We start from the raw sequence: 144,179 nt of genomic DNA on the forward strand, positions 1-144,179 counted from the left end.
CTTGGCCAAATATGGACTCTGCAAACGTGGGTTTACATATAGACGTCCTTCTTTCGGTCAGAAGAATCCCAGGCTCTCATGTTGGAATTTTGGTTCATATTTATATTCTTGGGTTGGAAGTTTTAAGAGCAGTCATCACTTGTCAGCTCTGATCAAGGTCAGACAAAGTTTAACTGCAGAAGCCAGTGAGGTTGTTTAGCTCAAACATAATGAAAAGTCTGATTTTAACATTTCTTTTCATGAAACTGCCACCTTGAAATTGCGCATAGGTTCCTAAACACGTGATTTGCTGGAGGATGAATTTATCTTAGCTAAGAAAATATAGCTGGATAGGAGAGAGATACCCTCGAGAAAAGAAAACGAAATTGGGATCTATTTTTTTGCTAACTAGTCATCATCAAAAGAATCAACACTGTGGTGTGCAGGTGGTTTGGCTAAACATATGGATGCATTTCAAACTCTTCCATATGTTTCAAAACGCCGAGTGTTTCATAAAGAGAAGTACCGCATACTTAAAAAAAAAGACAAACAGGTCTTTCATATTGGAAATGAGACTGAAGTTTGGGATTTATTGTGCTGGTGTTCAATTTCAAACATGAAATTGAAACTTTTTGAGTTCAGAAAGTAAATTCATGTAGTAAAAGCAACACAGTCTCCCTTCCTAATTTATATCCTGATATTCAAAAGGGTCAAGGAAAGGTCAAAATAAAATAGATCAGAAAGCGTGATATTATCTCCTCTTTGTCCTGAAAATATCATTAGTAACAGAAGGGAAATTGGGAAAGATTTGAACTCAAAATATAAGATTGATGGAAGTGATATTACCCTGGGGATTATGTTAGCAGTTGTCCCTGCATTGCCGTTCAATCTGTCTACCTCTGTATAACAGGCTGCGGTCACCGGTGTTTCAGTCAAGTAACACCAACAGTTTTGGAAACAGCCCACTCCTGTGGCTGATGCAAAAACCTGCTGAAGTCAAAGGCAGTATTTCCAATAGTTTCAGGAGGCTGTGGAGCAATCCTCGGTGCAAGGAAGTGAAATACAAATCATGACAGAAAGAGCAGAAGCGGGAGCCTGTATCCGAAAGGACTCAAGTCTTGAAACCTATCAAGTAACTAATCCCCTCATAAGCTTTTGCACGACTCGAACCATTTGATGTTCATATACTATAGTGATGATCAGGGCATGAAAGTATGGATAGAGCCTCACAAACGGCTGTTCAGCAAGCACTAGACACACTACCCTTAACAAGAGTACAATCTAAATGACTTTGCTAAAACATTGGACATTTTAATGCTCGGTGGTAACTGATATCGGGAAATGCTGGAGCACAGAAACAGAAAACGAGGAGTTCCTCCTTGGTGGTGTGCAGTGATTCTGTTTGAATGATGCATGAGACTCACACTTTGCAATGCATGTGCTGAGAAAGCAGAACCATTTGCTGATTCATACTGTAAATTTTCATCCTCATGGAGCAAGAACTAAACTCTGGGTCATGAGTTAGTAGAATCTATCATTTGATTACAAACAGCTTTTAAAAAATATATATATACACACATATATAAAATAAATGAATCATTTGTTTACACTCGGCAATAAAACATGAGGTTGTTCATCCATTATTTATCCCTGCAGTGGAAATCAAGAATAGGGATGCAAAATTTCACTGAAACTTTTCTTGCTTGTGCTGCACAACACCATGTTCTGAAATAAAATCCCTGGTGTCCCTCCTCCCTTTAAATTTTGATCCAGAGCAACCAGCAAAACTGCTGCACAGATGGGAAAACACATTGTACTCCTTGTCCAGGCTTTCAGGCAGAGAAGAAATGGTACCTTGCTCCTTCATTTTTGCTATCTTTTTTTTTCCCTAGTTTTTCTGTTGAGTATAGTCTAATTCCACTTGTCACAAGAGAAAATCTAAGACAATTATGAAAGTAAGAGGCAGATGTGAGCGCTGAATCTCTGCTTGGGTTCCCCCCCCCCCAAATAAATCCACTGTAAATCTGTTAACTTTAATTTTACCAGTACTGGAGAGATACCACATAGATACTACAGTGTGGGAGATTTCATGGGCAACTATCACCAGCACTGCCTAATTATTTCTTCTACCTCTGTGTGTCTTTATCCATCTGTCCTCCCCAGAGTTGTATCTGCCTTGGTGCAATCTTTGGGTTTTTTTTTTCTTTCAAGAGAGCCTAGACAGTGGAGCCCTACAAGCTCTGCTGTGCAACTAATGGTTCAACACAAAACAGTTTCTAGTCCTTGGAAAATGCTGTTTTATCAACACTTGTTTTGCTTACAAGTTGGGATGAAGAGTTGGATTTTACTACTATTATTGTTATTTACTATTTAGCAATTATTATTATTTTTATTCTTAAATCCTGATAGAGATCAATTTATAAATATTTCATTTTGATGTGTTTGAAATGAGATGGAGCATTTTGTCTGCCTCACAATATTTTGTTTCAGTTTGTTGAACTTACTCAAATTCTTTCAGTTTTTGTCCTTGGGACATCAAACTATAATTCGCTGTCACGGCACACTGCCTCCTCTTAGGTGTTATAGTTTCAGCATCCTGACTGGCTCGGAGCTGGGCTACCTCTCCCGCAATGCCAACTCAAGTCCCCCGTGATCCAGTGCTCCTGTGACCCCTTTCTTAAGGGGGATTTATAGATACACCGCCTTGGCACTGCATGAGATGTGCCATTTGGCTGCAGAGCCTGACCAATACATGGTGGAGAAATAGACTTTTGTACAATGACTCTTACAAGGTACTGAATATCACCAGCAAGTGGGGTTCAACGCTGAGCTGATGTTGAGGAGACAGGTTACTGTGTGTGATTTGGGAAATCTTACCAGCTCTGCTCATGGTTAAAAGCCTCGATGGGAGCAGAAACTCCACTGCTGCCTTGAGAACTTGACAACAGCTCAACCAAGGATTCTCCCCACCTGTGGCCACTGTGTTTAGTATTTGATCTTTGTTCAAACTTCGCACAGAGAAAACTTCATAGGTTATGTTGCTGAATGCAATGCGATGTAAGACATCATACCTGTACTCACCTCACTATAGTAAATTAAATCTCAGCTCTCAGGACCTCTTTACACAAAGAATTGGCCTTGACTGTGTGTAAATACACATGCAGATCTTTACACACCGCTCTCAGGGCAAGAAATGTTTGCATTGCCAGCACATAAATAATTGTATCCTTCTATGCAGAGAAAAGTTTTCAACAGCTACCAAAGCAAAGCTACTTGGTCCAGGAGAACCTTGTTTCAGAGCTAGGCAGAATGTTTACACTCTACTTACAGCCATGCAAAAGTGTTCACGCAAATATAACACTATGGGCAACGTGCAAAAGCAGAGAGATGTGCTCACTGAGGAGCACATGAATGTCTTCCAAAGAAGCATAATCTTCACAGGACAAAATAATTTGGTATACTCAGCACAACTCCTTACAACTCCTTCGAGAAGCTGCTCATGCCGATTAACAGTCTAACAATGTCTTCTGATTCTGTTGTTATCTACCCTCCTAACTCTGTTGCTATCTACTGTATCTTCCTTCACCTCCTTAATACACTCTTCACTGCGTTATCTGGCATTTCACACTTTATCTCTGCTCTGGCTACATCAAGGCATTATGTTTCTAGCACTGTCAGCCCACCAGTTTTCACAGCTGCTAAGATCACATAAAAAGAAAGAAATTTCTGATGCGCTCTTATCCAAAACCTCAGATCTGGCTCTTCACACACCTTAGAAATTTTGAATTCTTTTGTTCCTATTGATCTTAGAGAAATTAATGGTATCTGAACATCATAAACCAAAAGCAATACATTAAGTTGTAAGTTTTCTCTCTGCCATTCCTGACCACCCTGTGGATGTATTTATTGTGTCAGCAAGTTTCTCAGATCCCTGTGGCCTGTGCAGTCCCCTCATATTTCAAAGTTTTTAGTTTATGATGCTAATTATGCCAGAGATGCCTGTAAAAATATATTCTTGATAGTGTCTGTTGGTGTAGAACTGGGTTTTCTCTTCTGTCTGCTTTATTTAATTAAAAAGGAGACTCCTGTTTTGCTTTGCTCTGCTTAAACTGTATTGAGTTTCAGGACACAGTGAAAAATTTACTCTGTTTCTTGGTTTACTCAGCTAGAAGGTACTCAGTGACTTGCCATTCTTTGTTCTGCTCTTATTTATGTGGTTTTCAGCTTCTGACATCAAGCATTCAGGTCCAGTTGTTCCCAAACTTCCAAACAGAAGTCGGAAGTACAAAGCGTATGAGGGCACAGTTTTACACCTAATCCCAAACTCTGCAGTGAGTGAAACCAAGTCCACGGGTCCAGAACGTCTCCACTTCAGAATGGCCTACATGGTGTGGATGTGGATTATTTCTCAGATAAGCAACTCTGGAATTTTAAGGTGTAATCTAAAGATTACGGCTGAGTGCATCCTGAGTGCTTTTTAGTCATCAGTGAGATGTCTGAAACAATTCCTGTTGAACTGAAAAGTGCCGGGACAGTGCAGGGCACCTGCAGAACCGAGGGGACGATGGAGATGTGCTACCTGAACACTGAAAAGCCCTCGTTTGTAGGGCTTCTCTGCTTTAGCTCACACAGGAGAGGGGTTTGTAAAGAGAATTTAATTCCTTCTCAACTATGTACGCTCCTTACCTTCACTTCATTTACATGCAACTTCCACAGATACATCCTGTCCATTTTCCAAAGCATTTTCATTTTGAACACTTAAACTGTGATGTCATCAGGATTAAATTTTTGCTTGGACTTATCTTCCAGAGTACAGATCTACTGTTTTTGAGTAGTTGATCATGCAAGTGGGTCAGCTTGGGTAAACCTCTACATAAAGTGACTGATTTCAGCAAGTCTCTGTCTGCATCTAGGATTGAGCCTTTCTTTCCCGTTAAGTGAAGACATCAAATAATTTCTGGCAAGATTTTTTTTTTTTTTAAAAAAGCCTCTTTATGTTGATTTTACCTACATCAATAGAGGAACCTGTACCTTACATTATTAAAAATGAATGAATTTTTGAAAGATCAATGCATTTTTAACTAGCTTTGCTTCCCATTTCCTTCTGCAACACGCTGTTGAAATGCAGTGAAACTTATTTAGGCTATTTCAGTTTTATTTCTAGGCAATTTCACATTTTTTGGGTTCTCCCATTGACACTAGGATGGCCAGGATATTCAAGCCCATCTAAGGATTTTTAAGTCCTTGATTATATATCCCTTACTGGATACAAAAATAGTGAAAGTACAAGCTTGGAAAAATGGGCCTCTTGAAGCTCTCAGTCTGTGGACCTCCACTAACGAGGCAATCTCAAAGGTGCTGTACATTCAGGCTTTTCAAAGACTTTAGAATGATAAAAGTACCTTTCTGCTAGATTTGTAAAAGCTCCTAAGCAGTGAGCCTCAATGGGAGCTAAGGACCATCGTTAGGTATCTCTTAAAAAATCTGCCTTATTTCCTGACTTTTGTAGAGGTTGACCACCTTGGGTCATTAGTGCTTTATAGAGGTTGCTTATACTTTTGTCAGTGTTTCAAGGGGGTTTCTGTTACGATGGAACTTCTATTTTGGTTCAGACACATCTATTTTTAGCAAGTCAACACATGAATCACATTTCCAGGAACCAGCTGTCAAGGCACTGCTTGTTAGACTTTATGAGCAGGAGATCCCTTCAACTTCTGTGGTCTTAAGAGAGCTGTTCCTCTGGGGACTCCTCAGAGGAGTTAAAAATAGAAACTTGACTAATTGAGAACATAAGTGCCAAGTTATGCTGAGGAGATGAGCTATTTATAACAGGATGGCCAAGATGACATGGAAAAACTGTGCTGTTTAGAGATCTTTGCTGTAACATGTCTCAGTGAAGCCTTAAAGAAAGAAGGGCCACTTATGTTTGACTGCCGGGGGAGTCAATTAAATATTTGACAAATGAGAAAATAATAACACACAGAAGTACACAAAAAATCACGTGCTACCAAACTGTCAGTTGTTACCAATTATATTCTCTTAAACAAATGCTTTTCCATTATAAAGGATGCCAGAAAAAGATTATGATGAAGTCACCCTTGTTTGTATTCCGTCCATGTACAAATTGATTTGGGGAAGAGTTTTAATGTTCCAGTGCATTATAGACAGCAATGAATACCTTTTCCTTTAGAAAGCTGTCTGTCATCTCTGTGGCTGAATGTGGATGGAAAATATATGCCAGTGTAATGGCATTTTTATGATCACAGTTATAATTCTAATTTACAGCAACAGCCAAATCATCGCCAATAGCAGAAAAAGGATTTCAACGAAAGACTAATTATTTTGCCTGGCGGATGTAGCGCAGTACCTCCCAGATGCAACTCTGCTCTGAAATGCCTTGAATTTAGATTCATTCAGAGCTCTCAGAGGTCAAGCCCTGCTCTCCATTGACCTAAAAGCCAAGGACAATGTTGTGGCTGAGCCTAATCATGTCATGTACCGTAAGAGATGCTGTTCGCGTTGCCTTTTTTACGCCCAGTCATATTTCATAACTGATCACATAGGATACGCCTCAGGGAAAAAGGCTGAGACAGTAAAATGAAGTATGCAGCTCACCTGCTGAGCCAGGGAGTTGAAACAACCTGTGCATCTCCATCCATCACAAATCTGTGACGTTATCCGGAGGGTACGGGGTCTGTGCGGGAAGGGGCGACTTGACTGGTTTGGGGTGTTTGAAGCTCTGTGTAGGAGGGAAAGATAGATAGAAAGGCTGGAGAAGACACCAGGAAAGCGGAGACATAAAAATAACCAAGACCACAGCCAGACTGGGCACATGGTTCTGAAAAACGTCTGTGGAAACTTCTTGGTTTGAACCAGTGGAAAAGAGGGTTTTTTCTGTGAAGCAGAGAAACTGCTTCCTCCTGCCTGGAGGCAGCGTCTTTCCCATGCCTTGTAGGTGAAAGAGGAGGACACTGAAGAAATAGCTGAATTCTTTATCGATTTCTCGTGCCAACGGAAATGACTTGCAACCTCCAAAATTTGGATAATTGCCAGGAAAGAAAAAAAAAAAGTTAAAGCTCTAAAAATAGATCTACTCCTCTCAATTTCTATTAATCTTTTTGTTGGCTGGTATTAGACATTGTGCATGTAGGAAAGGAGTGAGTTTTCCCCTGCCTTATGCAGTTGTAGATTTACTAATATTCTGAGGGCTATGGACTCCTTCAGAGTCATTCTCTTTTCAGATGTACTCTGAGAAAACGATTAAGACTGTGAACTTCCAGCCATTTGTTGAGAGATATTTGCAAACTTCTTTGAAAGAAACTGCTGCATAACTCTGAAACTCTCTGTTCTGAAAGCGCTAGAGCCTGGAGAGGTTCTCTAGCACAGCAGTTCTGTATTGCCATAGGTGCACTTTTTACTCAGTAGTCCTAAGAAAGCAGATGCTTAGCAGTATTTTTCAGGGGTTTAGTCACGTCTGTTTCTGCTGACCTCTGCTGACACCATTACCTTCAAACATAAATATTTATTCCTTAAGTATCATGACTTTGGGCTGGCACAAGAAAGCATTGACTTCCCAAAATCTCATGGCCCTTTGGCACAGAAGGAATTAAACACGTCGGGTAAAATTTGAGCTGGTCCACGTACACACTTTGTCAACTACTTAGAACAGACTGATCTGTACAGTACAACAGAACAGAGGCAGAGAGACATGAACTATATTTACCTTGTCTGCAGATAGAAGAAATACAAGCCTGATGTATACGATCAGTCATAAGTCATAAGTTTCAAATTTACAGTCATAGTTACTTGATCATTACCTTTGACGTTATCTCCTCAGCAAGAAAACCCCTTAGATACAAATTGTCAAGTCTATCTGAAAATCTGGTAAAAACAGGCACCAGCATCAGATGAAGTGAAAAGAACTAACTCTGATTTGCTCTGAGTTATTGCCTTAACTTTATCATCTGTACCCAGAAACACTTAGTCTTCTAACGAGAAGCCAAGAAGAAACAGCAGCGTGGTTATGATATGACTGCTTCTCTGCATTGCTAAATTTTATTTTTAGCTTTATAGGTTTTTTTTTCCTGAATCAAGAACAAAGCAAATCCCATTTGCAACTGGTCTTTATTGCTGCCTTAGAAGGGATTAAATAGCCAGCTACTTACAGTTCAATAAACTCCTCAGATTCTGCGTTAAAAAAATGGACAAAGCTCAATAGTACGTGCTTCTTTCCCACAGATGCCAGTGAGATGTGAGCCTGTGCTTGAAAGATACGAGCAAAAGTGGAAATATTTATGCTTGTAAAGCTATGTTGTGTTAGAAATACTAGCGTTAGTTATAGAGGATCTGTGTAAAGGTACTAGTTTGGTTTTGACAATGGCACAGTTGTGTTGGTGTGACGTTACTCACATCCCAGCCTTATTTCTGAGCAGGAGTGACGAGCTCCAGCACAGCACCATGCTGACGCAGCTTTATCTCTGCTTGCAAAGCTGCCTTGTCTTCTCATCATTGCAGCACTACTCCATGTAGAAAAACTCTCTGCAAAGCTATGGGTTTGCACAGATTTTGAATTCAGTAAATATATTCCCTTGCACACTGTAGGATGAATCTAAGTAAACTATGCTTATGTAAGTGACGTTTCTTCTACTTTATGCCCTGATTTGGTCAGTTCCAGCTTTGTCCAACTTGGATCAAAGGCCAAGTGGTTGCAGCTAAAGTGATAAGCAGCAAACCTATCAGCCATGCAGCAAAGAGGATCTTTCAGGACCTTGGTGTTAAGTTTTGAGAACTATTAAGAGTTACTCCAGGGAAGCATCAGTGCTGGGAGGCCCCTGAGAGCAGCTGCAGGAGCTTTCACAGAGCACAGGGGAAAAGCTGCTGTAAGCTGTGATACAACACTGATTGCAAGAGGCAGTGATTGTGTTGTGAGACTGAGCTCCTCTGCTTGCTCCTTCCGCCCAAGGAGAGTGAAGATTTTCCACACTGCATCAGTGATTAAGCTTGTAAAACGCAATGGATTTGCAAATGGAGGAGCAATGATGCAAAGAATATTTTGCTTTGGCTCATTCCTTCCAGCCCCTCAGTACTCCGGTATCCAGTTCTCCCACATCAGAGAATCACAGAAAGGTTTGGGTTGGAAGGGACCTTAAACACCATCTAGTTCCAACCCCCCTGCCATGGGCAGGGACACCCCCCACTAGCCCAGGTTGCCCAAAGCCCCATCCAACCTGGCCTTGAACACTTCCAGGGATGGAGCATCCACAGCTTCTCTGGGCAACCTGTTCCAGTGCCTCACCACCCTCACAGGGAAGAATTTCTTCCCTATATCTAATCTAAATCGACCCTCCTTCAGCTTAAACCCATTACCCCTTGTCCTGTCACTACACTCCCTGTTAAACAGTCCCTCACCAGATTTCCTGTAGGCCCCTTCAGGTACTGGAAGGCTGCAATTAGATCTCCCCAGAGCCTTCTCTTCTCCAGGCTGAACAACCCCAACTCTCTCAGCCTGTCCTCATAGGAGAGGTGCTCCAGCCCTCTGATCAGCTTCGTGAATCACACAAAGCAAGAGCGTGTATAGGATAAAAGTAAAGGGCTTGTACCTTGGATCTTGAAGTCAGTATTTTTGTGTTCCTCTGCCAAGAATCAGCTGGGTTTCCAATTTCTTCGGTTTAAGAGTAGAAGAGATTGCAATGGTTCTGAGTGTAAATGTAGTAGACGCCCAATATCAGCACAAACTTACACAGTGGATAACATCCAGAATAGAGATGACATTCTTGTCTATCATAGTTCAAGAAGCATTATGAGATTCCAATTTAATGTGACAAAATGTCATCACAAACATGAAATTCTAAAGCCATCACTCAAGGATTATAATAAGCCCATGGCAAACTGCTCTGCATACTAAAGCAACTATAAAAGGTGAAAATTCTCTTAATTAGCAAAGATGCAGAAAATGTGTGAGACTGACTTACGGCTGGGAAGGCTCCAATTAACCTGGTCCAGATTGAGATGATTAGGAGGGCAGCTCCAGTTGTGTAAAGGATGTAAAAACTGCTAGTGGGGTATTAGGTCTTGTATTTTTCCATCCCTGGGCCTTTTCTTCTGCGCTACCTTCAGGCACATCATCTGTTAACATGAAATCATTTCTGGAACTGGCTGCTGAAAACCAGACCTAAATCCAGCAAGCCCTGATGGTACTCTGCAAACCTTTTTGGATATTACCTCTTTCAGTAAGTATGATCTGTACAGCACTTTTTCTGTGGGGATGTCACACAGTCCTGTTCAAGCTCTTGTTCAATACTATTGCGGGGAAGTCTAAGACCAAAAGGATTGGCAAAATTACCACTCCAGACTAATAGAAAACAAGAAACCATTTCTTTCCATACGGTGGCATCCTGTGGACGCAACACCTCACACTGGGTCTCTGATCTTAGCCTTGCAGTCGAAAAGTTGTTCAGCCTGGACTGATCTTACACCTAACAAATTCAGTGGCTGCTTCTCACTGACTTCATCAAGGGAAGGTCACGCCACCTCCTTCTGATTCAGACCACAGGACCCCTGCTCTGTCCTCACCTTTCAAAACCAGAGTGCTGCACTGTGTGTGGGAGCCACAGTTTAATTTAGTTTTAACTGCAATAGCATAGTTACTACTGATATCAGGGGCAACAGGGATTTCTGCACAAGCCAATCACTCAGACACTTATTCAGCTTCTCAGAAATGTTTTGTTTGCATCCCATACTCTAAAACTCAGATATGCCTGTATGAGCTGCAGTCATATCTCTGCGATGCATCTTAGGAAAGAGCACTAAGTAGTTGTATTCCTTGGAAGAAATGTAGAAATAGCCATCGGCACAATTGCAGCATTCCCAAGTAAAATATAAATTACAGCTGGAAATCCAAGAGTGACCAGAGTAAAATATGCCATTTTTTTCTCCAATCCCTAATGCTTCTACATGGACCCACAATCAGCCAGGATATAGGTCAGTTCATTACAGATGATGAGTTCTTATAACACAACCATCAATAAGTTTCTGAAATTTTTCATTTGTTGTAAGAAACTATGCCAAACCTTTGAGTTGCGGGACCATATATGTGCTTTTGTTGCATGATGCCATGAGCTCATAGAAACTTCAAATGCTAACAATCACTGCATCATTTCTCTGTACGCTGCCAGGAAGGTACCACCTTTCTTTCACACTATACATTGATTTCTGAGGTATGTGGGAGAGAACCAACAACTCAGAACAGATCTATGGTCTGTCAATCAAAACACCACTGAAATCCATACGGATCCAATGTTGAGAGTACAAGGGAGTTATTTTCAGGAATAACAACAATGAAAATGGACATTTTTTTGGCAGAACCAAAACTAAAAAGTCTGCATTAAAAAAAAAGGAATTAATTGCAAATCTTATTAATTGGTGGCAGTTTAACTTTAGTAGGTCCAAAATTATGTATTTATGGGTTTTTCATATTCAAATTTATGTTACCTTTTATTTCTCACAATAAATTAATCTGCATTTACTTTCAGGTTTTCAAAAATTACAAATGAAAATAACTAGAACTATATTATTATTATACTACAAGAACTGGCTAACATTCTGGAAGGAGAACTGCAGTTTTCAGTATGAATTGAGTAAAGACTAGAAATAAGTTTCTACAAAAGACTAGAATACAGATTGGAACAACTGTCTTTATCACTGGAGGGCAGTATAAGTACCAATATAAGCTAAAATAGGAAAACCCCAGTATCCTCAACTAAGTGACTTTATTTACCAGAACAGTAATTGCTGCTGCTTTATAGTGGCCAGCTACAAACAAGAGATCCTGCAGACAGCAGGTCAGACTTGCCACTGAAAGACAGACAGACAGTTTTTTTGTTGTCAATTTTTCTTTATCGTTAAAATTTCCCAGACCAGATCTGGGTTGGGAGGCAGAATGTCATGCCACAAGCTACCTTTTATTAATCATAGCAATCTATGAAGTTTCTGGAATAGGGATTCCTTAGAAAACAGTGAAAAAAGCACTTTGTTTCTCTGGGGTACCTCTGTTACTTTGGGTAAATCCTCATCCTCCCTCACGAAAGTGAAACTAGCACAGAGTCAACACAAGTGGAAATGGCAGCACCTAGTTCAGGCCAGGACAAACAGTGTTGACTTTTGGTTTCATGCAAAGTCAGAGCCAATGAGGCAACAGTAGCTCTCTGCTTCATTCATCTTGGCTGGCGCGAGCATCTAGTCCCAAGTAAGACTGTACAAGTAGCTATGATAGAGTCAAGGAATATTCTTTTATGTTTCCACTTCAAATAAATCTGTTCAGAAGAAGAAGAACGAAGAAAATTTTCTACTTGACACCAAATCAGTTAAATCAAATAAAAAGAGCAAATGGAAGAAAAAAAGAAACTCACTCTTATGGCAATGTTAGTAAATTGGTTGATTAAACATTTCTGGTATAATGGTCAGGTCAGACACAGAAACTTGAGGCCAAAGTCTTCAGTAGGTAAGGAAGTGTGCTTCATTTGCAGCTATACAATTCTGGCTGACTTATATCAGCTGAGATCCTTGGCTGTATGTGCAGGAACCATTCTGATAAGCAAATTAGCTTGATTGCCGGAAGAGCCTGTGCAATGGATTGACAAAAGGCAACATATCTGATAGCTCAGATATGTTGCTATAGCTGAGTGTCTGTTGTGTAGGTTGCAGTATTTGGTTGTCCTGAATTTCTAGGCAGAAGCTTGGTAAATTGCTGTAGTATGACTAGTGATTTGCAACATGAGCTGTACAATTTTGATGACAAGTAATATTTCAACTGCAGTAATTTCATGACTTCTTGCAATTCAGCTGAACATCCTCAGTATTATTCTACCAGCTTGTAGTTTTTGCACTCAATATTACTCATGTTTGGCAGTGGAGGTGTTTTGCAGCTCAAAGACACAATAAAGTTACCACTTCACCACATGAGATGCCAACTAGCCACTTTCACCAGAGAGTTTCCCCAGCAACAACTAGCAGAGGCTGTTTTCTAGCAATGTCCTTATTTCAGTGCCTTTTGGGGCCACTAGTTGGAAAACTCACCTGGGGAAACGGTGATTGATTTAGAAATGGAAAATAAGTGTATCTGTGGAAAACAGCCTGACAAAGATGGACAGGCCTATATCCTGCATCAGATGCCCTCTCCAATATGACTGAAAAGGTTGTGTCCTCTGATCCTGCACCATTTCATTTGAAAGGAAACCAGGTCCATGGGTAAGGACAGTCTTAGTCCAGTAGGTGCCTTCTAGACAGGGTAGCGACGACCAGGACTTCAGGGTACAGCCAGAGTCTCCAAGGAAAAACCCAAAGGTTACCATTTGCACTTGATGGGGGAAATGTGAATGAATGTGGAATACACTATTTAATGTGTCCTTCTAAGCTCAATATTTACGCAAGGGCCTGAGAGATGCCCATGATGGTATCTCCATTATCAAGAGCAAGAGAAGTGATAGCACAGAGGAAGGGGCAGATCTTGTAGCTGTGGGTCAGCACTGAGCACAATGTGGACAGGTTCCCTTGGGCTTCCCAGAGATGGTCAGAGAAAACCTGAGAAACCCGTGCCCCATGCCTTCACACTGGACAGGCTTGAGCTCCCAACTCTACCACTGCAGGAGGAGGAGGAACTGAGAGCTACCAGGGGTGCGGAGGTGAGGGGCGAAGCCTGAATGTGAGAGCAAGAGAGAACGTGGTGAGAAAGGAATTGTTGGCATGAATGGTTGGTGAAGAAAAGAATGGGGTTATATCCTACAAAGGCCGTTATCTACTCAGCTCTGCCTGGGAAGTTTGAACATTTGGTAGCATTTAGCATAGCTTCAGGGCAGCCGTGAATGTCTATCAGCTGATAGTCGGCAAGGGATTATATGCCAGCTCAGGGTTGCCAATTGCTCTGACCTACTCTTCCCAAGCCCTGAGGTGCCCTGCACCCCTTATGAGGAAGGAGGTGCCAGTTCCTGGTGCTTCCCAAGGTCTTAGCTCCACATTTGCCCTTAAAAGAAATCCTGTTCATTTCCTCTAAAACTAAATGTAAGGGAACAGGCACCTGACAAAATGGTTTTGTAATATGCATTAATACTGCAGATCTTTCTATTGAAGAAAGGGAAAATTCTAATATATAAGAGTAATATATTTTATTGAAGATTTCAGTCTTTCAAAGACATAAGTATTTGGTATAGAATTTCAAGCTCAGTAAAAGGCTGTTATACAAATATGGTCATGGTATAATCTTGAAAAATATTAACAGTTTTCAGCAACAAGGGAGCTTTACGAGGGAAGAAAACCAATATTGACTTATGGTGTTTATTCATAGCATAGTAAAGTTGCCTACACCTGAGAAATTCCAGTAATTAAACACCTAATGCTAAATACATACAAAGGAAGGTTAAGCAAATTCTGCAACTTAAAGGGAGATAGAAAAGCTAACCATTATGGGCTAAATTAGGGTGCAAGCTAACCATTATGGGCTAAATTAGGGTGCAAATAAACATAAATAACAGTTGGAAAAAAATGACCTTCATCTTCCCTACAGTACTTGCTTAATTCAGTCCTTTTCGTAGTGACTCTTGGCTGCTCACAACTGCATTGTTTGTAATGCTCCAGTCACCCAGCTGCCATCCTGGACCCCTAATGACCTATCTTAACCCCCCTACAAACAAAGTGAACAGTCAAACCGATTATTACCTATCACCTGAAAATTATTTATCAATTTTTTCATTGCAGTTACAACGAGCAAAGATGCCTCAGAGGGATTAGTCTGACCCTGCTTTAGACATGTGCTCTCAGGTGTAGGAACTAGTTACCTTAGGCTATCCACCAGCTCTGGCAGCTGCCGTCAGAGGTGTAAGTGCCCTCATCCTAAAGTAACTATCTGAACTAGGTGAATTGAAGTACCTATTTCTCTCCTTTGACTATACCCTAGGAGGGGAGGTCTTTGATGTCTGATTTTTCCATGTCCCTTCCCATCTGGTTGCATGCTTCCATAAAGTATTGGCTAGACATCACAGGGGAAGACTTATTTCATGAAAAGGCACTGTCATTAAACTGTTAAATGCTTATAGTGCCTGTGTTTCTATTGACCTTATGTTTTAGGGGAAACTTTTTTAAAAAGCATTGTTCTTGTAAGAAACAGAGATCAGTTATACTGAACCTTTTTAAGGATGTTGAAGAAATATCTGATTTAAGACCCTCTCTCTCCTTTTCAGATTAGAATACCTGCTTATCCCAGTCCTCAGACTGATGAAGACATATGGGCATATCTTTATATACATCCTGATGGCTCCTCTGAAACCAATGGGATTATTCACAATGTCTATGGCTTGTCAGCTGCACCTGTTTTTGCAGGAGTGGGGACTTTATTTCTTTTCCTGGTGTACATTAAGTGTTCCTCACCACATGCAGCCCAAGGACATGTATAGAGTAATTCTCCACTTCTACCCCATTCATGTCACCATTCACATTTAATTCAATTAAAAAACAACAGATGATGCCATGGCAAGTTTTACAGTAGGCACAAAGCCAGCTTTGTGGGGTGGGTTTTTTTGTTTGGTTTTTTTTGTTTGTTTGTTTTTTGTTTGGTTGGTTGGTTTTTAATTGGCAAAGCCAAATTTAACTTCATTAAGCAATTCCTCTCTTCTCCATAATAGAGGTATATCCAGCACTTCTCCGGAGTATCACTTGAAAGAAATAAGGAATTACATTAAATGAAAAGTTTCATTTTTTCTTTTAGAAATGAGCTTTAACATCATAAAATACTGTATTCTCATTCTGAGTCAAATATCTTGTTATTTTTTCCAGAAAAAGTGCTCAGCAAGGTTTTGTTCTTGCCTGAGTGTTGTATGACTGTAACAAATCACTAAAATGTCCCTGAGATGTCTCACATCAGGGAAATTGAAACCCTGAAAAATATATGTGCTTGGCACGGTCTTACTAGATATTGTGAAATTGCTGCTATAATTGTAGGATTTAGTATGTTATGGGAAAAAGGCCTTTCCTTTTAAGCCTCTTTTTCTGCAAAGCTCATATTTAACTTGAAGCATAGAGATAAGTGCATCCTTATTTAGCTCAGTACTTAAACACATGCTTAAATTTAAAGATGTCCCAGTCCATAAGACTTAAGAATTTGATTAAACTAAATCATTTACTTGAGTGCTTTGCCAGGTTAAGATCTCCAGAAGTAAAATACCAGTATGAATATAGGCTGCAGTGGTGTCAAAAGTTATAACTTGGCTAGTAAACCAAACAATGTCAGGGGTTGCTCTCTGGCCCTGAAGCAGAATGGCATGATCTGTCAATGTCCATAGTATTAAACTCTCCTGTAGTCTAAAAACCAGGTAACTGTAAACAAGCTGTCTGGTGGGAATGGTCCCTGGGCCGTGCCAGCATCCAGACTGTGCCTAGGAATTGCTGGGGAGAGAGCTGGTTTTCTGGACCAAAACTGTGCCACGGATTTCCCTGGACATTAAATAACTTTGAAGATTAAATACCAGCACCCGTGACGTGCCATAACCTGGAACCAACTCTGAATGTAACTACCTCATTCTTAAGAGGTTGCACGCTGAGTTCCGTGCTTCAGCTGGCTTTATCATGCCCAGGACTTAGATCAGGTTTCACGGTGCTGTTCACTAGCAGTTTGTTTTTATACTCTGAGGTAGTGAGAAGAGAACAAGTTCTTGTTCAGGACTAGGTACTGTCACTTTTAGGCTTTCGCAGCTAGATGAGCCCTCTCTGAAGTTCTCACACAGGTACAACTGCAGCTAGGCTGTCACCTGGGTCACTCTTTGCTTTTCCACCTCATGGTGGAAAGTCGATTTGGCTGCAGAACTGAATTTTGCAACTACCTCTTCTTTTTCTGTAAAGGTGAAATCGTACATCCCACAAATCCTGCATATTTAGTATTTGGCTCTCGATGTGGGGAATGAACGCTTATGTCTAAATAGTTACATACTAACACTTCTGCTTTGCCATATGCTGCAAAATCTCTCTTGATGTGGAGTTGAAACCAATGGGGTCTTCTCCAAGAGAAAGTCTGCTTCTGGCAGAGAGGTTGTTTTTGTAGGTTAGGAATTATCTTCGGTGTGAAGATAAGTGTGAAAAAAGTTCAGTCCTTACTGATGAAAGGAAATAAGGTCAAAGAAATATCATGCCCCAATTGCAAGAGAAAGAGAAAAAAAAATTGTTTTGGACCAATATTTCTCTATTCATGGAGACTTTTACTCTCTGTTCAATTGACATTCCTATTCAAATTCCCATGTAAAAGATTTCTATCTGTGACTAAGTCTAAAATATTTCATGTCCTACTCTCAAGTGGCTTACTGAAAGAAAAGTGATGCGTTTTGTCCTTTACAGAGGAACTCATTGCAACATCCAACGTACAGCTGGGAAACTGAGAAGCAATGTTACAGTAGCGGGCTGCCACACCGCCTTTCCCCGGGATATATCCCTTCTCCAGCAAAAGCTGTGCTAATCTCCTCATGGTCTTAGTACATAAGCAGGGTAGACTCTTATGTGTGCTCAGGAGAACTATTACAGCTGATATTGCTGAAATAGTGGCGTGGCAAGTGACGGGGAGACAATTATCAATCTGTGTTAGAAATACTGCCTGGAGTATCTAGCAGGCTGATGCAGAGGGGCTGAAGTTAAACAGAACACTGTTGAGGTGCCATTAATTTTTCTCTGGTTAAGGCTGTATCAGCATTTCCACTAGAATACTTGTTTCCAGAGGCTTGTATAATTCAGCCTGGAAAATGTGCTCTGGACAGAAACTTGGCAGAAAACATTCCAAGCAGGGGCAATATTTTCTTTCTGAGGGCTTTTTTGTCTTTTTTTTTTTTTTTTTAGACAGAAAAGTAGCAAAAAAATAGGCCTTTCTATGATGAAAATGTGCTGAAAAAAAGAAATGCCTACAGTAAAAAGACATAGAGTAGAAGTTTATGAGATTAAAAAGTGCAGAAAAATGGAAATTGACGTTTAATTATTTTCTGAGTTTTCTTACAGACACTTTTCTGTCTGAAGAAAGTTTTTAGCTATTTAGGTTTTGTTATAAATTAGCTAGTTCTGTACCAAAGTCTGCACTTTGATGCATCCAAGCATCTTCTATTTATTTCAACAGGGTTATGGTCTCAGAGTTTTCAAAAAATAAATAGGAAAATTTTGAAGAGGCTGAGAGCACACACAGAAGATTAAAGAAAAAAAATAAGTTAGGCTGCAAAGAAAAGATAGCCTCAGGGAGCGGGAAAGAGAAACTTTATTTTCTTTAATGAGGAAGCAGGAAAAAAACGAGACTAGCGTTGTGGGCACATCAGTATGTCAGAGAGAAAACAAAGAAAGTAAAGAAATTTGAAGTTCAGAACTGCTTCATGCTTAGGTGTTTTCAGCAGGATTTTGATTGCCTGTCTGGGCAAGATGGCCAGATCCCTATGTTTGGCCTGAAAACCCACATCAACCTTGTGGTTAAGCAATGACTTTTCAGACCACTGTGGGTGGGATGAGCACCTAAGTTTCACATTGGATCCTTCACTTTTAAGCTGTGAAGGAGGTAGAAAACTTGGGGAAAAGAAAGCCTTGAGGATTAAAAGGAAAAGCATCCAGAAAACTTTCTTCGACTTGATTGAAGTGTCAGAAGAAGCAGTTGCAATTCTGCAGTTTCAGGTGGGGGAGTTGATGTGTGGGGCTCTGTAGTGACAAATGGGGATCTCTCAAAGCACTCCTCTAAAAAAGCCCCTCAAGTCTTCTTGGTCAGAGGTATATGCCTGTGAGCTGCTGTGATCACAAATTCCGGATTACTCCTTGGGAAATTCTGAATGCCAGCACTCAGCTCCAGGTAGGTACCTGTGCATATCTCCAGGAGATTGTCGTGCTGCTGCTCGTATAGAAGGCAGAGAGCAAACAACGGGGGCATGCAGCTCCTGTGTTTGCAGCATGGTATGCACCTTCCATCTCTCATTCACAGGTGAGGAAGAAGCTCTGAATCTCGTCCTCAAGGGTGTGTGAAACTCAGGATAGGATCTCTTCCTTGCTGTACATGGAAAATAGGTCATGGAGACCTCTGTGCTGAGGTGGGGGAATCTACGCTCACTTTGTCTGTGACATTGCTTTATGCAAGACTATGGTGAAAAGAAGCATTTCAGGGGATGGATGAGCTTATTTCTGTATTCATTTTCCTTCCTTGTTCAAATGCCTTCTTGCTTGTGTAAGATGATATGGAAGAAGAATCAAAGTTTTAACTGTCTATAGTTTGATTATACTACCCTCCACACAACGCATTTCACTTGGTTTCCACTTCACCTTCACCTTCTGAGAGAGCCTTAACATCATTTTTTATTTACAATCTTGTTGGAGGATACACTGCCTCTTTGTGAAGTATCCCTTTTCCCCAACACTACAATATGCCTCTTGTTCACTTAACTGCTTAACTTTACTTCCTTTCAGTGTTTCCTAGAACATCAAATGAGAGCTTGAGGTACTCAGAAAACTAGTGTTGCAATGAAAAAGAACTTATTAAAGTTTATAATTATAGAAAAATTAATCAAAGAGACTTAGCATGGTACTTGCATTAAGACAATAAGCCAAGCTCTTGTCATAGTGAAATATGGAATAACTCCATTGAAATAAATCTTAATTATGCTAGAGTCACTACTCAGCATGACTTAATTAAGAGTATAGCAGTGAGACCCTTTTGGGAAAAAAACCCCACTGATTACACAACTACTTCATATTTCTTCCTTCCCCCCTGGTTCTTTTCCTTCCTACTGGAGAAAATTTCAAAACTACAGTTGTTCAAGTGAACTCGAATAGATATCAGCATGTGGCAGGTTACATCCTAAATAGGAACAGTTTGAAGAAAAAGGTTGAGAATGATAACCCTGAAGATAATCTCTTTAAATTATACATGCAAAGTGTCATGCATCCATACCTATCTTGGCCATAAAAAGTATGTTGCTTTGTTAGGCAATAAATTTATGAAACATCAAGTGCTGGACTACATAGGTGAAGACAAGTCTAATAAAAAAGACAGAGGAATAGATTAATTAAGGTTAAAGTAGCCCACATTGGAAAGTGTAAAGAAAAAATTACAGAAAGAAAATATACCTTCACTGTAGCCTCCTGAATGCAGCATGCAACAATGGCTATATAGACAGATATATCGTTCAACAAGAATATCAACAATGTAAGAGGTTCATTTGTCATGATTTCACTTCTTACCATATAGAAAGCATGCAAAGCCAGTTATATCATGGCAATAAATCTGCTGACTTCAACAGAGTTATCTCAACAATGAATTCAAACCAATATACTTTGAGGGAATGAAACCAAACCAAGCAGGAAAATGCACACAGGTTTCTTGGCAGCTTATGTAGACCATATCTAAAACCAGACATTACAGGAATATGCACAATATCCCAGTGGACTTATGGGAACTGGAAAAAAAGATATATAATGAAGATCCAATATGCAGCATGTATCACAGTGTCAGATTGCTTTGCGTTGGTTAAGTCCTTTCTTCGCAGGTACTTATACAGCTCCAGTTGAGCTAACAGGTGCTGCAGAAAAGGGTGGAATTTATTGAAAAGGACTGAAAGCAAAATAAGCAAAAAAAGGAGAAGGAACTAAAAAATATGGGCTTCCCATCCCCAGATGATTCCAGTGTGAGCTGAATTATAGAAGAAAATAATCTTTTTCTTAAGCTTGAGATGAAAGTTTTCCTTGTTCCACAGAGACTGGCGTATCTGCAGGAATAATAGCTGCAATGGCCTTTCTTGGTGGATCTGGAAAATGGTTGATAAATAAAGTAATAAAATGATATCCATTGAAGACATGGTTTGTTTTCTGCTCCACTCCCGTATTGATGTAGAAATAAAAAAACTAGTCCCAGAGTGTAATCTATTTAACTTGTGTCTGGTATATGCAAGTGCTATTGTGCATGCATGATATTGAGAGAGAAGCTGGTTTGACATCTCATCAAACTCTAGCTTATTTGTGTGAGCCTACCTTCAATATTGACATATTCTGATTTCTTAGCTCACCATTCTCTGCTAGGGGAATTCCAGTGGCAATTTTTAAACGATCTGTTCTGCATAAGAGCCTCATAAGCCAAACATAAAATATAGGCTGAGTTACTCCTGGGATTTATCCCTAAAATAGATGCTTGGGAGGCAAGTTTCTAAGGTTTTCTTCTTTTCTCTTTCACTTGATATTTGATCATTTTAACTGGGGTTAATCTCACCAACTCTGGATGAGTCTGCACTGCTGATGTCTGTGTCTGAACTAAGCATGCTGAGCTTTCTTTATTACCAATGAACAGAAATATGAATTTTTTTAAGGTATGATTCATTTACTCCTAACGTGCAGCTGTAAAATGGGTCAGAAGTGTCTGTCCCTCTCATATGGCCATAAAGGGATCTCAGATATAAATATCTACATTGTCAACATCCAAAGTTAGAAGAGATGAATCCTGGCTTTGGAAAATGCTACTTTCTTCAATACAATGCATGACAAAGATCCCTGGGATACATCTGGGCAGTGCAAGAGAAGACCAGTAACTTCTCCTGTGACACACAGAGTGTGAGAACGGACAACTCCAGAAGTGATACCCAAGGGTCACAGTTGTGCTGCAACAACCCCAGTTTTGTGCAGACAGTGGAGGAAATGTAAGAGGAGGTATGGAGAGCTTGACATTCATAACCAGCTCTTCTAAAAAGGATGGATATTGCACAAAGTCTTCAAGATGCAAATCAAGGTCAGTAAATACTTCTCAACTAGAGATGCATCTGAGCCATAACCCAACATTAAAACATCCCCTGCTCCTAAATCTTACTAAACTATTTAGATCTGAGTTTTGCAGCTGACGCTTGAATATCTTGGATCAAACCAGAAACCTTGATCTAGCTACACCTGAAGTTTAGAACTGGATTCAAACTTTGGAAGCTTTACCTATCTAGAAAGTTTATCTTTCTCTAAAACCTGTTGCACGCAAAACATCCCTTGAACAATCAAGAGCTTTGACCACTCCTAAAACACAGAGGTCATTTTTTGGCAAATGGTAATGGCAGAGTACAGAAAGTATAGAGGAGGCAAAACTGCATTCCTTGGAAACAGAAGCAGCTAATGAATATTAGAACTGGCATTCAAATGGCTTTTTGTGTGGCAGGTGAATTTTCTCTGGCTCTGCCTAACCATGAAAGAGTAGGAAGAGGTGAGACATGTCACATAAAAAATCAACTTCTTGCAGAGAGTATTTTAGTAAAACATATGTACACACCCTCATCAGCAAACTCTGCAGGTTTGAGACTGAGTTAACCAGCCACAAATAGACATGTATACACACTTTGGAAGGCAAATAGCTTCCAGACATCTTTTAAAGGTACCCACAAATAATACAAAGTAGACATAAACACTCCATATAGTGATATCTTTACATAGTGTCCTCATGGATACCGTATATTCAGGAAGACATTGCTCATGTAGGTGATGCTATACCATATTCCAGAGAGTAGAAAGCAAGCCCTTTTAAAATACTGAAAGGGGAGATGGACATGGCAAGCTCCAGTGCAGAACTGGGCCAAGAGCAAACTGAAATGGCTAGATCTATTTTCATCCCTTCTCTTGGGCTACTGAGCTGTATAGTTTACAAAGCACAGAAAGTCATTCAGAGTTCTTTACAGTACGATTTCTAGTGTCACATAGTAACTGCGGATTTACTGCACTCTCCTGTGAAATTTCAACTGCCATAACAAAGCTTTATGTTGCAGACAATCGACATTCAAATATTTAGGAATAATAATAATAAAGACATTTCACTCTCCCCTCCCCTTCCCACAGGGGATCGATCTGCCTTTTTACAACTACCGGTTGATTCAGCCCCATGCAGACCTTAACAAGGTAATTTTTGTGTGTGTGGCAAGTATTTGACTGACATTTTGCTTGAAGAAGGGGAAAATCCCACTTCCTGCACCATATTGCAGGGACCAGCAAACATATCCCTTCGTCCATTGGACCAAATATATAGTGATAATACTGTGCGGGTGCTCCAGAGCTGACTCAGCTGTTACACAATCACATTATGCCTGTGAGATGCAATCCATCATTACATTCAAAGCCCCTGCTTGATTAATATTCAGTATTTAATGTCAACACTGAAAAATTAGAATTCAAAAGTGTCACACTGTAGGAACTGCAAATACTGCTGCAGTGGTAATGGCCTGGGTTAGTTTCATGATATCTGTTAGTTCAAGGGGAATTTCACAATTCAGAAATGCCCAGACGTATGTATGGTATTAACTACCACCTGTGACCTCTTGGGATAAAGGTCATGTGTCGTATTTAAAGAAAATAAATGTTAAATTTCCAAATGGCTATGATTGTTTCTTTTCCTATATAAACAGTACCTCTATCCCTTAGCAGTACATCTTTGCCATCCATATTCACAATAACACTAATTGTGGTGTTACAGATATGCATGGTATACTAGAATTGGGAAGTACTTTGGCTTGGATTGTTCTAAACATCTACTTCCCAAGTGCATAGGTTTTTTTTCTTAATCAACTTGCTCAAGAAAAGAAGGAAAAAATACCATGGCATTTTTTTTATCACTCTTGGTCTTGTTCCCTTTTCTCATTTGAAATGTTGTTGCTTTTTTCTTTCCATGGACAATTTTATCAAACAAATCTGCCTTTTTCCCTACTGTTTACTTAATGGTAACTCTTTTTCACCTTTGCTTCAGTCCCACATACGACAGATCAAACAATTCCCGTTAGAGCTACAGGTTGAGGTTCAGGAAAACTTAATGGCCAACAGACTTTTCCCTGGTGGAGAATGAGGTTTCAAAGGAAACAATTGAGATTATTTTTACTTTCATTATTTTTCTTAAAAAAAGTTTGCACCTTGATGTGTCATGAATACCCCTTCTTGATCTTCCTTTGCCTTGTCAGACCTGGCCAGCACAAGCAGCTGAGATCTTTGCTCTATTTTCCCTGCATCTCTGTGCAACGCTTTTTTAAAAAGAAAATATACTATTATTTTTTGTAAGCCTTTCAGACTGCTGTAACATGATCAGGATTCTCCTGAATCTCTATGCATTCTATCTCTTCTCGTTCCTTCCTTTTGGCCCGTTTCTTTTTCTTGTGGTGCTTTTTGGAAGGTGGGAAAAAGGTTAGAAAGACGGGCAAAATAACAAAACAGTGCAGAAGTGTGCAACTGCCGGCAAGCAGCAAGCATTTGAACAGTGTGAAGGTCAAGTTTGAAGGCACAAAGAGAAGGGGGACCAACCCAATAAGAAAAGAAGAAACGTTCTGCAAAATGGCTGTCCCATGCTCTTGGAGGGAGTTCTTTATACACTGAGTTCGGGTGTGCTCAGTGGCTAGTACAAATGTATAAAGCAGGGGTGCACAGTGATCTATGGCAAAATTCAAAGTGTAGATAAGGCACAGTATAGAAATGCAATCCATGTCTACATTCCATAAGGTCATCAAGCCAAGGACGCCCAGCTCTATCGAGGTGACACTGAGAATTAACCAGAAATTTCCCAGAGGATGGATAACCAGGAAAAAGGTCAGTATTAACACCAGAAGGATGCCAAAACCAGAAATCAGGACAGGCATAGTTACTGATAAACCATAGTGGTCCATGAAAACAAAGGTAGGATTGAACACAATGAACTTGATGCTCTGTATAAGAGAGAGTGGCCTCAGCTTCTCCAACAATTCTACAGCCTCCCTCTGTGTGTTTTCACTAGTCCTGGCCACCAGGTACAATCGAGAAGCAATTATGTTGTTCTCATCTCCAGCTTTGGAGAAAATGATGTCATTTTTGAAGTGCTGGAATTCTGGCTTTTTTAAAAAGGAGCTCTGGAGGATGCTGATAAAGTCACTTTTGTTGGTTGCACTGATGTTACCTACTCGAAGGTATTGGTAATACTGTTCAATCCAGGACACTGTATTGAACCCCTGGCTTAGTGTTTTTAGGTCTTCTTGCACAGTGCCATTCCAGTACTCCAGAGGTTCGTAAATGTAGAAACCTATCACTGGGCTGTAGTTGCTGAAATACTTCTGCTGTATGAGGGCGTAGGAGACGCTCGGAGACTCACTGGCAAGAAGGTTGATAATGTTGGCTCCATCATTAATCTGTAAGCACCCCATAAAGGAGAAAGAGGCATAGATGAGATACAGTATCACCACAAATGGCTTGACATAGATATTGGTAATCCACTCATTGTAATGCTCTCGGAGGAAATGCTGGATAAAGTGATGCTGGTACGGGTTGGTCTCATGATGAGAAGTATGCTGATGGCCATCATTCATCATGGTCTGGAACCACACAGGTTTCCGGTCCAGGTATTCTGCTGAAGGAATTTTACAGCAAAAGATACTGTGATAACGGTTCTGCTCCAACTGGCCAGCAAAGACCAGGCAGGAACCAAAGAAGGAGAAGATATAGAAGTAGTTCAACAGGATGGAGACACACATGTTCTGGCAAAAGACTTTTACAGCTTCAATGTTGGTGAAAGGGCTTGCGCCCATGCCAAAGGCTATGAAATACAGGGAGCTTGTCATTGTATAGGAGACCATGACATCCGAGTAGGCATCTGCTACTCTGTCCTTGAATGGCAGATTCTCTCTTGTTCGACGCCATCCTGAAAGAAGTTCAAATACTCCTTTGGTTCCATGACCTGAAATGAGAAAACAAAGTATATACACGTCCATATATAAAGGGGGTCCCATAATCCTCCAGGTTTTTCATCCTCCAGCAGTCAAAAAATTTTGTCAGCTAAGTTGTGTCATGATTTTTGTCACCAGTTAAAGAAATGGAAAATTGTGAAGTGTCTGTCTAAAGCTAGATACCAGAATTCATATGCAGATGCTTAAATTAACAGCCTGATGTTCTGAGACTCTCCATGCTCAGAAATGAATTCATGAAATACCCTTTAAAAGACAGTCATTGATTTCAATGGACATTAAATTAGTTCCCAAATGGACTGCCTATATCGGACAAAGGTAAACATTCAGTTTAGTTCAAGTCTGGGGTTCATTCTTGAAATTCCTTGTGGCATCCTACTACATCTTTCAAGGTTTAAGGGATTCAGTTTGAAATATTTACAAATGCAAGTAACAGCGTTTTCTTCCAGAGAGCATAAATGAAAGACAGTATTTGAGAGATGAGTAGGTGTGACCAAGAAAGGGGCATCTTGTTCTTCATGCTGGACAAAGGGAAAAATATACTGCCATTAAGTACAAATAACCAGAACAATTTGTATGATGATTCTGAGTGAAACTGGAACTTCTCAGTGATAGAACACAAGTTTCCACACTATACGAAAGTTGTCATGTTGGAGAATACAGTACTGGCTAAAACATTGGTCCACACTGTCTAGAAAATGTATGGGGTTTTTTCATGATTATGTCTCCTGCTGTTTCTCTTTCTCTCTCAGCTATCCAGAGCTCCTCCTGGGGAGAAGGAATTCCCTTAGCTCACATGAGAGGACACTCAGGAAAGAGCCAGACATGATCAGTGCTCCATGACAGGTTCTTACTTTGTATTCCATCTTGAGAAGTATTTTAGTTGTATGATTTTTTTAATAAATGAAAGCTTAATACATGTTTCTTTCATTTTACTCATCACAGTCACAGTCCAGGAAGTCTACAGCTTTTAAATGTTGGGACAGAATGGTAAAGTTGAAGCTGAGCTTACTGGAAAAGGTTTAACTAGTAAAAATTATTCATTATGTATCAGTATTCATATAATTTATATGTTGAATACACACACACACACACACATATTCTTTTATTTCCCATTAGAGAATTTCAATTTTGGGGAAAATATAAAAAATAACATTAAAAAACACAGCCAAAAGGATTTGACTTCCGAATAAAAATTTTGGTCAAAAATAAAAACACATATTTGGATTTGAATGAGAAAGTGGAAAGTTCTCTGCACTTTGGATCAAGCCTCGACAAAATTCTGGACTATGTAAGGAAACACACTACTTAGCAGAGGAAGAAGTAGAAGCAGATTGCAGATGCTTCTGCTCCTGTTTGTGTGCCTTCACTCTGTAGTAGAAGAATTGCATGCAACAAAGTATGCACAAAAGTAATTTTTGTAACAAAATCTGAAATATGACAACAGGAGATTTGCAAATAATGAAGTGTGTAATGGTGAACAAAAAGTCTGTTGAGTTTGTCTTTTGATTTAAATTGTTTGGATTCATACAGCTGCTTACGTTGCCCAAAGCAGGCTCCTGGCAGCCATTCTAGACAGGGAAAATTACAGCATAAACTGTCAAGTTCTGTGAATGTTACCTGTTTTACTGCAAATCAGTGTCCCCAGTGAAAGATAAACAAACAGTATTACAAAAATCTTGCAGTTAACAAAAAGCTTGTGTGGAAATGCTGCTCTCTTATGGATCAGCATCTTGGTGCAGGAGGGACCTTGAACTCCCTGGTGAGTTTAGGGCGAGTCTGCTCAAATTCACAAGGCACGGTTGTCTTGCACACTGTCACTTTTGGACTGTCAAGCAGAAAGAATTGGCTCCTTGGGCTGAGTAAAGCTGCAGAATCCAGTGACTTGGATGCAGTTTTATATTATGCTTAAAGAAAGCGTGTAAGTACCCTGCCGGGTGTAGACCAGACTTTCAGTGCCCATGACCTGGCTTGGCTTAATTTAATGGTATAGGAGTTGTGTTTCACTCTCTTTTGGGAACAGTAGAGCACAACGATCTCTGCAGATGTCTGTTCTCATCCCCTCTCTATCTACCAATTGATATTGGATGATGTTTTTCCAGACATTTCTGACAAAGGTCCCTGTAATGTATGACTTTACCACTTAAAACTTGCTCATGACCATTATGTCCATAACACCTCTCTTTCTGAGCCAACTCCTGACCTCATTCTTGTCCCTTCTCTTCCAGTTTTAGGTAATCCTCTTCTTTGTCTCTTTTTGTTTTCTCCATCATCATTCTGTGATTCTGTGATTCTTTTCTTATGAGGAAGGCTGAAGGGATGAGTAGTAGCACAGGATTTCTGCTCCTATTGCTGGCTGTCATTCCTCCCATCTCCCCATACCATCAAGACTCTTCCACTGAGGGCAGAGTGATTCTACCGAGCGGAGACGCTGTTTTCTACCTCAGTTTCCTCTCTTGCCCCCACTATCACAGGTACCCTGTTGTGATCTAAGACTAATGAAACTAAAGGTCTACAGACCTCACATTGGAAACACTAATTTAGGGTCTAGCTGAGACTTTGAGAACATCTTTCCTCTCTAACTTCTCTCTTCTCCCTTTAACATGATAGTAGCAACATTGGGTTGAACCAAGGGTTTTTCTACCTCAGTTGACCTGACAAAGTGCAGGGAAAGATTTTCAACAAAAGGATGTTGGAAACAGTAATTCTTTTCCATTTCAGCCTCTGAGATTTTTGCATTCAGCCAAAAGGTCTGCCAAAACCAGAGGCTGTATTTGCAACATCACGTTTGGAGGCATTGAGGGACCTTTATCCATCTGTCTAATGCATTTCTAAATGCACTCATACTTCTGGCCACCACAGCCTCCTGCTAGTAGGAGCTTATAGCTTCATTACTTGCTGAATGAAGGAAGGACTGCCTTTTGTTTGTTCCAAACTCTCAGACAGTATAACTTCATGGCTGAGTTAAGCAAAATGTAAACCTGTTGATCCATGAGAAGTGTCTTTAATAAAACCTGTTCTATGAATGTGTCCTTCGTTCCTGGGATCTTCCATCTGAACAGTACCAGCATCTCTCACCCTGCTGACACCTCTCCTTGACCACACGTCCATGGCTAGGTGTGTACTCCCTTGCTGGCTCTCCAAGATGCATGTGCTAAGTTACCATCTGGTTGTTACCAATAAAATATAAAATAGCTGACTTCTGCCTTCCACACCCTGAGAGGAAGTACTAATCTGGGATTTTTTTCCTCTTTCTAGGCATCAATTTTCACTGCAGTAGTCTCTGAGATGTCTATCCCTCATCCAGATGTGACTGAAATGGACCCATTTTTTGCAGGCTGTTACAGATGCAAATGTACGGAGAAAATAACCGTGGGATGCTCTTGTTCGGAATCAGAGCTAAAAGTGATCGGCAAAATAAAAAAATAAAAGATTGGAAATTTATCAGAAGAAGTCCTTCTGCAGCAACAGTTTAAGTTATGATGGATTGGCATGTTCCAAAGAAGCCTTAGGTGAAACAATGTTCTACCAGCTCTATCAACAACTTGCAGTAATATTGAATTTTCTCTGCCTATTCCCAAATCCCACTTATCTGTCCACCTGCAAGGTTATGTTCACAGCTGCATCTTTACCATGTTTTTATTGTTATTAATTCATAAATTTTAGTGTATCACATTCTCAGTGATGAGTACCTGGGTGCATTTAATCTTAGTGTAGGTACGTAATGACTAATAGAAAGGGGTTTTATTGTGAAATGTATACATATGCAAAGACTACCCAAAAGTATACACTAAAGTGTATGCACTAACTTGTATTAATATTGAAAATTAAAATATTGTAATTAAACTTTAGATTTTTTTTTTCTAACAGAACAAGTAGTATCTTAAGGAAACAAAATATTGATATTTGTAACATCTTTGAGGATGAAAATTGGCACTAATTTTCTTATGATTATTGTTACACAAATGTAAAATATCCACTCATCAAAGTTTTACAGATAACTTCAGTTCTATCACATAAATACAGGAACTGGGGAACATAATGCAGTAATTGCCTGCTGCCACAAGAAGAAATCTTTGCCTGACTCGTTTTCCCACATCATTACTCTGATACCAAGTTTTCCAGTCAGCCTCTGTTGTTCTCCCCAGATAAGCAGGTCTATTCCTCTTTCCCACCAACGTTACTTATCCATTTTTTTCTGAATTGGATAGAACCCAATATTTTCCTGACATTTCTGATGATTCAGACACCACAGTCACTCTGTAAAATTCTGTTCCTTCAGCTTCATCGCTGATGTCAGTGACAGCACTGACAGTGGAGTTAAGTTCACTGAGCAGTTCTAGGAAGGTTCACAGGGTCTTTGGCTCTGGGTCAAAACTGCCAAGTTTCTCTAGTACTAACATGACATGAACGAAGTACAGCAATTTTTTATTTGCCAGACAAGCAACAGCCTATGACTACTTAAGAAGAAAGGAGACAACAGAAATTTTAAGTCCATTACTTGTGAGGTTAGGAGAGCAAATAAGGGAGGCTGCAAAGAAGGTGGAAATATATAATGCTTTCCTGCTTAAATTTTCAAAATGAAAAGTTAATTATGAGCAGATATTTAAAATAAATTTGAAGATGATAGGGACAGAAACAAGAAGAGTGAAATAACAGATTAAAGACCACTTGATTCAGTTACATTTTTTCAAGCTGGAAGAGCCTAGAGAAATGAATCAATTAAAAGCTGAGCCAAAGCAATTTCTGAAAATATTAGCAGTCACCTTAAGGAATGAATGTAGATAGGATAGTCTAAGAAGAATTGAGAGGACAAACATAGTATCTATCTTCAAAAAGGAGAAGGAAGATGACCTGCAGAACTTATGTCCATCAGCTTAGTTCCTATCTCAAAAGATAATAGAATAGGCAATTGCAAACCAATTTATCATCACTGAGAGGGTAGGAAAGTGATCAGAAAAAGCTGATAGATTCATCAAAACCAAATAATCTCAAGCCAACCTAATTTCTTGCTTCAAGAAGTAACTAGCTTAATGGAAAGGAGGAGGAGGAGACAAGCTATCTACCTCAGTAAGGCTTTTAATATCTTTCTACTGGACTTGGTAAGTTTTTTAATACTATTGTACTTAGTATTCTGACAAGCAAATTAAGGGTGTAGAGGAAAACATGGGAAATATGTATTCAACTGATTGAAAATGTGCACATATAGAGTTATTTCCAATGATCTATCAATTTTCACAGGGACATTGTAAGTGAGATTGCATCAAAGGTTCATCTTTGGCCTTGTTCTTTTTGATATTTTCTGTTAATGACATGGATATTTAGAGAATTTGTATATGAAGCTAAACTGGGGAGGAGTTCAAACCCTCTGTAGAGCAAGACGTTAAACTTGGAGAAGTGGTCAGAAGTCAGTAAGATGAAATTTAATGAAGATAAAAGCAGGGTGCTTTGTGTTAGGAAATCAAATGAAAGAAATGCATAATAAAGAATAACAGGTGAGGCAGAAACGAGGGACAAGATTGTTTAGAGGATACGGGGAACTTCAAAGTAAAAAATATTCTGTTACAACATGTAAAAAGCTGAATTAACAGTAATAGCAGATAAGATTTTTGAGGCAATATTTTTGCTTACTCTAGTATTATGGAGGCATAAACTAGAGCACTGTTTTGAAATGGGGCATGATATTTTCATAGAATCTCAGAATGGTTTGTGTTGGAAGAGACCTTTGAAGATCATCTAGTTCCAACCCTCCTGCTGTGGGCAGGGGCATTAAAAAAACCAAAAAAACCCCAGTAAAATTAAGCTGTACACCTTGGAGAATAAAACCAGCAAACAATATCCTGTTTGTGAAATATGAAAACCACAACAAAAAACTGAATGTGTTGGCCTTTTCAACCCTATATACCAGAATACCAACAGGGACTCAATAACATTCAATGGCAAAAAAGTTATGAAAAGGACAGCAATCAAATATTTCTCATTTCTACTGGGAGGAGGACAAGGAATCATTGGCTTCATTTGCAGAAAAAAAAAATTTAGGCTAGATATCAGAAAAAGCAAAGCTTTCTTCCTGCGAGTGTCATTAAACACTGGAACACACCATCTAAGGAGGTCACAAAGCCTCCTCCATTGCAAGTCTAAAAAAAATAAGGTTAGATTAGTAAATGTTAGCAGAGGTGCTAGATACGTCCTCTCTTAGTGCTGTGAGGTGGATTATATGAGGATTCCTGAGGTCTCTTACATCCCTACTTTTGTACCATCACACCTAAATTTGACGTAAGCATGAAAACCAATCTATCTTCTGTGTTGTCTTAGACAAAGCGTGCCTGTTCGGCATTTGCCTGTTGCTTTTGCCACAACCCATCAGCTTCTTGGGACAGGAATTTCATCTTATCACACAACATAATATCCACTGAGACCCCAGTCTGAAGTCACTAGGCACTGCTGGAAGGAGGGGCTGGGTACTGCCAGCTTTTGTAAACTTTCCAAGAAGGAGGACCAGCACGACTCCGTACTTTTTTGGGTCAAGGCACAAAGAAGAGGGTTTGCTGCTCTAGGTGATAGTAGTCAATGTGGCTTGTTGTCTATGCTATATCTCAAACCAAAACTGCCATGGATATTGTAATGGCACTTTTAATCACAAGGAAAAAAGAGAAAAAAGCCTTAGAAGTAAGTGCCACAGCACGGCTTTACTAAACATTACTGCACTGAGAAACCCAAGTATATTCAGTTTTCATTAACAGCTACACTTGTAATCTTGCCACATATATACAGGATGCAAGGACAGTTTCTTTGAAATCAATGGTGGGCAGTAAGTATATTTCTACCTTAAAATTCTTTGCTGTGAGTCTACGGGAAAAGACCTTTCCATTATTTTGTCTAGAAAAATAACTTATAACTCATTGAGGGGGGAATGACAGTTCTTTTTCCCTGGGAATAAATGAACAGGGCACATGAAGATTTTATTCTTCCTTGGCACTAGGAGGGACCGGTTCACCTCCTGGAAAAACTGGGCTCGTTTTATCTAATTGATGTCCCATCATATCAGGGGTCATGGCCATTAGTAGCATATTGACATGACTTTTCTCTGCTCAATTAAATGTTTTAGGACTATAGAGTATATTTGGGTGAAACTTAACAGCCTGTGGTATTCAGAAGGTGAGGCTATGATCTAATATACTCTTCTGGCCTTAAAATTTATGAAATTATGAACTTATACAGGTCTATTGATTTGAAAATATGCCCCTACAAGGCATAAATATAATAATAAAAATAAAACCTACAGAGGGGCTATAACCTACAGAGGAGAAACGTTGCATCTCAACACAGTGCAATGTAGGATGCATTTGTTCTTCTGCTTAATCATTAATATTAGTATCCCCAGTTCCATTTAGAAAACTGAAGCACAGAAATTAAGCAAATTAGTCACGGTTGCCAAGGACCATCCACATTTCAGAAGGGAAGAAGCAATAGAAAGAATGATTAAACTACTTCTTTATGAAGAGTTGGTAAATCCTTGTGGTCCTCAATGCAGAATGCAAAGAGGATTTGAAGCTTGGTGATATCTTAGGTAGCATTAGAATATATGGGGAGACAGGTACCTTAATCTATACTGTTTTCCATAAAGGTAAATCTCAGCACAATGCATCCGGGTAAGAAGTGAACCTTGACCACAAGGCAGAGTAAACAGCTTCCCAGCTTGATTAGGGACAAGGAGAAGATAGAGTATATTTTTAAAAACTGATCTAAAATATAGGTAGGGAAAGAATGCTTTTAATTTTATATCTCTCTAGGTACTTCTAAAATGACTGTAATTTAATTGTTCACATAGTTTGATTGTTGACCATATCTTTATTTAGTTTTCCCTTAGCTATTGTGCTGTTTAGTGGTAACAAGGGTAACTAAGGGGGTCTGATGAGGCAGTTGAGGGACTAAATCCCTCTCACACTGGTTAGTGTTAGTTTACTTTTTCTCCAGAACCTCAGTACAAGAAGTGAAGTAGGACCTCATCCTACCGGTAAGATGACTGGGATGGTTCAGGCTTTGGGGATAGAGGGTCTAACTGTGGAAGCAAAGCACCACCGACTAGCATTGTCCAAAGGGAGGAGGTTCCTTGAGCCATAGGGATGATCAGTGATATTACAGTATTTACATCTTCTGAATGCCACTGAGCTTACAGCAACAAACATATAGAGTACAGCCAAGATCTGCCAATTAACCTCCTGCAAAACTTTTGTTTTCACTGAACATATCATAGAATCATAGAACCATAGAATGGTTTGGGTTGGAAGGGACCTCAAAGCCCATCTAGTTCCAACCCCCCTGCCATGGGCAGGGACACCCTCCACTAGCCCAGGGTGCCCAAAGCCCCATCCAACCTGGCCTTGAACACTTCCAGGGATGGGGCATCCACAACCTCTCTGCGCAACCTGGTCCAGTGCCTCACCACTCTAACAGTAAAGAATTTCTAACATCTAATTTAAGTCAACCCTCCTTCAGCTTAAATTCTTTATCTCATTTGACACACAGCATTTTGTGATATTAAAAAGCATCTAAACAGAGGAATTAAATAATTTCTAGGTACATTATCCTTGTGATGCCATGGCATACACATATTTTTCTCTAACCGGATTTATGCAGACATGCTGACAGAGGGGTTTATATTCTGCTGTGCCTTTCCATTTTGAAAAGTATGCAGGGTAGAATTGTTCATTTAAGCAATAGATCCCTATCATAATAAATCAGCTAATTTACAGAGCTGGGGTTTGTAGAAGGAGTGTTTAACCAAGTGCAATGAAACGTCAGACAGTTGAACCATGCGTCTTTAGCGACAAGGACCTCAGGGAAATCTCCAGTGCTACACAAGGAATTTTGGTATTGCTAGATTTTAGCACTTTTGACAAATAACAGCAAATGCACTTAAAGCTATCACAGATATCATAAATGAAGTCAGTTATGCTTAATAGATATTTAGATTTCCTTAAAATTATTTCTGCTAGCCTATGGCCTCTTTGCACACCTGAACACATGAATGGCTTCCAGCTCCCAAGTTTTGGTGTATCCCCATTACAATGTGAACCCCATTAAAAAAGTAACAGCGCATCATGGGGCACTTCTGTTAAACATACAGACTATGTCTGATGCCTTCATGTGTGCTCCAAGTGATTGCATTTATTTCTGCTTGCATGAGGACTTCTGAAAGCCTTTTAAATAATTCTGGGAATTGCTGATGAGACCAAAACATGAGTCAGTCTCCTCATGGACATTTCAGTGGAGCCTGGCAGTTAGCAACCCCATGAGTGTTTGAGGCTGAAAAGCAATGAGGAGAGAGGCAAACATTTGATTCTGTCCGGCGTTTGCTGTACAATGGCATTTCAGAAGAGCTCAGTATCAGCCTAACACTGCTCCCATAAAATATTTCCAACTTCTCAGGCACAGCCATAGCTGTGGTAGCAGATCTGCAGTGACCGCAGCAGGAGATGTTGACTGCTTTAGCCTGAGGTTATTTATGCGAACAACTCCCAGTGAATCCCTTTCTCTTTTCACCTGTTCGAAAGGGAGCTGAGACTTTCAGGCTAGGAGCCTGACTTTTAGACTGCTAAAATTACATGAGAATAATCAGATCTTCTGTCTCCATCATGTTTTCTTAAATCTTTCCATTGCAGAATGAAGTATATATAGAAACATATGACTGTAGAAGAAAATGTAATGATGTAGCAGTCATAGCAGAGTCCCTCTGTTAATTTACCTTCCAAGATCCTAAGGAACATCAATCTGTAAATTGCATTAACGCCAGTCTGTTGGAAACACAGATGAAAAGTGATGGTTCTCTTGCTCTTTTGGTGTCCTTTCTTTTACGTACTCTTTTCACCTAATCATCTCCACAGTCCTTGACAGCCCCCTCACTGTACCCTTTCCCATCCACCTCAAAATAAATGTTGTCCCAGACATCATAAAGAAGCCTAGACATGATTAAGCAACTACAGGAACTGGGCTGAATCTCATGGTGATCATTTACTTACATGTCACATCCCTTTGGCACATCCTCAGTCTTTCATCAGTTTCTGTTTCTTGTTTTGCAGAGAAGGCAAACACTTTTATCCCAGTTCGCACAGAGGCCAGCGTAATGGGACCTTGATCTTGATTTGAATTAAGAATTATTAATGCTAACATGAATTCGGCATCTCTGATTTTGAATTTTATCCAATTTTGGATCTTTCATATTGACAAGGCCTTTCCAGAGCTTCACCATAAACAGACCTGGGTAGAAGTCCGGGGTTGAGCACTGGAGATGAGCCAAAGATCTGCTAGTCCAGACACAAACATGTTTGTAACTGAACCATAGTGACACCACTTTGCATTCAAGGTTTGTTTGCTACAGTTCATTTTAAGGTCAAATTTTTAGATTTTTCATGCCTGGAAGCTCCTCTTCTCGTTAGAAGAAACTGAAATATTAAATAGCACACCCCCCCCCCCCCCCGCCCCAGCTCCCCCCACCCCATGCACTGAAACAGAGCTGAACATGGAGAACATTTCAATGGATGTGATTAGTCATCAGCCTGCACACCTCATTATGTGAGATTTACGTTTGAGCTAACATACACTGCTTGCAAATTGTATATAAAGTTGGAATCCTGCTTAGTTTTCTGCTGTGCTTAGCAATGAATTAAAATGCTGTTTCTCATCTAAGCCTTTTAATGAACATTGTAAACAAGGACTGCACATATGGAAATTGCTATTCATTGATAGGAGTTTAAGTGACATACAGAAGACAAGGGAGTGAATTTAGATCAAGCTATTAACGAATTTATTATATATTCATTTATGCTAAAAGCATAGGATGGATTTGTGACACTGATCAGAACACCCTTTGTTTATCACCTGGATTTGATAATCCAGTAAAATCCAAAAGAAAATCAGATGAATAAGGCACTAGTGAGTCTTAAGAAAGGAAAATGCTTTGATCAAGTGTGGATTCTGGCATCCAGAAAAAATAATCTATACTTGAATCATTATACAAACAATGATTTTGGTCTTTTGCTACTTTCCGGCAGAGAGCGAGCGATTGTGGATTCTTCAAAGAAAAGCAAAAACCTGGTTAAATAGTTGGAGAAGCAGATAAAAAGAAAGATAAAGTGTGAAAGACTATGTGTCAGAAACATGACTGGTGCACTTGTAAGTTGGAGCAAATGAGAGTGCGTGAGTGTTTGAGGAGAGTGGGACAAGTTTCTGGAGTTATCCATGAGGGAAGCGCATAACCTTCTCAGTGGTGGGACCCAGTTACGAAAGGGGAAAACTTTTACCTTTCAGTGGCAAGATGCATTTGTCTGCACAATCTGAAGTTTCTGAACTGCAGGATGCCAGAGTGTAGCCAGCAATAAGCAAAAAAGTTCACCCTTCACTCTCCCCATGAAATTAATCATCCGACCAACCGACCTCTCCTTACTCAACAGCTGGAAGGTCTCCTGGGCAAAGCTTCGTGGGGCTTTACTGCCCTTTGAAAGGGGTATAGACTGTCTGATTGCGGATATTTCTCACACATCCCGAAAGCCTAATGGCGCACCATCTCTTCACAGTGGCTGAAGATCTGGTCCTCTGGTTAGCTTGGTTCATGGGGTTTGTAATATGCAAAAGGGCGTGAGTACTACATCTTGGCTAAAGTAGCTCATTTTCAATTGCTACCCCAGGGTCAGGTTTGAGCTGAGAAAAGCAGGGCTAACTTTTATCTTGATAGTTAATGCAAGTCAAATCCATTCCTTCTCTATCCATTTCTGCCTGGAAATTACTCCAGCCAGTGACGCTACGGTGCAGAGCATAGCATACCTGCTCTTCACTCGGCCACTGAGGTTTCCATGGATGTAAAAACACACCTTTTCTGCAATGAAGAGATAGCTCCAGACCAAAGGGAGAGAACCCATCTGCTGACAGGGTGATATTTTTAGCAGCACTGTTAGTGCAGGATTTGCTGACATTTGTTTACTTCAGAAAAAGGATGGGAAGGCAGAGCGGGAGGCAACGTTAGACTTTTGCTTCTGTTTGCTGGGAGTGAAGGAAATACAGAGGACTGACTCAGCAATTTGAAAAATAGGTATTAAATCTCCCTTTCCCTTCCCCAAAAGCCCAGGTTCTGCATTGCACAAGGATGTGGAGGAAGGCTGCTCTGCTGCGCTCGCCAAGCCCGAGATGACGGCGCTTGGGAAGGAGGCATTCGGTGCACTGCAGCACCTCAGCTCTGGCTCGGGTTGTCCCGGCGGTGGGACTGCTCAGGCAGGGAAACATCCTCCCGTTTGGCTGCGAGACGCAGGCAGCTGCCGAGCGGCTGATGCAGCGATGTGGCTGCTGCCCTACGTTGCGATACAGAAGCTGTGCTGCTCACACAGTAATGCCATGGGGGACCAACAGCCCTCTCCCATATTCCCAGCTTGCCCCTATAAATTCACCCTGGGGATCGCAGGTTGCAGATCCAGGATGTGTAGGTTACATATATACCATTTATCAAACGGCAGTGCCAGGGAACGCTGTGGATGCAGAAATCGATTCAGCCAAGCTGCCAAATGATTATAATGGTCCTCAGCATGCCTCTGCATCAGCAAAAGCCCATCCTGGGACCTAAGAGTTTCCTCTCATTAGACAAAGAGTGAAAAGCAAAATGAACCAGAGAGACAAGAAATGACTTACCCAAATGACTGGAATAAAACCCCTTCTCCTTACATTTCATTATGCAGCTTCATTGAAAAATTACAACTGCAACATATTGATGCTGCGCCTGCTGCTCCATGACTCTCAGCTAGACGTATACCAAAATTGTTCAAAACCCTGTAACACTGATATGGAGCATTCAGGACGTTAAGAGGACTTGCATACATTCATGGAGGAAAACCGCATGGAAAGGGTTGTCAAAGTCAGAGACAACACATTTGGACATGGAAGGCAGTGAGCCAAAAAGCAGCTGGAGCCTGGGGAGGGTGTTTGGGGAACATGTGGCTTTACGCATGACCTGTTGAAATCCTCACTTTTAAAGCACTTGCCACTGGCCACTATCAGAGATCGGGTGCTGAGCTAGATAGACCCTTTGGCCTGAATCAGTCTGACTGCTTTTATCTTCCTGCGTATGCAGGGGCTGACCGCATTCAAATCCGTATGCACGTGATGAATGAATTAAAGCTGTGCAACTTTTCTGGCCCTTAATTCTGGCATTTAAGTTTTTGACTTTACTAATTTTACTCTTATAAGGACACCATTTAGAAACCTGTCTTTGATGACTCATTCACTACATGGTCTCAGGTCCAATTTACCCTCACCATTTGTACACAGCATTGATTACAAATTGATTATTTTACCATGGGTTGATATGGCAGTGCATGCATCGATTCCCTCATGCACCACACACATTGATGAATATCGTGACCTCTGTGAGGTTGTTATCGGTATTACACCAATTTTTTGGCAGGGAACTTGAGGAAAAAAGAAATGTAGTTTTAAAATATCACCAGGATCCATCAGTGAGCACACAGCATTGACCAGGCCTTGTTGTCCTCATGTAATGCAGGGCTTTTATTGCAATTTATATGGTTAAAGCCTGATATCAATCAATATACGCGTATGTCACACTTCAGGGATTCATATCTTGGGTGCTAGACCACAACTCAGAAGAAACAAGCCATGCAAAGTAATAGGCATCTGTTAAAATGTGTTGCTTTCCCAATTTTGAACGCAGCACACGACTGCTGCTTCTCCCGCACGCCCTAGACTCCTTCCCTCGTTGCTTTTCAGCCTTTTCAAGAGGCAGAGCTGCCACCAACGGCTGATTCACCCCCCCGAATCACTGGCCAGAGGCCCCTGTGAAGAGCTGGAATTAGACCAATGCCTCTTTCCTGGTTTCGTGGTGCATGGCCTCACTTTCAAGCTGCTTCTCATAAAACCTGGCGAAATGGTTGTAAATAAAGCACAAGATGAGCTTTCTTTTCATGGCAAAACTCCCACAGACATCTGATTTGCCCAGTGTTGGCATTAAAAATATGAGTAGGCTGACTTGTGTGGGACTTAAAAAAAGCCTTTCCCAGTTAGCAGCATTTAGCAGCTCATTAATGTATCTGAAACATGACCTCTAGCAGTCTGTCCCAGGGGGGTATAATTAATTATTTTTTCACTTAATTATTATGCTGACTAAACTTATTGTAGTCTTAAAACAATATATGAGAAACATTTCTGTTTTGGGGGAGGTTCTTTTCACTAGGAATACCAGGAGCAGTGAGCCAGCTGACTGCCCACCCTTTTCCCAGTATTATTTTGAATAGCTATAACTTCAGATGTGAACAATTTTTAATTTAGTTTAAATATGTACTTTCCTGGTACCTTAATGAGGAAGAGAGTTGGAGGAGGACTGGAGAGGGAGTACTTTCTCTGATGAATCTTTTGTTATGCATAGGTCCCAACAGGGGTCATTGGAGATTCCTAATCTACATCCATTCTAATGAATTAAATATTTCTAGGGTTAATTTTCTGTCACAGAGGCCAGCTGGTGCAGTCTGAGCATCACTACGGTATTTTACTTCTTTAGCATCCAAAATAGAATGGCCACATCCAAACTCTAATTTGCACATGGGAATTACTTGGGAAAGTGCCACGGACAGGGTAAATCATGCCAGGGAGCATGCAAACAATTTAATGCCGTATAGACAGTCACAGCCCTGGCCCTGTTCTCTTTCCTCGTAAAGGCTTCAGCCTAAGGGTAATGCTCTTCTGCCACTGCACGTGCACAAGAATTGCATCGATGCTGAATTTCCTAGTACTGTTGAGGTACCTGTCATATTTATATCTATAAACATGTGGGGAAGTCTTAATCCCTTTGCGGGTATGGGAGAAAGCACAATATGCTAAATCAGTTTATCATTCTTTTATAAAGATGACTACACTGTAGAAAGTACTTACAGCTGTACTGGTGGGAAGGAGAGGGGCTGCCTTACTTTATAGGATAACTGAAACACCAGTGTCTCACTTGTGCCAGCTTTAGGACCAAACCCTCAGCTGTTCTAAGCCCATCACTCCCACCTGACTTTACTGTGTGCATTCATTAATTTCCCCAACCATTAAAAATAACAGAGTTTTTCATGGTAACAGGAACTGGGGATATGATCTCTGCTTTTCTTTTCATCTGACGAACTGATTCAGCTATCTTCCTTCTCTAAGAAGTCTGACAGGAGATTGCCCCTTATAAGAAGCCCTGTGCTGTGAAAGAAAAAGGAGGAATGAGGAAACTGCTAGACCCAACTCCTTCAAACCCTCTTGGTTTAGTGCTTTTGATGCACTTTAAAATGCTGCGTTGTCAGTCATTGCAATGGATGTACGGCAGAGAGAACCTGAGCCCAGACTACACAGCATATTTAATTGCTTGTTAACTCTAACTGGGAGATGTAAAAAACCTGGAGAGAAGCAGCCAGTTAGTCTGTTACCAAAAGAGGGTTTTGCTTGCTAAGCTCAGAAGAAAGAAAATTATAATCTACACCAGAAGCAAGGTGCTGACTGTTCTCAATGAGTCACTAGTCTCACGGCATGCTTCTTTTTATTACTTTTATGTCAGCAAAGCTTTGTGAGTAGCACTTCGCAGTGTGCTCTCAGTACTTTGCATTTACTCAGGCAAATAACAATAAATATAAAATGAACAAACTGTATACATAAATCACTGCAATTTAAATGTGGGACAGAATGCAAAGTTATGTTTTGTTTTAAAAAGAGATTTTAAGATTGTTTGTCTCCTTCAGAAACCTATATATCAGTTTAGTTCAGATGACTGTTTCTGAGAATGTTGCCCATTCATCCAAAATATGACATCTTAAATTGCTGTTTTGTTTCAGTTTTAAAGAACTAAAAGTGATTTCAGATATTGTCATGAGTTATCATTTTAAGACTGAGCCAGAAATTTGTACTGTTTCAGTCTATATCTCTCAAGCTGATAAATGATTGTTATAATGGTGTTTTCATTCATAAGGATTCAACTGCACTGTACAAACTTAAAAGATTGCTAAATACAAACCAGAGCACTAGGGCAAAAGTTAAAAATATAACAGCAAGGAGTATTTAAACTAATTTTCTTGGAACATCATTAGCTGGTGTCTCTAAGAGGTACCCTGTGTCTTCCAAAGCATAATTTCCAAGGGATGTAGTAAGTTACAGAAACAAATGTTTACCCATAAAAAAATAACTATATAATTTGCATTTTGGAATGTCTTTTTAAATATAATCTTATTCTCATATATGCAATGTTAATATTGAATTTCTTTTTCTTTTAAATGGGAAGGTGAAAGCTTCATGTAGCCATGCTCTCACTATACACAGAGTTCTGCTGCTCTAGCACCAGATTACTGCAACCTAATGCTGTTTTTTCAGGATTTGCAGTGACACCCCGGTTTCCTCCAGCAGCTCCAGTTTCTGGTGTCCTGGGACTGTGCAAGAATCCTGACGCTCAGCTGAGCAAAACAAAGTTTGTCTGACAGCGTCGTGCCTAACAGTGCTTGAGCCTGTTGACCAATTTCAGTCAAATTTAGCTCCAGGGAGAGGCGTCAGGTTTCTATGAGTCTCACAAGAATCTGGAGCTGAGTAGGGGCTCTAGGTTTCTTCAGGGTCTCCTTCCAAGGCAAGGCAGGAAAGGAGTTTTTCTTTTACTTACTCTGTCCCATAACGCCTGCCAACTGGCCAGCATGCCCATACCAGCCTGACAGTCATGCGTGCACTTCTCTAAATTAACCACATCTGCCCTAGGTGACTCACCACATCACAGGAGGTGATGGGGAGGCCTGTGGCCTAAAGATGGGATTTGGAGCAAGATGTTTGGGAGATATTATATGGATGAACAGTTGAAAAAAAGTCATATTCAACCTGTTGGAGTCAACACATTGCTAATTTTGCTGCTGTGGACACTCTTGCCATTGCAAGTGTCATAGGAAAACAGCTATTGCTGGAGATGATCCTGCTCTGGAAGAGCTGTGATCAGCTCCAGCCTGTGACACTATCACAGGCTGCAATGTTTGTAGGACATCCCCCGACCATGCATGTCAGGGTTGGCTTGCTTTCCTCCCCCAGCCTCCTCATTTCTGCTTCACTCTTTTCTCTTCGGGGTAAGAGAAGACTCAATGGCCCCTGGAGGAGACGTGGAGAGTGAATTAAATCATGACATTTCTAGAAAAATGTGTTTATGAGAAATGTGTCTGAAGCTGATGGTACAAAGACAAATGTAACGGATAAGGGAAAGAGCTGGGGGTGTTCTAGTATCAAGCTTAAGGGACCTGGGAAGACTTTGGAGTACTGTGGGAAAAGGTAGAGAAGAGAAAGTACTCGGGGAGGGTGGGACACAAGGAGGGTTAGGAGTATTGTGAGAAGGTGTGGAGCTGACCCAGCAATGCAGGCAGCCAGTCATAGCTATCTGTATAGTGATATGAAGCTGTTCTGTTGTGCTTCATGCTGGGATGTCCCAGTGCAATAGTCATCAACTCTTCCTTACTGCAAACTGTTCCATAGTAGAACACATCTTTCCAAACTAGAGTGTTTCTGACCTAGCTTTCCTCTCTTTAGACTTCTGATTATTTTCAGTCCAGTTTACTTCAGTCCTCCAAGCTGTCTCCATAGATAGTGCAATACATGGTGAATAGAGAACTCAATATGACTACGTCTGTGCTGTTAAAGAAATTGAATCAGGGACTATTTCCTGGTCTGGAGGCCAGCTGCACAATCTGGTCATAATCTTAACACTAAATCTCTCTTCTCAGACTGAATGGCTATCTCTAAGTAGTTTCCAGCTCTCAAAATAAGTCTAGTAATTGCTCAGAAAAGTCCAAGTTGTCCCTGACCAAAAGCATGGCAGGGGCTCTGTACCTGTACGAGGATCCACTGTCCCGCTCTGCCTGCCCTCTGGCACTGTGAATTTACTAGTACAGACGCAGCCTGAGGGTCATCCCAAAGATGTTCATTCCATGTAGTCATCGTGAGCAGTTCTTTTTCTCTCAGTTGATCTAGCTTTCTTTGCTGTGTAACTTTAGGTATTTATCTGAGGCACCTAATCATCCTAAGGTTCCTCTGTAACCAGAGGAATCATAGAATAGTTTGGGTTGGAAGGGACTTTTAAAGGTCATCTAGTCCAACCCTCTGTGCAATGAGCAGCGGACATCTTCAACTAGAGCAGGTTGCTCAGAGCCCTGTTCAATCTGACATTGAATGTTTCCAGGGATGGGTCATCTACCACCTCTTTGGGCAACCTGTTCCAGTGTTTCACCACCCTCATCATTAAGAATTTTTTCCTTATATCTAGTCTAAATCTACCCTCTTTCAATTTAAAACTATTGCCCCTTGTCCTGTCACTACAGATCCTGGTAAAAGTCTTTCTCCATCTTTCTTATAAGCCCCCTTTAAAAACTGAAAGGCCGCAATAAGATCTCCTGGAACCTTCCCTTCTCCAGGCTGAACAACCCCAACTCTCTCAGCCTTTCCTCATAGAAGAGGTGCTCCAGCCCTCTGATCATCTTCGTGGCCTCCTCTGACTCGATCCAACAGCTCCATGTCTTTCTTGTACTGGGGACTCCAGAGCTGGACGCAGTACTGCAGGTAGGGTCTCATGGGTGGAGTAGGGGGGCAGAATCCCCTCCCTCGACTTGCTGGTCACGCTGCTTTTGGTGCAGCCCAGGATATAGTTGGCTTTCTCGGCTGCCAGCACACATTGCCAGGTTACATTGAGCTTTTCATCAACCAACACCCCCAAGTCCTTCTCTTCAAGGCTGCTCTCAATCCATTCTGCACCCAGCCTGTATGTGTGCTTGGGATTGCCCTGACCCATGTGCAGGACTTTGCACTTGGCCTTGTTGAACCTCATGAAGTTCACACAGGCTCACTTCTCAAGCCAGTCCAGGTCCCTCTGGATGGCATCACATCCCTCAGGCATGTCGACCACACCACATGGCTTGGTGTCATCTACAAACTTGCTAAAGGTGCGCTCAATCCCACTGTCTATGTCATTGTTGAAGATATTAAACAGTACTGGTCCCAGTACAGCCCCCTGAGGGACACCACTTGTCACTGATCTCCATCGGGACATTGAGCCATTGACCACCACCCTCTGGATGTGACCATCATCCAACTCCTCATCCAACAAACAGTCCACCCATCAAATCCATCTCTCTCCAATTTGGAGAGAAGGATGTTGTGGGGGACCCTGTCAAAGGCTTTAGAGAAGTCCAGATAGATGACATCCGCAGCTCTTCCCTTCTCCACTGATGTTGTCACTCCATCATAGAAGGCCACTAGGTTGGGCAGGCAGGACTTGTCCTTGGTGAAGCCACGCTGGCTGTCTCGAATCACCTCCCTGTACTCCATGTGCCTTAGCATAGCTTCTAGGAGGATCTGTTCCATGATCTTCCAAGGCACAGAGGTGAGGCTGACAGGTCAGTAGTTCCCAAGGTCCTCCTTTCTACCCTTTTTAAAAGTGAGTGCAATGTTTCCCATTTTCCATTCACTGGGGACGTCACCTGACTGCCATGACTTTTCAAATATCATGGAGGATGACTTGGCAACTCCATCAGCCAATTCCCTCAGGACTCTGGGATGCACCTTGTCAGGTCCCATAGACTTATGTATGTTCAGGTTCCTGATCTCTTACAGTGTGAAGGACTTGGTCCCCCAGTCCCTGTCTTGAGGTCCACTCACTCAAAAGCTGTGGGAAGATAGGTTGCCAGTGAAGACTGAGGCAAAAAAGCTGTTGAGTACCTTAACCTTCTCCTCATTCATTGTTACCAGTTTGTCAGTTGTGTTCATCATGGGCAGTATGCTTTCTATTGACCTTTCTTTTCTGGCTGACACACCTGTAGAAATGCTTCTTATTATTCTTTGTGTCCCTTGCCAAGTTCAGCTCCAGCCACTCCTTGACCTTCCAGATCCCATCCCTACACAACTGAGCAATGTCCCTATACTCTTCCCAGAATACCTGTCCCTGCTTCCACTGCCTGTGCATTTCCTTCTCGCCCTTTAGCTTGACCAGGAGGTCTTGACACATCAATGTCAGTCTCCTGCCTTCCTTTCCTCATTTCTTACACCTGGGAATTGAGAGCTCTTGTGCTCTATGGAAAGCATCCTTAAAAATTTGCCAGCTCTGTTCTGCTCCCTTGTCCCTGAGGACAGTTTCCCAGGGGGTCCTATTGACCAACTCCTTGAACAGCTGGAATTTTGCTTTCCTAAAATTCAGGGTCCTCACTTTACTCTTCACCTGACCCATATCCCTGGGGATTGCAAACTCCCCCAGTACATGATCACTACAGCCCAGGCTGCCTCCAATCTTGACATCATCAATTAGCTCACTTGCGTTGGTGACCATCAGGTCCAGCATCACATCCCCTCTGATAGCGCTGTCTATTACCTGGCTTAAAAAATTATCCTCCATGCACTCTAGGAGTCTCCTGGATTGCCCACAGCTCACTGTGCTAATTTTCCAGCAGATTTGGAGGTGGTTGAAGTTCCCCAGCAGGACGAGAACCTAAGAGCGTGATGCCTCCTGTAGCTGAAGTAAGAAGGCACTTCAGCTGCTCTGTTGGCTGTGTCACCTTCTTAGAGGAACACACCTTAATTCCTTTGAGGTATTTCATCACTGTTTTCCTGTTGGCTCCTATTGCCTCAGGAGCCCCTGGCTCATCTCCGTAAGACTTCAGGTGTGCTTCAGTGTACCCAACATGTCTCAGAGCAACAGGCCGAGGGCCCTCGCTAGCACCCCATCCTTCTAACCTTGGCATGTCATCCCTGACAGCTTGTCAGGGGAAGGCCTCATATTATGTCTCTCCCCCTTCAAGTCTAGGACAACCAAGCTTGTCTATTTGGAGATCTACAGGTCTCTGTTTCCTTCTATTGACTTAGAGGCAGGTTGAAAAGACAGAGATTCAGATGTAGACAACTCAGTTATGTCAGGTGGGACGAGCCCAGGTATGTGTAAATAAAGACCAAGATTATCTCTTAGGAATTGGCTCATTTGTTGAGGTAGGGATTTGTGGTGAAGCCAAGGAGGCGGTTGGCAAAGCTGGATTTCCACACCATGAAGTGGTCGGGCAGATTGTTATATTTTGGCTGTTATGTGTTGGGGTTGTTTCTGTGGAGTATTCCGAGACCTTATAAAAATATGTGCTGATATGAACTGAAAGTTGTTGTGGACTTGAGTTATTACTGTTAGGAGATCTACTTTCTCCATGCCAACAATAGCTAGAAGAGATGCCCTTGCATAGTAAAGAGAGCAATATCTGATTAGCAGGGAATAAAACCATGGCGTCAGCAGATCATACAAATGTTATGGTTGCAAACTGCCAAGAAGCCTGTCATCAATTAATTTTCTCACAAACCATTCTGCAGAAAATTCTTCTTTGCCTTTGGCACTAGCAGAACGATGATGGCAGATTTTATTACTTCTGGAACAGCAGAATGGGAGGTGGTGTGTCCAAGCAGACTTGCCAGCAGCCCAGATGAAGGCGGGTTATGCTCATATATCTCCTCTCTGTCTGCCTCCTGGACTTTCAGGTATGAATTAAGCAGAACAGAAAACAAAATGCTCATTCTCATATTCTTTTATCTCTTTTTCTCTTTCTTTCAGCATAGGCCATTGAGAGACCTTTCTCAATTGCTTTTCACAAATTTGTTTGTTCAGGTGTAACTTTCTTCTTCTCTGGTGTCTACTGACTGGTAGAAGGGTGCTCAGTGTCCCCTGGCACTTGGTGACTCCCACTGCAGTGATTCTTGCAGCTTGGCAGGAAACCCAATCCCAGCCTTGCTGTAAATGATTGCACTTCTGTGACCCCCATTTTTGTCTGCAAATGCAAAAAGCTTAATGCTGGTAAGTTCGCCCTGAGCTTGCCCTAGAGAGAAGACAAACTTCTGACAGAAATCACAAGTTTTTGTTCAAAGGAAGCAACGATTCTAAGCTCTTGGGCTACAAGGGTGAAGAGCCTAAACTAAAAAATACAGGTATAGAAATTACTGAAGGCAAGGGTCCTGTTTTGGATATTGTTTCAGGTTTGTTAGCTGGGAAACTTGTTCACACAGTAATTTACCCCTCAAACACTATCCCTTGAAGAAGACCTTGGAGACACATTCTAACCTACAGAGGCACAGTTTGACTTGAATATCTACTCGAAGATGCAGCTAATCAAAATGAGCTAGCCGCAAACCTTTTTATTGTGATTATACTTCGCAATTTTTATCACTGCTCTTGAAGTATCCCATCATGTCTCAATAATTTTTCCCATCCACCTTTTATTTTCTACTAAAGGAGAGGAATTACTTTACCCTTGGTACGTATTCAGCATCTATAGGAGCGTGTTAGGTTTTTTTGGAACAATGAGGAATCTTGGTGGAAAATTTTTTCTATCCTTATTCTTTCAGGTAATTGACTGAATTGTTGCCATTATATTTCATTTTATTTGCTATCTTCTACCATAAAATTTGGGTTTGGTTTGCTATAAATTTACAGAGTACAAATGTAACCAACTTTTTTTTTTTTTTTTAAACACATAGATCCTTCCTCCCCTATTCTTAGGAGCTGGCTTTAAAAGTGCCTTTTAAATACATAAACCAAGTGAGATGAGACAAAGTGAGAGAACAGAGAATGACTGTCTTGTTTGGGGATTATGTCACTCATCTGGGCCTGAATCCAGTGCCATCTCAATTCAATCACTGATTCAAAAAATATTGTCAGGGGAGACCAATGGTGCTTAGATAGGCACTGTCTCAGGTGATGTGGAGACTGTGCTGGACTGTGAAGAAGAGGGAACTGTTGCTCTCAGCTCTCAGGCTGACGAGGGAATTAACCCTGGATCTGGATCTAAGCAACTGTAGGTGCTCTTTCCATTGATCTACTGACAGGAAGGGGATACTTTTCATCATTTGTTAATACAGGTTTGTTGGGGGGTTTTTTTGTTTGTTTGGGTTTTTTTTAATTTTTTTTTTTTTTATTTTCCTGTGCTTTGCCTTTTTTCCCAGGGGTCTAAAAAAGTACTTTGATTCTGGCTGAATTGAACATTTTATGTCAAAGTAATTTTTTTCAGCATTTTGGCAAGAGAAGGATGGAGAGTTAGATCCAAGTTTTTCAGACTGAGAATCCCCACCTTGAACCTGAATTTTATAAATCCCTGAAGAAGTTGTCCTACAGAAAATCCTTAGGTGCTTAAATGTAAGTTGATAGACTTTAAAGAAACTTTGAAAAGAACTTCAAATAAATATTTAAAGGACTGTAAGAAGAACCTGGACATTTCTCTAACAGAGAACAGCCTCAGTAAACACTAACTTTCACATGACTTTTAGATTCCTTAATACGTGTGGTCCTACTCTAACATCTTACATGCTTAGCTTGCTAATGTTCATTTTTCAGACCATATTTAAGTATGGAAACAACCGGCCTGATTTTGCCTCAGTTCCCACCTCCAGCTGTTTTCTCTACCAAGTTGTACATGGTATTCCCTGATATTTCTTGTTTAACCTTCAAAGACATCAAGCTAAAGATAGGCACCTGAGCTTCCTCTTTAGATAAAATAAAATAAAATAAAATAAAATAAAATAAAATGATTCATTGGATCTTAAAATAGATGGGATGGATTGTCCTCTGGTGACACCCACTTCACAACATTGACTATTGAGGGAGACTAGTAACCTAATTTTTCAGACTGGTAACTGTAGGTGAGATAACATAGAGAATTTAGGCACTCATAACATTAAAATGACAATTAAAAATGTATGTAGACATCTAAACTGACTGATAGACTCCATCTACCTGAAAGGCATTTTTGAAAATCCCGCTACAGATGCATGTGTAGACATCTTAACATTTGTCAGTGTTCCTTTAGACACTTTGAAAATTTGATTTATGCTCAACTTCGTAAATGTCACTTTACCAATTTTCCTGAGAACTATTTTATAATAGAAAAGTTGAGAAAATACTGACAATCTAGGTAGAGAGAAAGGTGAGTGCTCTGAGCTTGTTTAGTATTTATACCTCTTTCTAGCTGCTGAGATCTTTACTGAAAGCCAACTTATAATTCAGTGCAAGTTTCATATAATTAAATATTATGATTAGGAGTCCATACTGAAAAGTCCACCATGATAGTACTGGGGGAAAAAAAAATGTTGAACACTGTAGACATTTACTGTATAACACCTTTTGCAGAAAAGCTTTAAGAGTAAATTCTTGGGCTTTCAAAAATACTAGTCAATAATTTTCATATTAAATTCTAAAGGACTTAAGTAATTTTACTGAAAGCTTCTTTTTGCTCTAAAATGGCTTTTGAATTTAGTGTTGTTTCTGTAACTCAAGAGCCTGATCTGTATCTCTTTTACATCAGTATAATTTAATGATCACTGCATTCTGAGTACCAGTGCAAGTGTTGGGGAAATCAGGCTGGTGGCATCAATGCATCAATGCAGAACATGATTAAATGAGAAACGTGGACCATGATAGATTCAAGAAGGGGGAATCCCTCAAGGACGTGAGTAATTTCTCATGGTGGCGATACTTCCATCACAAATTCTGGTACATATGCCTCATATCATTCTTGCCAAGATAGGACAATTACTGCAGAGTGTCAATTAACAATATGACATTTTCCCAGGAAATGTACCACGCATTAAACAGAGGCATTTGCCACATGCAAGGCATGAAAAGCACATGAAGAGAGATTAATGATCTGGCATCTATTGTTTATGGGAAAATGAAAATAAATACAAGAATCACTAAAATGAATTGCTTTATATGTCTTTACATTAAACTTTATGCTTCTACTCCATCAGGGAATGGTATCAGATTGTTTAGAAGTGGCCTGTTCTTGACAAATACGTGTTAGTTGTTTCTTATCACCTTATTATCCTGCCAGTGTTTGCAAAGTGAGTGTTCAACAATCTTCTCTATCTTTGTGACTATCACGGTTAGGTTGCCTAGTCTGTAAGTTTCTGGATCCTCTTTTTTTTGCTGCTATTTAAAGATAAGTATTATGTTTGCCCTACTCCAGTCCTCTGGGGCCTGCCCTGGCCTCCACAAGTTCTAAAGGAATAATTGCTAAAGTTTACAAGATTATTTCACATAGTTTCTTGAACCTTTGGAAAATAAATTTCATCAGACTCTGCTGGCTTGGAGACATTCATCTTAGCTGACTATATACGATTACCCAAAATCACTAGGGAATTGATTTAGATACCTAAACATAGGTGTCCAGGACTTGAGTATTCCAGATTTCCAAACACAACTGACAGCATTCATATTATTAGAAAATTGAACTTAGTCCTGAAAGTGGAATTTATTTGTTGATTCAGACACCCACAGAAAGGGGAAGGATTCAGATCCAGATTCAGGTACGTAAATTGCAGTGTAGGTATGTACCTGGGAGGTAAGTATTAACAGTCTCATCACAGTCAGTGGAAGCCCCTTCAATCATCAGTGAAATCTATAAAAGCATTCAGCACATCCTGAAGCGGACAAATAGATTTGATCAACTGAAAAGCTCTCTTGACTATGGTTGTTTACTAGTGATGAAATCCAGTTGTGCAAATGTAGACATCCACTGACGTTTCAGATACCTTTAGGCATCTGACACACAGATGTAGGGCAGAATGACACAGGGCTTCTTCACGTCCTTTTCATTTGGAAGCTGGAGGCCAGACAGAATATGTCCCAGGGCTTCTTAAGCAGCACAAAATACCTGCATTTAAGCATCCCAGCTTTGACCTCTGTTGATACAACTGGAACTAAGAAAACCTTATCTTAACTCAGGTGCCCCTGGATAGGCATCTCATGCTATTAATGATGTCCTAGGGTAGACAGCCTGGTGGGTTTCTACCTGTGATTCAAGAAAAGCATGAGTTTTCGATAGGTCTCTGAAGTAATGTCCCTTAGCATGATTCAAGCAGCAGTAGACATCATTGTTGAAGTAACTGAATCAACTTCTGTTGCACAACATATGTAAATATCTACTATTCCTAAGTATTTTTTTCTTTTTTCATTTTCAAATGAATTCAAATTTTATTGTAATATTTTTCCTCCATAGAGAAAGCTTATCTTTTGCAATAATCCTACTGGACCACTTAAAATTATGGTGATGCTAGGGAAAGTGTGGTGGTAATCATGCAGGTCTGCTGTTCCACAAGAGCCCAAGGCTTTTAATCACCTTGGCACTCTCTTTGAAAGTCTGTACTTTCAGATTGATCTAGATATTTCACTAGCATTATGGTTGGTGGCATTCTTATTCCACCTATTCCCACTGAGATCAAGAGTTGTCAGGACATATCCATTGTTAGACTGGACCTACTCATCTACCAATGTGTAATATTGTGGAACTCCTGATTTATCCTCTTCTTGACTTAAAAGATGGGCTGTAAGCTTAGCTCTATGCTTTGTGATTGCTTCATGTCATTGTATAAAGTGACCAGAAATAAACCACCTAGCCATTTTCTCTTCTTTTGGACTGCTTTGACTTCAGTTATTTGCCAGTGATCACTTAATGCCCGTTTCCCATTGATCGTATCTCCTATATTCATATATACTTAGGTTAGCCAACAAATATTCCTCTTTATCAGCACCAGCTGTCATTCATTCCCACTATATTATCACCTTCTTTCATAGCTTCCAAATGTCTTTTTATATTTTATTGAAAATGGAGACAACTCAGAGCTGGATCCAACATGCACTGAGGTTTTTTTGGCCACTGTCTCTACTGAAGTGTGCTAAAGGTTATTGAAGCCCAAGTTCTTAAAGTTGTGCTATAAAGTAATTTTCATTGGGAACCTCTATATCAGTACATTAAACAACACCCTGGAATGGGCCCTGCAAATCTATTTGCCATATTTCTGATTTTCAGAGAGGTAGGTTCCTGGCACAGGTTTGCTCTGGGCCAAGTAGCATTCTCACAAATAGATCCCAGGCACAATTTAGGATATATTATAGGCCAGGAAGCATTCCCAATAGGAAATTTGGATATGGCCACTCTGTTTTGAAGGCTCGGAGAACTGAAACATATGGATGTTGTCAGATGATGCCAGCTGGCTTCTAGGATAAAAAATAAAGTGGCACACTTTTTGGTAACTGGTATGGATACAGCCATTGCTTCTAGTAGTTATTAGATGCCTAAATATGTAAGAGAATGGGAATTAAAGCTACAATTTTATTATTTTTTTTTTCTTTCTTCCTCGCTACATATAGACTCTACTTAGAAACAAATAGACTCTATTTTCTTCCTTGGACTTCCTTGCATTTACAGAACATCTGGAGTGAGGTTCATCTGAACACATGTAACACTAAGCTAGCTGTTTAGACACTCATTTTAGTCCATGAAAGAGGAATGTTTTTAGGGGACAATTCATTTCAGTCTAGGAGGGTTTCTAAATCAGGACAGATAAATTATGGCCCAACAGTGCATATTTCATCCCATTGATTACAAAGGGAACCTACGATGATTTGCTCAGGGAACCAGCTCAGACAGCTGTACTGTGCATGGCTAAAGTTATGGCAGATGAAGCCCACCTTTTATTTCTTCTGGCTTCTGTGAGTCTCAAGATTTTAATTTTGCCTTCTAATTTTGTTTCTTACAAAGCTTTCACTGCTCAGCAAGAGTTAGTTGGCATCATGATACTGAAACCTAGAGAGTTAAACCAAACAAGACAAGCTCAAGATCTGTCTGTTGTCTTTCTGGTTTTCTATCATAATAAATGTTTTATTTGGTGTAATTCCTTTTTCGTCTTCACTAAAAAAAAAAAAAAAAAGTCTTTTAGTTACCTTATTTCTTTCCTGTTTGTCTAGTTTACACTTTGCATAGGAATGATGATTGATGCACATTTTATCTGTTCTCCTTCAGGATTTTCCCTCTAACTTTTTACTATCTTAATGATTTTATGTTTCAGAGTCTGCCTAACAACTGTAAAGCCTTTCCAAATTATCCTTTTCTGTATATGAAGACCAAAGAACTATAACATACTAATAAACTTCTCCTTGGAGTAGTAAATTCAATCATGTATTAATAAACACTCACTCTTGATTCACTCCTTGCCTTTAAGCTCTTGAATATTTCTCCCCTATTAGTCAACAGAGACTCCCAAACTATCTCAATTCAATTGCTTGTTCAGACTGTCAGAATAAATAATTAACACAGTTCAGTAATTCTGTGCTAACTTTTTCTTTCTGTAACGGATTGGTGGAAGTGTCTTATGAATAAAAAAGCCTCTGATCTTTCCTAAATATTCTAAGGTGCACAGGAACTTAGCCCTCACCTTATCCATGGGAGAAGATATCCAAGTACTTTTGAGGTTCCTCGTTTTTGTCATATTCAATTATCTTTCCTGGATTGAGTGACATTTTCTCTCTGACTTGAAGGGCTAGAGAAGATATTTCTTTTATTCATGTGTTTTGCTTGCATGTTGCTGGATGGGCAAACAGTAAACATCTTTGCAAGCTTAGGTACCGCACCTTGGCAGAATTTAAAAAACAAGTGAACTCTTCTGCAAAGAGGCTGCAGTATTCTGCAATAGATAAAGTTGCCAGTTATCCTTTAATGTAGAGGGGGAAGATGCCAATCTCATCTAAAACCTGACTTTGTTTCCTCTGGTTCATTTTCCCATTTTCTCCCCTTCTTCTCCACCCTTGTTGGCCATGATTCTCCTCCAATGTCAAGAAATTATCTTTGCCATTGCTACGATACAGATATCATGATCTGGCAATGAAATTCTGTGTAACTCCTTCACAGGGGGCCAGACAACCCCACAGCCCCTCTCCAATTCTCCAACATCAGGTACTCTGTAGCAGAAGCCCAATATAAAGTTCTCTCCCTGTCAGGTGAAACTTTCCAACTAACACATCATGCACTCCAACATTTATCAGATTAGCATTAAAAGTCCTGGGATATTTTCAGTCCCAGACCTGGAACCAGACTGAATTGTTTCAACAGTTGTTGAATTGTTGGGATTGTTTGGCCATCAGGAAACATTCACAGAAATAAAAGTCTTCTTCCTGGAAGATCCTACTTGGAGTATTAGCAGCCTTATCAGGGTTATCATGACAGACTTGACAGTGGAGAGGGATTTATGTAATCTCCATGTGTACATTTTATATTTAGGAAGAGGAAAATATGTAAGTTGAATATGTGGAAATTACTAGAGAAAGCACCAAGAGCAGAAGTAGATAAAATAGATAAGAAAACATTGACAGCAGTAGTTGTCAAGTAGGAAATACAGGTAGGTGTGGTTGGGGTTTTTTAATCTTGTTATGCTCTGTTTTATGCCATATTAAACAACTGTGGAGGCAAGAACTAGATCTTTTGTTTCCAGAAGACTGGAATGATCCTAAGGCTCACTGGTTTATGGTGACTATCTGAACATGTTTGGAAGTCACTGTCAACAGCACTAGCAGCTACCAAGTTTCGTAAGTGATGTTTCTTTAGTCAATCCACTCACAGGTAATGCTCCCCACTGCTGGGAACAGGATAAGCTGTCAGTGCAGGAATAAGTCCTTAGTGCAATATAACAATCTCCCAAGGTGACTTTTTTAAAAAAAAGTATTGTGTACCTTATAATAAAAACAGCTTCTATCTTAACTAAGATGTCTGGAAGTCAACTTTTTCAATCAACATTCAGCAAGCATTTTCTGTGAGGTCAGCAAACACTGGCAGAGTCTTGCACACATCAAGAAGAACAAAAAGAGTAAGTATAAATGGAAAAGTTTAATTCAGAAAACCCAGGCTTTTCTTGATTTGTAACTGTGGAAAAGAAGAGATCAAAGAACGTTATTTTTCTGCTTCCTATCTTTCCAAAGATGAGGTGGAGATGTGAAGGAACATAATTTTTCACATCTTCTACAAGCATTGACTTTGATCTAAACCTGTAGTTCAGTTTGGAGACAAATTTACAACATCTTATAGCGGTTGTGTGCTTTAACATGAGTTCAAATCACAAAGGTCACAAATTTACTAGAGGGGTTGGAATTTGAGAGGGGGAGAGGTGACAAAGGATGTCCTCCCAACACCATAATACAACCCACTATATGCATCATGTCACATGAGGCAGGCAAAGCTTTGCAGCCTCTCCTGTGTTTTTCCCCTTTCCCACGCCTTTGCATCGAATTGCCAATTTTATTTATTTATCTTTTTTTTTTAAAGAGGCGATAAGGAAGCCTCAAAACATTTCTCTTTCGTATATAATGCCAGCAAAACATATTGCAAGCTTCAATAAAAATGGGTTTGGAAAATACACTTTTTGGATTTAAACATCTTTTTATTTCACTGTGTGTTTCTCCAGCAAAACAGATCTGGTTGTACCAGGCAAGAAGGTGTAAATTGGAAACTAAAGCAGGATGCCACTCATATGAATTCATTTTTCTTTCTGATGAGGTTACATTCTTGCACAGTGAAGTGTCCTAAATTCAGAAAGAACTCAAATTACCATGAAATACCATTTTAAACAATGGAACATTAACTTTGAAAACCCATTTGGCACTAAATATATTTTACTAAAATATGGTCCAGAGACATCTGTCAGGATTAGAAATGCATTAGCGTAGGTAGCTTAAAGACTATAATACATTTTATTTGAAGAGATTCAAATGCGGGGGAAGGAAGAATTTATCTTCTATGACATTAATCTAAACAAAAATCTAATTGCAAAAATAGCCAAGAATATTTAGCTGTAGTGTTGTGGTAGTGGCACCAGTAATGCTATCGGTTCAGAAATGTGAGGGCGTAGAGAACACGAAGAGCCTGAAGCGTGAAGAAATATCAGCCCACTTTCTTTTCTTACGCAAGCTATCTAAACAGATGTAGGTGAACACTGTAGATATATTTCCACAAATATAGCTACACAGCCACAGAAAATCTCATTCAGAATAAGACTGCACAGTATTTCAAGAAGCCGTGCTTATAAAAAAGAACAGTTCAGAATATCAGAGTCAGTGAGAAACAACAAGTTATTTCCTATCAGAAAGCTCATCTTTTCAAGGGATGTCTTAATTTTTTACTGTTTCCAGTTTCAGGTAGCTGGAACTTTTAACCAAATCCAGATAAATGGAAACCACCAGATGTCTTGCAGTCTAAATATGTTGATGTTTGCCTAAAACCAAGTGTTTGCTGAAAAGCAGAGTCAATGGTTTTCTGTTGGTTTTGTCAAACAAATGTTACCCAGTGGGGAAAACGTGCTTTCATCTAGAAACTCTTTAGCTGATAATGCTTTTAAAAATTATTTTCTGATCTGCTATGCTTTAGAAAGAAAAAGTGAGGAAATAAATGCAAATCCCCAAAACTGGCTTGCATAAATACCATAACGAAGCATGACTTTATGTCACACTTCCTCAGCTACTGCCTTGTGGTCTCAGAGAATCTAGAAGTGTCTGGAAATGGAGATGTCTCTACTGCAGTAATGGATCAGTCCATAGCAAAGATAACATTATGGACACTGAGGGTGGTTGGGAGTCATCTTCCCTATCTCCAGCCAAGGGGAAAAGGACCTAGTCCAAAATTATCATCTCTGGTCTGTCTTGTCACTGGAGAGAGAAAGGAGACCCTCCAGGTACCTACGATAGGTAACTGTTTCTACTGAGAAATATTAAGAAGTAATTTGATAATAATAATTATGGTTTATTTATTTTAAAATAATATCCAAAGACTTACTCATGCTAGACAGTACACAGGATATAAAGAGTATTAAATCTCAAGTTCCCCATCCTCTTCCTTGTAATGACTGATCTTCTGAAAGAGATTAATCTCGCAAAAGAGTCTCTATGAAGACTGATGTGTGGTAAGATCTGAATTTTTAATTATCACAAATCTTGCAGTTCAGAGAATAAACAGACGTAGTATGTGTTTCAAGAGAGAGCTTTGTAAATGCTTGGATGTGAAACAAAGGTGCCTATCTCAATAGTTAAGGTTTTTGACTTGCCAAGGTATTCCAACAGAGCTTTGAAATTCCACATACATGGTTTGCCATAGAGCATATATCACCTGATTTTCCTCAGCATCTTTCATGGGGCTGCCCAGACCTACTGACTAAGAGTTCAAAACTTAATGGTGAAGTAACTGAAGCTCTCTGGAAAAAATAAGGAATTTAAATTCTTTTTTGAGTAGAAAAAGAAGTCAGAATGGCCATAAGCGCAGAGCCACAAGCCAAGTCTGTATAATAAACAGTAAGGTTATTCTAAAACATCACTTCCACTTTAAGTTTCCCATTCTGAGTGCCTAAATTATCTAAATATACTGCACATCATAAAATGTGAAAATCACTCTAGACTCTAGGCTGTGATTCAGAAAAGCATCCCTTTCTGGAAAATATTTAAGCATGTACTTAAGTGATTGGATTTAAATGCATGTTTAAAGCTAAGCATGAACAGAGATGAAGTTATGTCTGTGCTTAAATACTTTTCTGAATTGCCATCTCAATTATGCTGTCTTAAACCCAAGTACCTCTGTTAAAATTTCTTAAATTACTTTGGATTCACTCCTGCATAAATGAGCTCCATTGGTTCAGCTTCATTTTATTCAAAGTAGATCTCTAGTCATCTAAGAAGTTACACCAAGGATGAGGCTGTCCTGATGGAAATTAGGGAAGGGGTGATTTTTTTTTTTTTGTCACAGCCCTTAAGAAATATAAATACACTGCTACTTTTAGTAATTCTCTGTAGAATTCTTTAAGCATGCCTGTGGTGGAAACTGGAGGTAAAGCATTCATGACGAACATCCTAGAGGAGATCAAAATGATTTTCAGGTACATTTAACGTGGTTGGGGGTTGTTTTTATTTTAAAGACCCCTGAGAATAAAAACATTCAGCATATAGGTTAGCTACTGGAAAAAAGTCTTCTTTTGTTTTTTAAAAATATTGGATTTAGCTTCCTTATGAAATGTTTGTTATGTTCCCTGTTCTTCTTTTGAGCCCATAGGGATTTTTCAACCCTGTTAAAATGTGCCATCTGCTAGAGATATCCGTTATAAAATTACAACATAAATTTATGTGCCTGCTTTATTCTTAGGAGAAACACTAACACCTTGAAGTTTAAAGAAAATAGCATGCTTTTACAGACTGCCTTTTAAAATTTTCTTTCCTTAATTAACACAATATACAAATAAGGCAAGTTCTCACTAATACTAAATAGAGAGAAAATAATTTCCCTTCTGAGGCCAGCTAAGATTGTATGATTGCTCCCATCCCACCTTCTAGTCTAGAAAAAGTGAACTTTTTGCTTGGCGCCTCAAAATATCCAGTATGGCATAAATGCAAAAAAAAAAAATAAATAGATATTCTCAACTGCATAAAACTAATATTGTTATTTGATTATATGATAGTGAAAGGCTTGTTCTATTTTGCACTAAGGAAAGCATTTTGCAGAAGCATGACTCTTGCAGGACCACAGATGTGTCAAGGTATATTTTATTCCACTGCATTTCTACGTTCTTCCATGAGAGATAAACAACACCATGTCCACCACAGGTTGTTAGAGAACATAAGCCTACAGAGTTAACTGGAAGTATTCCTATTCACGACAGTCAAATAGCTAATCCATAGTTTTCTTTCCTTTTGGCAAAAACTGGCAACAAAGAAATAGATTAAAGTGATAAATCATGGAATATTCCCTGGTGGTGGTGAATGATGCTGGATGCAATTATCACAGAAGTCTACTGCAAAGCTTAGATGAGATTTTGCTCTCATATTTTAGCCTCCTAAGCTCCAGCTTCATTGCTCGCAGTTGTACATGTGATTCAGTAATTCAAAACCAGATCAAATAAAGTTTTGGAGAGACTGAAGAATAAGACATGGCCTTCAGTTTACCAGGAGTGCGGGAGGGGCTCTATCTATTGTTTTCTCTTAGCCTGAACTGACTGTCTCCTCATGAGCTGGCAATGTGCACTTGCAGCCCAGAAAGCCAACTGTATCCTGGGCTGCGTCAAAGAAGTGTGACCAGCAGGTTGAGGGAGGTGATCCTGCCCCTCTACTCTGCTCTGGTGAGACCCCACCTGCAGTACTGCATCCAGCTCTGGGGGCCCCAGTACAGGAGAGACATGGAGCTGTTGGAGCGAGTCCAGAGGAGGCCATGAAGATGATCAGAGGGCTGGAGCACCTCTCCTATGAGGACAGGCTGAGAGAGTTGGGATTGTACAGCCTGGAGAAGAGAAGGCTCCAGGGAGACCTTATAGGAGCCTTCCAGTACCTGAAGGGGCCTACAGGAAAGCTGGAGAGGGACTGTTTACAAGGACAGGGAGTGACAGGACAAGGGGTAATGGCCTTAAACTAAAGGAGAGTAGATTTAGATTAGATGTTAGAAAGAAATTCTTTACTGTGAGGGTGGTGAGGCACTGGAACAGGTTGCCCAGAGAAGCTGTGGATGCCCCCTCCCTGGAAGTGTTCAAGGCCAGGTTGGATGGGGCTTTGGGCAACGTGGTCTAGTGGAGGGTGTCCCTGCCCATGGCAGGGGGGTTGGAACTAAATGATCTTTGAGGTCCCTTCCAACCCAAATTATTCTATGATTCTAAAAATGCCATCATCAAAATTCAACAGAATTATTTTCATGGACAGAAGAAACCACAATGAAAATTGTTATGAAAATAATAACAAAAAGGAAGACAAGATCCAGATACACTTGTAACTAGTGATGGTTACTGCTGAAAAAGACCAGATCGAGCAGGTGTTTTTCTGTATTGCATGGTTGCAAAGAAAGTCTCATCCAGTTTAGATCAGCAATAGCCTATGGGATGGAGATGGTACAGTGTCTGTATAGCTTCTACATGGAATATGGCATTCAGTTTTAGATGCTGCTGCCTGGCTTCATCCCACCTAATTTTAGGCAATTGAGAAGTACCTATAGTAGAAGTTAGTTACACCAGGTTTCCTTATAACCACTGGGAAGAGATGGGTTATTGAGATCAGAAACACCTACTGGAGATCCCTCTTTCCCTTTGACTATAGAGAGTGCCTTGGGCAAGCAGGAATCTCAGCTGAAGCGCCTGAACTTAGGAGAGAGCAGAGGGAGCCTCAGGATGCATCAGAGAAAGGTATCAAAAAGATGATATGATGCATTTCCAGGAAACTAACTATGAGTTGAAGAAGGGGGTCTAATTCAGAAGCGGCTTGCGATAACTTTCTGTCTTCAAAACTTGGTCAAGGAGGAAGTTTCTATATCATGCTCTGAGAAGAATAAAAAGCAAGGCGAAGGGAATGCAATAATAAACAAGGGAAGAGTATGAACACCAGGGAAGGAACAATACCTGGTCTACCAACTTCACCATGGTAAATTAACCTTACAATTTTTTCCCCTGTGATATGAAGTTTTTAAGAGGTGCTTTTCTGTTTGAGTAAAAACTGTCTAATCATTAGAGGAGCAAGGTGTAACACTGTGTGAGTAGGACTGAATGAGAAATGAACTTACAACAGAAAGAAGAAATGCACATCCTGGCAATGGCTACAATGTCACACAACCTCACTCATGTTCTCTACAGCCCAAGCACTGCAGGGAAGATGCTTGTACCAACAGGTGCTGGAAGTGGGGAAATACCCAGTGATGACAACAGTGGGGTTTTTTCAACATACGGCTGTTGGTTATCAGTGTTAGAGACTATGAGGTGGTTGAGGAGTCTGGAACATGTATTCCCGGTTGTCATCACCTCTGTCTCACCAGAAAATGTTTCCATCTTTATCTCTTTGAGCATCATGTCCAGTCCTTAAGCAAACACACTTTTCCTTCCCCTTTGGCCTAGTCCTTTCCCTCTTTATGTAAGTTCCTTCTCTATTCTGTTTTGGTTTGGTTTTTCCCCCCCTTTGTAAGAGCCAGGTTTCCTTTGGGTCACCATTACTGACAAACTCACAAAAACTGCACCTTCTGCCAAGGGCTTCTCTCTGTTCCTATGCCCTCCTCATGAGTGTTTTTGTTCCCCATGGCCATATTCCTTCCCAGCTACCCTCTGCCTATTGCCTGTTTTCCTTCTGTCTGACCCAATGTAGTAGACTTGGGGAATACCAATTCTGCAGCCTATGTTTTCAGAATTTATCGCTCATTTTGGGGTACCGTCTTGAAAAACCTCCATCTGTGCTTTTCACAAGAGCCATGAATCTAGGGCTCACACCAACTCAGTGGAGTTAAGGTAAGTAACAAAACAAGTAGGATGATAGTGTCTTGTCTTTCATTCTTTTTTTGTTTTATACAGTTGGTTCCAGAAATGCAAGAATTTCTATTGTCAGTTCCGGAAGGGAGGTCACATCAGAAAATCACAATGTTTTCTTTTGTTATTCTGTCCTTCAAAGAATTTTACTTGAAAACGGCCAGTGCCAGCTGCTTTTCCTCATGGAGGAAGGATCTCTTAGCACAGAGCAATGCAATGTGGTAATAATCCCTTCATAAAAACCCCAGCCCCCAGCAAACCTGAACCAATCCTCTCCCACCTCTTGGGAGTGGAGCATGCACCATTACTGTATCAGGAGATCTTCAACCCTAATCTGCCAAGGCTGTGAAATTCACTTCATTTAATCAGCCCAGAAAGCATGTTCCTACTTTGTCAGACCTCAGATTCAGCTGCAGAAAAAAATCGCAAGGACCTCACAAATGAAACAAGACACTTCTTTAATTCTATCCTTAGAAATACAAACATATATTTATATACTTAGTTCTATTTTAAGATCATTTCCCCATCTCATTGGATAGAGTAAGTAAATGCCAGCCTGATTAGGGAATTTAAAATTTTGACATCTAGTTGCACTAAGTGCGCTAAGTTTATGGCAATTAGAGAGGAATCACATTATTTTGTTCTCAAGCAGAGCTTAAGCTCAGGGATGTCTGGACTATTATTCCCAGAGGTGACTTTTACAGTGATTTTAAGATGCCAGAGAAAGATGTTCTGAGAAAAAAAAAAAAAGAGAGGAGAGGAGAGGAAACAGGAGAGAGGATTTAAGGGATGAACTTCCGTTCTTCTTTGTTCTCACACATCTGTTTCCTAAAAGTAAGTTTCTTAAATTACCAGCTGATTCCTTATTAAATTCTGGAACAGTTTTTCTACTACCTGTTTTTTCCGTGTAATTTTCCAGCATTGTGGTTAGGAAATGGAGCCCACCAATACTTGGTAGTGACGCCACCCTGATTCAAATACAGACACAATGCTGATTTATATGTGAGCCTGTGCTGTGTGAAGCAATGGGCTCCATCGGTGCATCACCCAGGGCTGAAAATAATGCTCAGGGAAAAATTCTTGGGTAAAACAGCACAGCTCAATTCATTGTATGCTTCATTGGACTGAGACTGATTTATGGTCACTCTGCCACACATTTGTGTGCTACTTTAAGATGGAAATTTTAGCCTCACACTGGAAATTTTTATATCATTCCTCAAGAGCATCATAATTTAAAATAGGAAGGAGAGTATGGACACATTGCTGCAGAACTTTGGGTCCCAGTGTTGTATTATGTTTTCTATGTTATGATAATAGTAGTTAGGACAATACTGAAATCTGTTGGGTTACATTTTCCTTTTTGGCATGATCTAGCACTACTCTCTTATCTTTCTGGCAACTAGGCAATTCAGATCAAAATCTCAAAAGTGCCCACAGGCAATTATTGGACTGATCTCAGGGAGGCATTTAGAAAGCAGAGAAAGTTGGTGATTACCCTTAAAATTGAGTGGAGACTTTTATCATCTTGTTTTCTTTTTGTGTTATCAGATGGCCTTTGTCTTCCCTTGCACAATGCTAGGGAAACAGAGGCTGCTGGGACATTTTTCAGTGAAGCCAAGCACTTTTTAAAGCCTGTATCTGGATGTCTCTTTATCTATCTCCTATGAATTATGTGCCATCAGGTTTCCGTGGCATGTCAAGAGAGGATTATCTCATGAGCATGAGAGCTACACAGATCTCGCACTATTCTCAGAGAAGTTGCAGATGAACAATGGCCTGGTACACACCAGGTTATTTATCCCACACTCTGCCTGTTAAAAGTCAAAGAAGCAGCCCAGGTAAAAAACATTGATGTAGGATCTCTATATCCAAACAGGAAAGCATGGTCAGATATTTATGGTATGGATGTTATCACAAGAACTTGGCAGTGGAGGTGGCACTTCTCTGCTCTAATTTAGGCTATAAGTCTAACTTTTGAATAGTTAAGATACACAGGATGAATTTCTATGTAGGCATCTCTCTGCTGGGTCCAGAGACAGCCACCATCTTTCTGCCCTGGATAATAGGGAGCTGGAATTGCTCTTTGAGCTTCCATATTAGGTTAGCTGTTAAAATTCATCTTAGACACAAAGGTAAATAATCCAAATTAAACTCCAAATATATTAAAAAATGGTGGATTAAAGTCAAGCACAATTGCATTGATTAGATCAAAAGCCCATGTGGTTTTATTTGTCGTATTCCCAATGATGGCTTTAAAAACAGAAAACACAGACTTCACCAATTTTGTTTTATAGCAGAAACTTTTTCCTCAGCACTCTTGGTGACTCAGCACTCAAATTACCATATTTCAATATATGACCCCATGTAATTAGGACAATATTTTTTTTTAGCTGGTTGTTACTTTTGTGCTGTAGCTGAGTCTCCAGAACTAGTAATTTATCTCCCGTGATGAGAGTCTGCCCTCTTTTCAGTATTAAATGGCTCATACGTTATAGCTGTTACTTGAAGCAACGGAGATTGGAAGACTATGGACTGTTCTTTGGAGAGCTCTTTCCTGCCAAATCCCCTCATTTCTGCAATGGCAGATGTTTGCATTTTAAGACCTAGTTTGTTTCATGAGTTTTCGTATTTAATGGCACTATTTCTGTGCTTGAATAGAGCATGCGGGAGTTTTCCAGAACACCCGAAGGATGAAATTAATCTCTCCTAACTTTAGCCATGTATAGTTTTGTGTATAATCTAAATTTGTTGTCCTTGGCTCCCTTTCTTGTCAACACAGAGAGGAGAACATCAAAGAGGGGATTCAAACCTATTTCTAACTCCCACCTCGAAAGAAGCACTCTCTGGAGGTACCGCTCTGTCTGGCCACCGCAGGCTCAGCCTGGACAACTAACTGGCTTAGAATGAATGCATTGGTTTTAAATAGCTAATGTTAGGGAAGATGCATTCTTGTACAAATCATCTTTACACGGCAAATCAGACTCTGCTGCATAGGGCTTGGGAAGGCCTCAGGGAAAATCACATAAGTCTTTTTTTCTTGAGGCAGTATCTCCTGGAAGATACATGGGGTGCAGAAACATCAAGCACATGCTGGTGGGAGGATAGGTAGGTTGGAAAAAAACATCCTGACACAAGGGGATCAAGTTGTGACAGACAAAGAGTGGGAAGAAACACCATGGGGCTGTCCTGGTTTCGGCTAGGATAGAGTTAATTTTCTTCCTAGCAGCTGGTATAGTGCTGTGTTTTGGATTTAGGATGAGAATAATGCGGATAACACACTAATAATTCAGCTGTTGCCAAGCAGTCAAGGACTTTTCAGCTTCTCATACTGCCCTACCAATGAGAAGGTGGGGGGCACCCAAGGAGCTGGGAGGGGACACAGCCAGGACAGCTGACCCAAACTGGCCAAAGGGATATTCCATACCATATGATGTCATGTCCCATATATAACTGGGGGGTTGGCCGGGAGGTGGTGTGACTCAGGAACTAGCTGAGCATTGTCTTTGGGTGGTGAGCAATTGTGCTCAGCATCACTTGTTTTGTATATTCTATTATTATTATTAATCTTCCTTTTCTGTCCTATTAAACTGTCTTTATCTCAACCCACGAGTTTTACCTTTTTTTCTTTCTGATTGTCTCCCCATCCCTCAGTGGGGGGCGGGGGAGAGTGAGCGAACAGCTGTGTGGTTGTTTTAGCTGCCTGCTGCGTTAAACCATAACAGGAACACAGAAAGCGTGATGTAAAAAGCAGGCAAAAGCAGCAGGACACTTACTGCTTTCTGCCTTCATATTACTGACCCAACTCTGGCTGGCAGTTTTCGAGGTTATATCCCGCCTCAGAGCAATGGTGCTGTGGAGCAGGCAGGGAAGAAGGTAAGAGATAGCGAGCTAGAAGCTACAATATCCTCCTCACTGCCTCCACTCAGGACCATGGGACAGTAACGTGGGACCTCAGGCACGTTACTGATTAGCAGCTCCAGTACAGTAACAGGACCTTGGCAGTGGAGGAGCAAAGGTCTTGCCTTTCCCAGGTCATTTGTTTGATCTGTACCTTGATTTACAAGTTCTCAGTCCAACAGGAGGAAAACATCCAATGATTTGATCTGCAGAGTCAACCCAGCCAACTTTATTACCTTATTACAAATTGATTCATGCAAAACCTCTCCCCAGTGCTCATCCTAGCATCTATGTGGATGCAAAATATCATGCAAATTAGGTAATTAACTAGGTTTTGCTTCATTAATAGATAAATCAGAGCAATAAGAGTCTTCCTAAATACTAGCTATGCATTTCTCCAAAAATAGGACATCTAATGCAATTATTTTTATTAGATCTTTTGTATGCGATCACAGAGCATAAAAAGGAATTAGAGTTCCATGTTTATTGTTATTAAAGAATCCCCCTAGCCTCTTTATTTCATTTGGCTCAAAATAGAGAGCAATGCTGCTATTGTAATTCATTAATTATCAGGCTCATATTTTAATTCATAAGTCAAAGATTCCTACTTTCAGACTGTTCCTAGTTATACTGGAGTTAAGGGTATGTTGGAAGGACAGAAATCTAAAGCTGAAATTACATTAAAATACTCAGATGAGCAAAGAGTATACAGCAACTACTGTACACTAATCCATATTTTTGAATATTCTATTTAAAACAAATAAGGATGAGTGAACTGCAGCTTTTGAGCATAGACCCTTCAATGGACCTGATATGCCAGCTGAAGGAAGACCCACTAATATTTTTTAAACATCCGAATTCAGTTTCCTACTAGATCTGCCGCTATATTATCTGATCACTTCAAAAGTTGCCAGTTATACATTCATGGTTGTACACTTCATTATATAAAACTGCTTGTAGAGGGCAATAGCATTTCAATTATACTGTAATTTTGAAGTTGTTTCTGTATAATTATATTTTAGGCTAAAATGTTTTTGTTACTACTTCTATGCCACAAATTGTGCTTATTAAGCATGAAAGAAATCGAGAAAGAAATCAATAACTCCATCATGTAGATGAACTGTCAGTTATGTGAAAAATGGGCATGAAAAGTATCTCAAAGTAAACTGCAATGTAGCCATGTTATCATCTCATCGTAACAACAGTGTAATTATAGTAGCTGTTCCTGAGAATGTGTCACTTATGCCTTTTCTTCTGTCAGAGAAGAAATTTATTTTTATAGAAAGGTATTAAAAATATTTTAACTAGCACAAAGAAGAAACTGAAGTCATTAAAACTTCATAGAGTAGATAAAAGATTCAGGATGTGTGGTTGTTTCTTTTGGGGTGTTTTCTTTCTTTCTTTTTCTTTCTTTCCTGAGTCTCATCTTGAATCTCTTCACCCATCCAAGGACACTCTTTCATCTAAATTATTTCCCCCACATTTTCTCCATATTAGATAGATGTTCCATTTTTGTGCAAGAAGGTGTTACTGGCAGAAGAGCATAAAAGTGCTTATGGTTGCTTGTTCTGTTCCAGCTTTGGTTCTCAGATCAAAAACCTGGTCAGTAATTTTCCAAGTTTTAATCTTCTTACTCAATAAAACATGTTTAAAGGAGAAAAAATCTGGCTTTAATCCATATTTAAGTGGTAACTTTGGGGCTTTTGCTTACCTAAATACATTGCAATGCTGGAGGATGAAACAGGATAAAGCCTTATCGACAGTCTTGCAATGAGAGCTGCTGTTTGCGCGTCCCAGGTGGGGTGGCAGCCACTGAGACAAAAAAATGAGAGTCTCTTCATAAAATAACTACACAACGCAGGGACAGCTGTGCAAAACTGCCTGCTGGTGTTTTCTGGGGAGGTAGTGCCGCCTTCTCTGGTGTGAAAGCACATGACGGCTGAACTGCGTATTAAGGAAGAATACCCCAAATCAATAGTACTTTGATAACCATAGTTAGTTATATAGTACACTAGCACTTTGGTAACCATGAAAGTACAGTTATCATCCTGCTTGTGACTCTGGATGCACTTCTAAGGTGCAAAAAAAAGAGTTCTCTTATGAAGGCTCAGGCCTGAAATGTCACCTTTAGCATATTTCACTCCTATAAATGCTCATATTTAGCTGTGAAATGCCATATGCAAAATTTCTGGTAAGATTTTTATATGATTTTCCTACTCACATATATGACAGTATATATTCTTTCAGTGCAAGTCTCTTCAGGACATTGCTGATCTTATAACCCAGCCAAGGTTAATGATGCTGTGACTTCAGCTAGATACTTGAGCAGAAGGATGCTGATATCAGCTAGGGATTATTAAGATTGTTTGCCATTGTTGTTGCTACTTCTCTGGTGAATCTGGTGCCTGTAGCAATTCTGCTGGCACCATGGCTGCTACTCTTGTTCATTTATCTTTTCACTGAGCAAAAGAATTTTCCTCTTTTATCCTTTATCAGCCAATGTCTAGTATGTCTGAGGTATTTCCAGCAAGACTCTGACCTTCGCAATATCTTTATAGCTCTCCTAAGAGGATATGGTTATTCTCACTTGCTTGTAGCTCTTTGGGTGGGCATGCCTGGGTGCAGATCAAGCAGATGACCAAGCTGCTTCCCTTCTTTGTCTTCTTTCACCTTAAATGGTAACGCACACTTGAATGGAAGTCCCAGAGTGCACAGCACTGACATCGACAGCACTAGAGCAGCTGTCTCAGCCCTCTTGACAGACTTTTAGTGGTGGCTCATGACAAACATGAAGCAAACGACTGTACCCCAGTGGTGCAATGCACCTCCACCTCTGCAACAATACCCTCCTTAGCCAAGTAACTCGTGACCTGATTCCAACCAAGTTCAGTTATGTCTGTCACCAATAAATGCTTTGTAGTGAGATAAAATATTTAAATCACAAGTATCAAATTAGAAAATAGTTTGAGTGGCTTGTTGTTCTCTCTTTTCACATGGTGATGGCAAGCCCTGGACGGGTTCCCGAGCAGACATGTGGCCTCCTCCATGGTTACTCCCACCCGTGTTTTATAGCAGTTGGGTAGCAAGGTCGAAAATCGGACCATGCAAGAAAGACGTGAGGGCCATGTTAAATTTCTAAAGCCGGGTCTTCTCTGTGACATTGGCCAAATATTCCTGATTTTCCTTCTCTCCATCTCAAGTGAGTTTGTGTTGCAGGGTCCTCAGGGCCTGGAGTTGATCTCACACAACAGGGCCATGCTACGAGCACAGAAATAATAAAAGCAGAAGCCAGCATCACATCTGTTGCAAGCTATCCCAGACAAATTAATTTCTGAGGCAATTCCATTGACTTTGATAGACTCATTCTGTAAATTTAGCCATGACAATGAGAAGCCAGAAAGAAAAGGGCATGATTTCTGCCATTCCCACACTGATTTATTGAGAAGAGTTTTGGGAAGGGGGAAGATTGATGGAGGGTAAAGCAGAGAAGCTTCTTCTCTGACACACCACATACATATTTTGCCTCACTACAAAGCCAACAATATTTGTTTTTTCTAACACAAAAATACAAACATATCTTAGTCAAGCATTCAGAAGTATCTGATGCATGGAGCTCTCCTGTTTCATGATGCTCCTGTTTCTCTGCTCATACCAGGACCAAGCCAGCAAGTCCTTCCTGACACAGGCATCGTGGGACTCTTCGGAGCTCCCTCCAGTCAGTGGAGGTCCTTACTGTAGGCACTTGACAGATGGGGATCTGAGAGACAAGTAAAACCTAAAAGCTGGACTCTGCCTGAGGGAACACAAACAGACCCCACTTAGGCAATGAGCAACACAGGTACTGCAGCCCATGGCAGATTTTCACCCATCGAAATCCAAAAAGAAAAGTGCAGATGAACAGTATAGCCTAGCTCATTTTATCAATACTTTTTCTGAAGAGCAATGAGATAATTTCAAAAGATGTAGGAAAAGGTGCCAGGATGCTGAAAGCCAAGTACCTTCAGTCAGGTCCTTCAGTGCTCCTCACCATGGTCCCACTCCCAGTCCCCACAAAAAGCTGTGTCTTCCCATATGCTGGGAGCTGGTGTGGGGAGACACCACAAACCAGCATCTGCGTGAGCAGGCAGCACATATTGCAGGGTTGCTGGGATGAGGCAGGAAGCAAATTCCCCTTCCAGCCTTACTTGGATCCTCTGCTGCTTCATGCAGATAAGATGAGGCCTTCGTTGTCACTTGGAAGATTATTGTGTTTGGCTATTAAAAGAACAGAGTTAGCAAATACGAAGAAGCAACAAGGAGACTATGGATTATGGTTCAACAATGTCACCTCGTGTGGGGATTATCAGTGCATGCAGCATGCAGCTGGCACAGAGGGATTTACGAGGATGCTGCCTCTAAGACGACGTAGTGGGGAAACATTGTTATCCTTAATTCTTTAGGAACCAAAGAAGAGATTTATAAAGCGGTTAGAGAAGGTTCGTGGTCACATGTCATACGGTTGATGCAAATAGGAATCAAATGCTATAACTGGAAACAGACAAACGAGAAAGACCGCAGTTTGATGCTGAAGAGCCAAGGGCATATAAGGTTGTGGGAAGGAAGGAAGGAAGGACCAAGGAAGAACATTTGATGAACTACATGGACCACAGGAAGCCTGGAGTATAGGAGGCAAAAATAGAGTGGAAGAAAAATGTATGATTAGATGGATCTGCTTAAGCAGGGAAATGATATGGCAATATCTCTAGGAGATGGTCAGCAGCAAGTAAAACTGCCATGATAGGGATAAAAAGCAAAAAGCAATATAACTGCTTTATTTCCATTTCCCTTAAAAGTCGCTCCCTTCTGCTAGTAATTCTAAACACAGATTGCATAAAGCAGCAGTTTCTGATTTCCAGAAAGTGCTAGGTTCCCAAATGATTTGGATATTGCCTTAATCTGTTATACTCGAAATTCAGTATCGAGCAGCGATCTAAGGAATGCAAGCAACCAAAAGAAAGCCATAAAGGGATAGCTGTGATGAGAGAAAACTTTAAGTAGACTATTTCTGCCCTGTGTTACAATCCGAGACACTGTGTATGAGCTTTACACTGTTATGAAATCCAGATTGTGATTATCACACAACCAGAGAGTGTGTTAAGAAGCAAGTGCTACAACTTGGATCAAGATGATCTTGAATTTCAACTCTTACTGAGACTTCTTCCTTCATTGTATTTCATAAAGCCAAAATACTCAGCCTTCTCATCTACCGTGAAGAGAATGATGGTTGTGACCAGCTGCACTGAATTGCTGCCAGTTTGTGTCGGAAAGACATAAAAAAGGGTGTCAAGGGACAGAAGATGTGAAGAACGAATCATGATCCTGATATTAAGAGATAGAATACAGCAATTGCTGAGCACTGAAACTAGCTTTCATGTCTAGGCAAAAGGAAAGATAAGTATTAAAAAGGAATACCATTAACAAGGTACCAGATAAGGGATCTAGGTGAAATTAATCTCTGTGCTGAGAGACAGCAGTTCAATAGGTATATGGGCATTTCACTGGTTCTCTGGTGGTACTCCACACTAGCCACAAGGTAGAAACACTGGAGGGGTTTATGAAAGAGCAATGGTGTTAAGACTAATATGTAGCTGGAAAGTAATATATAAACAGAAACTAACACAACAGATGCAGTATGTCTTGGTTAGAGAAAATCCTTGTGATGCCACATCTCATGCAGTCCTACTGTTATATGAGTTTAAGCAAAACGTGCTCAAAAGCCAGTGAGCCATACAGACAATAATAGCTTTCCAGTATTTTTTACATGCGTTGAATTAATATGAGTAAAAAGACATGTAGGCCTGGAAGAGTTTGCTAGATGAGTCACAGCAGCTCTGAAGAGCCTAAAACCTAGCAATGTTCTAGAACAAATGAAGCAAAACAGTTTAGAAACCTCTGCATTTATCAGATGGGTCAGTGGAGCTCAGGCACTTATAATGTAATAAGAAGAAAGTTTTTGGAAGTGATTTTGTATTTTTGGTATGTTGGTTGTAATGCGATTGTCTTACAAAACACCATTAAAATACAGAGTGGGGGTTTTTTTATGAAAGGCTTGCAAAATACAAGGTATGTAACATAGAGATATGAACATAAGACCCTTCTGTAGGAATATTTCTTGGAGTCTGGTGAGTAAAGACAATTATCTGAAGTTCCCTAAATGTGGATGTAAAATAGAAATAGTAGGATAAAGCTGAGAAGACAAAAATTTAGGATGAGCAGAAGCAAAGTTGATGTGTCACACAGATGGAAGACAAAATTTCTGTTCTTCCATAAAAGAAACCTCATAGGTTTTAAGAGTAGGGAAAACTATTATGATCACATGCCAAAACATTGTAACCTATCATTTCTGCATCAAAATCATAGTTTTTGAGGTATACCCTGTCGGCTAAAAAAATGCAATCTTGGTCTGAACGTTTCTAGTCATACAGAGTCCATCAGGCCCTGAAAAATTGTCCCAGTGGTTAATTTCTTTTGGTGTAAAATCATAGAATTATAGAATTGTTTTGGTTGGAAAAGACCTTTAAGATCATCAAGTCCAACCGTTAACCTAGCACTGCCAAGTCCCCCACTAAACCACGTCCCTAAGCACCACATCTACACGCCTTTTAAATACCTCCAGGGATGGTGACTCCACCACTTCCCTGGGCAGCCTGTTCCAATGACTGACAGCCCTTTCAGTGAAGAAATTTCTCCTAATATCCAATCTGAACCTCCCCTGGCACAACTTGAGGTCATTTCCTCCGGTCCTATCTTTGTTACTTGGGAGAAGAGACCAACCCCCGCCTGGCTCCTTTCAGGTAGTTGTAGAGAGCAATAAGGTGTCCCCTGAGCATTATTTTCTCCAGACTAAACAACCCCAGTTCCTTCAGCCGCTCCTCATAAGACTTCACCAGTTTGTTGCCCTTCTCTGGACATGGTCCAGCACCTCAATGTCTTTCTTGTAATGAGGGGCCCAAAACTGAACACAGTACGTGAGGTGCAGCCTCACCAGTGCTGAGTACAGAAGGACCATCACTGCCCTAGTCCTGCTGGCCACACTGTTTCTGATATAAGCCAGGATGCTGTTTGCCTTTTTGGCCACCTGGGCACACTGCTGGCTCATATTCAGCCGGCTGTTGACCAACACCCCCAGGTCCTTTTCTGCCAGGCAGCTTTCCAGCCACTCTTCCCCAAGCCTGTAGCATTGCCTGGGGTGGTTGCGACCCAAGTGCAGCACCCAGCTCTGAGCCTTGTTGAACCTCATACAGTTGTCCTCGGTGCATCAATCCAGTCTGTCCAGATCTCTCTGTAGATCCTTCCTACCCTCCAGCAGATCAGCACTCCTGCACAGCTTGGTGTCACCTGCAAATTTACTGAGGGTGCACTCGATCCCCTCGTCCAGATGATTGATAAAGAATTGCACCTTTATTCTGGTATGAAGTGGTTTGACCGCACCTTCCAGACATGGGATCTTGTTACGTCATCTCCATCTGCTCTATACAGCTGCCTGCTGTTGAAAACAACATGAACATTGTATTCTTCCCAGTGTAAGGAATCCAGTTTTGTAGTCTAATCTTGAAACATAATCTAGGAAGGAGTCAACAGTGCCATAGAGATACTGCATACGTGGTAGACATCTGCATTTTATCAGGTGAACCCCACTCAAAATGCCAATTAGCATCTTCCTAAAGCTGTTCACCAAACTGATGTCTCTTTCCTATTCTTTCTCTAACACACATTTGCAGTTTCATCCTCCCATGTTAACAACAGCAGCACACTAGGAATTCATATTCTATGCATTATCTACTGTGATCTCATTGTTTTTGTTTTTGGGGATGCAATCCCTCATCTTGCAAATGTGAATACATTCTTTGTTTCTAGATGCATAATCTAGCACTTAACTGTGATGAAGCACATGTTGACAAAATGAGCCTGCCTGATGATGTGCTTGGCCTGCATTTTCATTATTTTTATCTGCCAAACCTTGCATTATCTGAGAATTTTACTACTATTGATTTCATTTTTGCTCCAGAACATGAGGAAAGGTGTCGAATAGCATAGAAGAATATTTTTTTGGCCTGATTATTTATGTCTTCCCAGAAGGAAGAGTGCACATTTAAAAATGAGTATTTCATTATTATATTTAATAAAGGCTACGGTGATTTAATATAGTACAAATACATGCATGTATCAAAATGCTGTGCAGGAGTAAATCAAACTATCATTATCTGAATATACTATACCAGCACGGTGTAAGCTTGGAGATTAATTTTTAAAAAATTGAGGTTTATCTAATAAGACCTATTTTCCATGATATCATGGAAATAATTATTGCACCATTTAAAAAGTCATTTTATGGGATAATATTTACTGATTATTTTCCCCCCAGATAAATATTTGATCTAGGGTGTTAAAACATCTCTTGCCATCATATTTAACATTAAGATTTTAGAAGATAAATTTGTTGGAAATTTTGTTCTTAAATCTTTTATTTACTAAAATGTGTTCTTTTCTTCCCTGCATGTTTGCAATTTAAAAATCAAAAGGAACTCCTGGATGTTTTCCTTTCTTCATTTCCTCACACCTTGATTTTTTTCTTCCTCTTTTTATCTATTTCCCTTTTTTCCAGAGGAAAAATAAAATGAGGTTTTAGAGTGGAAAGTAAATGAAAATTATGAAAACTACAAACAGTTATTGCTTCTTTATCCCAGGGAATAAAAAGATTCCTATATTTGGACCAATGACATATAATTTTTGACAATTCCTATTCAAATGAATTTATGAGAAATAACTGTCTGACTTTGACTTTGCTTACTTTTGGTGGAACTTGAATTGAAACTAGACTTGAAAACTTGAAGGTACTTGAATGCATCCAGAGGAGGGCAACAGAGCTGGTGAAAGGGCTGGAAGGAATGTCCTGTAAGGAGCAACTAAGGACTCTAGATTTATCTACTTTGGAGGAAAGGAGGCTGAGGGGTGACCTCAGGGCTCTCTGCAGCTTCCTGAGGAGGGAAGTGGAGAGGGAGGTGCTGAGCTCTTCTCCCTGGGTTCCAGTGACAGGACACATGGGAATGGTTCAAAGCTGCACCAGGGGAGGTTCAGACCGGACATGAGGAAGCATTTCTTTGCCAAGAGGGTGGTCAAACACTGGAACAGGCTTCCTAGAGAGGAGGGGGATGCCCCAAGTCTGTCAGTGTTTAAGGGGCATTTGGACAATGCCCTTAACAACATGTTTTAACTTTTGGTCAGCCCTGAAGTGGTCAGGCAGTTGGACTGATCATTATAGGTCCCTTCCAACTGGAATTATTCTATTCTATTCTATTCTATTCTATTCTATTCTATTCTATTCTATTCTATTCTATTCTATTCTATTCTATTTCTCTGAGGACTCTGAAATGTAAACTCCAAATAAAGGAATATTTTTAATTTTTACTTGTCCGCTCCAGGAATCTAGATGAGTGGATAAAGCTCATGTAACTCTCAGTAGCTTTGTATTAATCCAGATAATGACAAGGGTCAGTTTGGATTTTCTGACTACAGAGGTTATTCAAGGGCTACAAAATCTAACTAAGGTCTCCAAAAGACTTGAGCAATTTCCTTGTGATGATGCTCCATGATGCCTTTGGCAACCAAGTTTTAAGTTGGCTATAACAATTTAGGTTCCAGCTACATTTCTAGATTACAGTGACAGTTTGTCTACTATTCTGTGAACTTTCTTTTCTTTTTAAAGATTTCTGAGAGAGAAATTGATATTTCTCTATACATCGTTGAATACCAAAACTTGTGTATGAGCTGGGTGCTATGGCTTTGATCAGATTTCTCTTTCCCTAAACTGTAAATTCTTCAGGCTAGTAGGTTTTATTTGGTTGTTTGGTTTTTTTTCTTGATGAATTTGATATTCTTACAAGTATTTGGGTTTGGCTTTTCAAAGAGTTTTCAGAGAATTTGAGTTCCAGGTGTCATTAAAAGGGAATCAAGCATGGCCAAACCCATAGAGAGTGGCTTCATATCAAAGATCTGGAAACAGATAGGACCTCATCAGTCTTATGGAGGAGACAGTTACAAAATCATGAATGATACGGGGAAGATCTCTAGAGAAGACCTGTACACTGTCTCTTCCAATACAAGAACTAAGGTCATCAGTGAAACTAACTGGTGATACAGTTATGACAATCTCAAAGAGGTAACTTTTTCCACAGCATGGAGTTCAGCTGAACTTGTGGATGCTCAAGTTTACAAGGCAAAAAAGCAAATCGACAAAATCCTAGAAGAAAAGTGTATTAGAGCTGCTAAGTGCAGAGACATTTATATGTGGCTCCCTGAACCAGAGAGATAGTCTAGGAACTGTGCTCTTGCCCTGCCCTGCTGTTCTTTTTAAGGTATCTGTTACCAAGCATTGCCAGAGATAGTGTACTCAATTAGACGAAACCTTGACCTGACCTGGCAGAGTCATTCTTAGATTCTTTGTCCAAATGAGATGAGAAATCACCCTCAACTTTAGAATAGATGCCCAAATTTTACATGATTAAAGTTAGCTAAAATGATACTTGTCTACGGAGCTTCATATCTAAGAAACCCTAAGATGAAGACTTTGCAGTCACAAGAATTTGGATTCAATGACCTAAAGCTTCCTTTGAATTTCACCATTACTCAATATACCAAAATCAATAGAGGGGTATTAGGCTAAAATTTATCATCCTGAAACATGTCATCTTTGTTTTGTCATGTAAAGTTAAACCAATCCTCTCCATGAGAAACAAAAATCATACCTAACAACTTCATCTTAAATTTGTTGACAAGAGACCTCCATTATGACCTGTGTACTCCATTTGCCGATCCAAGTTATCAGTGGGTCACTGACAGATTTATACACAGTTAAGGAAAAAGCCATGGAAGAACCTGATATGTAGGTAAAAAAAAAAAAAAAACAAACCCTTTCCATTTTTCATCAGTTTTTGTGATACTTTCAATATTCCATACTAATGCCAGGTCAAACAATCCTCCCTAAGAGTTAAAACTCTTGCAATGTGTTCCCATAAAAGACAATAAGTGGGACATTTGTGTCACTGACTAATGAAACCAAAGGTATCCCCATTTTTAAAATAAACATTGAATAAATTCCATGGAATAGCTAAACCAAAAAGTTCCCTAAGGAATGCATTGTTTGATGTGTGTTTTGCAATACAGTGTCAGGTCCTAGGGAAGTGGTACGCAAACGTGACAGGGTTGGGTAAAAGAGGTCACAAAAGACAAACAAAGGTCTCCTGCAGCACTGACAATGTTCGTGCAATTTAAAAGCTGACGAAGTATGTTTTCCAAGTTGCAAACAAAACTCCCAAGTGGATAACATTTAATAATTTTATTGCTGTGAAAGCTGAATCATGGCTGTTTACCACATATATAATTTTTTACTTTTTCTTTTACACTGCATATAAGGAAAATGAATTGACATTTTTGCCTTGTTTTGCCCAATGTTCTATGTTTAGGTATGCATTTGGGTTTGTTTGCCTCTCCTTGACCACCAATTACTTTCATACTTCCTGACCGACTTCAAAAATTGTGGCAGAGCAGAAGGGATTTCAATCATAATAAATTTCTACATTTTTTTTTTTAAATAGCCCATAAAGAGATTCTATTACTTTCCCCTCGGGGAAAGAATACGTATATTAGAGGTCAAAATCCATGTAAGAGAGATCTTTTGAGACTTGCTTCATTAACTGCCTTGTTCAGAGCCTGACTTCAAATAACCCAAGAAAAAGGCAGAACATCTGTATCTATGATTAGTAAAGCCTTCTCTCCCTCAATATCCTACCAGGGTTATTCATTTAAAAGCAGGCTAACTGCATGATAAAGTTCTTACTGTTTCTTGGCTCTGATGGGAGAGACATTGAAAGCCCACAAAAAGGACTACAAAGAGCACTGAGCTGTACTTTTGCAGAAAGCCAAAGACTAGATGAGTCCAGCAGCTCTCACTCCTAAAAGTGGTGCCTTGAAGTCACTGGAAGTGTGATGGGAGGGATATTTGCACTGGATTTTTGTCTAATATATTCAGCTCTTGCGTAGCCCCAACGTTGCACTTTCTGGTAATGCTTTCAGTAGCGTAGTTAACATCTCTCCTCTGGGGTCTTCTCTTTCAGCTGCTCCCACGAGAAGACTGTGCATTAGAAGCGTTTTGGTTTTGCTCTTTGTGCAGCTTCTTTTGGTGTGGTATCTACTCTAAGCACAAACAGGCTTTTTGTTCCCAGGGCTCCCAGTCCAGTTTCAGAAGGTTTAAACCGCCTTAACCAAATACTTTGTATTAAACTGTTTTGAGTTACTGTAGGAGGACAAAAGGTTTCATTGCTCTGCACTCAGTATTCACAACACCTCTCTGCCTTCAGCTTCTGCAACGTTGTGTCCTCCCTGGACGAGAATAATGTCTCAACAGTAATAGTAAAAATATCAGCTAGGAATTTAAAGAAACACAGAAAATTTCACCCTCTAGGGTCTCACTGGGTACGCAGTACTCTGCCATTTGGTCCTCTTTACAAAGCAATGCAAGTGCTCCCTCTAGTAGATTATACCTGCGGTTTCTGTATTTATGTAAAGTTTGCAAAATGATATTGGCTTCATGGCTATGCTAGCAAAATAGTTTTCTTTGTATGCAGGATAGCAACAGCAATGGAGTTTATAACACCAGGAAAAGCTACAGCATTTAAAATTTCTGTGGCAAATTTGCATTTGAATATGGGTTGAGATGTATGGGTTGGGCAGGTCTAAGTGTCATACCAGGCTGTAAAGAAATGCTTTTCTTCCATAGACTTTAAGAATATTGAGTATGAGCAAAAAATTCCCTACTGCTGAAATACCACAGATTACTGCAGAAAAATGCAATGACAACATGCCGAGACACAGCTACATAGTTCCAGGGAATGCAGAATGATTTTAGAGACTACTGAGCCACATAATGTGGCTATTGCGTTCACCAGTGAAATACAGTCACGTCTGGGTGAAAACCAGCAGCTGCTTAACAGAGCACCACCTGCACAGTGCTTTGAGCCAGGCAGCGCTCACCAATACTGTATCCAACCTGCACGGCAGGGGGAATTTGAAGAAGATAGAAATGCAATTATCCACACGGAAATTCAGCCAAGACAGTGAGGATAGTATACCCACTCTTGCAGAACAAAAATTAAAGAGCATCTTTAGTGATCCAAAGCGGCAAAGGCCTGAGGTTTTCATCATATTCAGTTGGTGGTACCACTTGCAGCCCTGTGCCTACATCTATTGCTGGTGCAGCTCTCACTACCACTTGGAGCATCCAGAATAGCATCCTCATCTTGCAGTCAGACAAGTGTGGATGAAACATGACCTGCTTCACCGCATCCAGCAGGACTAACACATGGCAAGTCACAGCTACACCTTTGTCACACAATATACCTTTGTCTTGAAGGCCAGTAGCATGAAGTTATGCCAATGACACGTAAGATACTTGTTGAGTAACACAGGCTGCTGCTATCATTTGTTACGACTCATGGAGCAGTGAGCCTGGAGCCACTGTGGCTTCAGCATGTTGTATGTTACTGCAGGCAGTTAACTCACCAGAGAGGAGAAGTCACTTCATGGGAAAGAAATGGAGTGAAAAAAAAGGATTGGATAAAACTGAATTATTAAAACCTCAACTGGCTAGCGGTTGCACAAAGGAGGACATATAAATGACATAATCTCGAGTAAGGTCATTTTAGTTGGTTTTGTATTTGCAAAAGACTCTTCAGGCTTTTAATTCTATGCAAAGTTTTTGACATTGCAGATGAATATAGCAGATAAATATTGATTTAGAACATTTGGGCAAATGGTCTATTGAGTTTTGTATCCTGTTCCTAACTCTTCAGGGGAAAATTATCAGACTGAAAGAGGGCAGCTATGGGAAAATGTCTTCACAAGTCAAATTTCTTTGTGCCCATTTTTGAATTGGGCTTTTGAACGTGGTCATTAATTTTTATACTTCTTCCTTACTGTTATGTTTTAGTGTTGCAATATTATTCAGAATAATGGACATGTTTTAGCTAGCTGTGTAAAAATCCAACTCTTTCTGGATCAGGCTGATTTTTTAGCCACAACCATATCTTGTGAGTTCCAGGGGCTATTTGCACATAAAATGTATTCCAGAAGGTAAATACATTTGCTGCCTTTCATTTTTGCTTAAAAACTAGAGGCACAACTTTAGATTTCCCTACAGATGAACAAGGTACCTAGGGAGAGACAGCGTGCTTGACAGAGCATGGGATCATTCACACTATGCTTTCTCAGGTAGCAGAGCCCACCTTTTCTGCCCAGCAGAAAAGAAAGGACAATGCAAGACTGCGTTTTTCTACCACACACAAAAGAGCACAGGACACGCTGTTCTGAAGCTCAGCCTATCCCACACCTGCTCTTTCCTGCAGATCCACAGTGCTCCAGCAGAGAACAGAAGCCACCATCAATCTTCCCATATGGATGGAGCTCACAGGAAAGTGTGAACTACAGTAAAATGTCTGGGAAAAAAAAGATTTGGTAGGAAATTATATCCAAGCTGAAGTAAGCACAGCCCTACATATAAAATATCCTAAAAGTATTTGCAAATACATAGGTACTGTGAAAAATTACACTCCACAGCCAAGCCAGACAGAGTCTGAAGTTATAGGCATAAGCTGCAGCAGTGAAAATATTAAGAAATATCTTTATAAATGTATGGCTGCTTAAGCACCGGAACAAGCTGTCGAGGCAGGTTATGGAATTGCTAGCAATGGTGCTATTCAAGGCTGATTTGACATTGCCCTATTAGGGATGATATACGTGGAGCTAAATCATTCTGCCATGATGCAGCTCCTTTCCAGCCCAAATGAGCCAAATGTAAATGTGATGTGCATCGATACATACTAAGTACAAGGAATGGAACTCCTGCTAAATGAGATCAACACGCAGAAAAGGTGCATCCTTAAAAACCTTAAATAACCCAGTCATAGGAATGAGCGTTGCCATAAAAGGGTAGAAAAATGAAAGCAAGAGGTATTCAGACAAATGCATGAGGCATCTGAAGAGCAAACATCTTTTACTATCTGAACAGAATTTTTGTATTGATTAAGAGTACTAAACATACATTTTTGAGCGCAAAAGAAAACCATTCCTTTTACCTTTTGCCTTTTTAGCTCAAAACATGCTCTCTTTTCTTATCAAAACCACTTTTTTTCACAGGATTGTAGAAATGTTTGCAGCAAATTAGAAGCAGCTCAAATGACAGCTCCCAGTCTGTTAGCTACAGATGGAGAGCTGAGGAAGCTGTTTTAATAGCAATAATAATAATAATAATATAAAATAAGGACAACTGTATTTGGAGACTTCACTTTGGACAAATGGGTTAATTGAATTCCCACTAGAGTCAGAAGGAGGAAGAGTTTAGCTGACTGTTCTCAAGCAACAGACCCAGCCAATGTCTTTTATATTTGCTCTGTCATTATGGAGGATCTGGTAGGGATGGTCTGTGCTGGGGCAATGGTCCAAGGATGAATGCTTCAGCCTGAGGTGAGCCTCAGAGTCACTGACCAGCAACCTGCAGACCCACCTCCTAGGGTACAGCAACTGCCCTAAGAGATTTGGATATTTGCGTTTGTAAGAGACCTTCTGGTAATTGTCTACAGGAAAAGAAGAGCTACAATTCAACCTGCAAGTCAGTTTATCTATATACACTGTATATGTATACATGTATATATATCTTAGAGTTTACATATATAACCTTAGGTGTTAAAGTCTAAGCAGTCACCCTAGCTGTTTCAGAGATGGATAGTACCTTCCAGAGATTAATGCAGCTCATCCCAAATATATACTAAGTGATGGTCCAAATGACTTTGGAGTTGCCTATTCGTTTCTATTGACTAAAAAGGAAATTGAAATTGTGTCACTTCAGTTCAGGGAGGAACATTTGGCACAGCTGAATTTATGTGCTACAAACCCTATTGTTGGGACTGAGGCTGGCTGTGCTGTTCCTGTAACCCTTTCTGCCAGCTGTGAGAAGGTCCAAAGGGCCCTCACGGAGATATTCTCATCTTGCCCATGTTTGAGGATATAAGGCACCACCCCAGCCCTGTTGCCTCTCCCTGACCATGACAGCTCCAGGACATAGCTGCAGGGCCAGACTGCATGGTGCAAGTGTAGCAGAGCATCCCAGACAGACCCTGGTCTTCTACTCAAAATCCAGGAAAGATTTCCAACCAAAACCAACCTTCTGCAACTGGGAACAGACTTGCTAGGAAGTATACCAAGCTATGGGGAAATCATCCTTACAAATATAGAGTACATCTAAACCCATTCATATGAATTATCTATGCTATCTGTCCATCCAAACAGGTAATTTTAAACATTTTTATATCTTTCAGGTTTTTTTCTCCTGCTGCCCTGTGGTTTTTTTATTCCCATTTCCTATTGTAAAAGTCAAGAAATGACATTTTCTAGTTAAGGATAAGGTATTTCCAAATCCTTAACGATCTTCTGAGTGGGTGGACCCATGAACTGCTTTAACACATAAAAGGATAGATTCACTGTATTTCTAAGGCACGGAGTGGTTGGGGTTTATGTCAGGTAGGTCTCTTTGTTCTAAGGGGTCATTCTCTTGTTCCTTGTACAGATAGGAGATGATTGTATTGCATGAAATTCATATGGGATTTGCTTTACTGCTGCATCAAAAGGACAAAACCAAAGTCAGGGTCAATACCAAAGTCAGGGTCAATCTTGAAATATTTCAAAGTTGCAGTTGTAATCAGAAAGTCCATTGCTTGAAGCAAAGGTTAGAAATACTCTGATACTTCACACAAAGGTAAACTAGCAATCATATGCACTTTAGCAATCATATTTGTCTCCTGAGGTTTTAAAAAAATAATTTCCTCAGCTGCACTAGGACTTTGTTCTGTAATTTCCCACAACTTTATCACTAATGGTAATACTGTGACATCTCAAATTTACTTAAAGGTGATCACCAGCCATTATTTTAACAACTGCCATCTGAAAAAGGTTAGATGGCTTCTGTCTGAAATGCTAATAACTGCCTGGAGTCTTGCCTGCTTTTGCCTTCCTTCCTCTTTCCCTTTCAGTAACTCAGGGGAAGGAATAACTGGGAATTTTAACAGAAAAGTCTGCGCTGTAAGTACAATCTCTGCCATCCATGTTGCGCTCTTACATCAAGCATGGGGTCACTGCTGGAAACAGGCAGCCTATTGCTTCCTAAAGTTTTTGTATTTCTACTACACCGCTACTAACAGTATCGTTATTGGTAGTAGTAGTAATAATATTGCAACATGTTGTAGGGCATCCATTAAGCTTAGTGTTCTCTAAAGACTCAGTGAGAAATAGCCGTTCCCATGATCTTATGGTCTTCATAGGCTGGACTTACAAAGGGCAGTAAATATTTCCTACATCCACTCACTGTGAATCCAGCCCCCTAAGAAACACATACACTTTATAATACAAAAAAAATGATTACACTCTAATTACACTGTAGTTACATATTTAACCTAAGATTTCCACTAATCTATACAACAAGGTACTTCATGGACTGGCCAAAAATAATTACGGTGTAAAATGACATAATGAATATACCTACATTTAAAAATATACAGTCATATCCTCATCTGAGTTAAATCATTATCTCTCTGATGATATCAGTCTGGTTCCTGTGCATTAAAAAGCAAATCATGGGAGCAATAATATCTCAATTATGTAGTTAACCTTCTGGTTATATTAATTAGTCATGATTAGGCATGGGAAACCATAATTATGTCACGTACATAACATCCCTTTGAAATTGCATTGTGAATCCAAACACAAAAGGCAGATGTGAACATCTAACCAGGTCCATTTCTGACTTCTAGAATAAATCTGAAACTCAATGATTTGACCCTCTATCTCCTATCTGAAACACATCCAATGGTGATAGCTCTGCTGGTGTCAAACTTGCAGAAGAAACTGCAGTCTGTGTTTGTCCCAGAAGAGGAATGCAAGGTAGAACTGTCCAGTAGTCTGATTTCACATGGTGGTTACTAAACCTGACTTTAAAAACAAAACAAAACAAAAACAAAACCAAAACCAAAACAAACAAACAAAAAAACCAAAGCCACAAACAAAACATCTAGGTCTAGTTTAGTTCCTAAGGGAGGAAGCCATGAAACTAAAAAAGCACCTTTTCTTGAACTCACCACATTTAGCCATTTGTCTGGGGTATGAACAGCTAAAAATCAGCACCTCTTGCTCCTGTTTGCAGGAGATCCTGGCAGCCAGAGTGCTATTTGCACAGGACCTTTCTGAAGAGTTGCTCCTCACTGACTCCAAAAATACCATGGTAGACACTGTACTGGGGAAACTGGTTTTCCTGGGGCAGCTGTCAGAGAAGACTGTGGTATTGGGAAGAGGGAATAAGAGCAAGAAGGATTTTCCACCACTGTCCTCATGCTTAACTCAAGACCGAAGTTTCTCACCTTCAAGGCTAAAGAAGAGAAAAGCCAATCTGAGTTAACGCTCTTCCCCCAGTATATCAGAGATATGCTTTATCCCAGCAGACCGTTCCCTCACAGAGGGGCTACAGTAAATTATTAATGCGTAGGTCATTCAGTCCAAATGTAGAAAAATATTGAACATTTCACTTTTATATAGGTTTCTATCACCTACTGAAACCCACAGAAGCTCTACATTGGAATAGGAATTATGGACCTAAACATTTGTATAACTCCAGGGTTATTCATGTCATTCAGATGGCAGCATCCTGCCATCTCTGCACGATAAAGGACAAGTACAGAAGCACATCACAGAATTTCCATTAAAATTAATCCTTTGAAAAGAGAATGTCAGAAGAAACTGCATAATTTTGACCAAACAAATATACTTCAAATGGACACTTTGCAAATGTCAGGTTGAAATGTTCCAAAGTTAGGAGCCAGAATTAAGGTTGCCTGTGTATTCTGTGTAGCATTGCACTTGCAGGCACTTTGTGGCTGTTATTGCCTGGGTTTTTTTCTTTTCTTTTTTTTTTTTTTTTTTTTTTAATCTAAGAAGTAACTTGACTTTGGAAGGCTGACTTGCAAATCTGGCATTTCTAATTCTGGGAAACCCCACTTTGCACACTTTTTCATTTCTATTCACTCAGTTACTGATCGATTCATTGTTTGCTTTTGCTGGGCTAGCAGCAAGGGGCACTGGTACAACATGGGCCACAGTTATGTATTGCCCTATAGAATTAACAGCCTTGGGGGCTTCAGTGGATCTACTCTAAGGTGTTAGGTCACTTGGCGATCAACCAGGTTCCGCAGAAAACCTTACCCTGTGAGGACCCCAGGTCTGTGCAGCCCTGGGCATATCATGGACAGAGCAAGGTCTCATTAGCTGGCACTGTCACTCAAAGGACTACAGGCATATGGCACTTTGCAGGATGCAACCCGGTATGACTTTGGTAAGACATGCTTCCTGGTTTTAGTTCATCAAACCATAAAACTGTTGCTTAATATTTACCAGCAGCAGTTCCCAGGCACTGCAAGCTGTTCTCTAATGATATTTCCAATTCAGTCTGAGATTCCTGAATGAAATTTCTGTAGAAGGGTTACTTAAATGTTTTCTTTTTCAACCTGAAGTTCGTTCAATATAATGTTATAGAACCAATCTTTGCGAAGATCTCACTTTGAGAGAGGTTTTTTTTTCCTTTTCTTTTGCTCTCGGCAGTGGCTGTGACAAGAATGACAGCGCAAAACACAACAGAAAGTTATAAACATTACTTTCCCTCAGACAGTAAACAAACTCCTGGATTACCACCATCCTGGATGGGAAACTGAGCCTCTCTGCTTTCAGAAACTCCCACCCTTGTGTCCTCCTGGGGCAGCAGGGTGTGTATAAATTGAACGCAATGCTACCATCATTTCAGTCGATGCTCCTGGCCTGTATGGATGCTGATGCTTTTGAGGTCAGCCCAAAGATGAGCTTCCCCTACAGACACTGTTTGGGGCTCCTTGGGAGTGACAAATTTGGGACCCGTCAAGCAAAGAGTATGGGCCACCCATATCTACAGCCATCTAAAAAGGGACTCCAGCAGAGGAATAAACAATTGAAGGCAGGTGCTTTTCGTCACTGCAGTGGTTTTTTTGCCTTTACTTCAACTTGCTGCACAAGCAAGGCAGTGCCATTCGGCCCCACTCTTTGGCACGCATCTCCTGACACCCAACAAAAAGGTCACCATAATCTGATAATGAGCATGAGCCTCCCCTTCCCCACTGTTGTCCTCTTCTCCATCCTGCCATGCAGATCTCTTTGCTAAGCCCACACCCCAAGCTCAGGTCGGGATCCATCCCTGTCACAACATGACATGTTCTCTGCTCCTCCCGCTGGCATTCTTCCCTTCCCCCTCTCAGCACTTTCTTTCCATCAAGTCCTTTCGCACTGCAGAGCTGTGCACAGCGTCTGAAGAGCTGGCACAGGGCAGACCATGCCAGGGGCCATTGTCACCATTTAACAGCGCAGATGATTGAATTAGAGGCTTTGGCATGGCTTTGTTTATCAGTATTAATGAGGCTGAACCAATCATGCAATTCCTTGGGGTCTTTTGCCTCACTCCTCCCTTTCCTTTCTGGAATCTGGGCCATCACTGCATCCCACCCCGTCCCACCTCAGCCAGCTGCTCCAGAGGTGCTGGGTGCAGGACTGATGGTTAGTGACACAGATGCATTATCAGGGGACAGAAAAAATAGAAGGCAGGGGGTTGGGGAATGCATATACCTGCAGGATTTTTCTTGAGGGGAAGAGCAAGAAAATGTAGGTTTTTAAGAGGTTGAGGTTTTAAAGAAAAATATAAGACCCTTCTCCAAACCTTGACTCTAGCTTGTGGCTTTGCATATTCAGTTTTCTCTCACCGTAGCATAGGACTTGGGCTTGAGTACTAGAAACATGAATGGAATTTAAGAAATTAACTGTAAAGATGTAAAGTTCTGTCCACAGGTAAGATTTCCTGCCATCAAAAAGCCAGCATGAAGGTGTTTGGGTCTGGGCTGCCACTGCTGAGATTTTGCATAGAGTCATCGCTGGGGTTCAGAGTGGTGGTACAGCGAAACTCTGATAAGCTTGGATGTCGTTGCACCGAACAACGCTGCCTCAGCAAGCTGGTTTGGGCACGTTTCCCTCTCCCTTTCCAAAGTACCTTCCCAGCAAACTCATTACCCGCACAGATGCACTGAAAGTGCTCTTGGAACAGAAATGAGAACAGAAGGAACGAAAACAATTCTTCTGCTAAAAGAGCTGGGGTTTACGTTCGTTCTTCGGCTGCACCTTCCCCTGCCCCGGTGCAACACAAAGGAAATCTCTGCAGCTGATCTGGGACTTCACAAACCAAGGGATTATGCACTATAGATACTGACAGGCCCCTTCACTTACAGCCTGGCAAACACCACAACGGTAATCTCCTCTCTGAGATAAAGTCCATCAATCTTATTCTTACACCATCCTGTTCCCCTCTGCCCCACAGACAAAGCTGGAAGAGCAACCCTCCTCGAGAAGGATGCTAACATCTTTCCTTCCTTGGCACCCTCCTATTGTAACTTACTCTTTCGGCTGGCATCCCATCAAAGTCAGTCATATCCATTTTCTGTGCTGAGCTGACTAGTTTTCAATAACAATTTCTCCTTCGTTTTGTAACAGAGATCAATAAAACTGCCCCTCTCTCATATTGGCCGAGATTCCAGCAACGTCATTTGCTCTTTATTGTTGCTACTGCTTTGTTTGTTTCCCTTTTTCCTTTTTTTTTTTTTTGGCAAGGCACAGATCAATTTAACAAGATGAAAACGACTTAGACTTTCACTCAAGGTAAAATCTGCACTTTATAACCCAGGATGTAATTTACAATCCTGTCATTAAGCTCTGTTAATCCTATTATTATGAAGATAAATAATTACCCATAGCGAAGAAAGGGATTCCCAACAGAGTAGAATTATATTTTCCATCAGTAATGAAAAATATCCCTGCCGCAGTGACACTGGAAATACAGATAGTGAGTACTCCCAAGAGTCCCAGGAAAGGTTTGCTACGCAGGCAGTCCTTCATGGAGCTCGAGAGGGTAGCAGTCAGGAGAATCAGCATCAGGCTCACCAAAATCTTGCCCCTGGCCAAGAGACTGGTCTGGTGGAAGTCCTTCCAGAGGCTAAAGGACGCTAGTGAGTAGAGCTGCAGATCTTGGTGATCCAGCTGCATCTTGTGCATCAGTTTACAGAATTCACTCTCCCACTTCTCCCCAATGAGGTCCTGGGTGACAGAGCCATACGTTTGGAGGTAGTAAGTGATTTGGATGGCTCTGGCTGATTTGACTCTCTGGTCCTTGCTGTTTGGTACTTCCATGACCCCTCCGAGCTGGTGACCAATAAAACTGCTCCTTCCATCCTGGGAGGGAAAGTAAAAAAGATGAGCATGTGGTTATCCTGTGTAAGATGTGATACCTTTTGACTCTACCATCCTTTCACAGACATGCAAAGAGCTCAACTCAAAGGCCACTGCAGTCAACAGCAGTCGTGCCAGTCACTTCAGCGGGCTTTGGGACGTATCCCTACTCCCTGCCACCACTCTGTTCCTTACTCATTATAGACTCATTTGCAATTCTGTGCTGCAGTTCAGGGACTGCCCAGATATTCATTGCGGTCCCAGATGTTCGGGGACTGAAATGCAGCATGCAAGCTCCTCATGCCAGAGAGGATCACTTTCCCACGTTTCAACTGTGACAGACAACAACAAATCTCCAATTACTGAAGTATGAAATTTTTGAGATGAAGATCAATTTCTGGAAGATTTGTGATTTTCTGACACTTTGGAACTGCTTTTAAAAAGTTGGAAATGTACAGAAAATGAGGTCTGGTCCCTCAGTACACACATGTAGATGGATCTGGTTAATAGCTACTCTGGCTCTAGAACAGTATAATTAAAATCAGAACTTTTGAATTGTTTGTTTGAAGTTTCACGAATATCTATCAGTGGCACAGAGATAAGAATCTACCTTACACCTCAATTTAGCCAGTATTTGGGTTTTATATTTTAAGAATATAAACCTTACTCCGATCTCACTTATTTCAGCGTATGCTAGGACATAAAAACTCCATGACAATCAGTAAAGGACACATCGGGTGCACTCAGGATCAGGCCACATCTATTTACAAGACCAGACTACGTTTTTGTAGTTATCTGGTCCCGTTTAGATGGGTTTTTTTTAATTGTTTGTAAGCAGGTTTTGTGAGAAAAGTCCTTGCATTTTAGCCACTGGTTATTCTAGTTCTCTAGAATAACTGTGATGTGCCCCTTCAAGACAGGGGAAGCTTGCGTGGATTTAGATCAAACCCAGATGCAAACTGAGGAAGAAGACTCAGTAGATTGGATAAAAATGTCCTAGCACAAGTAATCTCTTTGATCAAAAACTCTAAACCCAGGGATTAAATGTCTGTTGCACACGAAAACCCAACATTTTGCTTTTTTTGTGTAAATGGGATTAAAAGTTTTCAGATTTCTTTCCTCTTGTATTTAATAAAAACATAAAATTATCAAGCCCGTTAACATATAAAACATCTTGCAGCAGTGAATTCACATGAGATAATACTCTTTGCCTAGATGCGCTATGGGAATGACGACTGACAGCCTGAATTTGGGAGATGCTCTGCCCTACACGCACACATGGAAGCAGCCATCTGCAAAAGGCCAGAAGCATTTGGGGGAGACACTTTTCACATCTACTATGTACAACATTAACCATTTCTAGAACACCTGTGCTGCACAGAGGTCATTATCTGAAATCACCAGACCTGCTTGCTGTAATGATTCCTATCCTAAGGAAAAATCGATGAAGCAAGGTACCAGGCTTTATGAAACACAGATGTCTTCCGGGATGTCTGCTCATAGAGCAAATAAATATCAGAAACTGAGAGACAGTGCTGAAAATGTTTTATATCCTCACCTTGCCTTGTCTCTGCTATGTAAAGGAGGTAATCCTCCCACTGAGAAATTTCTGCCTATGCCTGCTTTCACGGCAGGAGCTCCCACTGTTTTCAGCGTTTGCCTGCCACAGCCCAGGGAACGTGACAAAGTGCTTTCCAGAAGTTCATTTTTTCCCTATTCCCAGTTGCTATTTCCCATTGAAATAATGGCTTCTGGCGAGGTATCCTGGCATAAGCTGACATGAAAGGTGATTTGCAGTCTAATGCCAGCTTCTCAAATCACCTGAAGCTTCGTTGCAAATGTCATACAAGCAGAGACAGCTAGCGCAGAGGGGCAGCTGGTGCTGTTTGGACTCCAAAAAAACCCCTCGTCTCTTGCATTTCATGTTAGAATCCTGTTTTGAGTCATTATTTCTGTTATTTCCTAAGGAGGGGTCACACCTAACACTCACACTCACAAAAGGTACATTTCCGAGCTGGTAATTAAGGTTTGAGCAATGCAGTCCCTGCTCACATCAGATGCAACTTTGCAGTTAAAAATCCCCTTTGGCATTGCTTTGAAATTTTAGGGAGAAATGTCATATTTCCTCAGTATATATGCAGTGTTGACATTCAAACGTTTTCAGCCACTGCAGGATACTTTAGCAGCACAGCTACAAACTCAGACAATGGACTGTAATTCAAGTTTCATTGATTCACTATGCAGCACGCGCGGCAAGGTTATGGGAAACTTTGCGATGACCATCTGCCTTCCTCTGCAAAAGGTGCACCGAATGACGGCAACATTTCAAAAAGAGCAACAGAGCAGCACAAATAAATCATGTTCTGCCGTATCTCCCATGAAACAGAAGATAACAGCTATTTGTTACACTGATGTACAGTAGGGCATCCAGCTCATATGTCAGCAAAATAGAGAGCAAGCTTTCAGACGGAATCGAGGAAATCACAGATGCTGAATTGCTTTGAGGTCGTTTTGTCCGTCCCCTTCCTTCCAAAAGCAGATTGTTTCCTACCTACACAAGAGGTTTGCCTTTGCTGCTTTTATAGAATGCAGACATGAACTTGCCACCATGGCATTTGGGAAAACGGGGCCCTTTTCTAGTACAGCTCACGCGGTGGCTCTGCCAAATGCTCCAAGTGAGATAAAGGTCCTGTTGAACTAGGCAGGGCTGTCACATCAATGGTTACAACTCCTCAGCGAGGAGGACAGAAGAAAGATGGGAAAAAATATTGCCTTTCATCCTGTTTTACAGATGGAGCCTGAAGTGTGGGAAAATGAAGACCCAGCTGCCAGCATGATTTTTGGCATTTCCTAGAGGCCTCCAAGCCAGGGTCCTAACTACCTCTTGGTGTCTTGTGGGCACTCCAGGGGAGTTGTTCACCATCCCAAGTTCTCTGTTGTCCTCCAGGACCACCTTGGTGAAAGAAGGAGACACGAATGGCTAAGCTCCTGGGCTAAGCCTAAGGTTTGGGAAATAAAATGAGGCCACAGTGACTTGTACAAACGAGATCCTTCGTTCTGGCTGGTTCCTCAATGAAAAAAGCACCTTCTATTGCAATTAGCACGTCCTTTCTGGTATATGCTTATATGATGCGATTTTTAATTTCATAACAGTAGTTTCATGTTTCAGACTACAGATCCCTTACACATTTTACCTACATCTGTTGCCACTCTCTGATCTTATACACAGAAAAGCAAACTCAAAAAATAGAGTAATAATAATACCTATTCATTGTACACCATTTTACACCCATGTATCTCCAGAGGATCTACAACACAAGATAACTGTCTTTAGCAAGGTCACTAGCATGGCCAGAGCCTGAATTTCAGATTCCTGGGCTATGTCTGTGTGTCTTTCTCTTCCTTTCTTTCTTCTTTTTTTTTTTTTTAAATGTCTAGTGAAAACTTTACGGTGTCTGTTCTCCCAGAGGACAAAAAGGGCCATCGTCCGTTCTGATGGCAGCTAATTCTCTCCAGATTTGAGCATCTTTAAAAATGGCATGAAATTTAGATCACTTGCTGGGGCATATGATATTTGATCTTAAACAGAGGCCAAGCAAAAATCTTTTCTTTGACGGATACTATTAAATTGGGTTTTTTGTACTCTCTTCTCTTTTTCTAGATGCCCCAAAGCCATTTGGTAGATTTAGACTCTGAAAGGGAGGGGGATGAGAACTAAGGACTCTCAGAGGAGTGAGAGATGACAGACATCAACATCATCATCCACCTTTTCTCCCAGGATGATGGATTTTGCCACCTGCATGTATGCAGACCTGGCCTTGCACGTGGTTGAAAATACAAACTCGTCGTCCATTCAGCAGTAAAAGTCACCAATGACGAATGGATGGATGCAGAATAAACCTGTATCAGATTTCAGGCTAGAAACTTGTCTGTAAGGGATGCTTGGACCACTAATATCCTAAAAAGCTATGTAAGTGGCATGGGAATGTTTGGCTTGTTCCAGAGTTAATCACCTGGGACCTTTTTCGTCTCCTCAGTAGTTTCAGTGTGGCTGCTGCAGCCCTGACTCCCATCCCTGGGGTTCCATGTGGTCACTGCCTGCTGCCACAGCAGCCCTGGGCAGATCACCTTCTCCTCCCCACTTTGAACGGCACCAGCCTCCACTGACTTCCCTCCAGGGGAAAAACAGAGGGTTTAAGGTATTTTTGAGATGGCATGGCTCCTGCCTTCCCAGCGCCCTGCTCAGTGGAGGCCAGGGCTGGTGAGAGGTTTAAAAGTCACTTCAGATCCCTGGCAAGGAGGAGAGGAGCCCTTGTACCCTACTGCAAGATAACTCTCGTTCAAGTACATTTGCAGAACATTTGCCAGCAAATTTATCTCTATTTTTATTTTTCTTTAACTGCTACTTCTTATCAACTGGAGTGATGGATAATTATCAAGCTACATTCTAGAAATGAAATCCTGGTTAAACTCTATTTTATCTTAAAAGCTTAAAAATGTTCAGCAGAGGGCAACCAGGAATGTCTGTCGAAATGTATTGTGTGATAAACATCCTAATGAGATCAATGCACTTGTTTCACTCTGTAATAGGGACGTTCTTACTCTACCAAACGTAAGTCATAGAAAGTATTACACTACAGTCCACAGAGGTTAGGATGAAGTCAGTTGCTTTAGTTCACCTAAACTTTTCAAGGTAAAATAGAATAAAAATCCCCTTTCTCTGAGACATTATTTAACGTTTAACACATTTGATTGCTCCTACCTCCCTCTAGCTCACAGTAAAATTTTGGAGGGATGTTTTTTCTCCCCAGCTGGCTGATTTTTCTGTCCCTGTCCCCTGCATAGTTATCCATGGACATCTCTATTACACAGCCACCAATTACCCACAATTCTCGAAGCATCCCTTTCAAACGGTCACACGTAATGCTGATTTACGTCAGCACAGCAGTTCACCTGCCCTCAGAGCTGTGTAGGTGCTCTCACACACCTACCAGACTGCTTGCTGTGCTTGTCCCTGTGCAGCTATTCTGTACGGCTCAGCAATGGAGAGAGAGTCCGGGGCAAGTGAGCCCTGAGGGCAACACATTCCAGGTAAAACTGCGCCTCGGCTGACTGGGAACAGGGATGCAGCAATGGCCATGTGGTCTGATCACTCGGCAAAAATAAAATGTATGAAAATGACCATGAGAAGCTATTCAGGAAATAATCCTCTAGGTCTCTGCTGCAATAAAGAGTAATTCAGTTACTTCCAGCTCTCTGGCAATGATGAGGTTCAGGTCACCAGCTAGTCGAGCAAATTTGTTTTATAGTCACTGGGCAGAGTCAGGCACATCCAAAGGATGATCTGCCCCATCCTAAGGTACAGGTGAAAACCAGACCTGCCCTCTGGAGTTGCCTGTCTCTCTCTGTTACAGCAGAGGCACAAGATTACTTAAGACTTGATCATAGCTTTTATCAGGTGAAAAAGTTCAGTGGTCTTAACTCAGTCTCGGTGGCAGATGCAAACACAAAACTAACTGATCTGTCTTGTCATCCTTGGCTCATACTGGCCCCTTCACAGGCGTGTCCTGCCTGTTAACAAACACACAGACCTGGAGCCCCCTCCCAGGCAAATCAAGGATCACCAGAGCGATTTTTAAGTGAAGATGTATACCCAGAACATCAAAAAGGCAACCAGAACCTTCTGGCACCTCTTTCTGATGAGTTTGAGCTCGTGCTCCTTTCCTTTACTGCTTTGGGTTTCTAGTTTTTTTTATTTGGTAATTTGAAAAAAGACAAGAAAAGGAGAAAAGCATTTCAAGACACTTATATACTCTAGGACTACTAGCAGAGAGTAAGAGAACTGTTCCTATCACAGATCTACTCCTTCCAAATAAATCAAATTATGGAGGAATCCATAAGGGTGCAATAGCAGAGTGTGATTGCTACTGGAAACCTCTTTTGTGTGGAGGAGCTTCTGGTACTGGACATGCAGTATTTCTGAGTGGTCTTCCCCACTTTGCTCCTTCACTATCAGCCCATCAGGTTTTCAGCTGTCAAGAGAGGGGAAGGCCAGAGGGAAAGCAGAAAAGGCTGTCCCTCCATCTTTGCTTCCTCTGCACACCCCCAGGAATGAAAATACAACATAAGCTCTCTCCCTTCCAGACCAGGTCACTCCACACTAAACTTTCCCTCCTAGACTGTATGTCACCTTTACATCCTTTTCAAGCCTCCTGTATTCTTTGTCCTATCTTCAAGCTCTTCATTGCTCAACTGACTCCTTCACTCTCGAGGTCAGATTCCCATTCAGTCCATCTCAGATCCCATCCCAGCTCTTGTGGGAAAAGAGGGGTGGATTCACTGCCCAGTTAACTCCTAGCACAACTTTGTCCCCGGTTGTCCTAAACTGCATCCGTGCACCCAAAGACACAGTGGTGTCCTTGAAGCTGCTGAGTAATACCCATGCTGGCTGTGATCACACACCTTCCCTACATGGGGAAGGGCATTACTGCAAGATGGGGAGTTACAGACAGCACAAAGAGGACCACAAGCACTGGCAGGCAATTTTGGGGCACAGTTGACCTATTTACCTTTTTCTTCTTCTCCCTTCCACCAGGAGCAGGATCACAGGCACAGCAGTGAAATGGCTTTGGCACTGACAGTTCAAGCAGTGGCAGGTGAACCCTGCACCCCAGCCCTGCAAGATGGATCCAAGGGTGAGGAGCGAAGATGGCTTTGGGTGCCCAGTGGCCTGGGGACTGGTGGGATGGCAGGAGAGGAAGCCCTGCAGGGGGTGGCTCAGCAAAACTTTCTGTTGGTGATATCAGTTCACCTTCCACAGGACACTCATGTCAACAGGACCGCTCAAGTCATTGGTAAGCCCAGTTGAGTAAATCTACCAGGTCAGGTCTTAAAATACCGCTGTCATCTTGTTTCCAACAGGCACAGAGCCACAGCTCCATCCCCACTTTATATTGTCCTTTGAGTTTGTGCTCTGCCCTGTCCAGGAACCAAAGCCCTCGAGGCAGTCACCTTGGGCTCAGCCCTCTGCTTTTCACTGCCTGTCCCTGACAGTGGAGCTTCCCTGGTATCACGGAGCAAAAAGTCAGCCTGCATCTAGCCCCTAAACCCCCCAGGATGAAGGATGATGGTAAAAATAATCACTGCAGACCAGCACAGTTTCCCCTGCCCATCCATGAATAGGTTCCTGTCCGAGGGATGGCTGTGGACAAACTAAGCAAGTGGGAAGTGTGCTTTCTGGGGGGAATTATGTAGCAAGAGAGTGGTCAGTGATGCAAAAGAAGTGGAGTTTGTTGTGACTGTAAAATAAAAGTGGGGCTACAGAGTGGGGTGCTCTAAAGAGACTGGAGGTGTGGAGGGAGGCAGGAAGGAGCAAACACCGGCTCAGGGGTAATGAAGCAGCAGTTCTCATTGCGCCCTGACCATCCAGAAAGAGGACAGAAGACAGGTGGGAGCAAAGTTGCTTTGACATCCTCCTGCAAAGAGCAGAGCTGTATCTCCTGTGCCCTGTGCTGCCATGCCAGTGGCAGCAGACAAGCACAGCCCTGCACTGCAGTCCCTGCTTCAGCTCTCGCTGTGTTCCCATCCACCTCCAGCCTCCCTCCTTCCCACCCCCTGACAGGGACCCAGACCACATGGTAGCACCAAGCAGAGCTATGGTTTAGCTACCCTAAACTGATCCCCCACCTCAACAGAAGCATAGGAAATTTCAAGCATTTCCAGCCTAAAACTCACACCAGGCTGGGTAGTACATGTGTTATTTCTTCCTGCTGGCATCTATCTGCTCCCGGGCATCTGGTTTGCAAGCTCTGCACAACCATACTGTGATGCCCTAGACCTGTGTGTAGGGACCCATACAGTGCAGGAGGATTGAAACCCCATCCCCAGCTCTGGGGGGTCTCCCCGATGGTCTGTAACAAGTTGACATGCAAAGGGTGAGCAGTGGGGGAAGAGGGAGAGGGTGGTATGAACAAGTCCAGCTCTGTCTCTGGTCTGGAAAGAAGCAGGGACTTGGTTTATAGGACAGTGGCTTCCTCTCACCATGCATAGGAGCATGCCCTGATTACTGGAGAATTTTGGCTGCATTCCCCCACCTGCACTGTTTGCAGGTCAGCTCCAGAGCACTGCAGGTTGATTTAGCTAACCAGGACCTTTGCACTGAGGTGTGGGAATTTCCTCAAAAACTATTTTTCTACCCCAGGGCCTCCATGCTTCTTCACATCACCAAGAAGGACAGCACTGATATTTTGCATATATTCAGATCCTGCTTTATGACTTTTGCAAGGAGGTGCCACATGGCTTTAGGAGGGGAAATCCAAGCTCCTACATTGCATGGTACAGTTGTGGTTCTCCACATACGTAACCTGGAAAACATCTAAGCCTCTGCCAGGTGCTAAGCCATGAAGAATACCCAGGTCCAATTAAAAAAAGCTGAGTTTTTCTCCCTAGCAGAGTTAGTGTTCATTCCAAAGGATTTTCTTTGTGCCAAGGAGAAATGTAGGAATGAATCACTAAGGAGACAGCAGTGCCTCAAGGAACATGCACAAAAATATCCAGTGATGAGTGGTGTTCTCCAGTGATGAGTGGTGTTCCTCAGGGGTTGGTATTGGGACTGGCGCTGTTCAACATCTTTATAGGCAACACCAAGCTGTGCGGTGCAGTCAACACGCTGGAGGGAAGGGATGCCGTCCAGAGGGACCTGGACAGGCTGGAGATGTGGGCCTGTGCGAACCTCATGAAGTTCAACGAGGTCAAGTGCAAGGTCCTGCACATGGGTCGGGGCAATCCCAAGCACAAGTACAGACTGCGTGGAGAATGGATCGAGAGCAGCCCTGAGGAGAAGGACTTGGGGGTGTTGGTGGATGAGAAGCTCAACATGAGACAGCAGTGTGCGCTTGCAGCCGAGAAAGCCAACTGTATCCTGGGTCACATCAAAAGAAATGTGACCAGCAGGTCAAGGGAGGTGATTCTCCCCCTCTACTCCACTCTCGTGTGACCCCACCTGGAGTACTGCGTCCAGCTCTGGGGTCCTCAGTACAAGACAGACATGGACAGACATGGAGAGAGTCCAGAGGAGGGCCACGAAGACGATCAGAGGGCTGGAGCACGTCTCCAATGAAGATAGGCTGAGAGAGTTGGTATTGTTCAGCGTGGAGAAGAGAAGACTCTGAGGACACCTTGTTGCAGCCTTCCTGTACCTAAAGAGGCCTACAAGAAATCTGGAGAGGGACTGTTTACAAGGGCATGTAGTGATAGGACAAGGGGTAATGGTTTTAAACTAAAAGAAGGTAGATTCAGACTAGATACTAGGAAGAAATTCTTTACTGTGAGGAGGTGAGTGGTGAGGTACTGGAACAGTTGCCCGGAGAAGCTGTGGATGCCCCATCCCTGGAAGTGTTTAAGACCAGGTTGGATGGGGCTTTGGGCACCCTGGTCTCGTGGACGGTGTCCCTGCCCATGGCAGGGGGGTTGGAACTAGATGAGCTTTGATGTCCCTTCCAAGCCAAACCATGCTGGGATTTTACAATTCTATGAAAACACCAATGTTTGGATATATACAGTTAAACACTCACACTCACGTATGTAGGCATGTGTGTGAACACTTTTACCATCGCTCATATTTGGCAAACTCTAGCAAGTGATAGCACAGATACTTTATATTGAAGAATACTCTATGAATTCATCCACAGATCAACCTCAACGTTAAAAATATTCAAAGGAAAGGAAGAAAATTACAAATAGAGTAAGAAGACAAGAAATGCTTTTTCAGTGCAGGCCAGTGGTCAATCTAGCCCAATTTTCAGTCTCTGTGCGTTTCTAAAGCATGACACACCAAGATAGTGTCTTCCATAACATGGCTGGAAGACGTCTTTGGGAGTCTCATAGTTACTGTGGATTTTCCAGCTGTTTAACAAACAAAAAAGTGAAATGAGCTGCTGGGAAGGGGGAGAAAGAATGCAACTGTTAATTTTTTAACAAAGAAATCCTTCTCCCTAATGCAGGGATTTGAAGGAAATTGGCAATAAAGAGTAAGCAAGATTAATGAATTAAAGCTATCTTGTGCCCCAGTGAAATCCAAGAGAATTTTATTATCTGAAGAGGGTCATTGCTTTCTCTAAATAGGAGTAAATAGGACAGTATTCTACCAGAATGTTTTCTGTCTCTTATGAACTTCTAATCTTAAACCTTTCTTGAAGTCCATGGAGTTATAGGCTAAACAAGAACCTGATTCGTAAAGTTAAAAAAAAAAAAAAAAAAAAGCAGAAAAGACTAAAAGTCAAGAAAGCCTCCTTTCTTGTCATCTTTCCTTATCAACAAAAGCAAAAAGGCACAAAACTGTTTGCAAAACTTCACCATGCATTTCATATGCCCAAGCTGAAGGATTTTGAATGGATGAGAACGGGATCCAATAATTGTCCCTAAAAGGAATTCCTAAAAAGGGGTCACACATTTTCACTGGCAGGTTTGTAGACCCTCTTGCTTTGTGTGCAACCCACTATGTACCTTTTCTAATTGTCTTCCCTACACCACTTGATGTCCAATACACACAAGAAATAGGAAGAAAACCTGCCAGGAAGCAAAAGGAATTGGATTTGCCTGGTTTTATTACTCCATCTAAAGGAAATGTTAAAAAATAAACAGCAGAGAATAAAAAGTGAGGAGTAAAGCAGATCCACAGGAATCATTTAAGCTCTTACAATCTGAAGTTTCAATTATGACACAGAAAAGGGTACTTTTTTCTTTTTAAATTATGTTTTATGTTGGCAAACATCTCTTTAATTTTCTCTTGTCTCTGCTCTTCCTGGTTTCTCTGGGGACCAGCAGCCAAAGTACTGAAACGCTGTGATAAATGTTTTATCAAAGGCAAGAAGAAAAGAAATAACTGAGAATCAGACAGAGCCAAGCGTGATGTGGCAAGATTTGGGGGCTAGTGTGGTTTTGAGGTTAATTTCCAGCTAAGCAGTTTGCAGACTTGACTAAGCCCAGCCTTTGAATGCAAGGTGCTGCTGTGCTCTCACCGAAGTCCTATCAGGAGCTTCCACTCTCATGGTGCTCAATAAGATACAACAAGGCACTGTGCAAAGCAGATACAACAAAGAACTTAACACTTCCAGTTCAAAATTCCTCCTTTTTAGGAGATAATTAATCATTTTTCCCTCTTATTTTTTTTTTAATCTGAAGTTTGGCATTATGAAGCAATTTCTCTACCCTGAAGCATCCCCCACTTCTCTCCAGCACACACTGTTTTTTAATGAGTTTGGCCATTTGATAGCTGTGGAGAGCCAAAAAAATGTCTAGTTTCAGATGTTTTTCCTTTTTTTTTTTTTTTTCCATAATGTTGGACCAGAATCTGGAAAGGGGGATTGGGAATGAGGCTTTTAAGTATGCCTGTATTTATGCATCAAAATATAACAGAAGCTGGGGTTCTGGATCTGCATAAGAGGTAGCTGACTCCCACCCAAGGTACTTTTGAATTCAGTGTGTTCAAAGAGATTTTTCACCCCCACATACCAACATCAGCAGGTATTTTTTTATATTTGTAAAATCTGTCTCAATATTTTCTTGTAACACGTGCCCTTCATGATAAAACCTTACGTTCTTAGTAGCCCATAGAAAGGAAGGAGCCGTCATGCGTGATTCTCTAACATGTTTTCTTTAATTCTTATTCCAGTCAAAAAGTAAAGCTCATGGTATCATCTCCACTTTGGGCTTCTTGTTGTCTCCCATCAGTGGAGAGGTCTCCCACTCGAAGTTTACTGATATTCTCAGGGTCAGCTTTTCCTTATTTTTTCAGCCATACTTTGTGGGAGAAGGTGTCTCATGCTGTCTCAGACAGCACAGAGCACATTTGGAATGATAAACAAGTGTGAAACAACAGCGTGCAACAACCTGAAAATTTTACATCAGCCCAAAACCTTAATCTAGAGATTGCAGGAGTTGCTAACGACTGCTGCTGATCAAGCTCCACATGCTGGTAGAAATTCATCTTGACGGAGCCTTTGCGCTGCTGAGGTCTGGGAGGACTCACATGAGGTACAGCAGATGCTGAAGTCTCAGTTCAGACCATAATCTCTGGTCACCAGTGAGGTTCTGGCATGGCCCATGACTTTGCTGTACAAGGTGCTGTGCAAACACACAGCTGGAGAAGCTACCTATGCTCCAAAGATCTTCCAATCTGATGCTGGAGTTTCCTTAGCGGCTGTATTTCGCACTATGAACTGGAGATGCCACCAAAGGAGGGGACCCTTCCCTCTCCTTCCTGAGCCTGCACCTCCTCCCCACCAAGCTTGAGAGGGACAGTTCATGTGGCATGTGGTGAACTGGGCTGAAGAACTAATCCAGGTTTATGCAAACTCAATGGGAAGGAAAAAATAAAAATAATAATGAAAAAAAGATTGAATTCCCTCCTTGCTGCCAGCTGGCTCAGGGTTTCTTTAATTCCTGTGCTCAAACCCCGTAGTCCGGTGGTGGTGTCAGCTCTGCAACACCTGAACAGCTTCATCCTCAGGGTGGCTGTATTTCACGGCCGAGTATTTGTCCCTTCGTGCGAGCACACAGCAGCTATTGACTTCAAGCAGAGTTTCTGATTTGGATGTGCCTTTTCAGCCAGACTCAAAACACGAAAAGTCAGAATTTAGTCAGGCTGCCTAACCAAACGTGCCAAGTTAGAAATTCCAGGACTACCAGGCTGCCTGCTCATGGAGAAGAGAAATACAGGGCACCTCCAGAGGGCAATTTTGAACTTAAATGGACTGAATCTCATTCCTAGGGTTTTCAGTCCTCCTAAACCCTACAGTGTTCCAAACCCTAATTTAAGTACCTTCATTAAATGCTTAAAGTTAGGTTGTATGTGTTTCTAGATGTATATCTTAATGTAGTGCTATTGTTAAGAATGAGTTCAAGATAGCAAGATGAGTATTTAGTTACTGTGTATAAGCACTTCTGAAGGAATGTACTATATTCACTGTAAACAGTAATAATAATAACAACAACAACCACCACCACCTTTTCAACTTATCTGAGATGCTTCCCTACAAGACATCAAAACATTTCTCCAAATAGGCATTTTACAGTTACTTTAATGTAATAGATGTTTTAAAAAAAAATGCTTTTCAAAGTCCCCTGGAGCACAAAGTGATTTTTCAATTTATATTAGTATAATCTATTTGGAAAGGTTTTATTTCTGGCAGAACAGGAAGGAATAAACCTTTAATTTTAAAGCAAAAGTGCTCCAGATGGTGGGATCTTGTGGTATCTAGCCACCTTTGAATTTCAAACAAATAAATATTTAGGGAAAAATTCTGATAAAGTAAGCCAAAGAGTAATCGGACAGTAAAGCATTTCCAGGTGATAGAACCTCAGCATTTGTCTTCTGAGTACTCTGCAAAATCTCAGTCTCCCTGCTGCAATAAACTGCCAATATCTGGCAATCTATTTTGCAGGACGATGGCATTTAATTCCGGTTCCTTCAGTGGAAGCTAATTCCTTATTCAGATTAATGTATTTTAGTTCTTTTGCAACTATCTAATAATAATTTCAAAAAGAGTATTTCAAAACCCTGTCAGAGATTTGGTGTGAGACAAAGCTGCAATGGGCTTGAGAAGAAGCCTTGATTTTCCCCATGAAATTATTCTGGGAAGTTTTTTCTCATGTCAGTGCAAATGCAGATATACTCTACATCATTCAGAAAAACTTCACCTGACATAAGACTTTGCTATAAAGATCTTAAAATTTACCATATTCCCATGTTTATGAAAATTTCATGGATTCTTTTTTTTTTTTGGTGATTTGAAATTGTCCTGGTTCCAGCTGAGATATAGTTAATTTTCTTCATACTAGCTAGTATGGGGGTATGTTTTGGATTTGTGCTGGAAACAGTGTTGATAATATAGAGATGTTTTTGTCATACAGAAGTGGTTTTTGTTGTTGCTGAGCAGTGCTTGCACAGAGCCAAGGCCTTTTCCGCTTCTCACACCACCCCGCTAGCGGGATGGCTGGGGGTGCACCAGAAGTTGGGAGGGGCACAGCTGGGGCAGCTGACCCCAACTGACCAAAGGGATGTTCCATACCATAGGATGTTATGCTCAGCTTATAAGGGGCTTGGGGAAGTGGAAGGACGGGGGGGGCAGTGGGGGTGGCGGCATTCGAGTGATGGCGTTTGTCTTCCCAAGCAACCATTACACGTGATGGAGCCCTGCTTTCCTGGAGATGGCTGAGCACCTGCCTGCCCGTGGGAAGTGGGGAATGAATTCCTTGTTTTGCTTTGCTTGTGTGCACGGCTTTTGCTTTGCCTATTAAACTGTCTTTATCTCAGCCCACGAGTTTTCTCACTTTCACTCTTCTGATTCTCTCCTCCATCCCGTCAGGGCGGGGAGCGAGCAAGTGGCTGTGCGGTGCTTAGCTGCCAGCTGGGGCTAAACCACGACAGAAATTAAAGTATGGTGGGATTCAGCTCACCTAATTTTAACCAACTGAAAGGTAAATGCATAATCTGAACATTCGTTCTCTGGTCCATGATGTCTCTGAAAGGTGAATTATCCTTGCCTAATGTAGTTGTTTAGAAAAAGTGAAATACATTGCTTCTGGAGGTTCACCCTTCTCTTCTCTGATTGAACACTGAGCCCAGTTTAGATTAGATGCCAAACACAGAAGGACTCAAATTAGAAGAAATGTATCCCATCTTTGGGATGGGTTTTTCCCTCGTGACTCTCTATGACCATCCATGAACTGCTACTTCATGGACCCTCAGTGGCAGGGCAGGGTCACAGCCTGACTCTGCAGACCAGACCAGATACCATCTGCTGCAGAAAATGGCCTAATATTGTGGACATTTTTCAAGAAGAGGAGAAGAAATGGCCTAACTCCACAATTCATTTAACAAACATCACCAACCTGTTCCTAGACACTTGGTCTGCAATCACACTCAGGTTGGACAAAAAGCAGTAGAAATGATCCAGCTGAATATTTTTTTTAACTGTCCTGCTCAATTGAGTTTTAAAACTGTCTGCTATGAGAATTTTTCCCTGGCACAACCAGAATATAATTAATGAATGACAAAATTCAACAGGGACAAAATGGACCCAATTTGTGACATTAGGGGTATGAGGCTATTCAAATTTGAAATGCTGGGGAACAATCAGGTGATGCACAACATGGCACAACAACTTCAAGCTTGGCCCATCCAAAATCCACACAGTCAGCACAAAACTCCAGAAGACGACTAATTTCATTCTAGAAAGATAACAAAAAGACCAAGGCAAAGCAACAGTCTAGCAAGGCTTCACTGATTATTTAACACATCATCTACAGCCTCCAAAGCACCATTCAAACTCAACATATGGAGTTGTCTTTGTCCTGCAGAACTTGATCTGCCAGAAGGTAAAGGACAAAGGACAACACCGACTAGTGAAATGTCCATACTTGCAAAGCAATGTCAAAATCAGAAGTAAAACTAAGTGCCCTTTCTGTGGGGGCTGCAAAATCCCGACTTTAATATCAACTTTGTCTTTGACCTTGGCCCCATCATTTAAGCATTGTATCTTCAATTTGACATTTGCAAAACTCAGCTTACAGGAATCTGTTTCAAGGGAGGACCCTAGATTGCCCTTTGGAGACCAGAATGCAACCAAAACTCTTCAGAAAATTGTTTTATTTTCTGTCTGGGTTTCTAACTCCTCTGGTTCTGTCTGTGTAAATTCTCTGACTCAGCTGCTGCTGACAGCTCCTCCTTGTTTAATATTATCTGTGAATTTCATTCCTGTGCAATTCAATTCCACTTCCCAATAATTAATAGAGATGTTAGATGAGACTAGACCTAACACAAATTCTCCAGATACCCTGCAAGATACCTTCCATAAACTTGTTACATTATCATTTATCATGATTCTTCGTTTACAATCTTTCAGCTGGTTTCCAACCCCCATGACTGATTTCCCATCCAAGTCAATCTGAATTAATTTTTCTGTTAGGATTTCCTCATAATCCTGCACAAGCCAGGGAATGGGCTAGACTGACCTTATAAACCTTTTATGTCTTTGACCTCTTGATGTTAGATGGAAAAGGCATGAGATGATTGCTCATAAAACTCCAACAGTTCTTTGACTGAATTTCTCTAGCTGCATCACAGCACTCCTTTATGATGGGAAAATCGATGTAAGGGAGAGGAAGATCTGAGTTGCAGCAGAATATGAATTCCTGAACACGCGGTCCTGCACCAAAATCACCATCTGACACCCCAGACTGCTCCTTCACAAAGCAGCATCTGAAATATTGTCCTTTCTGTCCACTGTATCCTCATTGAAGAGGCTATAGGAAAGACCATGTTCAAACTGGTCCTATAATTTCAGGATGCATTTGAGTTTCTTTGAGTTTCATTCTGGGCTATTCTCTCTCCTGGTCACCTTTTATTTAGCTGCTCTAAAGGAAGTGAAAAAATGTCCTATTCTGTCTTTATTTTTCTTTGTCATTTTTGCTACCTCAAAGAGTAATTGGGTTTTCCACAAAAAAAAAGTATCAGATTCATTCCTAAAGGAGCATTTTTCAGATCTGTTAAGCAGTGACAAATGATCTGCTTTAACTTTCCTTTTGAGGTGAATATTCTGATGGAAAGATCACTGAACATATGTAATTACAGTATTTGGCATTTATAGAACACATTTTTTTCCCTTCAAGGATGTCCTCCACTTTCTCCCACCTCCAAAATCTTATACTAGAGGCAAGAAGACAGTAAAAATTGTAAGAATACAAGTGTTATTCTTCTAGGAGAAAAAAGCCCCTTTTCTTTAAAATTAAATTCTTCTCAGAAATGAAAAATCATGAAATATATTATGAGAGCAGGGGAGCTCTTAAGCTTGTCAAACTTGTGAAATTTATTTTTGGGTGTATACCTAAAGCCTAATACTTGTGCTAATCTTGAAGCCTGGGGAAAGAAAGGATTGGAGAGACATTTGTAAATATTCAGAAATGTTCATGTTTCTTTGCTGGTGTCCCAAATTTCTATGCAATTTGCAATGATAAATCTGCTGTGCATCAACTGGTTAACCAATGTTTTTTACATGCAGATACAAAATCAGTTATGGACAGGAAAATTACTGTTAGTTAACAAAGAAAAACCACTGGTAGAGCATTTATTACCACACCTGCCAGCTACTCCTGAAGAGAAGTGGGTTTGTCATCTGGATCCAAAAGTCTATGTGCTGCAGTTTCTATTGGAGGATGTTTCATACTTATCTGTGAATAAAACCTCACTCAGTAGGACAGGAGTCAAGATCATGAGCAAAGTGAAGCGTGGATTTTAAGGAGAAAATTTCACATAAATATTTCCATGTTGCATCTGCTCAGCACTGAATTTGTTAATGTATTTAGTTAATGAATCAAAATCTACTCTAAGAAACCATCCTGGAAAATGGTTAGGAAAAGGGTGATTTATATTTAAGTCACAGGCCCCGTCAAACAAGAGATTTTATTTCATAGTGAAGTACCGCTAACAGCATCTTTCTTCTTAATGAACTGCAAATTGTCTTACAAACTAAACCTGCTCTGGAAACTAGAAGCAAGGATCACTTGGCCCATCAATACAGTGCCTTGGTCTCCAGTGAAAAATGGCATTAAAAGTGCAAAGCACCCTGTTGGGGGGTACAGTCATGTCCACGGGGACTGGGCCGTGACCTCAGCCACACAGGGATCTTGCCAGGCAGAGCTGGTGGGGGGACTTCATTTCTCTGTGATTTTCAAACAAGAGTGACCTCTCCTTCCCCAAAGTTTGAACATGGGAAAACATTTCCTTTAAAAGTAGCTTTTTTTTTTTTTTCCCCTCCTTTATTTTCTAATCTGCAGTGTAATGTGAGAGCAAAATATTTTGGAAAGAAATTTGAAAGAACACTTTGAAAGAACCATTTCAACACAAAACAAAGAAAAGAAACATTTTGATGGGGATACACCAAAATGAAACTATGAGAACCTGCCCTTCTCTTTTCTTCCTTCAAGACAAAATTAAGGGCGAGATAGACATTGTTTCACAAATACTTTTGATTTCAAAAGTACTGTAACTTATAACAGAAAAAGATTCAGCTGAAATTCTATGGGTCTGCCCTCCAGGCAGCACCGGTAATGTGTGATTTAGTACAGGTAAATTAGACATTTAGCACAGAGGCAGCAAAACACTCCATGGCCACTTCTGAATCGTAGCAGCCTTTACGAAGCTGTTGATACATGTGCAAAAATACACCACGTATGTGGTGAGAATAACACATCCCCATCAGACTGACAACACTTGTATAACGCTGGTGGAAACAATTATGCAAGGTGTAAGAAAAGCGAGACCCTGTCTTACAGAAGCGCAACTTTTCTGTCTTGCTTAGGTACCTAACTTGGGCACAAGTTTTAGGCGCCCACTAAACTGGTCCTATAGGTGTTGTTTATATTCCCTATATATTGTGAGATGATACATGTTAGGTGTTTGGGGCTTCCCTGTGGAGGTATTCAATGGCATCTCCCAGGTCTCCCACCACTGCACAAGGAAATTAATTGTGGTGGACTGGCCCATTAGGAGCTTGATCTTTAATCCCAAATTGCATCCCCTAGGTAGGTGGGCTGCATTGCACTTAAAGTCTCTGCAATGTGGCATTGCCTTCGAAGCCATGGGACAGGTAGGCAAGACTGCCCTTTGCCTTCTGATATGCAGACAAGCAGGCTTTAGGGCTTGTAAAACTGGTATTTTTTAAGAATTATTCTAGGAGATGCCGAAACATTTCCTGTCGTATGTATTGAGGAACCATTATACACCTGTGGTGCCAACTGACTTTTTCCATCTTAGTTATAGATCCTTATCAGACCAAAACCTTTCTGCAATATTAGCCAGGTAGTGACATGCCGGTCTCACCACCTGCGATCCCCTCAGCACCTGCACTACCAGTTTGCTAAGCAAGCGTGGACTGGGGCAGGGCAGGATTGATGCCAGAATGCAGAACCAGGGAGAAAAACTGATCTGTCTGACTCACGGCTGTGGGAGGGCTGTCCAATGTCTCACAGAGATGCTGCCGGGCACGCAGGACTGGCATCCCATCGTGCGGGAATTACCCACCAACGTATGAGCGGGGTTATGGAGAAAAAAAAGCTGCAGAAAAATCTCTTTGCCATACCAGAGTTGCCCACCAACAAATTACTCCCAGTTTGCCCTCAAACTGGTTCCACAGCAATTCTTTTTAGCTGGAAATCCTCCTCAGATCACACTTACTAGTGATCATCAAAGATCTCCAAGCACTTCACCCAAAGCTCCTGCTTCCAAATGGCTGAACCAGTGTAAAAGTGAAGCTAATTCACACCCAGTGAATCCAGGGCTAGGGCAACGGCATGTGCCACTGCACGTGCTCACCTCTGCAATGCTCAGGAGCTCTGTCACTGCTCTCTCCCTTTGTAGGATCCTTCACAGCCAAGAACTTCCTTTACTGTCTATTATCCACATAAGCATCTTGCACCTTAGTACGTAGGAAAACAGAGAACAGGACTCAAACAGTGAGCAACAGAGGTATAAAAGACTTGCTTGCCCTTTCTGCCTCCCGTTGTCTTCCCTTCTCTTTTCCACCACACGCAGCACCTGCTTTCCTACGTTGTTGAAGACTTCGTTTCATCTGTATTTAAAGCTGCTTTTCAGCTCAAGTCCCAGCCATGCACATTATGCCTCACTGTTTGCACTAGGAGTGTGCAATGGATGTGGGGTTTGCATAAATTAAAGGCTTTCTGCAGAAATGTAAGATCATGATTTTAATAACTCAAATCACTCTTCTCGGAAAACCAGTCAGCAGGTTTTTTCACCATGACTTCAGTAATAGTAACTGTGCAGAGCTCTGCACAGGGCTCTTTTATCTCTTAATGGTTGAAAAGGTTTAATACAGGTTTTGTTCTTGGATTATTATTTTCAAAATGCCTAGCACAAACTTACCTACATCATTGTTTACTGACTAAGAAAGATTTTTATGTAATATGCATAATATGTAATATGCATACATATTTTTATGTAATATGCATACCCACATATACATAAAGGACATTAAATAATTTAAGAACTTTTTTTGACATATTTATTAATCTAATTTTCTCCTTAGAAAGTTCCTCCCACTTCTACCACAGAACATATATTTAATCAGTTAATGTTGATTTAAGGATCTCCTCTCTGTTAAAGCACCTTTCTCCGGCTGGGAAGATGACAGATCTTCTTTACTAACACTCATCAATTATATTCTCTCGCCTTGCTAGCATGGTGGTATCTAAATTTGTTTTAATTCTTGTTACAGCTAGCAAGAATACCCATCTGTTGTAAATTCAGAGGAGTAGTTATTGTAGGAAGATGGAAAAGTGCTACTGGACTTTCTACCTTTGGCAAGTGGTTGACATCCATCCCAGATCCACAGTGACGAGCAGTCGTTACTAACTGAAGGGACTTGCAATTGCATCTTCATTTGCTCTCTACCCAACCAACCTTCCAACTGCTTCTCTATTATTATTCATGTCACGGCAAGGTCTCCAGAAGGCCTGGCACTACATAAAAGGCCATGTCTGCTGACAAAACTGGAGGGTGGAATCGCTGGGAAGGAAAGGCATGAAGTAGCCGAGCAAGGTCATCTGAGAGGTCAATGGAGAATATTTTCTTTGCTGCCTTTGTTGTGGCCAATGCTCTCAGCTGCTTGATGGGAAGGAATGAGCTCCACACCGAGCGAACCTGTTGTCTACAGCCCTGGTGGGTGAAGGTGGAAATTACCCCAGAGACTGATAAAGTTAAATTCATAACTGAAGAACAGCAAAAAGAGCACCCTAAACCCCATCCTTCTTTGATAGGTTTCTGCTGTCTTTCTGCTGTTTGTGTTGGGACAGTTTGTCCTGATACGGCTTAACCTGGTTTCATGTCCTTGGTGCAGTCAGGGCTCATAGTCTGGCCTCCCTTTTAGGCAAGAGGGTCGTCTTAACAGCTGTCTAGCAGAACTAAGACAGACACTGTTCCTAACGTACTAAGCAGAGGAAGGAGTGGAGAATTTTCCTAAAATGCAAGGAAATGCTTCATTTCTTGCCCACGAGGAGTGGGCAGGCTGTGTGATCAAGTCCTCAAGAGCTGACAGCTGCAGGGACATCTCCCAGTAAAGGCACAGCTAACCCGCTGCAGACACCAGCTCCACCAGCCCCTCCAGGTGAGGCGGGTGAGGAGCCCTTCCTAGTCCTGCCGGACAGTGTGGAAACACAGTTGGCACAAGAAGAGAGTCTTTTTTCTTTTTTTTTTTTTTTTCCCAAATAGGTTTTCCCAACCTGTGAGCCAGAAGAGGCTACTTGCTTTCAAACATTATCAACTTTCTTTCACGCTACTGAGCAGCTACTCCGAGCTTAGCCTGTCCAATTCTGTCTTGATCCAAGAGGTGGAGATGAAAACTATCTGCAGCCTCCAGCCTTTCTCTTCTGATCCTCTTCCTGCTCATGTTTTATTATTTTGCTTTGACTTAGCAACTTTTGCCAGCTACAGAACACATCCTGAGCCACAGGCTTGGATTGGGACAGGTGGTATCACAAATGGCTACAGAGCCACATTGCCTCTGAGGAACCATCTGGTCCTTGGAGTCAGAGTAATCTTATACTTGAACCAACTGTAGTGAAGGAATAAATAGTTTGTGGATACTATTGATATGCAGATGCCTACTCTGATGTAGGTGTGCTCTGGTTTTATTGCCTCCCTGTCCCATGGAGGTGGTCGGTGCCTCAGGGTCAGGTAAAGAGGAATTAATCTTAGAGCAGTGGGAAAGACTCCACGAATGCAAAAGGAGCAAGGCTTATTTTAGAAGTACAGCTGTCAGCATGAGAAAAATTGAGAATCTGGCCAGTAGCAAGTCTGCAATTACAGGTTTCAAGATGCTAAGTGAATGCAAGTAACTTTTCTACTTAAGCAATAAAGGATTCAGTATCCAGCTGATGTGCTTATCACAAATGTGGTAATAGAGATGTCTGTTTTATTGGCTGCTGTTTAGCTTAGTGTTCATAAATGACTGATACTTAATTAATTGAAGGCAGTATTACAAAAATCTGCTTACAAAGGCTCCTTTTAACCAGCAGTTGTCATATTCACTCTGATCTCAGAGACATAATTTCTAAGTTATTATGTTTTCTCAAACTAGCAAATAAACATGAAAAGAAACAGTAAAGGTGAAATACCTGAAAAAATGCTTTCACACTTTTTTTTTTATTCTGGATAAGGACTGTGGTCAGAAATCATTCTTATTCTTTGTAGTGATTTTTTTTCTTTTTTCCTGATAAGGACAGCACATTTTCTGGGGTTATTGGCAAATCAGGGTCATAAACCAATCTCCTTCCTCCTATCTGATAGTACACAAGAAGTAATCCCCATGTAATCAATAATTCTGTCCATACCAACAAATAAAATGTGCCTCAGACCATGCTCTGGCAAGGAGATATGCACTGTTATCCCCAGAATGGAGTAGATATACCAACCAGGAATGGACCCCTTCCCATGCTAACTCCCAAGCCGTGCCCAGACACTGTCCTGGAAGTCCTAATCGACAAAAAATGATGCCGGGATTTGTTAAAACTTGCAATTTAATGTTTTGATGTCTGAGGGTCAGTTCTTAGTGTATAGACTTGCCTAGTCTATGTGGTTAGGTCACAATCCAGACCCCAAACACAGGAACATCATTTTTTTTTTTGTCCTGGGCTGGGGAAAGCACGAGCAATCTTGCTCCAGGACGTATCTCAAAAGTCTTCATCAAGACTTCATACATTCAGCTTTGTTTTCCTGCTCCGCCACGGTCTATCTGCATGACCTTGGGCAAGTCACTCTTCTGGCTGGGCTGCAGACTGCAGCATAGCATAGCAATAACTGTGAACGGGCTAGAGAGTGTCCCCAAAGCAACGGGAGCAGGCATTTTCGTACAGCCTGGTTCACCTTGCCTTTCAGAAGACTAAACTAGCCTACAAGGACCCCTGTGTTGCCAGAGTGGATTTTAATCTCATCTCAGGCATTTGAAACCACACTGCAGTATGCACTCTGGATGTAAGTGCCATCTCTCTGCTCCTCCTCTGGTGAGTGGAGAGACCAAGACTTCCCAACTTACAGAGGGGCAGTGAAGGCAGATGTATTCAAGGCTATAAGCTCTTCCAACAATAGAGCAAGTAATGATTAAACAATTGTTACCCTTCACAGCTAGATTCCCTTAGGAAAAGCCAAACAGTTTCATTAGATTTTGCAGCCCAATAACAGCTGTTTCAAAACCAGAGCAGTTTGCTGAAACCTGCTCATACAGCTCCCACAAAGTTCCCGTGAAAGACCTGGTAAGAGCTCACCTGAGCAAATCAAACCAATCTGGGCTCCAACAGAAGACCAGAAGAGGGACAAAGTGAGAGCTGCTCACAAGACTTGAGGGAAAGAAAAAACTACAGGATGTTTTTGCAGCTTCCAGATGGAGCAGGAGAGTGGTGGGAACAGCTCAACATTGTCATTGTGGTTCCCAGATCAGAAAAGGTTGACACTTGACCCATGTCAGCTGCAGATTAAACACATCTGGGACACCTTCATGTTTTGTAAAACCACTGTATTGTTCTTAGAAGAATTTTATTCAATCTGAGGCCGTTATTAAAAGAACAAGACAGAGCAAAATCTACCAGTATTAACCAAGCAATGTGTCTTTTCAGAAAATGAGGCAACCTAGAAGATGCTAGTGGGTCCTTACGGTGCAGGAAAGTTTAGCTGAGAATGCGCCCAAGGACATGGACTGGTGAGTGTGATGAACGCTGGTACACACTGAATAAGGGAAGCCAGATTGCACTCTCTTGTTTGCATTCCCATGAGGTCTAGCCACAACTGCTCCTTCCTGTCATGACTCAAGTAAAAAGAAATAAAAAACCTCACAGCTACAGCCACAGGGGCTGTTCCCTTTGCTGAGCATCCAGGGACTGATCTACCCTAGTGGGTGCAGCAACTGAGGTATTTCTGGTTAAACACATCTAGACACCCCAAAACACACAACACAGCCCTGGGTTTCTACAGTCTTTGCTCAGAAGTGCAGAGAGAGGGAGGTCAGTAAACAGCCTGGGAGCCTGGATTAAATCAATACTTTGGCCATGGCTTGAAGGAGAGCAAGAGATGTTTGCTCACAACTTCCGAACCCTGTAGCTTGGTAGATGGGACAACAGAGATGACAGAGGTGGGGCTCACATGTGAATTAATCTATACAAAGTAATAATTTATTCCCAGCATCTGGAGCCAAAGAGACCAGAGAAGGTGAGTCTCCGAGGACATGCCATAGCTGAAGGCCAGTCCAGGTTCAGGGCTGACAGCGGTCCCACAACAGAGTTCTTACCGTATCAGAAAAATAAAAACTGTGGCAAAGTGTGTTTCTCTTTCTCGGTAACACCAGGGACTTTCCCTTTCCACAGAAATGGGTTGTAATCATTAGCTTTTCTCTAAAGTGCAGTCACAGATTTTGATGGCTTTACCTCACTTCACCAAGAAGTGGCTAGGAAGCCGCCTGCTCTGTCCAACTTTAAACCTAGGTACTTAAGGGCATTTATTCCTTCATCCGGAAGATGATACATAACAACTGCTTGGGGGATTGGAGGTACCGGGCTGGTATTCGGCAGCGCTCAAAGCCAGACATCAAGGCTTTGGGAAAACCTTTCTCTGTGTGAATTATCTACCGATCGCTTATTCCAATAAATCTCTAATCTAGACCAGGTTATTTTTTCCTTTATCTTTAAAAAGGAGGAGCTGTAGGCACTCTCCTAGTAAAAAAACACATTGCAAGTGACCCCATCCTAGTTTTACCATGCTCAGTTAAGGTTTTTCTACACAGGAAAATTAATCTGGATTGAGAGAGTACAATGATTATTTCCATGTAAAGCTGGTTTATAATTATGTTAGTCCAGATTATCAATGTTCTCCACCAAACTAGCTTAATCTTGAGTTTAAAAATAAGCAAAATGAAAAAACAGCACTTCAATTCTGCAATAGCAGGATTCTCTTCACAGCAAACTAAAAGAAAAAAATTTGTCCAAGGATATTTAATCCAGAATAAGTTGTGTTTCTGAGCACTCCTTGTACTCAGGACTTTCCAGCAACAGCAAGGACACCTTTTCATTTCCACACTCAACTCAGCCAGCCACAACTCCGCACACAGCTATTACCGTACCATCTAGAGCAATGGGACCAAATCCCAGCTGGTCCTGTTACTGAAGCAAAAAGACCAATAAAATCAATCTATGTCTCTGCTTCAGTTTTTGGAGCAGGGACTGGCTTTACTTTTTTTCTGGGTAAATGAACATTAAGAAACAAATGATAACTTCAGGATCTGGCCAGTACTTGCAAGAGCACTACTTCACTCATCCCTGAGCATCTCTTTGAAGAAAGGGGGACAGGTAACACCAAAGAGCCTCTCTGGTCTACAAGAAGGAGCATATCCTCTTCCCTGTGACCAAAGCCATGAGTAACTAGTGTGCTTGGGAGTTCGTTACACTCTGCTAAATAAATCCTGCCTCTGGTGCAATGCCTGGGGGAGCATGCAGATATACTGTAATTTGCAGAAACTTCTTTCAGCAGCCACCTGCAAACTTTGCACCTTATTTGCTCATAGCAGGTTAGTCCTGGTGAACTGGATTGCTCCAGATGAGAGGGAAAGCAGACGGGTGCTTGTGTGCTGGGGAAATATCCTTGAGATCATTTTTGCCAAATCGTTTATTCTTTTAATTGGAAAGACTGAAACTCTTTTCACCTTTTACCTTGTTTCGCCTTTGCTGGAAGCCTCTAGATGATGGGATCCGTCCCAAAACTCCAGCCCATCCATCAGCAGCAGAGTTAATTATTTTCACACCGAGAGAAAAAATTCCACCTGCCTTCCCCTTCTTTGCATGCAGGTAAAGAAAAAGAAGGCAGGACACCTGAAATCGCTTCTGGCCCAAACCTCCTGCTGCTCTTACGGCACTCACAGAGGCAGGGAGATACAGGAGCTCGCCGTGCATTTGAGGAAAGCTTTTTCTGGTCATATTAAAGATAAATTATCCCACCATGGCAGTGGGACTGGAAAAGGTGATGGTGAAACCCCAGCTCTCAACCCCCCACCGACCTCCTGTCCCTTGTCCCTGATGTATTAACCCTTCAAGGCATTGCAAGGTCTCCCGGTCCCGAGGCTGTTCTCCACTCCCCGCTTCTCCTGGTGCGTTAGCGTACAGTCCCCCCACCCTCCCTCCTCGTACAGAACAATAGCAAGGCATAGGTTTCAGCTGCTTCCCGAGGAAAGCCCAGATCACACACATACAGATATAGAGAGATAGATATGATTATATTTCTCTTTGCTGTTTAGGACAAGAAATGAAGTGCTGCCTCTTTAATTGGCAAAAGCATGCAGTAAGAGCATACCTTTAATTTAGTGTTGGGATAGCTCACTTGCACCCTGGCTGTTGTCTTATTGGAGAGGGCAGCCTGCCTCAGATCCTCTAGCACTGAAATAATATCATCCAGCACGCATTTCTTATCCTGATTTCTCAACACACACAGATGGGAAAAAGTATAATTATAGCCTTTGTAGTTCACCTTCATTTCCAGCACGGCTCGGTGGATCTGCAGGATCACATCAGCCTGATGCAAAATATTGCCTCCGGGTTTGGAGAGGAGAATCACCCTGCCATACCTCCCCGGGGTGTGCAAGTCCGAATACAGCTGGCTTTTAGATTGATCGAGGGAGAAAAGGCTGCTGGCTAAGCTCCTCTCGATCTTGGCCAGGCTGTGGCTGGGGGCTACCAGGCTCTCCAGGTCAGTGTCAGGCTGGAAGCGGTTGAGCAGGCTGAAGCCGAAGATGATGGTCAGGACTGCGGGCACAGTGAGGAAAAACACCGGATGCCTGCTCACGAATAAGCCCAGCTTGTAGAAAAACGACTGGAGCCCTCTGTGTATCACCTGCCGCAGCATCCTCCACCAGATCCAGCCTGCAGATGCTCCTGGCCGTCTTAGAAAGCACATGTGACATGTGTAGCTCCTTACCCCTTCCTGTCAGTTTCCCTTTCTCTCTCCCTCTCTCTCTACTACTCCTTTAAAAGACTGCAGCAAGTTGCAGCAAGACAGCCAAATATTGATCAATGGGGTGTGTGTGTGTGAGAGCGTGTGTGTGTGTGTCGGGGGTGGAAGGGACCGGGCAGGGGAGGGGGGGGGGGGTCCTTGCCTATTTTTTTTTTTCTCTTTCTCCTTTTTTCCCCTCTCTCCTCCCTCTACCCCCAGCCAACTACCATCCCCCTCCTCCGCCCGGGTGCCCCCCTTTCGTCAGCGAGGCTCAGGCGTTGCACCGTGAGCGCTGCCGGCTCTGCAGTGCCCGCTCCGCGCCCGCCGCCGCTCCGCGCAGCCCCGCGGCGGGCACCGCTTCTCCGGGGCGGTGCAACGAGCGCCGGGAGCGCCCCCCCCTCCCCGCTGCAAAACACCGCTGCTCGCTTTACTCCCTCCACGCCCTACACACACACACACACACACACACTCACACACACACGAAATTTGCTGGGGCGGGAGGATGATGCTGCATTTTAACGTCCCCCGACCCCACCGTGCCCCTGCCTCGCCGCCCCCCCTCCACCGCCCGGCCGCAGCCCCGGGTGCCCCCGCTCCCCGCCGGCTACCGGAGGAGGGAGAGCTTCGCCCAGAGACTTTGCGAAGCGCTTTCCCACAGCAGCAGCAGCAGCCGCCGCGCTCCACTCTCCGTCCTCCCGGTCCCACGGCTGCTGCATCCCCCCCACGCCGCACCCAGCCCTGCCCCAGCCGCGCTGTGGCTCTTAAGGGGTGTGTGTGTGTGCGCGTGTGTGTGTGAGCGACAAGACGCACCACTCCAGGCAAAGCGCCCATCCCAAATTGCCACCTCTCCCCTTTCCCCCATTCGCAGCCCGAGGTCGCCAGGCGGAGCTGCCCCGTGCTCCTACGGGGGGGTGAGTGACTCCGGGAAGGGCTCGGGGCAAGGGGAGGAAGGGGGGGTGAGCTGCTCCCCGCTGCTGCCCGCCAGCCTAACACCTCTCCCCCTCGGCCAGCACCTCTCTGAGCAAATGACCCAAGAGAGGTAGGACGGGGCTCCTGACACCCTCCAGCTGAAAAAGAGGTTTTCCAAGCAAAGACACCAGCAGACCATTACATAAGAGAAGAAAAACTCTGCAGCTCCCCGGACCAAGGGACAGCAGCAGAGAAATGAATGCATTTACAGCAGGAGAGCTGCCCACCAACTCTCCAGGCAGCAAGCTCTGCTCCTCCAGGAGCTTCAGCCAGGACTGCTTGGGACAGCAGATCCAGTCCTAGCAGACCTGACAGCCCCTCGCAGGCAAGGCAGGAGAAAAGGCAGGCTTGCTTTGCAGGAGCTTTATACTAAACTTGTAAGTCTAAGTCACAGAAATGTAATTAAAAAAAAAACCAAACCCGAAAAATGCAGTTTTTCTGCTTAGTACCTCCCCCTCTACTAAATTCCTGCTGTATTTTAGCTAGTTTTGTCAAACAGAAAATTTATTTTGGGATGGGACCAAGGACATTGTGCGAAGCCTGAGAGAGCAAGGTTCTTCCATAATAAACCCTTATTGAAATAGACGGAGGGAGAGTAGAAACTGAGGAGCTCCAGACTCTCAGTTAGCAGACTCTGCCTGATCCAGGACTAGAGAAACAGTGGGCTATGCTCAGCTTGAAGTAGTTATCAGTGTTTTTGAGAAAAACAGCATATTCTGCAATCCCTTTCATGCTGACACCCTTACACACACACTTCTGTGTGCATGAATGGGACATACAAAGAAGGAACCCATCTTTGAGGGCTTTGGAGGGCTTGTGTTAGGTTGCAGAGACAGTGATTCAGATTGGGAGCCTGAGGTCCTGCATAAGTGAGGAAACATGAAATTCTTCTACAGGGTGCAGCAGAGTGGCTGGGGACATTGGATTGGAAACCTACCTGACTGAAATCAGCAGCTACGATTCACAACTGCTTTGGTAAAACTGGCTTAATTTTTAGATATTTGAATGGGTGCAGCAAGTACATAATGCCTTTCAAATTCAGGATGTTTTTATTTAGTGGCCTAGATACTGCTGATCTAGAGGTGCTTGCAGATGTGGGCTGGAGTTCTTACAGGCAACAACAGGAAGAGGTTGAAGGTGGGAAATTATGTAGAAAAGACCCTATCAGCCTCCTATTTGCTCAGCTTAAAACATTGCCCATGATAGAAATCTGCCTCAACAACCCCAGGAAATGCTAAGCTCCATCGGTACAAATTACAGCTCTTTGTCTATTTTATGATGCACTTATGCCGATGGTTGAGTGCTCCAGTGAATAAAGTCTAAATGCAAGGGCTTTATTGAGCCTCTGTACTTACACACATAAGCGAGACCTTGAGTGAGAAGTCAGAACCTCATTTATACACATGCAGGGTTATAATAGCCTTTGATGGAGTATGTCACCATATCCAAGCTATGGGTGCTACAGGCAGAGATACCTTAGCACTGTGGGCTTCAGCACAGGCTGCAGAAGCTCCACCTGGAGCCTTTGGGTCCTTGGTACTCATTGCCTCTGTGGCTTTTAAGGTACCTGGTCTGGCAGGAGAAAGCTGCAGCCACGTCTCTTGGTTGCTGTGGCCTTGCCCAGTTAAGCCCTCCACAGAGCTGATGGTTGCTCAGGAGGTTGGCCAGACCTTCCTGCTGACCGCAGGAACTGTTCAGGAACACAGCACAAGCAGTCCGAACCACCCTAGGAGGAGCAGGTCCCTCTAGTGCCTAAAGAAGATATTGCAAAGGATGTTTTTTTCCTGCGGCTTCTCCCGGTCTTGGACAACTTCTGTCTGACAGGATGCTGCCGTGGAGCGTTCAGACGTGGCATCGCTGAAGCACAGACCGTGCAAAGAGAGGGCAAGGAAATATGTGCCATGAAAGGTGTGACTGAGCACATGCTGGTGCCTTCCTGAGCAGGAAAATAAAGCAATATTGCCAAAGGGCACTGGCAGTAGGTCTTGCCTGTGCATTGGAGTACACAAAACCAGAGTGTGATCCCATATTAGTGCCCCCACAGGTTACGTGGATGATAAAGTGACCAGTGCATTATGGTGGTCATCTCAAACGGCAAGATCTATGGAGGATCTAAAAAGCCAGTTTGAATTACATCTCAGAAACAAGCAGGGCACCAGCACCTTTTCTGAGAACAGTGTTGGAAAATGCTGATATATATATGCTCCCTGGTGTCATCCAATGAATCCTCTTTAAAGGGGAATAACTGACATGTCAGGGATGTTAGCTGGGGGAACTGAATGATGGTTCCCAGAGTCTGAAGCGCAGAGTAATAACAAACCACAGAGAGATTTGAAACACTCAGAAATATTTGAAACAAGATTCAGCTTGGAAAAAATGCAATGATATCTGGGAAAAATAATTGGAGTTCCCTACTCCCAGAAAGGAGACAACTTTGCGAACAAACAATTTTGCACACAAAAAATGCAACAAAAAACCAAACAAAACAACCCAAACCAAAATGGAATTATAGCACAGGGCAAGGTAGACATGGTTTTGGAAAAACATAACGTAGCAGAAAGTCAAAGCAATACAAATTTCTTTGCAGAGATATCCTAAAGCAGGGAGGGAATAGCCCTTCTGTGCAACTCTGATGTGGCTGCAATGGGGGAGTGGGTTCAGCTTGGGGGGGTACTGAGACACACGAAATCTGCAGATAATTTAAATAAGAATTATCAACGGACTCAAGGGGTTGGCATAGGTGCACTGATTAGGTACTGAAGAAGGTAGAGTTGGGTGCCCGAGAGCCAGATTGCCATATGTTGATTCACAAGCACGTAAAGGTAAAAACAGTCTTATTGACATAGTGATTTTAAGTTGTTATGGTTTAACAGCTGGGTGGATATAGTAAAAATTAATGGTACAAAAAGACATTAAATAGTGAAAAAACAGAGGAATAATTTAGAATAGCCACAGCGGCTGGGTATATAAGACTAAATAAAACAGACTTCAGACCAACTAGCAGTTCTTGTTCATACACTTATATGTTTTCTACCTCAAACTGGGAAACAAAAACTGTAGTGTAATATATAGTTTAGTGTTAGAAATGCAAATTTTAAGAAAAACAATCCCTTCTTAGCAATTCTCAGTTAAATTCTCAACTTCTTCAAACTGCAGGGCCAGCACTACGCAAGAGCCAGGCAGGGAGGGCAGGGGTGGAAAGGGGGAGACAGACAGAGGGGGTCTGTGCAGAGTACTGGGGGATGAGGGCACCAGAGAACAGATGTAAGAGCTGGGATGAACCTTCAGGGGAAAAAACCCCAACTTTGCTTACTGTGGTTGAATTTGCTGTTTTGTTTTCGTGCTATGTGGTGGTTTTGAAAATAGTTGAGAAAACCCTGCCAGGTACAGAAATGGAGGGTGTGAAACACTGAGGTCGCTCATGCCTTTTGGGAAGGATGTCAGGCCCCGTAGGACCAGAAACCTTCACCCATAGACTTTGGAGATTTGAAACAGAAACACCTGAGATAGATTGATGAAAAGCACGGACAGTCAGGCTGCTGGTAAAGGCACGGGAGGCTGCAGTGGCCATAACAAGAGGAGCAGGTGCTGAAGAGTCTTTGAAACTCCTGCATGGGAGGAAGCAAGTGTCAGATCCATTATGTATTGATATATTTTCAAATGTTCTGCTTTATTACAGAAGTTTTAACCCCAGTTAGGTGTTATTTCTTTAAGTAGCTACAGGGCAGTTGGTGAAGTTGTTAAAACACTACTCACTTTTCAAAGGGTTAATGGTTGTTGAATAAAAGTCGTCAATATTTTCACATATGGAAAACAGATTTTGAAAAAATATTGGGCATGAACCCACTGTTTTATTCTACATTTATGGGATTGTTTTGTTTTTCCTAGAACAAACAAGTTCTTTTGGTTTGGAAAAGCAAAAAAATGTCAATTCAAAGATCAAGCTTTTGGGAACAGGTTTAAAATACTTTTTTTTTCCTGATTAATTCTCCAAATCTTTTTAAATTTCAGGTTTTTACCAAAAATTGGAAGCTTTATTGGAAATTTCTTAGAAAGAAATAAGCCAGTTTTGCTCATGTTTAGGGGTTTTTTTGGTTGCAAAAATATACTTGACATTTTCTAAGCAACTATAGCTAATTCACACTGTTATCTGATAAAAGCCTCCGATGTTAGCAAGGAGCTGCGAGATCTGTGACAAGTAAGAGCATCATAAAATGTGAGTTGTTAATGTATTATATTTCTTGAGAGGACTGAAAATTTAAAATACTGAAAGAAGACAGCTTGCAAAGATAGCTGGGAACAGCAGGCAGTTAAGTAATATGTTTTGTGTGGGTGGGGAGGCTAAGTTGTGGTTCTTGTTTTCTTTTGTGTGAGAGAAAATATTGATTCAGCTGGAGAAAATGGAAATGACTGAGGAAGCTACCTCAGATGAGCGAAAAAAGCAAACAAATACACTCCCACATGCGTTTCTCCTTATCACTTCTGCAAAAATTAAACCCCATCTTTCCAGCTCTTCTTACTGTGCTTCCTACTATCATAAAAGGCTAACAATGAATATTCATTTCTGCCATTACCATATGTCTTTATTTTCATGTCCCTGCCTATTTGGAAAAGTACTTTGAAAACAAAGGTGTCTGCTACAACCCATCTCTAGATGGAGATCTGTGGAACTGTAAATTATACCTGCTATCCGTGTCCTCCTTAAGGCTTTATACAGAGACCATATCTATCCTGAGGGTTTGCGAGCTGACTGGTGAAGCTACCGCAACGTATTTTTAATGCTACAGTTCCAAAGAAAGCTGGAAAAGTCACAGGAATCCCAGTAAGAAAATAGATGGTATTAATCCTCGGGCTGACAACATCTTGGATACCTGCCTTGCATTATTTCAGCTCCTCATTGAGAATGGAGGGTTGTTATTTAGCCCCAATCAGAGGGTGGTGACACACAGCAGCATTAAATTTGTTTACAAAGGTAAGTTCAGAATGGAAAGGCAATACTATAGGTCTTGTAGAAGACACCACCTTCATAAAACGTCCTCCTGAGAGGCTTCTTGCTTCTCCTTTATTGCAGGCTACCTCTGCTAATTTTGTCAGCCTTAGTCTGGCTTTTGGAGATGGCCTGAGATGGCCTTTGCTGTGAGTCCTGTGAGGACAGGCTGAATGCCGTAAGAGAAGCTGATACAGCAACTGATGGGAAGGAGCAAAGTGCAGTCAACTTCAGGACTTTATTTCTTTAGAATGACATGAAATCAAGAGATATGCAATAAATCTCACCTAGTGGCATTGTTGGCTGTTTAATGACATGAAGGGCATGGTGGTTTCAACAAGAGGTAAAAAGGAGAATGAGAACAAAGGAATATATTACCTAGGAAAAGAGTCTCAAGATAAAGTACTTTATTATTCCTAAAAGCTGCATTGCCTTAAGGTATTTCTAATAGAGGACCAGCAGAACATGTTTCATGACGAGTAAACCTACGTGTTCATGAATCCATGAAAAAGTATCAGTCCAGCTTCTTTCGGTCTTTTAAAGAGTAATGCAGAATTTAAAAAAAAAAACCAAACAAAAACCAAAAAACCCCCCAAAACCCAACAAAAAACCGCAACCCCTCCCCCCAAAAAAACCAAAACCCAAATGAAAACCATGCAATGCCAAAAACCTGGGACTGAGAGAGGCTGCAGGAGTGTGAAGCATTTGGATGCTGCCTGGAGTGGATCTGGTCCTGTTCTCCCTCTGCCACAGTGTTCCTAAGGGATGTTACTCAAATGGCTTAGATCCAGAGGGGCTGTAAGTCTCCTGTCAACTTGGACTACCAGGTCTATCCACTGAACGTTCCCAGCCGCAGTTATGATGGGTGTTGAGTTGTGAATAAGTAAAACTAAGCAGTGCCAGAGCCCATTTTCTAGCCCTGGGGCCAGCTGGCACAGCCTGGCTGTGTCTACAGCATTAAAGTATCTCATCCTCTGCAATAGGGTAGCTGCATCCAAACCGACAGCTCAGAACGGTCCCTGGCTGGTGCTGGATCCTGACCCACACTCAGGATTGCGTTGGGAAAGTGCTGGTTGTTTTGAGCCAAAATCATTCCAGGCACCATTCTAAACATTTAAGAATATAGATGATTGCATTCCAGTGCTTGGGAATATTCCCTGGCACTGTTCAATTTACTGACAGAGGTAATTATAGGATGGGATTTGCCTAATCAATTATAGATGCCTACATCTGAGAGAGTTGTCTGGGTCTACCCCAGACAATGTATAGTCAATGAAGAGTAACACTTGGGTATAATTTCTCTCATCATATGAGATTTGCTTATCATTAAGTGGATGTCTAATAACAGTCACATGGATTGCATCATGTGTTAGATAACACTGTGTTAGATAAGCTGTATTAGATAACACTGACTATAAGAGTAGCCTGGAAGGACTAGGTCACTACAGTATGAGCAACCTACACCAGTACAGACAACCCAGAGTAATTATACTCCAAATATAGGTATCGTAGACAGTGCTAGAAACAAACCTGGGCAAAACTCTGTGGCAGAAGAAAGATTCAGTCTTAAACTTGTAAATAATTCTTTGAACCATCTTTTGCTATGTTTTATTAAACTTCTATCTTTCTACACTTCCTCAGGTTTGATCTTCTGCCTGCTTTCACAAGATGTGACTAAGTCTGTGTATATCTGAATATACGGGGTCCTGATTCTGTTTGCAGGTCCCTTGGCAGCAGTGTAAGAGCAATTGTAACAATTTGCATTTATACACTTCCTTCCACCTGATAGCCTCAGAGTGCTTTACAAATACTGATTGATTATGTTTCACATTACTCCTGTGGGATGGCTATAAAATAGAAAAATAGAAGAGTGGATTATGAATTACTGGAACTGAGAGATAGGCAAAGAGGAAAGAAAAGCATACCATTGGAATAAAACCAGGAACTCAGTGATTTTTGTCCCCGTATACACCAACTGGAAATTCAGTTTTCATGGCCCAAATTCCTGGCAAAGTATGAATTTAATTCAGGACATACCTTGGCCTTAATGGAAACTGTGGATACTCTTAAGTCTTAATACAATACATGCACTATATAGAGTAAAGGTGATTCTCATATGTGGTATCAGGTTTTTTGTTGCAATGTACTAATTCGATGGACTTAATAGCAAGACAGGCTGTTCAGCCAGTACCTGTGAGTGAACTTGACAGATTCCCCTACCAGTAGGGACAATACAGATTTATATAGGTCAAGTGGCTTCACAAGGAATGTGATCCAGTTTATCTGACTCGGTGTCAAGTTCCTCCCAAAAGAAGAGCTGAAATTCCCTACGTCATCAGTGGGGATAGACAGGGCGCTCTGGAGGGCTCCAAGGAGCAATCTTGCCTGCCTAAATTTAATCACCTAAATTAGATAAAGTGCATGTTCTTTTCAAGGCCTTCAAGGCATCTGTCATCGCTACTTGCCTGGGAGCTTGGGTATTTGCTGTAGGATTGCTCCAGTAGGAGCCAAAAAATACAGGTGGTGCTTAGAGAGTCTACCCGGCAAACTGGGTGTCTCCTAAAGAAAAGATATATTAGAAAAATCACATGCAAGCATTGGGGTGGCAGTGCAAGGAAAAAAGCATGTCCTTCAACAAAGACTCACGTCCCTGACCTATTTGCTATCTTGCTTTCTGCAGAGGTTGCAGTCCCTTTCCCGACACACCGCTGCTCATGTTGAGTGATTCACATGCTAAGCCTGGAGAATCCTCCTTCCCACTCCTCCTCATCATTGGCTACATAACCTTGTCTGGGATCAACTCTCTGACTGATGTGTATTGCTGTGCACTGTTGCTCCATTCTCTGCATTATTTAGCATGCTGACAGCCTTTGTGTTATCTGCAAATATTACCAATGGTGATTGCAAACTGCCTTCCAGAAATATGGGATAGCAACAGACCTAGCAACGGTCTATGCAGAACCCTGCTGAGAGACCTCTCTTCATCATGGTTTCCCATTGACAAACCCATTTGCAGGTCTGTGAATTAGCCTGTTCTTAGTCTCCTTAACATGTGCCTTATTGATATTATGGGGAACTAGTTTTTTAATCAAAATGTTATGCAGCAAAAAGTCAGACACCATACAGAAGTCTAAATAGATTACACCTTTGTTGTTACCTTAATTAGCCAGCCTGGGAAAATCATCAAATATTTAAATTGCATTTGTTTTATGAGACATGTTTTCTGTAAAATTTTGGTGACTAGTATGAATTAATTATATTCCCTATTACTTATTTATTGTTTATTAATTCTGTATTAATTTTTCCTTTTTTTCCTGTGTCAGTTCTGTTATTGATGTTACACTGGCTTTCCCAAGAGATCTCATTCATCATTTGTAATTATTGACACACATCAGCAGGTTTCCCACCCTTTGGAACATCCCCTGGATTGTGCTCTTTTGGAAAATGCTTTTCGAAAAATTCTTGGGGTGTGAAAGTTGCCTCAGCCTGCAAATTTTCCTGTGATTTTATTCATTGCCTCTCTAGTTTTTCGTGATTGTGTTGAGTAGCTGTGTCAAAAGCAGGGGTGTCATTTCAGATGACTTATATGGGAGATGAGAAATATAGAGGAAAGGAGAGAGGTAGCAACTGCAGGAAAAACACTCCAGTCCCACATGAGTCTGGTAGTTTTGAAATATGAGAATGAGTAGAGAGAGCTAGAATAAGGAGAAAACCAATAGGCAATTACGACCTTACATGAACTACACTCATCCACGGAAAATGTAATGGTCGCTTCAGTCCCAACCCACCCTCCTACACAAATGCTCCCCTCCTCCTTCTCCATTCTGCATGTGCATTTAGTAGTTCTCTACAACTGTGTACTTTAACCAGCTGCTTCTGACTTTTTGGATCCTAGCTCTCACCAAAGACCTCAAGTTTTTAGGAGCTGTTGTGTACGAGGACAGAGTCCTTCCTCTCAGCCCACATCCTCTGTTGCAAGAGTCTGGTACTATCCCTGGCCAGGAGAAGGGAAATCTCTGATGGTTTAGGTCATCCCATGAGGGAATGGACACTGCTATATGTCATACTCATTAACATTTTCTTAGACCAGATGCTCTGGATCCTTCAGCAAGGTAGGTATTTTAAGAAACTGCTTTTCTCCCTTACTTGTTGGAAGCGTTAAGAAAGCTTAAATATTTGATAGTGGTTTTGCTTCCATTTTCAGCAAGAGGGTCAACTGTAATCAAATCAGGTGGCTAAAAAAGTGAATGCCAGAAACAAAGGAAAAAAAATCAAAGTAGACAAAAAATAGAAGAAATTGTAGAGAAGACTTAGATGAATTTAAATTGGATTCTCAGTTAATACATGGAAAAATATCTTGGTGTTACTGTCACATGTCTGTGAACTCCTGGAAGTCAGATGAGGTCCCATAAGATAGGAAACAGCAAATAAATTGAATATTTTTAAAAAGGAAAAGGAGGGATAGAAGGCCAAAGGACACTGACCAGCCAGCCAGCCAGGCATAATGGAACAGCAACTCTCTGAAAGCTCACAGGGAGAAATGAGTCGTAATATGGCTTGATAAGGAAAAAAAAATCAATTCCTTCTACAGCAGGCTTCAGGATAGGTAAGAAGCAGTAGTTAAATGCTTGACTTTTGGATGTCTACTGACATGGTTTCATGTTATTTTCTCACAAACGGGAGAGAGATGGTCCTGATAAGACTAAAGCAAGGTGGGTGAAAAACTGGTTAGAAAATGACTGCCTGAAAGTAATTATGATTGGTTCATTTTCCAAATGGGTATACTGTGACAGATTTCTCAAGACTCTTTCTTTGGTCAGATATTACCAAATATTTTGAGTTTTGCTGATGATTTAACAGGGAGTATGAGTATTACACTTGCAAATGGGACCAAAGGGGGTCAGGGCTGAAAGGACCAGAGAATGGAATAGAAATCAAAACAGGGTGGAAGAAATGCATGTGATTCAACTAAATGAATGTTTGTACACTTGGATAATAATCACCTTAAGACAGGATATGGAATGTCTGGATTAATAGGTACTTTTTTAATAAAGGGGTTTTTTTAACTGCATCACAATATAAACTTTTCAACAAAATCAAGCAGTTTCCAAAATAGCCAAACATCATGTGGCATGTGACTCTAAGACATGTCACATAATCCTTCTGCTTACACTTTAAGGCCTGATACAGTTTAGCCCCAGTGTTTTTGCAAGTTATAAAGAGGTGAACCAAAAAATATACTTGGTTTGGCCAGTGTAAAGTATGGTCCAGGCCTGAAGTTTTAATTCTGAGGACACAACTCAGGGACCAGACACTGTTTGAAAGATCCTATCGCAGTGCTATTTCATGATAGCCAGTCTACTCTGAGCTTTAAGTTCCACCTATTGGCCAAAAAAGGTCACCTCTGTTTCCTTTGTTGAAGAACCGTTTCCACTGCTTATAAATTAGAAACCATAAGGAGACAAGATAAGTTGGGTGTCTATCTTTATACAATGTGACTGCCACTCTTCTCCCACCCCAAAGGGGACATAAGTCATCACTGCCTCCGTACTTTCCTCAAGTTGTAGAAATCTCTATCATTGCAATAGTGCCCTCTTTCTCTCTCACTTGCAAATTCACATCTGTACGATAAGAAATTTCAGGAATCAGTGCCCACTTCTGCCACATCATTTACCCAAGAAACAGCCACAACATGCATCAGATTCACTTCACTACAAGCAGGTTCCCCTGCAATGGATGAGATATCATACCTCAACAAACCATGAATTGATGCTTCAGTCAATATTTTTCCTCTGATGTTCTTTGCTGAATTTAATTATTGGGTTTGACTTCAAGATTCTGTCATCATCAGCATGAAAATGATCGCCTGAGTAACTTACTGCAGCAGAAAACTCATCATTTGATATCAATGGCTTTTAATTAAATTGCAATAAAAGATAAACAAAACTTTTCAAAAGCAAATTTATCTCTGTTTAAATATTTCTGGTTCTCTCTCCTGTGAAGTCAAGTTGCCCAGCTGAAATGTCAGTTGCTATGAAACCCATTAGGTGCCTCTTTTAGCTTTGCTGAGCTGATTCCAGTGACATACTGTCCCATGGCAAGGCAGTATGAAGAAGAATTTCAGTAAACTAATTGCACAGGGCCCTGCTATAAGCTGACCTGGTTGCCCTCTCTTTGCTGTGAACGACTCCATCTTGCCAAAAGGAGAAAATTACGTTGCCTTTTAGGAATGCCATGCCAAGATCATGAAGTGCTTTGCATATTAGGACCAACTTATTGAATATGATGTGATACTCTGAGAACAGAATAGGATATCACAGTCCTTGCCCTTCCCAAGTATTTATGAGATTTCTCCCTAATCCTAAATCTTCTTCCCTCTGCAAACTTCTCAGTTCTTCGTGCTTTACCTATTTACTTTCCTCTTGAGACAGTACTGCTCCCTGTAAGAAGAATATTCCTTGCAGTATGCATATGCAAAGGCAAAGGACAAAAGGGACATGATGGTCTTTTTCAAATATATGGAAAGTGGATATAAAAGAAGGAAGAATTCGTGTGTTTTGCATGTCATCGGTAACTAGGATAACATGTAATAAACTTCAGCAAGCAGTTATTGGATGTTGCACCAAAACCTTCTAACACAGAGAACAGATAAGCACTAGCACTGAGTGCCCACAGAAGTTGTCCAGTCTCCAACACTGAAGGTTTTTATGAGTCTACTATGAGTTTCCTAGTAGTCCCTGTCTTGAAGTTCCTCCTTATGGAGGAGTATGAGTGCAAAGCTCATCAGCTGTGGAGCAGATCAAATTTCTCCGATCTCACCATCCTCAAGAATTAAAGAAATAAAATCCTGGATGACGTTTTTTCCTAAAACAAGAAGAGGAAGAAAAAATATTTATAATATATATATATCTTCTTATGTTCATCTTCAGTGGTCGGCAGAATCTAGGACACACTTTTGCAAATATTGGATATTATCTATATGCATTTACATAAGAAAATACACAGAATAACCCAGAATAACCTCATTTAGGTTCTTTATTTTTTCATTTCTCTTTTGCTGAAAGAGTGTGAATGACAAATTTCTTATTTTCTAAAGATGCAATTAACTTCCCCTCCCCCCACATAGTAAAGTACCAAATAGCTTTCACATGGATACAGGAATTTAATTGAAGTACAGAAACCGAGGTTTTTTAAAAGTATTTTTTCTTAGTTAAATAAAATTATCTTAAATGTCCTAGATGCATAAGCAGGGTTGGAGAGCTTTTAATGACATGTTTTGCATCTAGGATGAAGTTAAAATATAATCTGTACAAATAAATTGAACAGATTGCTTTAGAACCCCACAAGATTTTTCCATAGCAGATCTCATCCTTCCAGATGGGAATAAAGAATTTTCCCACTTCTCTGATTCCCAGTTGATTTCTTTACTTTGAACATGATAGCACCTAAACAAGTTGACCGTATCAGTGATACAAACAGAAAATACTCTGCACTGAGACAGAGCTTAGTGGCATCAGCATCAATTTAGCTCTTTAACAAATTCCACATCCTGCTACTTGGTCACTGCTTTTCACAGGTTAAATGGTTTCACATTTTTATAACTTTGGTAAGAACCTTGAACTGCTTGAAATTGTTTGAGTTTAAATAATTTCTAAACATTGCAGTAACCATATATCTCAGTTCTAGCTTATTCTAAGTAGATTAACAGAGATGTCAGAATTTAAAATTAAATATTAAGGGCACTTATTATTGAAATAAAAACATAATTGAAAATCTCATCATTTCATCTGATATAATTGATTTTTAGCATTTTGTTATCTATCCATTTTTCCTGTGATTTCAGTTTACACAGTGTCTGTTGTATTGCAATATTGAAATAATATGCAATAAGAATTCATTAAATTCATTTATGGGATGGATTACAACTCACCAAACACTAGCTGTTTAAAAGTTATGTGCTTAGTCTCATCTAGTTAGGTAAGTTCCTTAATAATCATGAGAAAAGACATCTTCACCAAGAGATTCATTTTAGACTTATCTTAGAACTTTTTGTTAGATGGGGATGAAATAGCCTTTGGACATGACTGTCTGTCTCCAGGAACTATTGATGGCTCCTTGATGGTTAGTTCAGACCAGATACCTAACCTTGTGATGGCTGAAGTCAGGTAAGATGAACGTACTCTTTTAGACCATGAGGGTCACTTGCATTGTCAGCTACCATCATTCATCCAGGTGGTCTACTAAAGACATCACTCCTTGCAATGGGGTCAGGAAGGGCATGGAAGCTTCCCTCTGGGCAGAAATTGTGGAATGTTTCAGTAAGTCTGTCGTACCTCTGTACTGATGTTAACATAGCTCTGTGGACAGAGGCAACTACAATTCACAGCAAACACAAAGGACTGCATCTATCTACCATGAGATAATCCTGAAACAGCCTCATCATGATAGGCTGGCACTTTCCCTTGGCGCACAGATCAGTCTTGCCTCTGGAAGTGCGTTTTTCACATGCCAACCGTTGGATGTTCAGGCATTCCTAGGCAGTACGTGAGTTAAAGTCCAGGCTTTTGTCCAGGGAATATTAGGGCTCATCTCCAGATGAACACTCCTCTATGGACCATTTTTATCTTGGGTATTTTTCTTTCAGTCATAAAGAAAGAAGGAGAGCAAAAAATATTAATGAATTGCCATTGCCCCAAGAGAAGGTGGAGCAGCCTCAGGAAAACCAGTGAAGGAGGAGAAAGGGACTAGAGGGAAGTCTGAAGGTTAATACTGTGCCCTTGGCATTCTCTGCATAGGAAAGCTGCCAAGAGTTTCCTTTGTCATGCTGCTTTTTCTGGAGGTCCTTTGACTTCACTTAGTTGGTGAATGGAAAGCTGCACACAAAATAAATAATGTTTGTGAGACCAAATGTCGCCACAGCATTCTTCTTGCATGATGGTCTTTACTTCTCAGTGTATTTTCCTTTGGAAACACCCTTTTCACCCCATTTCAGATACTCCTGCTTGCTTCCCTTTAGATCCATTCTCCAGACCCATGTCATCATGACCTGTTCACGATTATCTTACCCACTACAGCAGCTCTGAATTTTCTTTGTTATATGCAGCAGCAAATAAACCACACCCCTCCCAAATAGCTCCTTTTTTCCCTTCCCTTTTCTGTTCAGCAACATACAAGATTTCTTTTGGGGCCTAGATATTCTTACCACTCCATTCCATAAAACACATAGTTATTGTTAAATAACAACAACAACGACAACAACAACAACAACAAGGGTGATGGAACAATGCAAAATGCTGATCTGAGGAAACATATGTCAAGATATGAGATGACACTGGATTTACTCAATCCACATCTATCGGCAATGTGGACATAAATGAAGATACCTGTTATCCCCTTCTAGAAACTCATCGCCATTGTACTGACACAAATATGTACCTGTTTGCCCACAACGCTCATCTATCCCTTCTAACAACCCATTTAATGCTCATCTCTGCCAAGCTGATACAGATAGTGCCAGTAGTGTAATGCAGGGACAAATGATTTCTCCTTGTTTCCTCCACGTGTGCCACCCTTCACTGAAGTGAAGATGGTTTGACAGCAATGAGAACTTCATCGTTCACAGGTAAACACCTCCTGGAAGAGACAGAGGGATTTCTGTGTGTCTGAAGCTCGTGCGCCAGTGATCCACGGTAATGTAGCTCCTCAATAAAGACATACGTTGACATGAGCTAATGCCTTGCTGGAGCCTTCAGGCTGAAAGGGCTTGTGATTGGCCTGCAGGATATCTCATTCCTTACTGTTCTTTATTCATTTAGTATAATGGAAATAAAGAAATCGAAACAGGAGGGTCTGACAGCATAATAGGCTTCTGATGCTCTGAAAATAAACATCTACCTCCGTCTTGACATTTATTATCTATAAACTGCTTGGCTTCTTTTTGGCAGTTTTATTGTGTCAGGAGACCATTATCCTGTCACAGCGCTGTATTGCATTGACATTATCTCTTAAGCAAATTTTAGTATTGAATTTACAGTTCTGTGGGTATTTCCAGCCTTACACTGCTGAAGGTTCAAAGCAAGGTAAGGAAGGTCTTTTAACAGACAGGTGATCTGCATGAAGGTTCATGGGATGGGCCAGCTCAGGTACCTGGTAAAGAAGAATGGGTGCTGGTGGGGAAAGTCCTGACAATTGGATAGACATGAAGATAAAAGATTCTAAGACTGGCCAGATACGGTTAGTGACAAAACGAACCCAATGTCACACGAAAGTGATGTTCATTCTGCCATAGTGGTTTGTAATATTTCCAATGCCAAACATAAATAATCTTTTGAATGCACTTATTAAATTGTGAATCCAGTGAAAAAGCCACTCTTTATAGTCGGCTAACACCTCAAGAAATATGCGCTTCCTAGAAGAAACTACAGAGACAGTTTCTAAATATCTCAAAGATTTATTGTTTTAGGGGAACTGATAACTCCTCTATCAAGAGACCCATAAGAACCATCCCTCTTCTTAGCCTAACTAATGATTTCTCATGTTGTAATAAAAAGAAATCTGTGAAAAGCGGTGACCATAGCCTTTTGCAGCCAATTAATCAAATTCACTGACGTACCTCCCAGGATAGAGAGCTGATCAAAATCTTACAATGCTGAGAGTCTGTAGCAGCATTTTGACTATATCTAGTTCAATTTCATTTGTAAAATGCACTATAGCATCTAGACAGCAACTCCTATCTCCTTCATAATCCAACATCTAGCTCTGCAAGGCTGTTCCCTCTCTAGTTTGACTACTTTTATTTATGCTTTACCTGCAGCCTAAGTTTCCTGATTTGGTTACCCTTCATAATCAAAGCATAGAGGCTTCCTGTGAGCCTTCACGTAGAGAACATAAGCCCTACCATTGGGATTTTGATGTTCATTAGAAGCAGAGGCAATATTTTTAGTTTTATTAAGAAGGCTTCTCTTCGTACCGAGGGACTGAATTTCCAGTGTGTGATGCACAATCATGGTAAGGAGGCTACAGCTATTAATTTGGCAGCTTTACAGTCTCTTCTCTTTAGAGTTTCATGCTATTTCCTACTTGCAAAGGTGGCAATCTTGCCATGCTTGCCTCCATCATTTCTAGCTTCCAGCACTTCAGGTTTTGTTTGACCACCTTCAAATTGCTTATGTGTAGCTCCAGAAGGGGATAGTTTGGCACTAAGGGCATTGTGGTACTGCCTAGCTCTGACAAAGATGCACGGTTCTGGATGGATATCAGTAACACTTACGTACAGCCACCATAACAGACTGAGGCGGTTCAACCCGGCAGGCAGCTATAAAACAACCACACAGCCATTTGCTCACACCCCCTGCAGTGGGATGGGGGAGAGAATAAAAAAAAAGTAAAACTCGTGGGTTCAGATAAAAGCTTAATTGGACAGAAAAGGGATGATGATGATAATAATAATAATAATAATGGAATATACAAAACAAGTGATGCACAGCACAACTGCTCACCACCCGTTGACCAATGCCCAGTTAGTTCCCGAGCCACAGCGCTCCCCAGCCAACTTCCCCCAGCTTACATACGGAGTATGATGTCATATGGTATGGAATATGTCTTTGGCCAGTTTGGGTCAGCTGTGCTGGCTGTGCCACCTCCCAGCTTCTTGTGCACCTCCTCACTGGCAGGGCCTGGGAACCTGAAACCACGACACAGACATAAAAATCTGTCCTGTTTTTCAATGACAAGGTAAGCATTATCTAATTTCCTTTTCCTTATCTCCAATTCTAAGTGCATAACCTTTCTACACTACATCCTCATCATTTCCTAATCTTGGGATTGGAAGAGTTTGTGAATGTTAGACTCATGGAATTACCTTTTTAAAAATAGCCATTACTTATAATAACATTCTTTTTTTCAAGCTGTAGTGTCCTATTTTTAATAGCTTTACTATTTTAGTATTCCTTCTATTTTCAGCCATCTTCCTTCTGAAGTTCACTAAGGAATCATTCTTAGGCAGGAGTCAGATGTCAAAAAAAAAAAAAAAAAGTCCCGTGCCAAGGGAGTAAAATGCTCCAAAACATATTTCCATGGAGAAGGTATAATGCTACCTGACCGTGGTGCTCAAGGCTGGTATGTGTATTCACGTTTATTTCATCCACAGAAATCTCAAGCATTTATTGATCTCAAAATTTCAGTGCCAGTGGTTTTCTGACTTTTTTTTTTTTTTTCCAGGCAGAAATTTTAGCCTGAGCAATTATCACAGCACCATCCCTATCGGCCAAGAAGCTACTAGAGTCAAGTAGCACATCTGTAATGATAAGGAATCGACTTGATTGACGTGTTAGCCTGCCACAAACATTTGCAAAAGCCCTCCTGTTACAAGACACACTTATTTTGCACAGCAATTCAGTGGTCTAATCTCAATTGATTTTTCTGGGCTCCCTCTGTGGTCAGTGGAGAGGCAAATGGCCCATGGGGGAGCACGGTCCATCTTGTCTCAAAATCAGTGGGATAAATTTCTCTCCAGAGGTAGCATTTTCCTGCCTGTGACTGGAAATGGCATCATGGCATTGAGTGTAGCATGAGTCAAATTGCTCTGCAGGTTGCTTGACAGTATTGACTAGGTTCCCACTGAGCATAATGGCAATTTAAACACTTTCATGAATCCACCTAGATGTGGGTGCCAACGCGTAGATGTTTGAAGCTGGAGCTGAATCCCAGGCTCTACGACAAGCTCAGAGAAGAGGTCTGATTTTTAAAGAGCAAAAGTCAGGTGAGGCTAATCCTGCTCTGTACAGCAAACCCCACCTGACTCGGTATTTGGTCTTTTTCAGGCTAAGGCTTTTTTCTTCAGTGGGCTGCTGAACATTATGCAATCTTTTAATTGATTGTTCTTTGTCCAAATTAACAGATCATCTGCAATTACTTCCATCAGTGAAAATCCTCCAAGATCAGAGAGTTTACAACAAATACCTTTGCCTCATTGGAACAAGTTGGAGTTTTGCCAGGGATTTCAATGGAGTCAGGATTTTACTTGTAAAATTTTTGGTGTTTTTGAATATGCTGAGGCAATCTGATTTTTTTTTTTTTTTTTTTGTCCTCCTGGTAAACATGTATCTTCAAAAGAGGATTCTGAAAACTTCACTCTTGCTTTCTTAACTCAGACCTGCCAAAAACACTTTGGCTGCTATCCAATACTGAAACACATTCCCTTTTCTTCCTCCTTAACTTTACAGTGACATTAAAGATTATGAGCATTAAAGAAAAGCCTAATATATAATGCAAAAACACAGCTGGTGGAGGAGGGTGTAGAAGAAAGCAATTTAGCTTTAGGACACCAATCTCTGCTTTCTTCTAAATTTTTTGGCATGATAGTCACATTAACACCAAGTCTCACAGATCAATACATGTCAAAAAACATCAGATGCAAAATTATGTGGGTGTTTTAGCCAAAAACATAAACGATGATATGCTTTCATACCTTGGTGGTGAGCATAACTATAACAAATCACGAGTTTGTCTTGTAATGGCAGGTGAAGAGCTGGCAGACAGAAAACTGAAGGAAGAGAATATCAATACTTGATACAAGTATTGGAGAAAGGCAGAAAGAGTGTAAAATGTATTCTTTACTTTACATCTTCTAAAAAATTACCTTAGTAAGCTACTATTAAAATGAAAGGGAATTAAAGCGAGGTAAATAGGTGTGGGTTGTTTGGTTTTTTTTTAATAACAAAGCAGCTATATGTTTTGATGTTCTTGGAGGCCACAGCTACTCTTCCTAGATTTAGTGTGTTTGAATGGTAGAAAGAACAAACACTTTAACCTGAAAGCCATCCAGAAATTAAAAGGAAGATAGATTTCTGCAGTTAATACCAAAGCTGGTCAATATTTTTGACTGCGAACAATTTTTCCTTTGGAATATGTGGTTTTGTTAAAGTTAACATGTAATCAAATTGAATCAGTGTTAATACAGACAGGAATCATTTTACAGTTACAGGAATCCATTTTAGTGAAGAAACTAATCCTTTACTGAAAATTGCATTCTCTTGAAGAGCTTACATGGCTTCAAAATCACTCAGGAAAATACGAGTTTCAACCAGAGATAGTCATCTTTATAGGTCCTTTCCTAAGAAGGAACCCTCCTAAGGAAGGAAGTGCAGAAGTTAACAGCTCTGATGACAAAGATGGCTGAGCATATAAACCCTGCACACCTCTCAGATTAAAGCTGATAGGAGTTTCTCAAGTGCAGTAGTTTATAGTTTCAATCGCACTGAAAGGCCTCTCTGAAACACCAAGGAAGGCATAGTTTAGACATATTCAATCGTCACGATTAGGATGCTACCATAAAACTGCATGCCAAGGTTTGATTTTAATGACCACAATTAATACCATCACTGGTTCATAGAATAAAGTAGGCTCATGGGAGATAGATACCTTCATCAGGGTTGTAGGCTGAGTCCATGGACCATGGACACGGGTTGTTGCAGGAGCAAGAAGCAAGAAATGCTGGAACTGCAGATCCGTGGCAGGTATTCACTGAACCTGGAGCAAGACCTTTACCCAAGTGAGAAAGTTTGCCCTTTTCTCTGGTGAAGGACAGCCTTTGCAAGCATTTCTGCATAGCATTTGTGGATTCTGCAACAGAATGACAAACGTGAGGTTCCATCCTGAGGGAAATACTGAGATTTACACATTTGGAAACTATTTTTCAAAACGTTTTCATTCTAAACCAGGATGAAAATTTTCAACAAATTATTGTGTAACTCATAACTTTTTCAATTTAGAATTTTCATTTTATTGAGAAATATTAAACCTAAATTACTTGCTCTGTTTTTGTGTTTTGGTTTGTGTTTTGGTTTGGGTTTTGCTTTTTTTTTTTTTTTAATTAAACTTTCCTGAACTGTAAATTTCATTTCTGTTTCCATGGCAAGGAACCATGTGCCACTACACCTCTGTCTTTGCTGAGTTTTTAAAAAATTTTGTTTTAATGTTATTAACAACAATGCTGGCAGGGATGAGGGAAAGCTTGAATCCTGTGTGAGTGCATTACACAGCAAATTTCATCCAGCAGAGACTCAGTCCCCATATATAGCCATCTTAATGTGTTCTCATGATAAAATATTAAGGAATAATGGTAATATATGTATGCTAATGCATTCAAGTAAAGTTCAGATTAAATCTTGTTTTAATGAGGGGATAAGCAAGGGCAGACTTTCTGAGCATCTTGAGTCCATCTAACGTGCTGATTATGATGTGCTGTGCCTGCATGAGGAAATTCAACAGCAAAGGTTTTGTGCTCCCAGTAGTGCCAAGTATCAGGTATGTTGCTGCACTCTGTGAACGGCACGAGGTTGTCCTTCCAGAGCCTTTCAAAGGATGAAGCTTGAATGATTACAGGAAAGATGGAGAGGGACTGTTTATCAGGGAGTGTAGTGACAGGACAAGGGGTAATGGGTTTAAGCTGAAGGAGGGTCGATTTAGATTAGATGTTAGAAAGAAATTCTTTACTGTGAGGGTGGTGAGGCACTGGAACAGGTTGCCCAGAGAGGTTGTGGATGCCCCATCCCTGGAAGTGTTCAAGGCCAGGTTGGATGGGGCTTTGGGCACCCTGGTCTAGTGGAGGGTGTCCCTGCCCATGGCAGGGGCGTTGGAACTAGATGATCTTTGAGGTCCCTTCCAACCCAAACCATTCTATGATTCTGTGATTCTATGATTCTATGATTGAGGTTGAATTGTCTGCTCTCTTGCTGTTGCTAAGGTTCAATACTGATGGAGGACAACGTGCTGCAGCATCTTCTGCGGGCAGACCTGAGCTCATTCAGTGTCCACACTTCAAGCTGACAAGAAGCTGCATAGTCACGATCAGCGAGACATCAGTTCTGATGTTCTATGGAGAAAAAAGATATCATAATTCAAAGCCAGTGTCATGCTGCCATTATGAATAGCTTCTAGCCATTGCAGATTGTGGGTTGAATGAACTGATACCAGCCTGCAAAAGACCATGAAATCAGCTACAAAACAGGCAGATTAAAAGCCGATTAATCAGGTGTATCTCCAATGTATTTAAAGTAAAGCTCCTAGCAACTCCAGCAATATTTGGAATAATCCCTAAAGGCTGTATTACTTTTCTAACGATGGTTACTGAGAATATTTCAGATGAGCAACTTAGAAGTTAATATTTGGAATATCATGGACTATTTAAGGTAGATGAGCCCTGACATATTAAGATATGACTTCTACTCTGATACAAAAAGTCTCCATAAGCCTGACAAATCCGGACATCATCTTTTAATTGTGCTCTGACTGCTTTCCCTGAAGCACAGATCTCTTTTGGATTGGTGATTCGAACAGTGTCTTTTGCTTCAGAAATGTGCCTGAAACCAAACTTTGCAGTCAGAACTTAATCCGAAGGCAAATAAAGTCATCAGGAATGTTTGGATTGTGCCCTTTGGACTGAGCAAAGGAGTCAACTAATAATGTTGCTCTTTTTGAATTTTCTTTTATTCACCTCCTTTAGACAAATGTTGGAGAAAATTGTGTCAGAAATTTTACTTGGAAAAAAATGAGCTTGAGGGAAAATAGAAAATATTTTCGAAAGCAAATTCACAAACCTGTAAACATGCAAATTCACTTAAGAAATTCTTCTAAGAGACCATGAGTAGGATACCTATCTGTATCCGCCTAAGAAGCATAAAAAGTTCACTCTGTATAACACTGGTATAACTCCTGTCCAAGACAACAAAAAAGTATAGGGTCACATTCAATTTTGCAAGGCCAAAGTTGTACCAAAAAGCCATTAACTTATTAACAGTGATCAGTATAATGTATCACACAGAAAAAAATGATAATAAAAAATGTTGGCCTACCATTGATTTGTTTGATCAAGCACTACAAATGGGGGAAAACCAACTAATAAACAATGTAACAATGCAGAAATTAAGAAACATATATTGAGATTAAGCCTGTGTTTGAGAAACAACCAATCTGTGAAGAACATGCGAGCTTTGTGAATATCATAATTTGAAGCAAAGCCACAATGCAGCATACGACTTGAGTGTTATGATCCAGAAAAACAAAGGATATTTGCTGAAGCTCCCAGGAGAAGTGAGCTTGCCAAAATTGCTCTATTTATTATGAGGCCCTTCACAGTAAGGAGGCAGAAAGTACCTCCTTCTACCAACAGCCCTCTGAAACCCCACTAAATGGTCTCATCCTGTGCTTCGTACCACTGGGCACTTTGAAAGCTCTTCTCAGGTCCTTTCACTCACTCCAGGTCTTTGGAACTTCATAAAGTCTCCTAAAGTCCTCCCAGTCCTTAACCTCAGACCTCACAAACACTTACTGGCCACTTCCAACCCACCCTGCCATCCCTGGGACCACCCTGCCAAGAAGCCCAGTGTTGACCAGTCATTAGCTTGAACCATCCTCCAAAAAGCCTTGTAGCTGCCTCATCTATCCACTTTTTTTTTTTGTCCAGAAACTGGCTTCATTTGGCCATGATGCAAGGAATGAAAATTTGCTTTGCTGTCAAAAGCGAGAACTGGAGGGTGCTGCAGGGCTAAGGACTGGATGATAGAAAAAGAGTAATGAGAGAAGGACGGAGAAAAGGGCCAGGAAGAAGATTGTTGCAGCTACCCTAACAAAATGAAGACACTTCAGAAATAATATACAAAAAACATTAACCTGTTTACAGGGAATTAATTATTGAATAATGCAAAGCAATAACTGCATGAATGAATTTTCCAGTAAAATTAATTACACAATGAAGTCGTTGTTATAGCAAGAAAATCCAGTGATCAACAACTATGAAAAGTCTAGGCAAAGAATGGGAGCTTGCAAAAAAGTGTTTTCAGTTCAGTTACTGTGTTGTGACTATCGAAGCTATATTTTCTGTGTAGATGGTCTTGGCATGAAACTTTTAGGGTTTTTTTTCCTTTTCATTTCCTTCAGATCATTTTATAAGACCAGGTGATGTGGGAAAATATTTTTTTTTTCAGGGGGGGATGCTTCAGGTTGAAAACAAACACTTAGTTTCAAATAAATGTCAATATTTGTAGTAAAAATCTGTTCTCCAAATAGCATGCAAACTTTCAAACAGCTCTGGAGCTTTTGTTCAAGGGGTCTACAATTCACTGAAAAATATCCCACAGTTCTTCTATGGTGGAAATGTATGATGCTGAGAGAAGGCAATGACTTATTGGCAACGGGCAAAAGAAATAGGAAAACAATGAACAGCAAGTCTATGGCTGCATAGGATGGGCGACAGCTACAGCCCAGAAACAGGCGTTATGAAAGATACAGCCTGAAAGTCTCTTCTGGGCACTGAAATGCTTTGCCACATGACTCTCTATGAGCAGAAGAGGGGAAAAGCCCTGTTCACTGCTAGTGTGGTCCAACATCCTCGCACCGAACACCTCCCACAGTGCTCAGATTCGGCTGTTTCACCGTGCCAAGGCAGCCTCTAGATCTTGTTTATCGCTACATCCAGGAACCTTTCCTGTCGAACAACCTACCCCCCACATGGAAGTACCTACCACTTTGACAAGACGTGAACTTCATTCTGTTCTGTAGCATCTATGCAGTCCCTAATAATATCAGTGGAGTAGAAATAGGGTAATTGGAAACAGAATGTAGCCAATTACCTTTGCAATTTCAATCCGCAATGTGAATAATGATAAAAACCCACCTCTGAGTTTGTTTTCACTGCAGGGTATTTTTTCAAATTTTATCTGGGATTTATTTTACTGACTTAAAGGAAGAAAAAATACCTAGTGGAAGAATGCATCTTGTACATGGACACCAGCCGAGAAGCTGTAACAGCTTCCCTGAAAAAAGATCACTAGCCAGTGAAGAAAATCATCAGTATTTAATCTCTTGCCTTCCATCTGATACATAGCTCTAATTGGAAAGTAACATTCAAGGTTTTGAATGTGACCTTGTATGTTGATTAGGTTACTCCCCCAGTAGTTGAATTTCATAATTTGTCCCAGCCATTTACAGAGGACACTTTGCATAATGTGGAACATCCAGGTGTTTAAGGGAATGCAGCTGCCTGAGGGGTCACTGGGAAAAATGTAGACATTGCAGTACGGCTCCGTGTACGAGCAGTAGTCAGAGAATCGCAAAAAGGATGTTTCCCGTGTTATCTGGAGGGCAAAATCATACCCAAAATGCAATCCCTGTGGAAGAGAACTGGTGCACACAGCAGTGCATGTCATATACCCTGTGCAAATTACACCCGAACACAAATCGGCTGCCTCTCCAGGAACAGAGCACACGGGAAGTACGTAGGTAAGTCAATAGAAAAGCTCTTTGCATTTAACTAGATACACAGCAAGACCTGATTTAGTACTTATGTATGCAAGAAAGAGTATAAGCTATGATTTTTATATATCTGCTCATAGCTTTTACTCTTTCTTTCATAGATAAGATCATATATATATAATGTAACTACATTATAGCTATATTATACCTATATTGCATTACAAATATTTTATATATAATGTTATATATGTAATATAGCTTATAATATAGCTATATTATGGCTATAGTTATATATATAAGCTAGGTGCTGTGGCACAGCCAAGCCTGCCACCGTGGCTGCTGATTACGTGGATTTACTTCACGGAGGAGGAGCTTTGGTAGGTTTTATATGCAGCACAGTGGCCATGATAAGCACTGGGGAGTGTTAGTCCTGATTTGAACTCAGGGGTGTGATAAACTGCGTAATCAAACATTGGCTCTGCATGTTGAATGTGATCTCTTAGCTGAAATACCTCGGAACAGATCACTTTGCACGCAAGGAAAATTACAGAGAGCCTGTCAATGGGTCAGTTCTTTTTAGCATCTCCTCTTCTCTCTGAGAATTGTGACAAACCTAGATCCTGCCCTAGGCACATTTCTTGTGTGAACGGAAGCTGGAAACCTAATTGCTCAAAAACTAATAGTCGTGACAATTTTGTTCACAGATAAGAAGTGACACTGTGAAGTCCATTGATTCAAGGGAAGCATCTACTAAAACCTTACCAAGTCCAAGTAATAACAGCTCTTCTAGAGCAGAGGAGACTGTGACTGTGTTTGATGGGACAAGCTCCAGATGGGTGCAAACATCCTCCAGAGGTGAGCTGAGAACAGCCCAGCATCCACCGTGTCACCGACTTACAGCCAGGATGGCTCCAGTTTATACAGGTATCAGAAATTGCTCTCATGCATCACAACAAGCAGCTCAGATAAGGCTGTTTTAAAACAGTGCTCCTGTTTTATTAACTACCTGAGATATTATTAAAAGCAGCTTGAGGTAGAATAGAAGTTGGACCAAGCTCCGATAGAATATCCACTCCATTTTGCCTGAGAATCCATGACTATACATCCAGTGTTTGGCAACTCAGAGTTTAATTATCAAAAAGTCTTGAAAAATTATTATGTAAGCTCCCTCCACCCCCATGATTCTCACTTCAAATCAATGCCACTAATTAAGGCAATTTAAGCCTGAGCAATAAGGCTGAATGCAGATTTAGTGGTGTACAGGGTGCTGGGAATGGGAAAGGTAACTCTGCAGAGGATCTTCTTCCCATGATAAGACTTGGATACTTGTATTGGGTTCACGCGGCAAGGTTCTAGTAGCAAGGCAGCTACAGGGGTGGCTTCTGTGAGAAGCTGCTAGAAGCTTCCCCCATGTCCAACAGAGCCAATGCCAGCCGGCTCCAGGATGGACCCACCACTGGCCAAGGCTGAGCCCATCAACAATGGTGGTAGCACCTCTGGGATAACAGAGTTAAGAAGGGGAGATAAAAAACCAGGAACAATTTGCAGCCAGAGAGAGGAGTGAGATGTGAGAGGAATAACTCTGCAGACACCAAGGGCAGTGAAGAAGGAGGGGGAGGAGGTGGTCCAGGCGCTGGAGCAGAGATTCCCCTGCAGCCCATGGAGAAGACCATGGTGAGGCAGGATGTCACCCTGCAGCCAATGGAGGATGATGGTGGAGCAGATATCCACCTGCAGCCCATGGAGGACCCCATGCCAGAGCAGGTGGATGCACCTGAAGGAGGCTGTGACCCTGTGGGAATTCCACACTGGAGCAGGCTTCTGGCAGGACCTGGGGCCCCGTGGAGAGAGGAGCCCGTGCTGGACCCATGCTGGAGCAGTCTGGTCCTGAAGGTCTGCACCCTGTGGAAGGGACCCACGCTGGAACAGTTCATGAAGAACTGTAGCCTGTGGGAAGGACTCACGTTGGAGTTCATGGAGGACTGTCTCCCGTGAGAGTCCTCCCCAAGGAAGAAGGAGCAGCAGACACAATGTGTGATGAACTGACCACAACCCCCATTCCCTGTCCCCCTGTGCCGCTGGCACGGAGGAGGGAGAGAAAATGGGAGTGAAGTTGAGCCTGGGAAGAAGGGAAGGGTAGGGGGGAAGATGTTTTAAGATTTGGTTTTATTTCTCATTACTCGACTCTGATTTGTTTGGTGATAAATTAGACGAATTTTTCTAAGTAGAGTCTATTTTATCCATGAGCCTTTCATTATATTTTCTCACCACCCTCACAGGGAAGAATTTCTTTCTAATATCTAATCTAAATCTACCCTCCTTTAGCTTAAACCCATTACCCCTTGTCCTGTCACTACTCGCCCTTGCAAACAGTCCCTCTCCAGATTTCCTGTAGGCCCTTTTAGGTACTGGAAGGCTGCAATAAGGTCTCCCCGGACCCTTCTCTTCTCCAGGCTGAACAATCCCAACTTTCTCAGTCTGTCCTCATAGGAGAGGTGCTCCAGCCCTCTGATCAGCTTCGTGGCCTCCTCTGGACTCTCTCCAACAGCTCAATGTCTCTCTTGTACTGGGGCCCCCAGAGCTAGACGCAGTACTCCAGGTGGGGTCTCATGAGAGTGGAGTAGAGGGGCAGAATCCCCTCCCTCGACCTGCTGGTCACGCTGCTTTTGATGCAGCCCAGGACACGGTTGGCTTTCTGGGCTGCAAGCACACGCTGCTGGGTCATGATGAGCTTCTCATCCACCAACACCCCCAGGTCCTTCTCCTCAGGGCTACTCTCAATCCATTCTCTGCCTTGCCTGTAGTTGTGCTTGGGATTGCACCGACCCATGTGCAGGACCTTGCACTTGGCCTTGTTGAACTTCATGTGGTTCACACAGGCCCACGTCTCGAGCCTGTCAAGGTCCCTCTGGATGCCATCCCTTCCCTCCAGCATGTCGACTGCACTACACAGCTTGGTGTTGTCGGCAAACTTGCTAAGGGCACACTCGATCCCACTGTCCATGTCACCAACAAAGATATTGAACAGTGCTGGTCCCAATACCAACCCCTGAGGAACAGCACTCATCACTGAAAATCTAATTTTTGAAAAATCTAATTTTTGCCTGACTTCTTCTTTGTTGGTATGCATCTCTCCTGAGCTTGGAGGAGGTGATCCTTGAATACTAACCAGCTTTCTGGGCTCCTCTTGCTCTAGGGCTTTACCCCCTGGTACTCCACCAAACAGATCCCTGAAGAGGCCAAAGTCTGTTCTCCTGTAGTCCAGCATAGTGAGCTTGCTGTGCACCCTCCTCGCTGCCCCAAGGGTCTTCAACTCCACCATTTCACCAAGGTTGCCCTTGAGCTTCACATTCCCCACCAGTCCCTCCTTGGTGAGAACAAGGTCCAGCATGGCACCTCTCCTCATTGGCTCCTCTATCACTTGGAGAAGAAAGTTATCATCAACAAATTTCAGGAACCCTCTGGATTGCTTATGCCCTGCTGTGTTGTCCCTCCAACAGATATTGGGGTAGTTGAGGTTCCCCATGATGACCAGGGCTTGTGAATGTGAGGCTGCTCCTATCTGTCTAGAGGGCCTCATCCATTTGGTCTTCCCCTCTCCCGGCAACTTTAGTTTAATGCCCTCTTCGCCAGCTTGGCAAGCCTATGACCAAAGATGCTCATCCCCTTCTCTGACAGACGGACCCCATCAGCCTCCAGCAGACCAGGTTTTTCAAAGCGAGTCCCATGGTCTAAGTAGCTGAACCCCTGGCTGTGACACCACTCCTGTAACCATTTGTTGACTCGCCACTTCCCAAATCAAGCTATGTAATTTAAAGTG

General features: G+C 41.4%; 1 protein-coding gene across 3 annotated transcripts; it reads right to left on the reverse strand.

Annotated features, from left to right (window-relative positions):
- Positions 1-23,732: 23,732 nt before the first annotated feature.
- Positions 23,733-115,459, reverse strand: PTCHD4 (patched domain containing 4). 3 transcript variants are annotated; one of them, XM_054821677.1, is made up of 4 exons: positions 115,449-115,459; positions 114,517-115,066; positions 87,638-88,118; positions 23,733-25,669 (listed from the first exon to the last, which is right to left on the reverse strand). In XM_054821677.1, exons 2-4 carry the CDS (start codon positions 115,063-115,065, stop codon positions 24,036-24,038), a joined length of 2,664 nt encoding a protein of 887 aa, XP_054677652.1. In that variant the 5' UTR covers position 115,066; positions 115,449-115,459; the 3' UTR covers positions 23,733-24,035. The 3 variants fall into 3 exon arrangements, with proteins under 3 accessions (XP_054677652.1, XP_054677651.1, XP_054677650.1); XM_054821676.1 differs by lacking the exon at positions 115,449-115,459 and having other exon boundaries at positions 114,691-115,154; XM_054821675.1 differs by lacking the exon at positions 115,449-115,459 and having other exon boundaries at positions 114,517-115,148.
- Between the last annotated feature and the right edge of the window lie 28,720 nt (positions 115,460-144,179).

The sequence above is a fragment of the Grus americana genome, chromosome 3 (assembly GCF_028858705.1).
Source record: "Grus americana isolate bGruAme1 chromosome 3, bGruAme1.mat, whole genome shotgun sequence".
Classification (NCBI taxonomy): domain Eukaryota; kingdom Metazoa; phylum Chordata; class Aves; order Gruiformes; family Gruidae; genus Grus; species Grus americana.

What these genes read in the sequence shown, in the direction of transcription:
- PTCHD4 (XM_054821675.1), bottom strand. Translation starts at nt 115,116, where the DNA reads ATGTGCTTTCTAAGACGGCCAGGAGCATCTGCAGGCTGGATCTGGTGG. An exon ending in ATCCCAACACTAAATTAAAG is followed by an intron (nt 88,119 to 114,516) that starts GTATGCTCTTAC and finishes TTTCCCTCCCAG; the next exon opens with GATGGAAGGAGCAGTTTTAT. An exon ending in AATCCCTTTCTTCGCTATGG is followed by an intron (nt 25,670 to 87,637) that starts GTAATTATTTAT and finishes TTCTCATTTCAG; the next exon opens with GTCATGGAACCAAAGGAGTA.